The following is a 121,896-nucleotide window of genomic DNA, read 5'->3' as shown; positions in this document are numbered from 1 at the left end:
CCTTCTCCCTTATGATCTCTCATTCTGTCACTGCCCCGCTGTTGCCCCTAAACCGGTGGCAACAATGGGCCAGCATGGTTGGGTTTCCTGGTCAGGGAACCAAAAGTTACAGAACCTGGACTGGATTGCCTGAGGGAAGAACCAAACGGCACTCAGAGATCTTGAATAGGAGGTTTATTTAATGCCGGCGGGCTCAGAAGAGAGTGATCTCCAAAGGTCTGAGCCCCAAGCACAAATAAAGGGGGTAATTTATACACTTCTACTTCTACATACTGGGCACTCTTGGTGTGTGCGTGAAGTGGGGCAGGGAGAGGAACCCGGATTGGCCATGCGTGGGAAGCAGAACAGAGAGAGAAGAACCCAGAAGAACCCTGAGACAGGTGCTGGGACTCCCTCGTTGGCTCGGTCGACCATCTTAGGACACAGATTTTTCCTTATCATTGGGAGAACTAACATTGCAGACTGGATTTTCTAGATTGATCCAACATAATCACAAGGGTCCTTATTAGTGAAGGAGAGGGGCAGGAGAGTAAGAGAGATGTGATATGAGAGAGATTTAACTGATCCTTGCCTGCTTTGAATGTGGAAGGGCTCAAGAACTGTGCAGCAGCTTGTAGAAGCTGGGAAAGGCAAGGAAGGAACCAGCACAGCTCTGACTACACTTTGGTCCAGAACTTTCATAACCAATTTAGGTTGTGTTAAGCCAAAAGTTTGTGGTAATTTGTTACATCAGCATTAGGAAACTAATACAGCTTCTGAGAAAAGGGACAAGTACATAAAAAAGAATGACAAATAATAAGCAATGTTTTCTCTTAAGTTTCTGTGAATTGAGGTAAAATTCATATAACATACAATTAATCATTTTAAAGTATATAGTTCTGTGGGCATTTGGTATGGTAAAAATGTGTGAGCACCACTTCTATCTAATTGAAACAAATACAATCAGACAATTAGGTTTTTTTTTTCTTTTAATTCCAGCTGGTTAACAGGATCAGGTGATTGTAACTGTTAAATAGAAACTATTTAGAGTTTCTATTAATAAATCCAAGTCATGCATTTAATTTTGGGGGCTTAAGGGTCAAGCATTAAACCCTTGTGTTTTTCCTCTAAAGTTGGGATTAACAGAACAATTAATGTGGAAGTGATATGGATGAGGCTGAATTAGCATGAGTTGCATTCTCAGTCAAATGTGGCTTACAAAACATAGCCCCAAGTGAAACTGCAATTACCTGTCCCCTAAATAAAACAGGAATGTCCCCCTCCTTAGATTCTGTCTTCTACGTTACTACATAATAGGGAAAATACAAGGGTGTACCTTCTTAGGAGGAGGGGCGTCTGAAATAGAGAGAAAGACAAAGAGAAAGGGACAGACAGAAAGACTGACAGAGGAAGACACAAAGAAGTGTGTGTAGGAAAGGTAGAGCTACATAAGGAGAGAGAAACAAAGACAGATATAGAGACAGACAATCAGGGAGAGAGAAGTAGGGAGAGATAACCAACAACATCAGTGTCCCCTGCTAGAAATGATGAATCTTCGGAGCCATCTCAAAACTAGTGAGTCCAAAGTACACAAACATTTGAGAAGCCCTGCTCTAAGTCTTTTTTTTTTTTTCATTTTAAAGAGTTTTATTACACGATGTTAATATTCAGGACACTTCAGAGCACCTTATACTTCTAATCAGATATTTGGTAACTGGTTTTAAAGTGTTACTTGAGTATTTTTCTCATACTGGCTTTCAGTCAAAAATACTACTTAGTGATTGTTTAAGAGATGTTAATTTGATTAAACAGTTATCCTTAGTAACCTGAGACATCAATCCATGGATAGCTTCTATGGTAGTTTTATAGCTGTCTCTTGTAGCTTTGGCAAGTTTGTCTTCTGACTTTCTGTCATGTGTTTCTAAACCCAACATGAAACTCCCTCGTCCCAGCTGGGCTTCTGACTGTTCTAATTTTTCAGACAAATCAAAGACCTGACCAGTGGTATAGTCTGCATTAGTAAGCAAACTAGAGGAACTCAGCGTGTTCACCCAGTATTTATTCCACAAAAGCTCAAGCAATTTGCGATCCAATGAGGATTTGAAATATGAGACTTCTAAGGCATAATATGGTTTGCAGTGTACACCAAAGTCTTCTATTTTATTAAGTGGGATAGTCTGGTACTCAGAAGGTTCTTTATCAGGGAGTTTGTAGCCCTTTGGGTATGTCCTAAAGGCTTCAAGATTCACTTTTCCTGCAGATATTGTTCTTGTTGGGTCAATTACTACGGCTATGAATGGTGCCTGGAACTGCTGCTTGAGCATCTGAGCACTAACATCAACCCCAGAAAGCCAGCAGCCATAGCCAGGATGGCTGTGATACCAGCCAATTGCATTTTCAAGGCCACCAACCTGTTTGGCATTTTCTATATACGCAGCCATGTACTCATATGCAGCAGCCTGAGCATTTACTCGGGTTTCAGTGCCCTCTACAGGCAAAGCAAAACTGTCCATAATGATCATGGTTTCACCATCCACCTTTCCCAGCATTAAGCCCATCACTTCCAAGTTGCCTCCTGATCTAGCATGCATCACCATTTTCAGTAGAGCCAATGCTGAGATTTTGCAGTACTTAAAGTAATGGTGACTCGCTAGGTTCCGGGGTGTGGGCTTCGGACCCTTCCCACCACAGGTGCAAACTCGTACTAGTCTCGGGAGGTAGCCATGACTTGCTATAAGTCCTTTGAGGGTAGTTTGTGTTTGTTTATTTTTATGATCCTTACACCTAAAAATGGTATATGGTACAGAGTAGAAACTCAATAAACATATATAAAATACTTTAATTTTTTAAACTAATGTAAGAACCACTTTGTTTACTGCCCCACATGATTGGGAGCAATGACACAGCCAGGCCCCCTAGACTCCTGACAGCATGTCCATAGCACTTTGATAGGAAATAAATTCTAATGACTACTCATATCATTTGCCCAAATCAGACAATTACATCCTGAAAAACAGTTTAAGAAAAAATAGGGGTGTATGGAAAGGGGAAGAAAAAGCACTATTACTGTTATGTGTATCTGATACCAATATAAGTTTGTGGGCTCACAAGTATTTTTTCAAGAAAAATGGATTAAAAATGCAGTATATTTCTGAGGTTATAAAAGTAACTATGTAGCTTCAAATTTTGAATAAATTAGAGATATATTTTCTCTGGTTTCAAAAATAGTTTTGCTATTTTAAGTACTGGCATTTTTACTGATTTTATTTGGTCATTTAAAGTTTGGAGCATCTTAATATACTGAACATTTGACAATATTTCATTAAAATGTATTGGCTTATTGCTTTAGTTTGCTATATGTAAGCAAAGAAAAATGCTAACCAAGCTAAAATTTCTGCATATCCACAGGCCATGTTACAAACAGTTGATGTGAATGTAAACAATGTATCCACTGAATGCTTACATATTGGACTTCTACAAACATGGTTCCCTGTTAGCACTGATTGAGGGTAATTTTTATGACCTTTTCTATTTTAACATTCTTTATAGACATATGTGCTTAATTAATGTTTAATGTGGTATGACATTATGACGTGAGAATAATTTTAAGATGCAATAATTTTAGAGGTCATTAATATCTAAATTATTTTAGACTTTTTAAAATACGATTTACTACTGTTATTATTGTGGTGAAGTTTACATAACATTAAATAAAATAAACCACTCTGAAGAGAATTATTTAACATTTGGTACATTCATAGTTGTGCAACAATTAACTCTATCTAGTTACTAAACATTTTCATTAACTCAAAGGGAAATTTTGTGCCCATTAAGTGGTAACTCCCATTCTCTCATTCCTTCATTCCCGCAACCTCTGGCAACTACCGATCTGTTCTCTGTTTGTATGGATTGACTTACTCTGGATATTTAGTATGAATGGAATCACCCAATATAGGTAGCCTGTTGTGTCTGACTTCTTTCACTGTAATATTTCGAGGTTCATACCTGTTACAGCATTAACAGTACTGCACTTCTTTTTATACCTGAATACTATTCTTTTGTATGTTATACACAATTTGCTTATCTAGTTGATGGATATTTGGGTTGTTTCGATTTTGGGTTATACTAAATAGTACTTCTATGAACATACATGTACATATATTTATTTGAGTACTTGCTTTCAATTCCTTGGGTATATGCCTAGGACTACAATGGCTGGATCATATAGTAACCATATGTTTAACTTTTTGAGAAACCTTACCACATCTGTAATTTTCCTTTTTTTAAAAAAAATTATAGCCATTCTAGGTGGTATGAAGTGATATATATCTCATTGTGGTTTTGGTTTGCATTTACCTAAAAACTAACGATGTTGAGCATCTTTTCATGTTATGACACAATGTATATATTCTCTTTGGAAAAGTGCCTATTGAAGTCCTTTACCCAATTCTAATTATGTTGTTCTTTTTGTTCTTGATTTGTAGATATTCTTTGTATATTTTAGATATAAACCCTTACCAGATGTATGATTTGCAAATATTTTCTCCTATAAGGTATCTTTTCCTTTTCTTGTTAATGTTCTTTGGTACACAAAAGTTTTTCATTTTGATGAAGCCCAGTCTGTTTTTTCTTTTGTTGTTCACGCTTTTGGTGTTATATCTAAGGATTCATTTACAAATCCATATTAATGAAGATTTATCCCTACGTTTTCTTTCCTTTTTTTTTAAGATTTATTTATTTTGAGAGAAAGAGAGAGAGAAAGAGAGGGATAGTGGGGGGAGGGGCAGGTAGGGGGAGAGAGAGAGAGAGAGAGAGAATCTCAAGCAGATTCCCTACTGAGTACAAAGCCTGAAACAGGGCTCAATCTCATGACTCTGAGATCATGACCTGAGCTGAAATCAAGAGTTGGACCCTTAACCAACTGAGCCACCTAGAAACCGCTCTACCTATGTTTTCTTATAGGAATGTTAAGGTTTAGCTGTTGAATCCATTTGAATAAGTTTTGATATATATCGCTGATACATTTTGAATAAATTTTGATATATATATGTCTTTTAAAAAATTTATTTATTTATTTGACAGAGAGAGAGAGTTAGCAAGAGCAGGAACACAAGCAGGGCGGGTGGGAGAGGGAGAAGCAGGCTTCCTGCTGAGCAGGGAGCCCAATGCAGGGCTCGATCCCAGGACCCTGGGATCATGACCTGAGCCGCAGGCAGATACTTAACGACTGAGCCACCCAGGCGCCCCTATATATGGCTTTTAAAACAGGGAAGTGTCTCTTACAAATTTGTTCTTTGTATTCAACATTGTTTTGGCTATTCAATGTCCTTTGAGGTTCCATTTAATTCAAGGATTCTTTTCTACTTCTACAAAAGGGGCTATGGGAATTCTGCTAGGGATTGCAATGAATCTATAGATTCATTGGGTAGCGTTGTCATTTTATCAATATTAACTCTCCCAATCCATAAACAAAATGTGTACTTCCATTTTTTAACTCTTCTTTAATATCTTTCAGCAATGTTGTAGTTTTCAGCGTACAAGTCTTTATTTATCCTTGGATAAATTTATTCTTAAGTATTTTGTGTTTTTTTGGTGCTATTATAATGGGATTTTTTTCTTTAATATACTTTTCAGGAAATACCTTGGTTGTGTGTAGAAACACAACTGATTTTTGAGCGTTATTATTGAGCTCTACAACTCTAAAATTTATTAGCTCTAATACTTATTTTGTGGATTCTTCAGGGTTTTCTATATATGGGATCATGTCATCTGTGAGATGTTTAGCTTTCTCCTTTCCAATTTGGATGCCTTCTTTTTTATTCTTCTTACCTAATTGCTCTGGCTAGTACCACCTCTAAAATGTTGAATAGCAATGGTGAAAGCAGACATTCTTGTTTTGTTGCTGATTTTAGGAAAAAGCTTTCAGTCTTTTATCACTATGTTAGCTGTGAGTTCTTCATAAATGTTCTTTCTTGTGTTGAGGAAGTCCTCTTGTATTCCTGGTATGTTGAGTGTTTTTATCGTGAAAAAGACTTTTTTCTAATGTTATCCTGTATTAACTCAGGTGATCATATAGCTTTTTTTTCTCACCTTCATCTATTAATGTAGTATATTACATTGATTGATTGTCTTATGTTGAATCACTCATGCATTCTTGGATAAATCCCACTGAGTTATAGTGTATAATCTTTTAAACATGCTGTTGGACTCTTTCCTGGTATTTTGTTGAGGATTTTGCATCTATATTTATAAGGGATATTGGTGTGTACTTTTCTTGTGATGTCTCAGTCTGAATTTAGTATCAGGCAATACAGGGCTCCTAGAATAATGAGTTAGGACATATTTATTCCTCTTCTGTGTTTTGGAAGAATTTGAAAAAGATTGGTACTAATTCTTCTTTAAATGTTTAGTAGAATTTGCCAGTGTAGCCAGCTGGTCTGGACTTTTCTCTTTTGGGAGGTTTTTGATAACCGATTCAATTTCTTTACTTATTATAAGTTTTATTAGATTTTCTATTTTGAGTTGGCTTTGATAATTTATGTATTTCTAGGAATTTGTCCATTTAATCTGGATTATATATATATTTTTTGGTGTACTGTTAGCTGTTCATAGTACTCCTTATAATCCTTTGTATTCCTGTAGCATCAGTAGTAATATCCCCATGTTCTTTCTGATTTTATTTATTTACATCTTTTGTATTTTCTCTGTCAATCTAGCTATGTTTGTCAATTTTGTTGATTTTTTTCTGAGATCCAAATTTTGTTTTATTGAGCTCTCTATTGTTTTCCTGTTCTCTGTTTTATCACCAACTAATCTTTTTTATGTCCTTCCTTCTGCTAGCTTAGATTTTAGATTACTTTCCTTTTTCTAGTTCTTTAGGGTATGAATGAATGAAATGAAAATGAAAATGAAAAAAGCATTAACTGGTATAACTTTCCTCTGAGCACTGTTTTCTCTGTGTCCCATAAGTTTTGGTATGTTGTGCTTTAATGTCATTTATTTCTGAGTGTTTCCTAATTTTCCTGGGATTTTTTTCTCTGACCCATTGTCTGCTGTTTAATTTCCATATATTTGTCAATTCTCCAATGCCCCTTCTTAAGCTATATGATTTTTAATCATATAAATTTAAGCTTATGTGATTAGTTTAACCTTCTTAATCTTAATGATTTTTAGCTTCACTCCTTTATGGCCTGAAAAGATACTTTGTATGACTTAAGTATTTTTAAATATATTGAAACTTGTTTTGTGGGCTAACATATGATGTCTTCTGGATAATATTTGTACATGTTCTGCTTTTGTTGGGTATGTTGTCCATTGGGTCTAGTTGGTTATGGTGTTGTTTAAGTTAGTTATTTCCTTACTGATTTTCTATCTAAATGTTCTATCTATTATTGGAAGTAGGGTATTGGAGTCTTTATTATTTTAGAACTGTCAGTTTCTTCCTTCCATTCTGTTAATGTTTACTTCATATATTTGAGGGTTCTTTTTTGGGGGGTTTATATATTTTTAATTGTTATATCTTCTAGCTGAATTAAACCTTTTATCAATATATAATGTCTTTTTAAAATCTCTTGTAACAGTTTTTTTTTTTAATTTATTTTTTTATTCCAGAGAGAGAGAGAGGGAGAGTGGGATGGGGGTGGAAAACAGAGGGAGAGGGACAGAGAGAGTCCCAAACAGACTCCTCCCTGCTGAGTGTAGAGCCCAGTGTGGGGCTTAATCTCACAATCCTGAGATCATGACCTGAGCCAAAATCAAGAATTGGACGCTTAACTGACTGAGCCACCTAGGCACCCCCTCTTGTAACAGTTTTTGACTTAAAATCTATTTTGTCTGATATTAGGGTAAGCTACTCAGTTCTCTTTTATTTGCTATTCGTATGGAATATGTTTTTCCATCGTTTCACTTTTAACATCTTTGTGTTTTTGGATTCGAAGTGAGTCTCTTACAGTCAGTATATAGTCAAATCATGTTTTTTTTTAATCCATTCTGCAATCTTCATCTTTTGATCTATTTACATTTAATCTATTTTACATATAAAATAATTACTGATTACGAAGAACTTACTTTTGTTGTTTTAATATTTGCTTTTTATAAGTTTTATGCCTTTGTCTTGTTTGTTTCTCAGGGATAGTTTCCAGTAATTTCATCTGTTAATTAGTATACTTCTATGTTTTTTCATGCTTCATAAATTTTTTTGAGAATTGTATGTTTTGAATATTATGATGCAGTAATTCTAGAATTTTTTTTCTTCTTAACATTTGTTTTTGTTTCTAGCTGTTCACTGTAGCTGTAGTTTAGTGGCTTTTCTAAACAATTTTTTAATGTCTATATTCTTCATCATGTGTGGTCTCTGAAGTTCCTGCTTCTTTAGCTTGTATTCTGGCACTGTTTTGACAGAGATTTCTTTGAACACAGGAATGAGCAAGAATGAGAGAAGAAGAGGGGGAGAAGGAGGAATTAAGAAAAATATTTCTCCCACATTTTGTAGCTTGGCTTTGTGCTGGGATGCCCTTTCAATATTTAGATGATTTACAACTCTGCCTCGCCCTTCACTTTCTGCTTGGACTAATCCTAGAGGCCAGTCAATTGAAAGCTTAGGATCTTCTCAAGTGTTTTTAGCCATGTGTCCTGCCTTAGGCATGTGCATGGCTTTCTAAATCCCCCTATGTATGGGGAATGTATAGATTTCCCAAATTTTCTTCACAGGTTTTCATTACTTAATTACTTAATTACTGCTTCAACTGTAATCTTTTGCCCTAGACAGCTGCAAGTGGTTCATTTATCTTATGATTTTTCCTCCTTGAGTGAATTCTGAGTTGGACAAAACAAAGACAAGTGCCTCAACTTGGTCCTTTAAGGAGCTCCCAGACAGAACAGACAGATAAACATATTCTTTGTTAATAAGCCAGATCTGCTTCTTCTAGAACAAGGAACCAGCGGTCCACCTTGGGGATAGGCTGCTGTCTTCAAAACTGTAACTGAGCTGGGAGGAGGATGGGGAAAGAATAAAAATGCTTTTTTTGAAAAAAACTTTTCCTATCTTCTGTAACTTTTTCCTTGATTTAGACATAATTACTATTTTCCAGAGTTCTGACAAAGTTAATTCTGACAGTTTTTGCATGATTATTTTTGAAGCTTCTGTGGAGGGATGGGCCCTTACAGCAACCTACTCTGCCATTTTCAGTGACATCACATATTTGGCACTGTTGTTAACATATGTGAAATATTTAACTTTGGTGATAATAATATGCTATTATATAAGAACACTAAAAGTCATATTTTCTTAGCTAAATTATTAGCCTCTTTACAAATTTAACCTATTTAGGGCTAAACTGAGCGTAGTAAAATACTGAATGCAATGGACATAAACATGTTTCTGCAGCCTTTCCATATCTGATTTTATTTTGTCTCTGGAATGGCCAGCAATTCATTGGTAATTTACTTTCCTTTACCGGAGATTGGTAACACACTGAAAGCAAATTTATTCCTTTAAATTTTTTTTCCCCCATAGGTTAAATATGGGAGATGTTTTTTAATTTAATCAGAGATATTTCACTTGTTATTCAGTCCATCAGGTATAGTAAACATTTGAAGATGATATAAACAGCTAAATAACATTAAACACAAATAACAATGATAATAATTTAGACACTTTTTTACAGGACTTCACTAAGTGAATTATGTAATGGTGAAGATGATAATGTTGTATTGGCATTTAAACAACTAAGTGAAGCATTCAAGACAAAACTTTGGAAAAAAAGACATTGACAATGTTGATCTTTACCCAAGCACTGTGATCCTGGAAAATAGAGATGATCAAGAAATTTCCCCACCCATTTGTGTTTCAGAAAATGGCTTATAACATGGAACCATTCTTTCTTATATGACTCAGATAAGACTTGCAGATGACCCCCTGTTTACCAATAACAGTCCTCAATACACCCTTCAAATTCCTATTCTTTGCCTCATAAATGATTAGTTGAACTGTTTTCCCCTACTGACCAATCTGGACAAAATGCATGCTAACTTGACTAAACTTTACTCAGGTTTCTTCCCTCACCACAGGTCCCTGGACTTTAATCCACCCTTTAGCTCCTGCTGAAAACTAACTAGAGGCATTCCCGGATCAGCTGTCCCAGATCAACTGTCCAATCTCAGATCAAAGACTGGCAATGTTAACCAAGACATTCCCAGAGGAATTGTCCAATCATACCACAAATTCATCCCATTCCCCCACACCTGATTCTTTCTAGTCTTGTTTATTCATCCCTATAAATTAAAAATCCTTTTCTGGCTGACCCTTGAGATCCCTGTAAACCCATATTCAGAACATTCTCTTTGTTGCAGTAGCCCTTCTTTACCTATTGCAGCTCCTATCCCCACTTATTGCAATAGACTTTTTGAATAAAATCCCTCCCTGTGTAAGTCCAGATTTGTTTTTGATTCAATAACAGCATGCCTTACCAAAGAAATAAAAGGTATTACCTAGCAAAAGTATAAATTTCACAATTTATTGAACTATTTACACAAAAATGTCCTAGCAAGGAAATTTTTTATTTAAATACCTAAATTCTCAGTAGGAATTCTAACATTTTTCTTGTATTAAAACTCTTATCTTAAAAATTATCTGGAAGAATAGCTATGCTAAATATCTCAAATAATTACTACCTTTGACTGAAATGTTAAAGATTTTTTTAAAGATAAAAATTAAAGTCAATTTAAAATGATATGACATCATACATCATAGCAGTAAGTTGAAATCTTGAAAGTGATTTCAGAAGTATAATTTTTCTTAAGTGTTTCATGTTGTGCCCAGTCACTGTGTTCTAAATGTCCTGAATCATTTCACCTGTAAGAAAACAGGTTCTGAATACGTTTTTCACTTCTCCTGAGACTGGTGAAGACAGATCTACAGGGACTGGGCTACAGGTTATTGAAAAAAAACCTTCCATGTGGAACAGAGCACTCCTATCAACTTTGCCAGGTTATCTAGATTTATTGCATGTGTCCTCATTTTCCTAGCTTGACTTCATTAACTGCTGTTTCCTGTGATCTTGGGTTTTGTGTTTTCCCTTATATATATTGGGAGGCTTCTGTTGTGGACTCACCCATCTCTGTTTCTGCCTTTATTCTTGGCTAGTTTGTGGCATCAATCTAGATTCTCTCCCAAATCTGACCTCAGTATTTTTCCTTTGCTGTTCCTAATTTACTGAATCTTCAGACACACAAGGGGCCAGGCTTTATGGATGGTACAAAGCACATAATAACTTCCAAATGGCTTTGATGCTGATGTTAAGAAGGGAAAACAAAAACAATGAGCAATGACTTTTCTGACATTGCATGGACAAATATTGGGTTGGTTAGGCACTCACATTAAAAAAAAAATTAGCTAGAGATAAACTGCCTTTACCAGAATGGTTGTCAAATACACACAGCCCCACCTCAAACACATGTCTGCACTCACACACAGATCCATACACCAATTTTTACATCCAGGTCTCTTACATATCAAAGCCTGACAAGCATCTATATGGTTGCACTTTGCTGTTTTATATCTTCATTTTCTTTTAAATAAAGGCAGCTTTAGATGTTCACTTTAGCTTTATTGCATTTGTACAAAAATCTTGAAAATTTCTCTAAGGGGGTTGGTCACACACCATGTTTTCCTCTTCCCAAGCATGCTAAGGACAGCTGTGAGCAGATTTTCTTGTTGTAGGGAATTGACAATTCACATTTAAATAAAATATATTTCAATGAAATTGTTTTTATTATTCCATTGTTTCATTATTCCATTTAGTAAATTGCTGATTTGAATGATAAGTACAAATCCAGTCTCATATAGTTTTATCAATAGATTTTTTTTTTGGCTTAGAATGATTTTAAAGATAGAAGAGAAAATATGATTCTATCGTTTTGCTATAATGCATCTAACAAGGCAAACATATCACAAACTCTGTATTTTGACATGTCTGTAAATAGGAGTGCAGTGTCCTCCACATCCTTCTTTTGATTTAGTAGTCTTCAGCATCACCGGCACAGATGGCAAGCAGAGCTTTCTCATAATGCCCTGAAGCAAAATTCTGAAACAAACAATGTATTTGAAATAAAATGTCATAGTATTTCTAAAAAGAAGCATGATTCCTCTGAATTATAATGAGAAAGATCCATGGGCCATTAGCGTTTCCAAAATTGTTGACTCTTTCTATCTAAAGATTTAATATGTTCTGAGAACTATTCCCAGGGGAAGTTATTGAAAAATAATACCATGGTTATAGTCAATAGAATAGGGTTTATATAAAGTTTATTGAATCCTAATGTGTATTTATGAAAAGAATAACTCACAGTAGAATTAAATCTCCTCAACTTTAAAAGCAGTGTCTTAATATTATTGTTATAAATCAGTTGAGAGTCTGTAGGGCAAATTGACAATATGCCTCCAAAGACTTAAAAATGTTTATACTTCCTAGTGCAGTAATTCTACTTCAAGAAATATATCCTAAGGAAATAATGATCAATTATTGAAGAGCACAAAAATGTACACTCAAAAATATAGACAACATTATATAGAATAGTGAAAAAGTAAAAAGCAGTATTTAATAATGTGGGGTAGTTTATGTATTTTTTAACTTATACAGTGGAATACCATGATTCAATAAAAGTATTCCTTTATGTAGTAAACCATATTAATGTTTACATATATTTTTAAAAAGCACCTACAATAACATTTCATTACTGATTGTCTATGGTGGAGAAAAAGGGCAAGTTTTATCTTCTTTTTAGGGTCTTCTGTAGTTTCTAAGATTTTCAAGACAATAATAGTAAGAAATAAATGGAATTATAAAACCTATGTTAAAAATCAACTATCATATTAATGTTCTCTCACACAAAGTCATGCAATTACAATTCACTGTTTTAAATGCATATAGTAAAGTTACATTAATTACATGTAGACTTTGAGGTGGCTTGGTTAATTGCAGTATATATGTTAGAATTAGTTTATTTATTTAGAAAATGAGTTATGACATGTATTTCTCAATAAGAAATGTTTATTGCCGCTAAAAGTTTAGGGTTTTGAAGGTAGGTGCAAGGAGAGTTTTATCAAAACAAAGGAATAAAATTTCTCCTAACTGCTGCAATGCCTCTTTTTAGAAAACACTTTGGCTATGCAAAGGCTTACAGGGTCTTCTGTATTTTTATGGTCGTTTGGTCTTTAGGTTGTCAAGTTGCTTCTGGATCACTTTTAATAAACTAAAAAGCTATTTTATGCAATTGAAAATTTCAGTGTAAAGCAATATGAACAGGTAACAGCCCTTAGCTATGTGCAAATTATAAGGCAAGATTTATTTTCAGGGCCCTGTGCTTGGTTTAATGCTCTGCTGATGCCATCCCTAAATTCTTTATAAGTTTTTGAATGAGAGGTCAAATATTTTAATTTTAGATGGGGTGCCAAAAATTACATATGTAGTCCCAAGGCTTTGCTAGGTTTTATCAAAATCCAGAATAAAATTTAGACATATCAGAATGGGTAGGTTGGTTTGTTTACTTCTGAATCATTGCTGCTTTGCCCTTCAAGGGCTAAAGGGATAGGAGTGCATAGAATTTTACATAACTATCAGTGTTAAATCCCTCCAAGTTACCAGTTTATGGGATTCGACCTGCTGCGCTGCATTCTATGACCGTATGAGAGCTGAACTGACCTAAGAAGCCTCTTTACAGTTAGTGTGGCCTTACTGCAAAACGTTATTTTTCCTGATACTGATCACGCTTCAAAATTTAACTCACGAAGCACAATTACACAATTAGGGGATGAATGTTTTACATGACTCCATCAACAATTTTTGTTTGAAACACATCGAAGAGAAACAAATTCTGTTACTGAGGTGAAGGGGTTTCCTAACGTAGCCCCCGGTTGACGCACTAAAGGCTGTCTGATGTACTAAAGTAGATCATCTTTGTCAGAATAGTTAGCTTTTTAGACTCCAACATGAAGTTACTTAAATTAAAGCTCTTATTTCAGTTTCAAAAAGGATAAAATCTGGGACAAAATAAATCACGTGTAGGAGATTTACTTTGATGTCATGAAACAGGGATTTTCCGTATCTCTCTTTGTATCGTTTCCTGATGGTCATCAGATCTATTTCGCTTCTGGCGATTAGAATCCTGATTACGGTTTTATTATGGAAACCGAAGTCCTGAAAGATACAGAAGAGGAGAGAAAAAAATTAGAAAACAGTACCTTAAAGTTAATCTATCTAATACAGACTCATCCTCTTTTCTGTGGCCATTTATTCATCCTTTACTCCTCAAACACTGACATGGCGATCGGGGGAGTAGGGGCCCAAGTCTGACTCCGTCCCCTCTGAGACTTCTCCCTCTCTCATACGGTGTACATACGGTGAAGTATTCTACCTATTTGACTTCTTTCCTTTGCTTTACTTATGTATTTTGTTGAAGTATAATTGACATACTATTGCCTCTTAGTTCCAGATGTACGTCACAGTGATTCAGTATTTTTATACATTACAAAATGATCCCCATCGATCTAATTTCTTACCATACAGTTTTTCGCCAAACATTTATTACAATATTATTGACTACATTCCCTATGCTGTATATCACCATGATTTATTTATCTTATAACTGGAAGTTTGTACCTCTTAATCCCCTTTAGCTATTTTGCCTGTTTCTCCACCCCTCTCCCTCAGTGACCAATAGTTTGTTTCCTGTATCTGTAAGTCTGTTTCTGCTTTGTTTATTCATTTGTTTTGTTTTTTAGCTTCTACACATAAATGAAATAATATGCTATTTGTCTTTCTTTGACTTATTTCACTTAGCATAATACCTTCTAGGTCCATCCATGTTGTTGCAAATGGCACGATTTCATTCTTTTTAATGGCTGAGTAATATTCGTGTGTGTGTGTGTGTGTGTGTGTGTGTGTGTGTGTGTGTGTGTGTGTGTGACTTTATTGATGTACACATAGGTTATTTCTTGGCTATTGTACATAATACTACAATGAACATGGAGGCACTTATATCTCTTCAAATTGGTGTTTTTGTTTTCTTTGAGTAAATACTCAGAAGTGGAATTGCTGGATTCTATTTTTGAGTTTTTCAGGAAACTCAATACTGTTTTTCATATTGACTGCACGAATTTACATTCATACCAACAGTATACGAGGATTCTCTTTTCTCCACATTCTTGCCAACACATGTTGTTTTTTGTCTTTTTGATAATAGCCAGTCTGGCATGTGTGATATCTCACTGTGGCTTTGATTTGCATGGCCCTGATGATGAGTGATGTTGAGCATCTTTTCATGGGCCTGTTGGCCAGTTGCCTGTGGTGGGACTGCTGAAGCTGGTGTGGGTCAGGGGCCCGGGGCATGCTGGGGCCACCCTAGCAGGCTGGGTAGAGCATCTGGACCCTGTTTCTGTCTCTGCTATCAAGGTGGAGGGGGAATGTGAAAATTGGTGCTCATTCACACATACGACCCTAGAGAGGCTTCCCACAGTTCCTCACCCATTTGGTGGATGTTTTAAGGTTAATGAATGAATTTCCTTTACTTATAGTCTAGTTGTCCTTTAAACTGCTGTGTCTTCACTGTGCCCAGGGCAGGTGAGTCTGTGCACGGGGACCTCAGTGATATCCCTCCCTATTATAGGTCTTTGTGTAGAGGTTACTATGTCTCCAACTCTCCTATCCTTCTCTATGCGGACCCTTCATTATTTGTTGTGCAGAAGCTGTTCAGCTTTCAGTTCTTCAGGCGGAATTGCTCTATATGTAGGTGTAGATTTGGTGTGTCAGTTGGAGGAGGTGAGTTCAGGGGCTTCCTACATCAGCATTTGGGCCCCCTTTCTATGTTACTTCTTAAATGTCCCATATCTATTTCCAGTGTAACTGCCTTGATGCTGGCCCGTATCCTTTCACCCTGATTCTGCAACAGTTCCTTTTAGCCCCTGGCCAACCCTCACACTCTCTCCTTCCTGATTCTGCAACAGTTCCTTCCTTTTAGCCTGGTGTCCCTCACACTACATTATAAAATACAAATCTGATCATGTGCTCTTTCTAGGTAAAAATTCTAGGCCAGGGAGGGAGGTGGGTTTTGAATTATGTTAGATGAACTTTGATATGTCTGAGTGAGACAGCAATTACATTTTTATTTTACAGTCTATTACTAAAAATTGTAAAAATAAAAATTCCAGGTATTTGAAATATTTTTGGATTTAAACTCAAATACTGAAAAATACAAAAATAAATTTTTGTATACTAGCTCCAGAAAGAATATTGCTTTATAAACCAATTTCAACTTGTCTTTTCAAATGGAGTAATGGGGACATCCAGTGGCCAGTGAGCATAATATAAATATATATATGCATATATATATGTATATCTATATTTGAGGATAATAAAATTTTTGATGTCTGAATGTTTTGGATATAGACCTCTAAGCAATCTTTTCACAATTTGATGTGATTAAATTAAATGATTTATCCAAGTTTCCATATTTAGGTTGTATATCATTTACTTAGAGTGCACTAGAGAAAAATACCTGTAGTTTTCTTTGGTTAAGGGTAATATAAACAGCTTTGACCAATATTTTACATTTGAGGTCATTATATATCAAAAATTCAATTATTTGAGTATACAATCCTCCTCTTGTGAGTACATGTATATTCATTTTTGCATTGAAACACACACAGAAGGAATAGAATTTTTATTTATTATTAGAATAAGTAGCCCTCAATTTGGACAGATTTGGAACCAGACTAATTATGCTTATTTCCCCATGGTCATTCACAAGTGAAACTTCATTCTATTTTTTGGAGAAGGACACTGTTGAAATCATTCCATGACATTGTCCAATATATTATTTAAATTTTTTTTAAATCAAGTCAACTTTTTCTGCTTGGAAATAGGAAAAGATAGAAGTGAAGTCTGTGACCACAGGATACATGTGTTTTGAGGATACATAAGTTGGTTCTTGTACATAAATAAAAAATACACTTCACACAAGATATATAATAGAAATATTCTCAACTGTTATCATATTATCCCAGCATGCTAGCTACTTTTAATAAGTTGGTCTGGAAAAATTACTTTGCGGATAAAACATTGACTCTTAAAACTACTGTATTACTGACTTTAAAAAAAATAATTTTCACTGAGTTTTTGAAGGTATGATATATGTATAATGGTTTATATCAGAACTTTCTTTTTCTAAAAATGTGTTATGCACATTATGGATAAAATGTGCATTGTTTCATGCATTTAAGTGTTTGTTTCTTTAAAAATAAATGTACCAAAGGATGTGTGATTGACTATCACACTAAACTATGAACAACATTCTCATTTAATTACAAAATAGATTTAGAGTTTGTTGTTATCAGCCATCTCTTTTTAAAGTACTTTTTAAAATAACACTTTAGGTTTAAAAATAACCACTGCCATTATTTCATGTTTTTAAATTTCAGAAATGTATTAATTTCTTACTAAGGGTTTATAATGTTTTGACATTTCCTGCTTGACACTTTATGTTTTGTACTTGAATTAAGTATGAAATAGGGGTCTTTGGCAAAATACAAAAGCTTTTGGATTTGCCAGTTTATTCATATGCTAAGAAGAGCTAAAGCACATGGGGGAGATAGGTCCCACGGAGTCATACTTCTCAGGTAACTCAATTTTATGCAGAAAGCAGAGTATTATTTATTTGGTGGTTCTTATTTTGGTGTATAATACATTTTTTTTCCACTTGAGCATATTTTGTTTGAAATGAATATATTTGCATACAAGTTCAAAAATGTTTAAATAATAAAAGTAAACCTAGTGCTTTGAGAAAGTAGACATGATTTTCTGGGGAAATTTTAAAAATATGTGGGTCATACTTACATGGATTGCACTATATAGTCTATAAGCAAAATAGGCTGGTTTGTCTCGAATACAGAGAACTAGGAAAAATGAGAGAAAAAAAAGAAAGTTTGAGAGTGACGATATATATTTTCTTCAGAATTTGGGAAACAATGAACACACTTCTTTTTTTCTGTTAAAATCCTGGGAGAGTGAAACTTTTTGAGTCCTATGCGGATCCCTCATTGTACATTGTAGTGAAATTTCAATATTTAGAATGGTGGTAAAACCATAACCTATAGAAAAAGGTAAAGTAACAATATTATAATGACTCATTCAGATTTTCATTTAGTCTATCTCTTAGAGATCTCTTAGTTCCTTTACAGTGTCTAGTGAAGAAAAATGTGTCCCTTTTATCTGAAAGTTAAATAAAGCTTCAAAGAGACCCAGGTTATCACCACTATTATAGATTTTTATTATTATAGAATTCAATATGCAATTGATTCACTTTCCCGAACACTATTTTTAATCCCTTGTAGACTTATGAATAGATCTGAGGTCTTTCTCTCTTGTTTTTAAAGATTTTTAAATTTATTTGAGAGAGAGAAAGAGAGACAGAGACAGAGAGTGGGTGGGGGAAGGGACAGAGAGAGAGAATCTCAAGCAGACTCCCCATTGAATGTGGAGCCTGCCACATGGGGCTGGATCTCACGACCCTGAGATCATGACCTGAGCCTAAACCAAGAGTCAGATGCTCAACCAATTGAGCAACCCAGGCACCCCAAATCTGAGGTCTCTTAAAAACAAAACAAAACAAAACTGGATGGGCGATAAGGGGCCTGGACCAGTGTTAGAAGTCATCTTACCAAAAGCATTATGGCATTAGAACAACTTACAGCCTAGTGAATTGTTGTACTTGACGGAGGTCAGTTGATGATTATTGACATTCAATAATGTTTATTTGAATAAGTAAATAAGTTAATAAATAAATGAGTAACATATGTGAGGCTATAACTTTTGGGCAAAATAAAGTCATCACAACAGTGCTTTCGCTATAGTTCAAATGATAATTTTAGATTGTAAGACCATGCCTTCATCTTTTACTTTTATTTATAACTGTGAACCTCATAGCACTCTTGAGTCACTGTTAGAATGTGGACACTTTGAGGAGAAGGAGCTTTTGTTGTTTTTGTTGTTTTACTGTTCCATTTGCAGGCACTGAATCAATGGACAGAATAGTAGATGACTCAATAAATGTTTATTGAATAAATGAATGAATCAGTTAAATTGTTTTCTGGTATTTCTCATTTCCATTATTTCCTCTCACCCACTGCTTTGTTTGTGGTATGGTCTATAGTGGAAAGAGAGCTATCTTGAAATTCAGATGACTTGAGTTCTTGTCATAACTTTGTTGTTCATTAGTTGATAGACTTTGAAGTATTCAATTAACCTCCTTGGGCCTTTGTTGTTAAATAAGTTGTGATGTGATATGTGGTTATTAAATTATATTGAGAATTAGCCACAATAAATGCACCATATTCTCAGAAAAACACACACATATTCATATATTATATACTATTTTAAGGATTTCATAGAACCCACCAAAGCTTTTTAATGGAACCCTTGCTTAAAACTCCTTTACAAACTAAGCTATAAAAATTCTGTTCCCTATAATGATGTAATGTATGGTGATTAACATAACAATAAAAAATTTAAAAAATGCACAGCAATCAAAAAAAAAAATTCTGTTCCCTACTATCTCCAATGCCCATGTATGTTTGTGCCATTCTAGGAATGGAAAAGCATAATGTACATTTATCCAACAAATATAAGTGATTGCTTGATGTGTGTTCTCTCTGGGGATATTTCACAAAGACCCTTCATTTGTAGTTCCTACAATGTATGCTGTCAAGTCATAGCACAGCACAAGGTACAGCATGGGTAGTTTAATAGTAGTCATTATGGATGGCTACCACTGTTTTCCTCTCTGTGGGAAGATATCTTTCCTTAGGAAAGAGATGGAGGTATGTCTTTCTCACAGTAGCCTGCAGAAATCACTACTGAGTAACAACTTGGTAAATTTTTATGGTAGAACTTACCCCTAAAGGCAAAATATTAAAGATGATGAAAAAAAAAAAAAAAACTCTTCCTCTTGGAGAAAAGGGAGCCATATTTCTAGCTTTTATCTGCTCTTTAACAAGGGAATGGAAATCAGTACATATAAAATGAATTTAAAGGTATGAGATCCCAGTTACCTGAGAGAATATCTGAGAATTCAGTTTCAGAGTATGAAAGTTGAACCAGCTATTAGAGAAGGGTATTTGTTCATTAAAGTTATCAAGTTGCCAGTTTAGTGCATTGTATAAGGAGTTAATGTACTTTCCTCTATAGAGTTAACATCCTTACTAAATAATTAAATTCAGGGGAAAGTGACTCAATGAAGAGCAAAGTCATGCATCTTTAATTCAATCAAGCTAATCGGCATTTATTGTGGAATGAAAGGTCTGCTGTACACCGAGTAAATTATTACTTACCAATTGCAACTAGCAACTCTTGGAAGTATCCATCATAGCATTCATTAATGGCATCTACTATGTCTTGCCCAGAAATATTTTGAAATTCCTGGAAAACTTCAACAAATTGATATAATTCAAAGGAGATTTTGTACATATTATAAATTTAAAATATAAATATTACAAATTTAAAATATAAATATTGATTAGATTGCTACAAATAGTGAAAGTAAATAAAGTATAGGGGTACAGGTTGAGTTGGGGTAGGCTGTCTTTTACAATTTTTTATAGCGTTTTACTTATGTAGAAAAAACAAAACAATTTTTTTAACTAAAAGAAACAGAAAAGTATAGAGGTCAAACAATGTGCAAACTAATATGAGTGCACCTCTGAGACAAATATGGCAGCTTCACATAAATCATGACATTAATAATAATCTCCTTGACTTGTAATGGACTAGTTAAACCATGTTTACTATATTCTTTTCAAGAAAACATATAATATGCCTAATAGAAAATAGCTGATTTATTTGAGTAAGTTCTCCATCAGAAACAGAGATGATTTTAAAAGATTCAGTATTTAAAGTTTATGTAATTCAGTTTTTGGAAAAAATAAAATTATAAGAAAATTTTATTCCTTAGTAATGTCATTAGATAAGACATGTCTGTATAAATGTAATTCAAAATAAGTACCTTTGTGATGACTAGTTTTCCTCTATATGTAATATTTACCTTTTTCTCCCTTCCAATTAACTACCTGCTTCCTATTATACTATCAGTTAAGTAGCTGAAAAGAAACCTGATTAATAATTACCCAGCCACAGTTGTTGATAACTTTTGTTGCACAGGATCATTTGCAGCATGGTTTTGTGTTCCCCTGTCTTCTGCTGACAGGCTTCCCACAGGACCTGAAACATCATACCGCTAGGAAGTAGCCCCATAACCACCCCAGACCATTTTAACAAAGGGTTTTCATAGTCACTTTGAGATCTGGTTCTTGTTACCATTGCATCCTGAGCAGCCAGAGCAGGGTCTGTATATCCTTCCTCTCTGGTTCCCTGTAAAATAAGCACAGGTTTTCCTTTGTAAATTTTCTTAATTAACAACCCATATAGGATTATTGGGACAAAAATCTTTGAACCCCCAAATACATTGGTAATTCCTAAGAAAATTCTATCATTATTTGGAGTTTACATTTGTTGAATACTATATGAAACATAGGTCCTTTTTAAAAATGTGGGTTTTATCTTTTCTTTGCACCAGTGGTCATCTTTCAAAGACGTTGAAATGTTTTTCACTCTTCTGTGCAGTTTCTTCTTCCCATCAAACTGAGCATCCAAGGCCTGGCAGTGGGTAATACAGATGGATTTAACATTTTAGAGTGAAAATGCAGAGAGAAAGAATGAGTTAATATTCAGTCTCTGACTTGTCAAATAGGATACATGCAACAATAAAATAATAATGAAATCCAGATTTTGTGGAGTAAGAATATTTTACAAATCTGTATCATGCCCACCACTCCCAACCATTTATCATATAAAGAACAGACATGGCCAAGTTGATCAGAGATGTCCATTGCAAACAGGATGGAAGGAGGGTTAGCCAGTGCAGGAGCTTCTGGTCTCCAAGGATTATGACTATAAGGGGTGGAGGGAAGAGTTAGGAGACATGTGATCAGACAGTTCATTTAATGTTTCCCTTGGGTTGAGATCTGGAGGGAATGCTTTTTTCTCTTCTCTTTTCTTCTTTCTCTTCTCTTCCCTTCCCTTCCCTTCCCTTCTCCTCTCCTCTCCCCTTCCTTTTTGTTTTCTTTCTTTCTTTCTTTCTTTCTTTCTTTCTTTCTTTCTTTCTTTCTTTCTTTCTTTCTTTCTTTCTTTCTTTCTTTCTTTCTTTCTTTTCTTTCTTCCTTTCTTTCTTTCTTCTTTCCTCTCTCTTTCTTTCTCTCTCTCCCTCTCTCTCTTTCTTTCTTCTTTCTTTCCTATGCTGAGAGAACACTGAGAATACAGTGGTTTCTGCTCCCATCATCATTTTGGACTTGGAAATAGCCACATCACAAGGAACTCAGTGATATAGCAAGATCAGGCTGAGGAAAGTCCTAAACACAACTCTTTTGAATTGACCTCAATCCCTAAGTAGCATTAATGCGTCCCAAATTTCTTATCTGCTCCTGATGGAGGAACTTGCATGCTAGCTGAGAACCTGGCTGGGGAGCTTGAAAGATGGAGTCGTTTATGACCATGGCAGGGAGAGACTGTTCCAGTAGCCAAGAGCTATAAAGTAGACCACATTGGTAGACTGTGTGGGACCTAGAACTTAGGGGATTCTTCAGCTCTGGTGAGAGTAAAGATGAGGCTAAACCATCATAGAAGGTTACTCGGCTCTGACCAAATTGAGACAGAAAAAGGATCATAAGTTAACAAGCTCCGTGGTTTGGAAGCTGATACTAAGAAATGCTCATACCCTGGACATCTATATTTCATCAGCTGCATGTCCAGAGTTGTTCAGAACTACCATTCCATAGTCAAGATGAGCAAGGATGCAGAAAATATCTTCATGATCTGAGGCACCATCACTCTCATAAAGATATCTCCTAAACCACACACAAATGCCTCTCCACCAACAGGGCCAGAAATCTGAGAGTTGAGTATTTAACTCAATAACTGTGTAAATGATACTGAACATGTACTCACATTGACTATTCAAAGTACTGTATGGATTAAATTTGTTTATTAAATTAAATATTAGGCTTTTTTCCTTGCTAACCCAAAGCTGGAAGCATATGAGAAAGATCAATTTATTCATAGGGAAATAAATAAACTACATACTTTTGTGAGTAAATCTGTAGCTCTGGAAAATTTAATATGTTTTAATTATAACTTAGAAGTTGTGTATCACTTAGAGGTGTCCCCCTAAGGAAAAGTTGATACAAACTTTTTTTCAAGACACTGTATACATTTTTATTGAACCTTTTAGTTTAAAACATGAGGTAAAAGGAAAGCCAGTTCTCCTTAACCAATATTTTACACAAATGTAGTAAAATATTTCAAATTTTAGGGAATTATAATGGATTACATATCTTAAAAGTTGGGGATTGATTAAACAACATCCAACTTCTTGAATTTTCCTGTTGACTCTTCCTTTACAACAGTAACCAGTTCTAATTAGTTACATAAGTTTCTTCAAGGCCATGTTTTATTGTCGCTGGTGTCTTTATGTCTGAAGCATTGCTATTTCAATCAATAGCCATAATTCCACTTCAGAAATGGTTTTGCTTTGGTGGAATTTTGACATCAGGCTGTCATTTATTTCCATAGGCCCACTTTCGTTCCATCTCTAGTTGAGCCTTTTCTCTTTTACTCATAGTCAAGAGTGCTTCATCCCATCCTCTGATGACTTTGCCTATTCCAACCTTAAAACTTAAAGGCGTGGCATTTTTCTTCTCCTTTGAACTCTTTTGAATATTAGTATCAAAAACATTAGTATGGTAATTCATAGTCTTCATCTTATTTGACCTATATCAGTAGGGTTTGATGCAATTGCTCACTCTCTCCTCCTTGTTATGCCTTCATCACTGGGCTTCCAGGATCCTGCACTCTCATTTTCCTTCTTTGTACTTCCCTGGTTACTCATTCTCAATCTTATGTATTGGTCCCACCTTTTACTTTTCAATCTCTTAATACTGGAAAGTTGTAGTACTCAGTTTTTAGTACTGCTCTTGTCTGCATGTACAATCCTTTCCTTGTTAATCTTTACTGTTCATGTGGCTTTACATTCCATCTATGTTGTAATGATACCCAATTTTACATCACTAGCTTAGATCTACCATCTGAATGTCAGATGCATATATTCCAATTGCCAACCAAACATCTTCACTTGGATTTCTAATATACATATTAGACACAACACATTCAAAATCTATCTCCTGATCTCCCTCCAACTTAAAAAACCTCTTATATCCATAACTCTCCACATTTCAGTTTATGATAACTCCACTGTTCCTACTGCTCAGACTAAAAAACTGAGTAACATTTTATTTCTTTTTTTTTACTTTATATCCTACATCCAGTTCCTCAGGAAATAATATAGACATTACCTTCAAAACACATGCAGAATCTGGGCACCTTTCATCACCACCAGAGATTTCCTATGGGTCCAAATTAATATTGTATCTTGACATTTTTTTTTTTTTTTGCTGATATAGCATCCTTACAGGCTTGTTTCTATCCTGTCTCCCTACTTTTTCCTCAACATTGCATCTAGTGTGAATATTTTTTTTATTTAAATGAGTTGTCTCTGTGTGTATGTCTTTTCTCAAAGTAGACCAATAGTTTTAAAGACCAATGATGTTGAACATCTTTTCACATACTGTCATCCATTTATCTTTGGTGAAAGTATGTTCAAATATCTTTTTTCTTGTTGTTAGAGTCTTTGATTTGTTATTGAGTTTGGTTTTCTTAATGAACAGGTTTATTCAGGTATAATTGCCATGCAACAAACTGTACATATTAAAAAAAAAGATCATATCATTCCTTTTCTCAAAATCCAGTAATGATTCTCCTTTCTCCATTTCATTCAGAACAGAAGCAAAAGTCCTTACAAGGCACAGATTTGAACTTTCTGACATTACTCACCACTACTATAGAACATTTTCTTGGCTTGCTCAGATGGCACCACTTGGCCTTCTTGCTATTCTTCACAACTGTCAGCCACTCCCTTGCCTTAGAACTTTCCCTTAACTTTCCCTTTGCCTGGAATGCCCTATCATTACCATTTATTTGCTGACACATTCTTTCCAAATGTTTGCTCATATCTTATCTTCTCAATGAGATTTCCCTGACCAATCTATGTAATATTGCAATCTACCTACTGTGCCCAGTCCAACAATTTCTATCCCCATTATCCTGCTCTGGCCATATCTTTCACTGCCTTCTAACATTCTATATAATGTACCTGTTCATTAGATTTCTCTTGAATTGTTCCTATTCCCCCATTAGATTTTAAGCTTCTTAAACACTGATGAGGTCCTTGTCTCTTTTGTTCATTGACAATTCCCTATTGCCTAGAATCATGCTTGGCACATTGCAGGCACTTGACAAATACTAATTGAATCAATACTAAATGAATGTAGGAAAGCTAAAGAAATGACTTTTAGATAGTGGAATTCAAAGATCAGTTGTATTACTCCAGCATTGTAATATAACTTGAAGTCTAGAATTATGATACGTCCACTTTTGTTTTTCTTTTTCAAGAGTGCTTTCACTATTTGGGGTCCTTTGTGGTTCCATACAGATTTTAAGATTGTTTGTTCTAGTTCTATGAAAAAAATGCTGTTGGTATTTTGATAGGGATTGCATTAAATCTGTAGATTGCTTTGGGTAGTATAGATATTTTAACAATATTTGCAATCCATAAGCATGGACTGTCTTTCCATTTCTTTGTATTGTCTTTAATTTCTTTCATCAATGTTTTATATTTTTCAGAGTATAGGTCTTTCACTTCCTTGGTTAAGTTTATTCCTAGGTATCTCATTATTTTTTGTGCAATTGTGAATGTCATTGTTTTCTTAATTTCTCTTTCTGCTGCTTCATTATTAGTGTAATAGAAATGCAACAGATTTCTGTAGATCAAAGGAACAGAATAGAAAGCCCAGAAATAAATCCACAATTATATGGTCAATTAAACTTCAACAAAGCAGGAAAGAATATCCAATGGGAAAAAGACAATCTCTTCAACAAATGGTATTGGGAAAACTGGACAGCTGCATGTGAAAGAATGAAACTGGACCACTTTCTTGCACCATATACAAAAATAAACCCAATGAATTAAGGACATAAATGTGAGACATGAAACCATAAACATTCCAGAAGAGAGCACTGGCAGTAATTTCTCTGATATTGGCCATAACAACATCCTTCCAGATATGTCTCCTGAGGCAAGGGAAACAAAGGAAAAAATAAAGTATTGGGACTACGTCAAAATAAAATGCTTCTGCACACCAAAGGAAACAACCAAACTAAACTAAAAGACAACCTACTGAATGGGAGAAGATATTTCCAAATGACATGTCCAATAAAGGGTTAGTATCCAAGACGTGGTAAAGAACTTATACAACCCAACACCAAAAAACCCAAGTAATCTAATTAAAAAATGGGCAGAAGACCTGAACAGACACTTCTCCCAAGAAGACATCCACATGACCAATAGATGCATGAAAAGATGCTCAACATCACTCATCATCAAGGAAATGCAAATCAAAACCATAATTAGATATCACCACACACCTGTCAGAATGGCTAAAATAAAAACCCCAATAAACAAGTGTTGACACAGATGTGGAGAAAAAGGAACCCTGATGCACTGTTGGTAGGAATGCCAACTGGTGCAGCCACTGTTTAATAGTATAGTGGTTCCTCAAGAAATTAAAAATAAGCTACCCTACAATCCATTAATCACACTACTGGGTATTTAGCTAAAGAATATGAAAACACTGATTTGGAGGGATATATGCACTCCTATGTTTATTGCAGCATTATTTACAACAGCCAAACTATGGAAGCAGTCAAAGTATCCATCAGTGGATGAATGGATAAAGAAGATGTGGTGTATATACACAATGGAATATTACTCAGGCATAAAAAAGAATGAGATCTTACTGTTTGCAATGACATGAATGGAGCTAGAGAGTATAATGCCAGACAGAGAAAGACAAATACCACATGATTTCATTCACACATGGAATTTAAGAAACAAAACAAATGAACAAAGACAAAAAAAGGGACAAATAAAAAAAACAGACTCTTAACTGTAGAGAACCAATGGATGGTTACCAGAGGAGATGTGGGGGTGGGGGATGGGTGAAATAGGTGAAGGGGATTAAGAGTACACTTATTTTTTTTATTATTATGTTCAGTTAGCCAATAAGGAATACACTTATCTTGAGGAGTACTGAGTCAATATATGAAATTGTTGAATCACTATATTGAGAGCTAAAACTAATATAACACCATATGTTAACTACACTGGAATTAAAATAAATAATAAAAAAATTAGTTAATAGATGTAGGAAAATTTTACGGATCATTGAAATTTTGAGTGATTTCCAATTAAACTACATAGCTAAGTAAACACCTACCCTTACAAAGTTTGTGAGAAATATTTAAGAATTTTCTGCAGTTCTCTGTATCTGAAATATTTTTTGAAACAAAAGTTTTGACATTGAACTTGAAATGGTGCTTGTCTGTTCATTTCTTTGTGCAGTTACTTACCAAAAGTGCTTTAAGCAGACTGGTGGATTAAAAAATGTGAATAAGTAAATTGTGATTTAGCTTTTTCCACCGAGGGAGAATCAAGCTGGTTTGTCATGTAAAAAACCTAAGAGAACAGCATGGTGTGTGTAACTGATGTAAATGCTAGAGAAATAGCATAAATTAGTACAGGATTTGGGTTGGGGCAAAATAAAACTGTGGAAAGAAGAAATTAAGGGGATGAAAATCTAGCTGAAAATATTTGAAATAGGTAAGTTGACTACAGATGATCACTAAAATCTGATGGCAATAACATCCCCAGAAATCTCACTCTACAAGTTTGAGAAACCATTGTAAGGAAAATCCTAACAGCTAAAATGAAGAGTAAGCATCCAGTTGGGTCATTTCCTCTCCTTCTGTGAAAACATTTATCATCTCCAGTGTGATTTGCACACACCGATTAATTGGTCTCCAAGTGATTAATTTTTTATTATTTGACAGATAATTAGATCTAGTGTAAATCTAGTTAATAAAAGCATGCATGAAGTGTTGTAAGCACGTTTAATGATTGGCATTAGTTTTCAAGAAGAAGGTGTTCTGGCTGAGTTGTTTCCTTATTAGAAATATCCTTTTTGGAAAATACTTTAAAGATTAAGTAAAGAATCTCTCCCAGAAAATATGACAATAATTTTCAACACTTTCCATTTCATGAATATCTTAAGGCTCCTATGCTCCAATTCCCTTAATCTCTATTAATTCACAAAAGAGGTGTGCCTGATTTTTATGAAGTTAAAAAGATGAAAGCCACAGACAGTCTTTACTTTGATTCTGAAAATCAAATAAAATGCAGAGGGAAGCAGTGGATGTAATTACAGTAATTGAAGAATTTTAGAATATTTGTATTGGGAAGGAATTGAGAGACTAATGGGTTCATATTCCTTAATTTACAAAGTAAATCTCCCTAATCTGAATCTCAAGAAGGTAAAATAATAAAGATAAGGACATACAATTGACTTATAATATGGTTAAGAGGAAAAGATACGTAGATATATACCTTGTTTTACACAGAGAATATCTATCTATCATCTATGTATTTATATATATATATATAGAGAGAGAGAGAGAGAGAGAGAAAGGGAAAGACAGAGACAGACAGAAATAGAGAGAGAAAGAGAGAGAGATTGAGAGAGAGAATAATGATCCCAACTTTAGGGTAGAAGAGACTTGTTTACACTAAAGTAGCCCTCAGTTATCTGGTTGGAACTCATCAGTCTAAATTGCACAAACTTTAGGAAGGAATTCCATTTCCTTTTTGTAAAATGTCTAGACAGATTCTCTCTCAAGTGGTGTATACCACAGATAGTGGTCAGGGGAAGTGATAAACTTTTTCAGTTCCCTAAATTCACTTTTTATCTTTTCCCAACCTTCTAGATTTACTAATCCAAATGTTAAATCAGAGGCTCAAAACTGAAGAGCCGCTAATGTAGAAGTTGGGAGTCAATGGGAAATCTTCAAAATATTAAAAAAAATCTAAAAGAAATTATACATTTAATTATATATATCATTATTTATACATAAGCATTATGAATTACCGTGAGACTTCTGATCTTCAAAAAGACTATTAAAGGAGATTATACTAAGATACCTCTTTTTACTTCCATTTTCTATTGTAATTTAAGTATTTTCTATGAAATGCATATTATTTTATACTTGTAGAGTGTGTTTTACATTTTAAGAGAAATGTACTGTGGGCGCCTGGGTGGCTCAATCGTTAAGTGTCTGCCTTTGGCTCAGGTCATGATCCCAGGGTCCTGGGATCGAGCCCTGCATCGGGCTCCCTGCTCAGCGGGAAGCCTGCTTCTCCCTCTCCCACTCCCCCTGCTTGTGTTCCCTCTCTCTCTGTGTCTCTCTCTATCAAATAAATAAAATCTTAAAAGAAAAAAAAGAGAAATGTACTGTGAAACCTTACAAGTATTTAATCTTTAAGTAAACCTTATTAATTTTCCTTGGCTTCTTATAAAATCTAGGTTTCTGTTCACCCTCATTTTTGATATTCTCTATTGGAAGGAAAAGTTTACTACATTGAAAAGCTATTTCTAAGTTAAACACACAAACACAATTTAATGTTCCAACCCTAGAAATTGAAATTAATAAATAATACTTTATACTATAAAGTCATAACCCAAATTAGATAAAACCCCATGATGACATAAATTAATGCATTGTTTTAAAATATGTATATCTATATAGATAATATTACTTTATATACAAATGCACACACATATAGACTTTATCAATAATAAAGCATTATTGTTTAATTTCACAGAAAAAGAACTACAATTATGAATAAGATTGATTGGCCTATTACATTGAGAAAACATTGTTCATTGATTATTTCCCCCATGACTTACTTTCCGTCATGCTTAATTTTTAGAACTCTGTGGTTTTTTTTTTTTCTGGAATATAAGAATCTTTGCTTTAAAAAAATCCACTGCAATCTTGATTCTGAGATGTCAGTACTTTTAAGTGGTTTATAGCTCAACCATTTAAGAGGCACAGAGATATTAAAAGGTTATTTGCATATTGGTCATTTGACATTTTACAAAATAGAAGTAGAACTGGAGTGGAGTCAAATGGGGTTAGAGATAAGAGAAATTAGATTTAAACAATGGGGTGATAGTGTACTTAGGCCTCTTTTCATATTGGCCCTCTCATTCAGTAGATGTGTAATGGTAATCCCTCTAAGTCTGGGTATCCTTGTCTCTACAAGGAGGAGATATAGCCTTTGGTTTCCTTGGAAAGCTGAGTCTGAGAGGAGATCAGCACATGTCTTATTTATTACGGAGTGGGCTTGGGAGAAACACGGAAGGGAGAGGAAGGAAGCAGGATTCTGGAGCAGAAGCTGGACTGTGATATAGCTTTAATGGAATGCAAGGTTATCCTAATAAAATACATTTTGTTTCCTATCAGAGAATGTATATTTTTCATCAATAAATTGAAATAAATTTCTATTTGGATATTAAGAAAATAGAAACTTGTTTGATACTAGGGTGCAACTCATGGATTTACAATGGGACCATTGGCTTTCCTTTAATTAGGGGCAATGCCTATGCCAATATGAATTTCTGACTGGGAAACTGTTGTTTTAATTTATATTTTGTAGCATCATTAGTTGAAAATTAAAAAAAATTATGACTTTTTTATTTTTATTTTATTTTTTTAAGGATTTTATTTACTTATTTGACAGAGAGAGATACAGCGAGAGAGGGAACATAAGCAGGGGGAGTGGGAGAGGGAGAAGCAGGCTCCCCGCTGAGCTGGGTGCCCAATGCGGGGCTCGATCCCAGGACCCTGGGATCATGACCTGAGCTGAAGGCATATGCATAATGACTGAGCCACCGAGGCACCCCCAAAATTATGACCTTTTTAAATTGAGAGAATTTTTTAAAAGTTTTTGTTTAAATTCCAGCTGGTTAATATACAGTATAATATTAGTTTCAGGTACACAACACAATGATTCAACACTTCCATAAGACATTGGGTGCTCATCACAAGGACTCTGGGACCATGACCCAAGCTGAAGGAAGACACTTAACCGAGTGAGCCCTCCAGGAGTTCCTGAAAATTTTTAATTTAATTGAAAGTCAGTGGATTTGCTTAGTACTATATCACCTTTTTCAAGTGAACAATTTGAAGAAATCCAATCAGTCCAAATTACCAATCTCTCCTTAATCTGGTGTAGTTAATAATTGGCTTCCTCAACAATGTTTTCCTTAGGGAATTTTTATTCCTAATTCAAAACTGAGAATAGCTTGGGAACACATACCCATGCTGCATAAAAAGGATAAAAAAGAAGTAAAATCCATGTTGTCTGGTAATGAATGGAGAGTTAGTGCTCCAATCTAATATATTTATTAATTCTTGAATTCAATCATACAAAATATGTGTGAAGTACAACATGACTTTTTTTTTAAAGATTTTATTTATTTATTTGACAGAGACACAGCGAAAGAGGGAACACAAGCAGAGGGAGTGGGAGAGGGAGAAGCAGGCTTCCCGCGGAACAGGGAGCCCAATGTGGGGCTCGATCCCAGGACCCTGAGATCATGACCTGAGCCGAAGGCAGATGCTCAATGACTAAGCCACTCAGGTGCCCCAACATGAAGTTTTTAATCATAACAAATATATATTAAGGGAAACCATACCACCTGTGTTTGATTGGACATGTTAATCCACCCCAAATGAAGAAGACAGCAAAATAACATAAGAAAAGAAGGAAAATGAAGTAGTAATTCACTGCCATTGATATCTTAGAAGAAAAATTCATTAATAATAGTCATGCTCTCACTTTAACTATTTTTGTATACAGACTAGTTTTAGACAAGGTAGAAATAATTCTTAATTTTTATCTTTCTTGTGTACAGTAATATAATATTTTAACTTCAGAAAAGTTTAAAAAAACTTTGTTTTTTTTAAAAAACTAAGCTTTATAGAATTAAAAAAATAGAAATCTCTGTAAGGTAAATATTTGAATTTGTAATTTCGGGACAAATCAGCATATGGCTTTGGGTGTGTTTTCCTGAATAGCTGGGGAATATTCTGTATTTTTTTTCCTATATTGAATGCTTCCTTGTTTCCTTGTTATTCTTTATTCACTCAGACTTTTTAAAGAATTTGTTCTTTGCAGCATTTATTTCAAAAAAATCTGACCTGCTTTCCATGTATCATACACAGACCCTTGTTCTAAGACTATAAAGTTGAATAGGACATAGTTCTCACGATTGGGAAACTGAAGCTACTGGGATAGGTGGGTATGTAAACACATCCCACATTATACGGTAAGATAGACTAAAAATACATAAGACAGGCTCGGAGGAGAGCAATTCCTATGGAGCAGAAGGAGGCTTTGAAGAGTAGGGTCGGTCAGAGGCTTGATGGGAACTGATTACTCCCATGCTAGCTTTCATACTAGCATTTTTGAAATTTGCTTGTTGGAACAACTCAGCAATCAATCAATCAAGTACAGGTAAATGTTGGACTGATTTTTTTTTTTTTACACATACATAGTTTATCAAGGCTGAACACAAAACAGAAGGAATAAAAGATTAAAATGGAGTTGGGTTTTTGTTCATCTCATATGAATTAAGTATCCATGATAGGATTAGTTATATAGAAATTTAAAATATAGCTAATATATTCAGATTAAAATTGTATACTATATACATAGTATATAGTATGATGAACATTATCATTCTACAGGTAAGATTAGAAGTAGGGCCAAGAAACTTTCACACAGTCATCTTTTAAAGATAATTAAAAATGGTGACGCAATAAGGATATGTCAAAAAACCTAAAGCATGAATAAAAATGCAAAGACATTTACCCTTTAAAGTACTTTTAAGAAATAATGCAGGACATTTTATTTGTTTCTTTTTTACTACATTGCTATCCCTTGGGACATTCTCTATTTTGTGCCCCAAATAGTCATCCTCATAGATTTCCTGTTTATTGCCATAAATGTCTTCATTCTTCCATCTTCTGTTGCTCACTGGCCTGTTTTGGTTGCAGCTTTTTAAGTCTCATTTTCACATTGATAGCTGATCTCCAAACTTGTTTCATCTTCTTTGAGGACAAACAACTGGATATATTTTACAGCTACCTTTGATATTAAGGGGAGTTATCTGATGGAGGTCTAGCCAATGAAATGTGAGCAAAAGTGATAGACATCACAGCTAGGCCCATAAAAATTCCCGGGAACAATCCTCCAGTGTCTTTCTGCTTTTGTAGATTGAGGACAGGCATGATGAAATTAGAGGGAAGGTGGAAAGATAGATTAGCCACTAGATGGAAAGAGACTGAGTCTCTGAATCACTTCTTGGAGGAGTGCTGTATTCTGATCAGTAGCACCTGTTCTGGTCTCCATGTGAGCTTGAGAAATGGCATTTACTTTATGCTAGTGGCCATGTATTACCAGAAAGAGATGAGGTCAGTAAATAACTGGCTGGTTTGCAAGCAGAAATAAAAGAGAATAGAGAGAAAGTCCAGGTGTTTGGTGTCTCTAACAGTTCAAAGGGGAAACCACTGACTCCAAGCATTCTTGAAGAAGATTTGAAAAGCAAACACCTTTTAAGACTCACCCCTGCAGCAAGTATCTGACTAAATTTATTATCTGAGAGGACTTTCAAGGCACTGGCTTTAAGTCGTGAAAAACAAGAAATATGGTCAGGGAGAGTGAAAGGATGCACGGAAATATGTCTAGGAGAGAAGTTTGGGTATGGCTAAGTGGTATACAGTATTCCCTGGAAGCAATTACATTAGAATTCTTCTAAGTTTCTTAGATATTTACATTTCCAAGGACATCATTAATCCAGATTAAAGAAAAGTGGGCTACTCAAGCTGCAAACAAACTGCTAGATCTCTAAATTTGCCAAAATCGAGCTGTGAAAGAGATACAACCCTCACAGAGGATATACTACACAGTACCACTTCAGATAAACCAGAAGAGGATAAAGGACAAGGAAGAATATCTAGAGTTTGGCAATAGTGGCCATAGAAATGTTTAGGTTAAAAAAAAAATCTAGCGACTCATAGAGGCAATTGGTATAGGAGTGGCTCAGGGAAAAGGAAGAAAGAACATTCCATGTTCTATCCCATGGTTTCATCTGGTGATTCGGACTCTCCCCCTGAACATGTGGGGCCCTGGGTTTCCCAGGTCCTCTGGCAGCATTCTCACCCTAGTCTCCTCCTTCTTGGTCTTTTGCTCTCTTTCTAGGTATTGCTCTTCCACCTTTATTCCCTAAAAGGGCTACCATTTATTCTTTTTTCTTTAAAGGCAATGAAGTCTTTTCTTAATTTTACATCCCCATGTATAAAATTCTATCTACTTAATGTTTCTTACTGAAATTTTGTGCTAACTAACCAACTACTTGGTTATGTTCTTGACATAAAGAGAAAAGTTTGGGGGATTTTTTAAAAATTTTATTTATTTATTTGTCAGGGAGAGAGAGAGAAAGAATACACAAGCGGGGGGGAAGAGCAGGCCGAGGGAGAAGAAGGCTCCCCGCTGAGCAGGGAGCCCGATGCTGGACTCGATCCCAGGACCCTGGGATCATCACCTGAGCTGAAGGCCGACACTTAACCAATAGATCCACCCAAGCATCCCAAGTTTGGGGGATTTAGAAGTGCTTCTTTCATTACACACACACACACACACACACACACACACACACACACACACACAGATACTCGTACAACATAAACCAAACCAAAATACTGGTTAAGACATTTTTCCCATGAACTTTTAGATTTTCTTTCTGTTTTTTAAATTTTATTTTATTATGTTATGTTAATCACCATACATTACATCATTACTTTTTGATGTAATGTTCCATGATTGATTGTTTGCTGTGAATTGTGCAAGACTGATGAATCACAGACCTGTACCTCTGAAACAAATAATACATTATATGTTAAAAAAAAGATAGTAGATTTTATTTTTTGATAGTAAAGAACTGCACATTGATTCTCTTTACATTCCTGAATGCCTTTGCTGAATTGGATGACAGGCATATTTAAGAATATGCATAAAACAAAGGCTAATTATATCTAAAAATATTATTACAATGCTAGTATGTGGGATGTTTTCAAGAAATACTAATTGAATGAAATAATTATGTACCATCTTGTCAGTGCAGAAAAACAAAATAACTGTCAAATTTTAATTTTAATTTGAAGTAGTGTTCTTCTGTGGTAATGTATGGTACCACAGAATCTTCAGAGGCAGTGCTGAGGATCATATGCTGGCACTTGGGAGTCTATAGGATTCAATTCAAATTCTGGATTTCTCATTATTAGCTCTTTAGACAGAGAGCTAGAACCTAATATAATTATTTATGTGTGTGTCTCTAATCATAATCGTCTTATATATAGATTTTTTAGAATAGAAATGGTATATTATTCATATTCATTTGTTTCTATAGCCAAGCCAAGTTTCTATTATAGTGCTTTGAATTTAGCTGGTATTCAGTAAATATTATTATACAGAATTTACTTTTAAACTGGAGTTTTCTGTTCTAGTTTTTGAAAATGAAACATATATATTTTTTACTAGTGCAGAATGGCGTGAGTTTTTGAATTTCATACCTGGACCAGGTTCATGAGCGTATCTCTGAAGTGTCCTGAGGTCTCTGAGTAAATGTCTTCTTGAAGGTTGCTGCTATATTCTAGGAAAGAACTTCCATGTTAAAGGTATGATTTATAATAGAACCACATATCAACATACTTTGAGTAAGTTAATATTATTTCCTCAGTTGTGAGGGGAAAATACAGGAAATACAATCAATCTGTTGACATTTCTTTGTCTTTTACTGCTTTCTACTCAGATGAAGTCAATTTCCTAGAGTCCACCAAAGAAATGTGGACACCTAACAGTAACATAGGCACAAGTCTGTTTTCTTAAAAAGCCATTATCTTTATTCCAAAATTGAAAAATAACACGAGAGTCATAGCACATTCTCTAATTCTCAAAATTCAGAATTCTGCATTCTATTTCCATAGACTGCTACGCAGCTCAGCACTTTTCCCAAGTGCTTTGTTTCCTTTAATATTTTAAATGAAGGTTCTTACTTCATTCCCTTTGGGAAATTCCCCCTTGTTCTTGCTCAAATGCAGCAGAGGTAACTGTCTAGAATAGTTTCTTGACATTCAGTGAGAGGTAATACATGATGTGATGAAGCTTAAGGCATTAAACTTTTTTGAAAATGAAAATAGTTAACTTTTCTACTTTTAAAATGTGTAAAAATCTGATTTTGAGATAGATCACAGTGATTATAAGATTTATGTAAAGTGAAGTAGTTAACTGTATATGTCGAATTTGCTAAGCAGTTATTGTTCTTTGCTCTATTTTGTCTAGATACCTGGTTTCTCCTGGGTAAGAAATAAAAGGGCCCCTAAGCATGGTGCTGGGCACTTGCCTGAATTAATGTAAACACTCACCTCATAGAAACTTGCAATTATTTTCCTGGAAACTTTGCTTAACTTGATTGTCCAGAGAATCGGTTCAGTTTTGATAACCTAATCATCAATTTTACTTAGTGAGTTAATTGGTCTTGAGTGAGTGATATTTCAAATATAAGGGTGTCTTAGAAAATTTTTAAAAACACATAAGCTGGAATATTTTGTGTGCTATTTGAAAAATATAAAGCTTATATGTGTGTAAAATATATGTACATATGTATATTTCCTTACGCAAACAGTAGGTTTCTCGCATCTGGAAAATTTCTCCATTTGTTCTTGAAGCTAAAATATCAATGAGGCAATTTTCTTCAGTGCCTGCTCCCTGTAATACAGAGAAAGGGAGAAATATAAAGGCATTTGTATTGGGAATAATAGTGCATCTAATGTATAATAAGGATTTACAACATTCCTGGTATTCTGAGAGGCGGCAGAGGAGAAAGAAAGCGTGTTTGGGATAAAGATAGGCCCAATTCAGTTCTGGCTCTGCTATTTACTAGCTACTTGACCCTGGGAGGATACTATTTTCTGAAACCCTGTTCCTTCATTTAGAATAAAACAACATGGGCATTTCTAAATAATGTGGAAAAAGATGTTTGAACAAGGCTCATGACACTGATTTTTTTTTTTGCTACTAGGATATCAGTCTTTGGAAAGCTGAAATTAGAACCAGGGTCTCCTAGTTTCCTAAAGATGTTTCAGGGCTTGATCCCTGCCTCTCCCTAAATGTGGATTTTTGTACCATCTGTCTAAGCATTGGACTGGGTACTTTCTACGTTCTCTTACAGCTATATGCATCTATTTTTCTGTGCTAGTGATAATAAAGACAACACATCTTCCAGAAAGTTTCATAAATCCTTACCATTCCATGTGATACTGATAAAATATAAGTTTATCTAAACAGTAACCTGAGACTTCCTTCTTATAGTTTGTAGTCACATCATTTTGCAAGAGGTAAGAATTGCCATATGCAATTTATAAAAAAGCGATTGGTTGAAATGCATATGAATTTTATACAATGTCTATTCTCATCTGCAAATATGATGGCCAAAATCCAGGTTCCCTTAATTTATTCCCCTTTCCTCTTTCCTGTCACATTGTTCACAGATTGAGTAATCTGGTCATTGGCAGGCATGGTATTGGAATGATTACAACAGTTCTGCAGGTGTTTAATATCAGTATTTGGAAAGATGTAAAAAGCCTTTTGTACCCCATCCGTAACCAACAAAGTCTCTAACAAATCTGTAGTCAATTTATTTCATGGAAATGACTTTCCTGTAAGGACATTATTTTTAATTTTTCAGAAGTAAAATTTTTATATATTTGAGCAATGGTTTTTGTAAAGGACTTTTAGGGTCACAAAAATAAAGACATCATCTATATTTTGTCTGACTCAGTATCCCATTTTTACTTAGTGAGTCCAATTTTTACAAATAATTTAAAGAGGGTCACATGACTTAGAACATTTTTGTTTAATTTATGAATACATACTAGGGAGAGACGAACATGAACAACACTGGAAGCTTATTTAGTTTTTTCTTTTGGTAGTTTGGCATAGAGCTGGGTCAGTGGATCTGAGTTTGTACAGCAAAAGAACAGGCTGATCCCAGCTACTAGGGTGTAGAAGCCCCTCTTCTTAACAGGGTCACTTATCCTGAGCACAACATTTTCGTTGTTTTATTTTTGCTCAGATATTCCCTCCCCAACCCCTGATCACATACAGCAACATCACAGGGCAGTTTCCCCTCTACTGAAATATTGCCTTGTACTTATTACAGATATGACAGAGAGAGACACAGCAAGAGAGGGAACACAAGCAGAGGGAGTGAGAGAGGGAGAAGCAGGCCTCCTGCTGAGCAGGGAGCCCGATGTAGGGCTCGATCCCAGGACCCTGGGATCATGACCTGAGCTGAAGGCAGATGCTTAACGACTGAGCCACCCAGGCGCCCCTATTACAGGTATATTTTTGTGTCAGACCACTACCTTCATGGCATGCCACAGTTCGTGAGCATCGTAAGATGGCGGTGGGTACATGAGGCCAACCATGATGTCTTTGAAGTGATCTGAAAGCTTCTCCTTCAGGTCACCAATTAGGTCCTATGGATGGAAAAGTAAATACTTTTATTACATTAGTTACCAATTTTACAAGAGAAATGAGATAATTACAGAAAGTCATCTACTAGGACTTCCTTTTCTATGTTCATTTCATGTAGTAAAAAGCCTGGTTTTGATGCACATATATGCACACACATGCACATACAAATATGCACATACATGGATAATAGGAACGATGGACTTGAGGGTTTGGAAATGACTGATGTAATCACATCTATATAAAATGATCTTCTTTCCCCAATTCCAACACCAACTTCTCTGTTGATCTCATTATGAAAATAAGTAAATATTGAAACCTGAAAACATTGTGGTTGGGAGTTCTTAGTTTTCTTGTGTGGAATTAATGAAACATTAGACCTTAAATAAAATATGCATTTTATTTTATCATTGCTGCAGTGTCTTTTAGCAGGAGTTTCTGGTTATCCTATTGCCAAAAAGCTTGTGTAAATGAATTGAGTAATCTAAGAGCTTTCATCAAATAGCCACATTAATACATATATTTTTTAAATAGTGAAAGTTAAACACTTAAGGAGAAAAACAAACATGCTGAATGTTTGTTCTTGGAATACATATTACAAAAGTATGAAATTGATCATTTTAATTTTGACTTTTATTTTATTAGTGTAGAATGGATATTTAAAAAAACATATGTTAGGGGTGCCTCAGTGGCTCAGTCAGTTATGCATCTGCCTTTGGCTCAGGTCATGATCTTGGGGTCCTGGGATGAAGCCTGGGTTGGATCCTCAAATCAGGCTCCCTACTCAGTGGGGGAGCTACTTCTCCCTCTCCCTGTACCCCTCTCCCTCTCCATCTGCCCCCTCCCTGCTCATGCTCTCTCTCTCAAATAAATAAAATCTTTAAAAAATATATGTTAGATGTATTTTTTGTTAAGGTTACAAAGATATCTGAAAGATGTTTAAAACTTAACATTTCCTGCTAAAATATATAGAGTATATTCAGTTTTACTTTAAAAATATGCAATATTTTAGTTCAGAGGTGATTCAATAATAGAATTCAAGTTAAAGATACCAATGAGGCATAATAAGCTCTATTGGAATAAAAAAAATGAAACAGTCATTATTTTTATTTTATTTACTATAATCTGACAACACCATTCCTGTATTTCTTTTTAGCAAATAAAAGCACTTATCCATAAGGTGGTAACTGGTAATACAGAGAATCTGTTGAATTTTTGCTAGGGTCAGTACAATTCATTTAATGAGCAATTAATACATGTCTAGAGTTGTGTCAGGTGCTTGGAGCATATACCAGCAGCATAAGATCCCCTCTTCCATAGAACTTATATTGTATTTAATTCCCTCCTTATGCACCATTGACTATTTCTAAATTCTTTACCAAATGGTTGTTAAAGTGATATGAGCCAGGCACTCTTCTAGGTACTGGGGCTATATCAATGAGTAAAACATATATATCATATATATACATATGAGCCTGTGAGACATATTCTTATGCATTCTCATGCAGGAGCATACAAATTTTTTTTGAATGAAAGATTGCAGTTATTCAATACTGTTTCATTTAATACTGTTTCCAAGACACAGTGGTAGGTGCTGGAGAAATGCAACAGAGTCTCTGTTTTCAAGGAGATTCACATTCCACAAACCCAGAGATAACAAGTAAAAATGTGAGTTAATACACTTTCTAAGGCTTTCAAATGTCATTTTTCACAGCATAAGATCCTAAAGTAGTAGTACAAAATGGTTAGAAGAATTCAGATAAAAGATCAGAATAGATTTATAGGATTAGGGAACCAGGTCATTTTTAGACCAGAGAGGACAAGTAACACTGTGACAGGAGATGAAGAAGCCATTTGTATGGTTAATTTTATGTGTCAGCCTGGTTGGGTCACAGTACCCAGATATCAGGTCATACATGATTCTAGATGTTTTTGTGAAGGTGTTTTGTAGATGAGATTAACATTTACATCAGTAGGCTTTGAATAAAGCATTATTCTCCAAAATATGGGTGGCCCTCAGCCAGTCAGTTAACAGCTTTAATAGAAAAGGCTAACCTCCCTTGAAGAAGAGAGAATTCTGCCAAGAGACCACCCTTGGAATTCAATTGACGCTCTTCCCTGAGACTCCAGCTTGCAGGCCTACCTATGGATTTCTGAGTTTGCCAGTCACCATGACCACATGAGCTAATTCCTGAAAATCTCTCTCTCTCTTTCTCTCTCTCTCTAGCTAGACAGAGATAGATCCTGTCACTCTCCTTGAACTGTTTTCCATTGCTCTTACAGGAAATTTTGAGCCCCTTATCATGCCCTGCTATAAGGTCTTACATGATTTGGAAAGGGAGAGAGCGAGTGAGGGAGAGGGATTGAGGGAGAGAGAGAGAGATTTTTTTTTTTTCCTTTTATTTGCTATGTAGGAGGAGTAGGTGTGGGTCTGGATGGCAGGGCAGGGCCAGGATGGGCTGGGATGTGCCAAGCGTCAGAGGTGGGTCAGAGGACGGTTGAACCAGGCCTGCGGCCTGCGCAGGTGAACAACTCTCCCCAGATGGAGCCCCAACTCGCGGGATCTCGGAGCTCCTCCACCCGAGACCAGCGCCGGCAGGGGATTCCTGTGATGAGAAACACCTGCGTGCTGCAGGTGCCAGAGACCCCCTTCCCAGGCTCGTCCGTAAGGAGTCTGGCTCACGCCACCTATCAAGCAGATGTGCACATATAGTCATATTATGTTGGTTCTGTTTCTCTGGAGAACCCTGACTAATCCACATTCGAAAAGGTAAGTCAGTAAAAGAGAAGTGCGCAGCTGGGGGTAGTCCTTGTGTCTCCGTATGTGTGTTTTCATATGCGGTGTGTCTAAGTCAATCTGAAGGGACTGAAAGATCCACTTGAGGAGGAGATGAGTATTAAATTAGACTTATAGCACAGAATTATGTGATGACTGGATCTTTGCTCCTGTGGGAACTCAGGAAGCAGGGCAGCTTTTGGTGACAAAGGAACTCTAAACCTGTGTTCCTTTAATTCACCAAATAATTATGCTTCTTAAAATGATGATTTTTTAAAAAGATTTATTTATTTGAGAGAGAGAGAACTCATGAGCAGGGGGAGGGGCGGAGGGAGAGGGAGAGGGAGAAGCAGGCTCCCCGTTGAGCAGAGAGCCCGATGTGGGGTTCCATCCCCTGAGGTCATGACCTAAGGTGAAGGCAGAGGCTAAACCGACTGAGCCATAGAGGTGCCCCAAAAGTGATGATTTTTTTCTGAATATGCATTATCAAGAGAGATAATCTTGATTAATATTACTATTTTAACTTTAATTTCTACTCCTTAAAATTTTTCAATGTAGTATCTTTTGTGTAAAAAACAAAACAAAACAACAACAAAATACCAAACCTGTGCCCTTGGAATTATTTCCACAAATAATTTCCCATTATTTAGTTGTTTTAAACATCTAGGATACAATGCTTACTTTTTTTCTTAATGGTCTCTCTCAGATAAAATTTTAAGAAAATACTTTTTTAAATGGACTCATATTCATGTGGGACTCTATCAAAGTCTGCAATAGATCTAATAACTACCTTTTATTAAAAAATTACAAAGTAATTTTAATCTCCCTTACTCTTCCTCCTCTCTAAGTCAAATTCTACCTTGCATAGGTGTTTTGAGGGTGAAGTCGAGTAGGTGTGGTACTTGGCTCTTGACAACCTACACTCAAACTTCAACTTTGTCCTTAGGATCATGCTTTCTGTCTTAGACATGGAAATAGAAGATTAACTCCCCAGCTATGCTGTCCTGACTGGGCTTTCTTTGCTTTCTCAATCCTCTGCCCATTCACTCTTTCCCATGCCCACCTGTAGCTCCTTGAGATGTTTCCTTCAATATGGCTTGTAATGTGCCTCTTTGTGACTTTGTTCTCTCACTACAACGCAATTAACTTCAAAACGAAGGATAAAACTATATCTGGAGAATCCCAGATATTTGGAAGTTAAAAAACGTATTTCTGCATGATCCAAGGATAAAATTATAAATCACAAGGAAGTTAGAAAATACTTTCAGTTTACTGAAGGTAAAAACACAACATGTTAAAATTTGTGGGATGCAGCTAAGACAGTGTCTGAAGATAAATTTTTAGCTTAAGAAAAACATATGAAATAAATAACCTAAGGTTCCACATCAAAAAAACTGGAAAGAAAATTAAATTCAGAATAAGAAGGAAGAAAATAATAACAGGATCAGAAACCAATAAAATAGAAAATTGATAAATACTAGAAACTGTCAATAAAGTAAAAATCTGATTCTCTAAAAAGATCAGTAATGTTAATAAAATTCTAATTAGATTGATCAAAAAAAAGAGAGAAAATACAAAATATCAATATTGGGAATGTAAGAGTGGCATGTACAAATACCACAGACATTAAAGGAAGAAGTATTATGAACACATTAATGCCACTAAGTTTTAAAATTTATTTGTAATGGGCCAATTTCTTGAAAGATAGAAATTATCAAAGAAAACTCAAGCAGAATTTTACACTCAATCTGAATTTCCTTATATTAAAGAAACTGAATTCCTAATTAACACTACCTTGCCCATCTCTAGACCCCAGTGGAATCACTGATAAAATCCATCAAACATTTAAGGTAGAAATAAAGTCAACTCTATACAAAATCTTATAGAAAACTGTAGATGAAAGGGGAGACTGGGTGGCTCAGTTGTTAGGCGTCTGCCTTCGGCTCAGGTTGGGATCGAGCCCCGCATCGGGCTCCCTGCTCCGTGGGAAGCCTGCTTCTCCCTCTCCCACTCCCCCTGCTTGTGTTCCCTCTCTTGCTGTGTCTCTCTCTGTCAAATAAATAAATAAAATCTTTAAAAAAAAACTGTAGATGAAAGATGACTTCTCAATCTATTTTATGTGGCCAGTATTGCCCTAATAACAAAATCAAAAAAACTTCACATGCAAAGAAAATTGCACATTGATATTCCTTATGAATGCAGATGCAATAAAAATGTGTGCCCAAATATTTATAAATCAAAGCCATCAATATATAAAATATGTCAAAAGAATAACATGTAATGACTAGGAATGCAAGGTCAATTTACACTTGAAAATCAATAAATACAATTCCTCATTTTATCAGTAAAGGAGAAAAGCTGCATGATATCAATAGATATAGCAAAAGCATTTGAAAAAAGTTTAACACATAAACATAGTAAAAACTCTTAGGAAATAATAAATAGAAGGAATTTCCTTTATGTTGATGGAGGGCATTTATAAAAACTTTAGAGTTGAGATGGTACCTAGGAGTGAAAAGTGAATACTCATGCCCTAAGATTGGGAACAAAGCAAAGATATCTGCTCTTACTGTTTGTATTTAACATTATGTGAGAGGTATACACCTAAAAAGAAAAGCTAAAACTGTAAATCTTGTAGAAGAAAGCATAGGAACAAATCTTTGAGTCTTGGTGTAGCAAAGAATTCTTGGTTAGTACATAAAAGTAACAATCCATAAATGGAAAAAAATGATGAATTTGACTTTATCAAAATAAAAACTTCAGTTCTAAGGAAACCACAGGTATCATTTCACATGTCTGACAATAGACTTTGCCCAGAAGGTATAAAAATTTCTTAAAACTCAATAATAAGTAAAAACTCAATAATAAGACAACAACCTGATTAAAAATACAGACAGGATTTGAACTGATAGTTAACCTGAGAAAATAAGCAAATGGGAAATAAGCCCACAAAATGATACTTACCATTAGTCATTAAAATAACAGGAAGTAAAGCCACAATGAGGCAACACTACACATTCTTTTGAATGGCTAAAATTACAAAGACTGATAATATCAGGTATTAGCAAGGATGTGGATCATTTGGAACTATCATATTTGTGAAAACTCACCAAGTTGTACTGAAATGAATGTTCTATATAAATTGTACCTCAATATTGTGGATTTTAAATTTTATTTTAACATGTTATTTTGGCATCTACAAAGTGACTATTTTCTAAAGTTTCAATTTATTTAACTCTTTCAAATAGAGTTACTTTACTATATTTATATGCTGTACTAGTTAATACCTAATTTCAAAATATCATCTAATTTAGTAGTTTTTAGCATTTTTTTTCCACACTAGAATTATACACCCATCATAACACTGGTGTGATAAAGCAATGATTCTTTAATTAGACTGGGGTGGGGGGCCATATGAGAATCTTAGGTGAGAGGAAGAGTTTGTAAATTTATTCAGATGAGTAATATAATATCCTGTTTGGAGGTAGGATGCTTGTTCTTTCATTCCAACTGAACATTACCGAAATGGAGAAGAACAGGACATATGCAGTTAACTCTAGCTCTAAATGCACATTGAATTGATTTGGAAATCTGAATGTTTTGAAAGACTTGGATGCCAGTTATTCCAATGTCCCTTCTAGTTCAGAGAGAAAAGGTCCTAATAGTGGAGATTTAAGCAGAGGAGTGTGATGATTATATTAACCACTAAGATTTAATGTTCACTATCTGTTAGACAGGATTCTGCATATTAGGATAACAGTAATAGTTCTTTATGACACGGAACTATGAACATCCCGTGATATAGGTGAGAAAATTGTGGCACATGGAGCTTAAGTAGCAAGTTCTGTATAAGTAAACAAGTGAGTGACAGAGCCAGGATTCTGGTCTCTTTTTCCATGTTATATATGCCATAGAAAGCCACTAGTGATATATAAGCAAGTTAATAACAAAACATATAGGTGGTGAATGTAGTGGTTATGAACTTCTAAATCTAGTGGCAGTGTATCGAAGGTTTAAATGCAGACGGACCAATGTAATATACTTTTATTGTGAGAAGATAATGGTAGCTGGCAGTTGATGGAAAGGTAGAAATATTAGAATTATCATTTCTTATGAGCTTTCCTCTAACTCTAACTGAAGTTGATTATTTCTTTGCCACCATTGCTCTATCTTTGCATTTATTACACTAGATTTTCCTGACTATATTATATGCATTTATTTCCAAATTTTACTAAATTCACCTTCAGTCTCTAGCACAGTGCTGAGTATAGAATGTTCAGAGAATATATTATATATATAATTTATAAATGAATATATAAACAAATGTAAGAATAAATGAATGAGTGTTCATTCATTAAGAGAAAAACCCTATTTTACTGATTATATGTAAAGGATAAAGTCAGTGTTCAAGCTGACAGTCACTTGGGCATTGCAAGTCGTTTATTTGTCTACAATATCTGTGATGACCATTCCTCCCAAATATTTGTAACAATATCTTCAGTTACTCTGCATATTATGCCATCCTATGCATAGTAACACTGAACACGGATCTATGTATTCCACCGCAGACCGAGATTAGTCATGCCACTAGATGGCGCTGGTATATCTTTGTTTTGTAACTCAGGTGTGCGTGCGTGTGCATGTACACGGCTATGGTAAACCGATTTTATAAAAGATGTCAATGAAATTATGTAATTTCTGTGAAAGAAGCAGTATCAGATATCAGCTAATGCCATTAGAGTGTACAGGTTGGGGAGGTAAAGTATTTAGGTTTGTATCCTGGGTGTGTGAAGTGGCAGCTGTGAGATTGCAGGCAGGTTGCTTAATCTCTTTGTATCTGCTTCCCTATCTGCAAAGTGAACATAACAACAGCGTCTACTTCACGGGTTGATCTAAGTGTAAAAATATTTAACTCAAGTGAAATTCTTAAAATATTTTCTGGCACATATTAGGTACTCAAAAATGTCTTTTTATTTTCTTCAAAAACTACTAAATAATTTGCTACAGATCAAAAATGGCTGATACCGGACTGTCTCCCTTGCTCTCCTCTCTTATCTCTCTTTGCTCTCCACATCAGAATCTTGTCTATTATACTGTATTTCTCACAACTTTTGTATTATCCAATTGTCAGTAAATTCTATTGTCTCTAACTTAGAAATATATCCAGAAACTGAGGATTTCTTACCACTTTCACTGCTACAACCCTCATCCAGGCCACTACCGTCACTCCCCTGTGTTAAGGTAATAGCCTCCAAATGAGTTTCCCTTCTGTCTTTGCACCTTACAGTCTCCCCTCAACACACTCTGACAGTGCGATCCTGTAAAAATACAAATCAGATCAGTCACTCCTCTGCTCGAAATGTCCTTTCCCACTCTACACTCCAGGATAAACTAATACTGTTTTCATGTAGTTGATCTCAAATTAAGCAAATGAGCCAGGTATTTTATTCCATGCCAATGCCAGTGTCTTTACAGTGACTCACAAGGTACACAATATGTTCTTGGTCACTTCTCTGCCCACATTTCCTACTCCTCTTCTCCATGCTCCTGATTCCTCTCCCACTTACAGCCGGCTTCTTACAGATCCTGGAATAGCAGACCTATTTCCACCTCAGGGCCTTTGCTTTTGCCTCTCACTCTTCCTTGAGTGTTCTTTCTCTAGATATTCACATGGATCACCCCCTCCCTGTCTTTTTTTTTTTTTTTTAAAGATTTTATTTATTTATTTGAGAGAGAGAGTGAGAGAGAGAGAGCCCAAGAGGGGGTAGGGTCAGAGGGAGAAGCAGACTCCCTCCCTGTCTTTTTAATAAAGCTTACCTTTGTCACACTATTTTAAATTATACCTGGTTCCCTAATACTTGCTAGGAACTTAGCAGGCTTTATCTTTTTTTCCATAGCACTGTTACTTTCTAACAAGACACATTTTACTAATTTTTTTTTATCTGTCTCACCCGGGTAGAACATAAGCTCCATCATGGCAGGGCTTTTGGTCTGTTTTATTCATGGCTATTTCACCATCCCATAGCACTGTGCCTGCTACATAGTAAGCACTTACAAAATTGGTATATGATAAATAAATGGATGAAGACTACTTATAATTCAACAATTATTTATTTGGAGTCATTCTTGGCTATTCAAAGATGAACAAGCGAAGGTCCCTATCCCCAAGCAGTTTTATTTAGTGGAGGGGGCAGAAACACAGGAATTATAATTACCTTGCAATGCAAAATGTGCTAAGTGCTATCGTAGTAGAAATAGTCTGATATTATCAGGACATCTGGAAGGAGATATTACTTTCCGTGGGGAAGATAAATATTGAATAATATGTTTAAATAGCTAATCTCTGCATGTTCAAAGAGGAACCTTCAAATAGGTGCTCTAATTAAAACCTTAAATTTTCACTGGGAGTTATATAAATAACTCTGCAGATGCAACCTTTGGAGTGTTACTTTCCCCAGCCTGACTGACTCTACTTTCTTGTTTGCCAAAAATTTGCCCTAAAGGAACTCTGTAGGAATCACAGCTTGACCTTGCATTAAGCTAATGAGTACTTGCTCTTCCAATTGAGCTGTTCTATGCTGCTGATGAAACTGTAGATTACCCGTCGTGCAGCTCTTCTGACCACTCCATTTAAACTAAAAGTAAAATAGTAGTTTCTTCTTCCTTGTTCCTCTTACCTTTATATAATTATGTGTAATCAGGGGCAAGAAGTAGACATATGACTAACATTTTGCTTGTCTGAATATGCTCAGGGGAACATTTTTATATGCTTTTAACTTATATGCCTTCTTCTATTACCGTAAAAAATGATACTTGCTCTTTAAACACTCAGTGATGTAGGCCCATATAAAGTATGCCTTAGAATTTCTCTTAATTCTACCTTCCCCAATATTCATTGTATAAATACTCACATGATTTTATTTATTCTATCATAAAAACACTTGTGCAAGCTGCATTGTCATCTCACAGTGGTAAGTGAATATTCTTTTGAACAGCTCCACTTTGTAGATGTTTTCACAGTTTACTTAATGATTCAATTTTCAGTGGCAATTTGAGCTAATTTTTGTCTGGTAATGATGATAATACTTTGGTCTCCTGGAGAAACATAGTATATTAAAACCGAAGTCCTCCCCCATAAACACTACAATAACAATAAGATTCTTTTAAAAGTATGCTTGATCTCAGAATAAAGAGAAACCTCTGGGTGCAAAAACCAAGGAATAAATGAACATCAGAGGATAAGCAAAGGAGCCGACCTTGGAGATGACCTTGCAGGTGACTGGGGAGAGTAGAGGTTGGTTTTGAGCACTATTTGTTTTGGGTTTCAATGCCCAGTGTGGGACATTATATGAGGACAAGAGAGCATTTATGGGGCTAGTGTAATACAAGGAACTAAGTCTGAAACCTCTATGAGGTTGGGAACCTCAAAGAATTATACCCTCAGTAAAAGTATGAACTAGGAAAAAAAAATACCATTCAGCGTTGGAAGATGAGCAGAATGCTAACCTTTCATTGGGTTTTAAGTAGAAGCATATTTTCCCTGAGAATTCAGAATAATGGAGCTGTATCTCCCTTGGACATAACTTTTAAATGTATTCTACTGTACCCATATGAACTGAGACCTCTATGAGGAGAAATCATCATGAAAGTTGATCCAGGACTGGTGATTCTCCTGGGACACCAGGAAGAAGCAAATGCTGAACAAATCTAGAGAGATTCTCTGACTCTCCAGGAAAAAAAAAATTCTCACTGAAAAAAATGAGCATACTTTAAAAGTTGTCACAATAAAAATATAATTTGCACTTAGAATCAATTTTTCTAGAGGATAGACCGTGGACTCTACCAACAACTGAATTAAAACTTCAATTTGAGACAATTGATAACAATAGGAAAGAACACTATGAAAAAAATGGCACTTAAAAAGAAAGCAAATTAAATTCTAGAAATGAAAAACTTCTAGAATTTAAAAACAATATATTCTTTAAAGAGTAGCTAATAACTGAATTGGAATTAGTAAATTGGAAAACTACCTGAAAAAATTATAAAAAATCCCACAGAAACAGACAAGAAATAGATGATATGAATATAAGGTTAAGAGACTTGGAAGACTGAATGGCAAGAACAAACTTTTGATGGATAGGATTTACAGCAGGAGAGAATGTGGACAATACCAGGGAGACGCTATTTCAAATATCATATAATATGTGAATCCTCAGTAATGTAGATAAAGCACATGAACCTATTGACTAATAATGTAAAACTGCAGAATACCAAGATTAAAAAAAATCTTAAAAGCAAACAGAATAAAAGGTAATCTACAAAGGAAAACTCTTAATGAGAGAAGGGATTTCTCAAAAGTTACCAATGAAGGCTAGGAAAAAAAAATTAAAATTATATCTGCAAAGACCTAAGGAAAAGTAACTGGAATTCAGCCAAGGATGCTATAGCCATCTAAACTAATATTCAACACTGAAGAAAAAAAGATAAAGGTATTCTTAAGGAGAAGACTGGAGTAATTTAACAATCATTTGTTATTTCTGGAAAAAAAATGCTAAGAAATGTCCTTTGGAAAAATGACATTGAGATCAGAGACATGGAGTTGGATATTAGAAGAAAAATGAACAAAGAAATAGAAAATTATGAATAAAACTTAATAAGCATTAACTTTATCAAAAGCATAATAAGGATTAATTTGGGGGAGTATAAAACAAGGTAGAATAAAAATACTCAACAATAATAGTATCCTGTCTGGAAAAGTCCCCTAGCTCTTATGTTAATACCAAACACAAGGTGTCATCACAAAGACACAGCGGCACTTATACAGAATCCATTTCAAAGATGGACTCACTAAAAACCTTTTCAAATGTTAGCTAACTCCCTATCAGTCAAAAGGACCAAACCCTATGCCTGTGGCCAGAACAAAATGTGGCTCTGGCTACTGAGTCAAGAGTGCACCAAGTTGAAACATGGTGTCAGCAGTGATGAACTTGAGTTCTGCCCTTGAGGCAGAACTTTGTGTGTGGGCCCAAAACGTGGAAGTTCATTTGATTGAGGTGGGCACAGGTGACACACAGAAAGTAAATATCTTGCTTACTGATGCAAATCCTCTTTATTTTCTCATGTGTCCTTTCTTTCCCTCCCTTTGACCCCAGCCTCTACTGCTTTCAGAAGAGAAATAATTGGGTCTTCCTGTCCCATTGTGGACTAAAACATTCATGATGTCTGAGTATGCTGGGGGATTTTGGGGAATGGAAGGACTCAATTTTTTATGAATTTGTTGGATATAGCTGCCACATCACCATTCTCTGTGGACCTGTTGGTTGAATTTGGGTCTTCCCCAAATTCAAATGATGGGTGTGGGCAAGGTTTGCAGTGGAGAAAGAGAAGCTAAAGGAACTTGTGATCAAGGCCCTTTGGGCTGCTTTCACCCTACTGTTATAATAACTTCCATTTTTGAATATTGTTGGAACTTATGTTTATTTGTCTCTCCTGGGAATGCTTATAAGTACGAAAGGAGATGCTCTTGATAAGAAATAGGGAAGTGCTTCTGCCTAAAGCACAAATGGCGAAGGTCCCATAACTGCAGTGATTACTATCTGCTACCCATCTCTGTGACAGATGGCTTGTTGATTGGAACCTCTGGCAAGAAGAGGCAGTGTCTCAGAGGTGCCTCTTGGTGTCTTAAACTTGTTGCCTTCCTGATACAACTTCTGGGTACACCACTTTTGAAAAGCAGCTATCAGCTTGCTGCCGGACTCAGAAATTAAATGCCTGATAGTCTCATTTTGGTGGGTCAACTGGGACTCAATGACCAGCAAGGTAGGAAGGAATCAACAAGTCTCATCAAATGGAAATGGCACACTGAAGAAAACAGCTGGCCTGGCCCCAGGAGTATCATGATTTTACATGAAAAAATGGCAGCTCTTCATTGGGGGAAACTTTAACCCCATTGTGCTTCTTGAAACAAGCTGCTGAATCAATGGAGACTTCAGTCAGTTGCCCTAAATGCCTTGACTTGGTTTATTGATGGTTCAGATATGCTAAAACCAAATGATGTCCACTGGGCTGCTGTGGTGGTTCAACTCATTGATAGCTGTGAAAAACCAAAAATAGATCATTTTTGTTCAATGGGCAGAGATCAAGCCTGTTTTCATAGTTCTGGCCAGTATACCCCTTGATAAACTTTTTAATCACTCAACAGTAGACTGATAGTTAAGCTATCTGATGGATCTTCCATAGTCTCTACCATCCATAGGCTTCTGGTATTGGTGATAATTGACTGACTCAGTAAAATTTCTGACTTTGTCTTCTTTACCTCCTTCTGATGAACACACTTAGCAGGGCAGTTGGTCACTGAATGCAGTTTTCACTCCTGGATAATAATCATAATGAAGTATATATATATATATATATATATATATATATATATATATATATATCTGGTCTTCATCCCCCGTGCCTGGTACAGAGCTCCTAAAGCCTTGTTCTTTTCTGATAGGGGTGAGAGGATAATCTTTTGTTATTCATAATAACCCCCTTTCAATAATATCGGAGTTTATGCCAATAAGGTGATCTTAGAGGAAGGGGGCTGATTGCCAGAGGATTGGGTTGGAATCCTCAGCCCTACTGATCTCTAGGGAAGAGAGAAGGGCTGGAGACTGACTTATTCACCAGTAACCAGTGATTCAATCCATTGTGCTTATACAATGAAGTCTCTATAAGAACTCTACACAGGTTTAAAGTTGAAGCTTTCAGGTTGGTGAACACATCAAAGTTCTGGGAAAGTGACATGCCCAGAGAGGGCATGGAAATCCCTCATCCTGTCCCACATACCTTGCCCTATACATCCCTGCCATTTGCTGTTCTTGAGTTGTATCCTTTATAATAAACTAATAATCATAAGCACAGCACTTTCCTGAGTGCTGTGAGCCATTCTAGCAAATTATCGAACTCAAGGAAGAAGATCTGGGAGCCTCCAATTTACAGCCAGTCAGTCAGAAGTACAGGTGACAATCTAGGATGTCTGAAGTGGGAGATAATTTTGTGAGACAGCCTTTAACCTGGAGGATCTGTGGTAACTCTGGGTAGTTAGTATGAGAATTGTTTAGCTTGAGGAAAATAATCTACACATTTGGTGTCAGAAATGAAGTGTTGAATAGTGTAGAGAGAAACAGGAGTTTTCTTATAATTATGTAGATCTATTTTGAAAAATGGGGATTCTATCCTCACCATTCCTGGGCATGATGATCCTTTTCTTTCTCCAACATTGTCAGCCTGAGGGTATACTGGTTGGTCTACTCTGTGGGTGGCAGTCTAAGAAAAAGTGTCCCTCCTGCATCTGATCCTTCCAAAAGAAAGTTTTGGGTATGAGTTAGAAAAAATAAGAAAAATGATGAAGTACTAGAAAAGTGACAATTTTCTAATGGTGGAGTAAGAACAACACTCTTGGCACCTGGGGAAGGAATACCTAATCACGCCACTTTGGCTTTAGAAGGTATTTAGGACAACCTCAACTCACTGGCCAACATTGTTATGGATAATAGACTTGTTCTAGACTTCCTCCTTGTGGGCAAAGGTGAAGTCCCTGCCATCACTAAATACCTCTTGCTATATCTAAATGAAAACTTCAAACCAAGTAGAAAGGTCATTACTAAAACTTAAGAACAAGCCACTCAGCTTTTTAAGATAGGCCTTGATGATTTATGGGATTTGCTGAGTTCACTGGGTGCATGCCCCTGTGGGGCATGGTTGGAATCAATACTGCCAATTGACCTCCCTCTGCTGCTTCAAATCCTTTGATAATTAAATGCTGTATGAGACAAATTGATGGATTTAGTCTCAGCCTTTTTTAGTCAGAATGATAGGAATGGCTTGGGGATTGGTGTGCTCGTAGGAAAAAAGCCAATAGTGAAAATGGCATGTAGTGAAATGAAATGAGTTGTGATGTTGGAAGACCATTTTCTGTAGGTCTCATGTTTCTGAATGTTACACAGAGTGCGTCACTGACAGCCCTTTGTTCTAGACTAGCTTGCCAAGGATGTTTATATAGTGAATAGTATCATAAGATAGAGGTAGTGTTTCCCTTATGAGCAATGGGCAGCCATGCATTCTGATTCAAGTTTCTTATCTTACGGTTTCTCTTCTGCAGTGCAACCCACTGCATGTGCAGGTGTTATTTGGTCATCTTTGCCTTGACTTTTGGGATTGAGGCTCAGGGAACTCTTGCAAAAATTCTGACACTTTGGCAACTACTATGGCCATGAGTGATAAACTGTATTTTGTCTTTGACTCAGGAGTCTACCAGTATCTATGTTATCTTGGCTGGTTAGCTTGCTATCTTGTATGTCAAAGTCTCATTACCTTTCACAGTTTTTGACAGAAGTTTGTACAACATAATTTGAGATTAATCCATATACTTGGAGAAAATATTTGTACTCTACATACACAAGAAATAACTGATGTCCAAATTATATAAATAACTACAAATCAATAAATGACAAGCTACTGAAAGAAAAATAAGAGAATATAGAGTTAATTTAAAAGAGGAAGAAAACAGGAGGTTAAAAAATATGAAAAGATGCTCAACATTACATTTTATCAGGGAAAAAGGCAAGTTAAAACCATAATGAGGTCCCATTTATATCCATAAAATTGGTCACAACTTCAGAAGTTTTATGAAGATTTAAGGGAAATGAGAACCATTATATATTTATTGTAGGTGGGTGTGCAAATTTACAGAACTGTTTTAGAGAGTGTTTTGAAGCCTGGCTTTAGGAGTATCTAATTTTCTGTCTCCTTTCTTCTTATTTCCTTTCCTCCCTCTTTCCCTCCTTTCTTCTCTTCTTTCCTCCCTCCAGCTCTCTGTTCCTCCATTCCTCCCTGGCAGATTGTATGTTATTTTAAAGACAAACAATTGCTCAGGCTGTAACAAGCATATATAGAGGTTTTTCTAAACTTACAAAATTTTGATTGGTTTTGTAGAAAATTATCTTGAAATTATAAATTATTTTCCTGTTAGCTAAGTTTCACCAAAAGGAGTATATCTAATCCATTATATATTTGAAAGATAAGGTAGTTGGACCATTTTAAATTACTTAATTCATACTTATAAAATTGATCTGTGATAAATTGTATAATGAATTTAAGCTTTTGAGGCTAAAACTACATCTACCCCTCACTTCTAAAGTAAAAGTGAGGATAGTGGAAAAGATGCCACACCTGTTACTTGTGCTAGTGACATGATAATACTACCTCTAAAGTAGGTAAGGTAATTTTCTAGCCAGCTACTTCCTAGGTATGTTGATAGTTCAAGATCTATATTTTTAACCATGAAGCTGAGACGTAATAGGAAAAGAAAAAAATGTTATGAGAACAAGATGGGTGTGAAGAGTGAACTTGAACTCTGCACACATTCACAAGTCTGTTTTTTTCCATTGGATATTCTTTCCTGTTTTGTCAAAGATTAGTTGACCATATAGTTGTGTGTCCATTTCTGGGTGTTCTATTCTGTTCCACTGATGTATGTGTCCGTTTTTGTGCCAATACCATACCTGTCTTGATCACTACAGCTTTGTAGTCTGTACCTTGAAGTCTGGGAATTCTGATGCCTCCAGCTTTGCTTTTCTTTTTCAGGATTGTTTTGACTATTAAGAGTCTTTTGTGGTTCCATACAAATTTTAGGATTGTTTGTTCTAGCTCTGTGGAAAATACTGTTGGTATTTTGATAGGAATTGCATTAAATGTATAGATTGCTTTGGGTAATATAGACATTTTACAATGTTTGTTCTTTCAGTCCATGAGCATGGAATGTTTTCCCATTTCTTTGTATAGTTCTCAATTTCTTTCATAAGTGTTTTATAGTTTTCAGAGTAGAGATCTTTTACCTCTTTAGTTAGGTTTATTTCTAAGTATATTGTTTTTGGTGCAATTGTAAATGGGATTGATTCCTTGATTTCTTTTTCTGCTGCTTCATTATTGGTGTATAGAAATGCAACAAATATCTGTACATTGATTTTATCCTGTGAACTTGCCAAATTCATGTTTTAGTTCTAGCGATTTTTTGGTGGAGTCTTCTGGGTTTTCTACATGGAGTATCATGTCATCTATAAATAGCGAAAGTTTGACTTCTTCCTTGCTGATTTGAATGCCTTTTATTTCTTTGTGTTGTCTGATTGCTAAGGCTAGGACTTCCAGTATTATGTTAAATAGTAATGGAGAGAGTGGACATCCCTGTTTTGCTCCTGACCATAGAGGAAAAGCTCTCAGTTTTTACCCATTGAAGATGATATTAGCTATGGGTCTTTTGATATGGCTTTTATGATGTTGAGGTATGTTCCATCTATACCTACTTAGTTGAGGGCTTTTATCAAGAAAGGATACTGTAGGGGCACCTGGGTGGCTCAGTTGGTTAAGTGACTGCTTTCGGCTCAGGTCATGATCCCAGAGTCCTGGGATTGAGTCCCACATCAGGCTCCCGGCTCGGCAGGGAGCCTTCTTCTCCCTCTGACCCTCTCCCCTCTCATGCTTTTTCTTTTTCTCTCTCAAATAAATAAAAATCTTAAAAAAAAAAAAGAAAGGATACTGTATTTTGGCAAATACTTTTTCTTCATCTACTGAAGGACCATATGGTTCTCACCTTTCTTTTATTAATGTGGTGTATCACATTGATTGACTTGTGAATATTGAACTACCCCTTCAGCCCAGGAATCAATCCCACTTGGTCATGGTGAATAATCCTTTTATGTACTGTGGGATTTGACTTGCTAGTATCTTATTGAGAATTTTTGCATCCATGTTCATCAGGGATATTGGTCTGTAATTCTCCTTTTTAGTGGGGTCTTTATCTGGTTTTGGAATCAAGGTAATGCTGGTCTCATAGAATGAGTTTGGAAGTTTTCCTTCCATTTCAGTTTTTTTTGGAACAGTTTGAGAAGAATAGGTATTAGCTCTTTTTTAAATGTTTGGTAGAATCCCCCTGGGAAACCATGTGGCCTTGGAATTTTGTTTGTTGGTAGATTTTTGATTACTGATTCAATTTCTTTGCTGATTATGGGTCTGTTCAGGTTTTCTATTTCTTCCTGTTTCAGTTTTGGTAGTTTGTATGTTTCTAGGAATTTGTCTATTTCTTCCAGATTGCCTAGTTTGTTGGCGTATAATTTTTCATAATATTCTCTTGTAATTGTTTGTGTTTCTGTGGTGTTGGTTGTGATCTCTTCTCTTTCATTCATGATTTTATTTGGCTCCTTTCTCTCTTCTTTTTGATAAGTCTGGCTAGGGGTTCATCAATTTTATTAATTCTTTCAAAGAACCAGCTCTTAGTTTCATTGATCTGTTCTGTTTTTTTGTTTGTTTCTATATATTTATTTCCTCTCTAATCTTTATTATTTCCTTTCTTCTGCTTGTTAAAAGAAGCTATATCTAAAAAAAAAAAAAAAAAAAAAAGGAAGCTAGATCCTATTTCTCCTAGAGCTGAAGTTTTGCAGTACTCTATGATCAGTAGACTTGGTGCTTGCCAGGGGTTTGTGCTACTCTTCTGGGGCCTGTTGTGCTGATTCTCAGGTAGACTTGCCCTATGGAGATACACCTGAAGGGTGCAGAGGGGGCGGGGCTGATGTAAGTGGCTCCAACCTCCATTTGGGTGATGCTGTTTTGCTTACTGAAGTCAGTCAGTGCTGAGGGGATAGTGGGAAATGAAGTTGCCTGTCTCTTTCTCTCTTGTCCACAGAGCAGGGAGTTCACATCTGCTACTCTTCAGGAAGCCCTCATAGAAGAACAAGCAAGCACCTCTCTTGTGTCCCTGGCTTCTGTCAGATCCTTGCCTGCATTGGAGCTGTCCACTTGCCAAGTGGCACAATACTTCTGTGTTTTATCTTAGGCACACAGTGAGTTTCACAACTCCAAATTTTAGAGATCTGTGGGATAAGTACTCATGCTGATCCTATAGGGGAGGGTCTCGCCGCACTGTAGCTGGTGCTGGTTTGTCCCAGAAATTGGTTGTGTGACCATGCAACTGTTCAAAGTTTTTTTAAAAAATATTTTATTTATTTATTTGAGAGAGAGAGAGAGCACCAGTGGGAGTGGGAGGGGCAGAGGGAGAAACAGACTCCCCAGTGAGCAGTGAGCCTGAAGTGGGGCTCGATCCTGGGACCCTGGGATCATGACCTGAGCCAAAGGCAGATGCTTAACCAACTGAGCCACCCAGGTGCCTCTCATCCATTCTAAGTTTATGGTAAAGCACAGCCAAAAAGCCAGCACCAAGGTTTGCTGCCTCCAGCCTGTGTTTTTGTTCCTATGCTAGGGAACAGGGCAGCATGTTGGCACCACCGGTATTTTTGTCCCTAGAGAGGCTGTGCTACCACTCCCAAATGCACTCCAAGCAGGGGAAATGTTCCTCCGTGTGTGGCCCAGGGTATCCTCTGACCATGCTGCCCACTCCCAGATTTCCACCTTCCTCTCCCACCAGAGCATTGCCAAGCCCACCAGGCATGACCCTGGCGACGGTGTGGACCACCAAAACTTCAGACTTTGTGCTCCACTCTTTATAAAATCTTGCGGTAGATAGTCCCTCTCCTTTTTCCAGTCAGTGGTTTTGGGGAAGAATTCTTCTTGTGCGATCCCCTTTCTCTCTCTCTCTCTCTCTCTCTCTCTCACTTTTCTGTGATCAGGGTTCCTTCCCCTTCATAGCACCTGTGATTCTTTTCTCCCCAAAATCAACTCTCCACAGCTCCTGCCTTCCACAATGTGGCTGATTTTCTATCTCTAGTTGTGCAGTTTTCTCTCTCAGTCCTCTGATCAATTTCTTGGGTGTTCAGAATGATCTGATATTTAACTAACTGTGTTTGAAGGATGAGGCAAGCTTAGAATACCCCTACTCTTCTGTCATCTAAACTTCTCCCCACCTCTCTATTGAGTATCAACTGCATTAGTATGCTCAGGTTGCCCTAACAGCTAACCATAACTGGTGGTTTAAACCAAAGAAATTTATTTTCTTACAGTCTGAAGTCTGGGAGTCCCAGGTCAAGGTACTGGTAGGGCTGATTTCTAGTGAGGCATCTTTTTTTGGCTTACGTATGGCTGTCTTCTTGTTGTATCCTCATATGGTCTTTCCTTTTTGCATGCACTGCTGGTGTCTCTTTCTCTTCTTTTAAAGAACACCAGTCCTATAGAATTAGGCCCCCACCCTTATGACCTCATTTAACCTTAATCATCTCCTTAAATGCCCTATCTTTAAACACAGTTACTTTGGGAGATTAGGGCTTCAACATTTAAATTTTGGATGCAGTTGAGTCTGTAACACCAGCTATGTGCCTGCCACTGTCATAAGTGCTTTGGACACATTAGTGAACAAAACAAAGATTCTTCTCCTCGTGGGGCTTATATTAGGGAGAGGTGGAAAACAATAAATAATTATATATAAATAAATTATGTAGTATGTTAGAAGGCAGTGAGTGTTATAGAAAAACAAAACAAAACAACAGGTGAAAGGGATCTGGGCTTTGGGGTAGGTGACAGTTTTAAAAAGGGCAATCAGATTAGGCCCTCTTGAGTAGCTGACATTGAGCAAAGCCTTGAAGAATATGAGGGAGTTAACAGTATAGATATCTGCTCTTGTTAAATCTGGTATTTATTCAGTTGAGAACAACAGGCATTATTAAGAAACTTTGAAAGACATGATTTAGAGCCAGATAACCTTGGTTTAAGTTCTAACTTTGTGTGACTCAGGGCAACTTAGCCTCTACACTAAATTATATAACCAACACCACAATTTTAATGAATTCCAGATGCCAGGATATTTCAGAGCTGATTATCCCTGTTTCAGATGAGCACTGAGAGAATAAATTACTGCAAGGTTGAATTTGAACCCCATTCAGGAATCACTGTCTAATCCTAAACTTATCAGATATGTATAGTTTCTCTGCCTAGCCCCAGAGGTGTTTCATTGTTACCTTGGTTTCACTGCCTGGCTTTGGTGTGGAAGATAGGAGTGACCTCATTAATTATGTTGATAAATAAATAAATAAAAAAGGGCGCCTGGGTGGCTCAGTCATTAAGCGTCTGCCTTCGGCTCAGGTCATAATCCCAGAGTCCTGGGATCAAGCCCCGCATTGGGCTCCCTGCTCAGCCGGAAGCCTGCTTCTTCCTCTCCCACTCTCCCTGCTTGTGTTCCTGCTCTAGCTGTCTCTCTCCATCAAATAAATAAATAAAATCTTTAAAAAAATTATGTTGATAAACATGTCTGTCAGAGGCATTCCAAAAGGCTTTTCATTTGAGTGTAGGGATTAGTGTGCTTTTGGGTGAGGAAAAGTTGTTGATGAAATTCAGCGGCTCTTCACTAATGTAAAATATCAAGTAATAAGTATTTATGAAGCATGCTTAGACTTGCACTTTGCTCAGCAGCTAAAAAAAATAATTCTGTCAAATCTTAATTATCCATATTAATAAAAAATAAAAATATCAAAGGACTAACATACAGAAAATCTATAAACTCTCACCACAGAAAGGGAAAGAGCAGAAGATACCAAAAGTATAAAGTGGGTAATACAGGGATATCCCCTCCTCTTTTTTAAACAAAATGTAAATAAACAAAATATAATTTCTTAGATTCCCTTATTCTGTAAATGAAATTCATCTTTTATGTTAGAGCCTGGGCTGAGTTCTGGAAGGATAGTAGCAAATAACCTGGTCCCTGATTTTCTAGGAGATTACAGTCTAGTCATCAAGAGAAAAAAGTAAACCAACACAACCCAGTGTGTCAAGGCCATGGTAGCAGTATGTACAGGGAATTCTGGGACCCCAGCAGGAAGCACCTAGCCCAGGGCAGAGGGTGAGTGTGACAGGCAGAAAAAGTTTATAAGAGCAGCCAAAACTATGCCTTCACACTGTCATTCAGTAAACATAATTAAGCAATCTTGGCATGTTAAATAGACCCTTGTGCTAAACTTTCTGGATGAAATGCATTCCAACTTTTGAGGATTTAGACTGGAGTAAAGGGAAACACATATAAACAAGCTCACTAATGTGTCATTAGGTACCGAGGGGGAAGTTATGTAAAGAATGCAGTAGCAGCACAAGTCCATTCCACTCTGTTTAGGGTTAGTGGTGTGAGGAAGTGTGCAGTGTCTGGGATGATGGGCAGGTGTGCAGCTTGTGGTGGGGGGGAGTCAGGCCATTGAAATAGATAAAACACCCTGATTAAAGGTAAGGGAGTAGGCACAGTTAATTTGTAGAAGTACAAGTAGTTCAGTTTGGCTGCAGTTGATGGTGTGTGAAGGGGGAGAGGGAATAAAATGGAGAACAGAAACAAGGTAAGCTAGGCTTTGTATGCTCTGGGAAGGTATTGGCTTATTCCATGGACCTGTGGATATTTGTGAGGCAGAAATAAGATAAACATTCAGGGACCGAATGAGGGAAGCAGAAATCTAGTTTTGGAATCATTCTGGCTTCAGTGTGGAGGCTAGACCAGAGGGGGAAGGCATGAAGGTAGCAGGTACCAGTTATAAGTTTCACATTAGTCTGGGTACCAAATGAATCAAGACTGTGTTAAGTGAGAGAAGAAGAGAGAAATGTGAGAGGAAAAATAATTTTCAAGACTTGATAACTGACTGTATGACAAGGATATTTTGGAGGAAAGGGGCCAGCATGACTCATTGTCTTCCATTGGTGAGATTGTGTTGTTAGCCAATAGAGTTTAACAAACTTTGAGACCTCTGAGAGTATAAATTTTTCCATGTATTTTACATTCCTTGAGTGTAAGTACCTCATTTCTTAATGTTTTAATCTGTCTTAGTGTAATTTTGTAGAATATAGTAAAGTAATGCCTTCAACCTAAATTAACCTGATGTATAAAGTGCAAAGATGTATGCAAACCTTTGGGTTAAAAAAACACTGAAAAATGACCATTCTTATGACCTATGCATATTAAAACAATATTAGATTAGTGATGCTAGAACTTTTATAATTTTTATGTTCTCTTTCAAAAGAAAACTAGCACTGGCATCATAGGAATATAAGCTACGATAGCAGTTTTACCTGGAAAAAAAAAAGCATAACTGGTTTCCTTTTATGGCTAAATTCAAATAATATAAATAGTAGTGGTAGCTTCTTCGATTATTAATTTATTCTACAACAGAGAGCTATCCTTATTTCATGTATTATAGCTGTTCAAAGACTGAGATTTAGAGATGGAGTGAATTTATAAGAGCTAACTCTATAGGGAAAGTTTTATGATAGTGTTTCATCAATAATGCTCAGTTGACAAAGTAATTGCGATTTCAGGCCCTTTTGGCCTGAAGAGTTTTTGTTCTGAATCTGTGGTTTAAATGCATAACAAAAGAAAGGAATCTTTAATGGTACTTGCTTTGAAATTAGAATGTGATTACTTTAAAGCACTATGGATAGTTTTATTGCCTTAAACTATTGCCTTTAACTGCCATTCTTTTTTAATGGTCTCTACAACTGCATGCTGTGAGAAGAAAAGCTAGTCAGAATTCACTTTGGTTGAGAGTTAGGTGAAGACCTGTGGAGAATTGCAGGAAAGATCTTATTTTTTTGACCTAGTGATCATTAGCCCTTTCTATGCCTTCCCTAAAGCTTGACACAGGGGTGTTTCCAGCACAACATTTTTAGCCTAATTGGACCAACTAGCAGTGTAAGACTATCAGAACTTTCATTTTATGGAGCTGAATGATTTTTGAGAGAGGACTGATGGAGTCACTGTGTGAACATACCTCACACATAGATACATCTTTCTTACATTCCTTGAAACATGGTAGAGGCATAGGAACTGTTTCTGACATACAGTGGAGTCTGAGATCTTTGTCGTCTGTGAGACTGAAAAGAATAACAGTATCTGTTTTCTGAAAGGGTTGTGATTTCCCAGGAGTTTGCCCTAGAAACAGGTCAAGATGAAGAGACCCTACCCGGCCATACATGCTCTGGTATGCCTCTGCAATCATCAGCCTTTGTGCATTACAGCGTTGAGTTAGAATGTTGATCAGCATGTCTTTGTCACAGCCTGGAAAAGAATAATATTTGAAGATTAGTAAAGTTGCTATTCTGTAGTTTGGAAGAAGCCATTATCTAAGGATCAAAAACTATGGTGCTCGCATTATCTCTGATGGTACTTTAAAGCAGTGAGCAATTTTAACTAAAATTGGAAATCACAGAGCAACACTTGATGAAGGCTAGGTTCCTATCTCTCATTTTGGTGCTATGCCTACAGATTTTCCTTTAAAAAGATCCAATTAAAAAATACAGAAGAATAAAAAATATGGTCTTTCTTCAGTCACCTTTCCTACCCACCAAAAAAGGCTTCCTTGACCTTCAAGCTGATTAGTATTTAAATGGGTACAACATCTTTCTCATTTTACAGTTAAGGAGATAGAATTTATAATGAACATACATTAAGACAAAAATAACAGCTACGGTTCAAAACCTCCAGAAGAAGGAAGAGTAATGGACAAGGAAAGTATAAAAGTACGAGGGCTGTGTAACCTTCTGAGGGACTGTGTGAACCTCTTATGGTTGGCATGGAATATGGCCTCTTTCTCCTGTAACTGAGGCTGTTTCTGGGCTGTATGAGGCTTTTGTTTCCTTATATGCCAACTTACTGTACTGGCATAACACCCGAATGCACAACTAGTTCAGACAAATTTAGCTCTAACTATAGTCATAGTAGAATGACCAAAAAGGCCTTAACATTTCCCTCAGCGTGACTAAAATTTAGACAGGTTTCTTTGTGACTGTATGCCTTTGATCCCCCTTTTCTGAGAGCATTTACTTTGGAAAACTTGCAATTATAAATTCTTCTTTACTCCTTTGAGATATAAATCTGCCAATCACTTGCCAGTTTTACAATCCAGGAATGTCTTTCCCAAAATATTGGGAGCTATCTCTTTGAAATATAGTCATCAAGAAAGATAGAATCCCTATCTCCTAGTCTCTGTGGGCAGATAGGAACCTAACTTTCTCAAGAACTAATTAGCAAAAACAGATGACCTAATTGCATTGACAAACACCCACAACTCCCAGTGTTCTCCAGTACTTTTCAACTAGTCTCTCACCTCCCCCTGTGTGCTTAAAAACTCTCTTGCCCTTTGTTTCAGAGGAATTGAGTTCTTTCCTCTGTTGCTAAAGTCTTGATTTCTGTTGCAATAGTCTTGAATAAAGTCTTCCTTGCCTGTTTAGTTCTGTGTTACAGATTTTCTTTGACAAAAGTAGATATTTAATGGAGAAGAGGAGAAAAAGGAATTGAAAGGCTAGGATGTTAAGCAGATCATCTTTTTGGAAATTAAAGCCATCCTGGATGCCCTTGGTTCTTAGGAAAGCTGAGTCAGGTCCTGAAATATCTAGTGAATGAGGGCTAGTGACTAGGATTTACATAGATAACTACGCCCTGTGAAACAAAAGAAAGAGCAGGGTGTTTTATGCAGGTGAGAGAAATGATAAAATGGAAGGAGGGAGGCATAGAATCAGCTCCAAACACTGAAATTTATGGTTTATGAGAGGCATAGAGCAACATATTGCCCTGGGCCTAGCTTGTTAATGCCCTGGACTCAAAGGACACTAAGGAGTTCTGTAGGAGTCTGTTAACTGCATGATGGGAATTCCAAAGGGGACAAATTTTTAATAATAAATAGAAGATTTTTTCAGTTATATCCATTGTTATTTTTACTGTCTTCATATTTATATTATTCTTACAGTCTTCTGTTTTTTTGTGTTGTTCTGTTGAGATTATCTACAACCTACCTCTCTGACTGTATCTCCATTTTTCAAAGTGTTCATAGCAATTCTTGCTCATTTATTCTACCAGGATATTTCAGATTAATTTTATATGAATCTCAAAACTTTATTAAAAATTTTTAATTAAAATAACTGTAAATTTAGGAATCCATTTTGAAAAGTCTTTTTGTCACTATATCTGCTGAATTTTTTCATTGTTTTTCTTTTCTGAAAGATTTAGTAAAGGTTTGTGGAGTTTTTGTAAATGGCAAGAGACTTTATTTTGTTAAAAAATATTCATATTTGCATTTATATTGACATTAAAGTTACTTTATTTTGTTTCTTAACACATAATTGCTTAAATAAGTGACATTGAATTTTATAAACATAAAATTACCTTGTGTTCAAAAAAAATTATTGAACTCTCATTATTTTTAATAACTTTTTCATTGATTAGCTTAGATTTCGAGATACAAACAATATACTCTGCACATAATAAAAATTTTGATTTCTCCTTTACAGTCATTTTAAGTTTTTCTTATTCTCTTGCATTCTGACAGGAATTCCTAGGTAATTCTTATTTCCTGGTTTAACAGAAAAGCATGGCATAACAAACCATAGCAATTTTATAGGGTTCGATGATACACAGTGATTCTTGTTATTTGTGGTAGTTTTCTACAAAGTTGTTATGAATACTGAATTAACAGATGCAGAACTATGGCTCTGAGGGGAAATACACAGATTTCAACAACCTCTGATCACAATATTTTTGTCAACAGAAATGCCATTTACAACATATATGTTTGTTTGCCAATGTCCTTAAAAAAATAAGCCTGTCTCATCAGCATTGAAATCCTTCTTTTTCTGATACACTTTTCCTGTATAAAATTTAGGAGGTGATTTTAAAGAATATCTTAAGGAGGTATTCTTCTACAGTCTACTGATCTACAGAACTTGTTCACCTGAAAGTTTAACAGTTTTTATGCTGTATCACCTTTTTTTAAAAATTTTATTTTATTATGTTATGTTAATCACCATACATTACATCATTAGTTTTTGATGTAGTGTTCCATGATTCATTGTTTGTGTATAATACCCAGTGCTCCATTCAATATATGCCCTCTTTAATATCCATCACCAGGCTAACCCATCCCCCCATCTACCCCCAGAACCCTCAGTTTGTTACTCAGAGTCCATAGTCTCTCATGGTTTGTCTCCCCCTCCGATTCCCCCCCTTCATTTTTCCCTTCCTACTATTTTTTTTAACATATAATATATTATTTGTTTCAGAGGTACAGATCTATGATTCAACAGTCTTACACAATTCACAAAGCTCACCATAGCCCATACCCTCCCCAATGTCTATCACCCAACTACCCCATCCCTCCCACCCCCCACCATTCCAGCAACCCTCAGTTTGTATCCTGAGATTAAGAATTCCTCTGTATCAGTGAGATCATATGATACATGTCTTTCCCTGATTGACGTATTTCACTTAGCATAATACCCTCTAGTTCCATCTATGTTGTTGCAAATGGCAAGATTTCATTTTTTTGATGGCTGCATAATATTCCATTGTGTATATATACCACTTCTTCTTTATCCATTCATCTGTTGATGGACATCTTGGCTCTTTCCATAGTTTGGCTATTGTGGACATTGCCGCTATAAACATTGGGGTGCATGTACCCTTTTGGGTCACTACATTTGTATCTTTGGGTTGAATACACAGTAGTGCAATTGCTGGGTTATAGGGGAGCTCTATTTTCAACTTTTTGAGGAACCTCCATACTGTTTTCCAGAGTGGTTGCAGCAGGTTGCATTCCCACCAACAGTGTAGGAGCGTTCCCCTTTCTCCGCATCCCCGCCAACAACTGTCGTTTTCTGACTTGTTAATTTTAGCCATTCTGACTGGTGTGAGGTGGTATCTCATTGAGGTTTTGATTTGAATTTCCCTGATGCCGAGCGATCTTGAGCCCTTTTTCATGTGTCTGTTGGCCATTTGGATGTCTTCTTTGGAAAAATGTCTGTTCATGTCTTCTGCCCATTTCTTGATTAGATTAGTAGTTCTTTGGGTGTTGAGTTTGATAAGTTCTTTATAGATTTTGGATGCTAGCCCTTTATCGGATATGTCATTTGCAATTATCTTCTCCCATTCTGTCGGTTGTCTTTTGGTTTTGTGGACTGTTTCTTGTGCTGTGCAAAAGCTTTTTATCTTGATGAAGTCCTAATAGTTCATTTTTGCCCTTGCTTCTCTTGCCTTTGGCGATGTTTCTAGGAAGAAGTTGCTGCGGCTGAGGTCAAAGAGGTTGCTGCCTGTGTTCTCCTTTAGGATTTTGATGGATTCTTGTCTCACATTAGGTCTTTCAACCATTTTGAGTCTATTTTTGTGTGTGGTATAAGGAAATGGTTCATTTTAATTCTTCTGCATGTGGCTGTCCAATTTTCCCAACACCATTTGTTGAAGAGACTGTCTTTTTTCCATTGGACATTCTTTCCTGCTTTGTTGAAGATTAGTTGACCCTAGAGTTGAGGGTCCATTTCTGGGCTCTCTATTCTGTTCCATTGATCTATGTGTCTGTTTTTGTGCCAGTACAATGCTGTCTTGATGATTATGGCCTTGTAATAGAGCTTGAAGTCCGGAATTGTGATGCCACCAGCTTTGCGTTTCTTTTTCTACATTCTTCTGGCTATTTGGGGTCTTTTCTGGTTCCATATAAATTTTAGGATTATTTGTTCCATTTCTTTGAAAAAAGTGGATGGTATTTTGAAAGGGATTGCATTAAATGTGTAGATTGCACTAGGTAGCATAGACATCCTCACAATATTTGTTCTTCCAATCCATGAGCATGGGACGTTTTTCCATTTCTTTGTGTCTTCCTCAATTTCTTTCATGAGTATTTTATAGTTTTCTGAGTACAGATCCTTTGCCTCTTTGGTTAGATCTATTCCTAGGTATCTCATGGTTTTGGGTGCAATTGTAAATGGGATTGACTCCTTAATTTCTTTCTTCTGTCTTGTTGTTGATGTATAGGGATGCCACTGATTTCTGTGCATTGATTTCATATCCTGCCACTTTACTGAATTCCTATATGAGTTCTAGCAGTTTTGGGGTGGAATCTTTTGGGTTTTCCACATAAAGTATCATATCATTGGCAAAGAATGAGAATTTGACTTCCTTCTTTGCCCTTTCGGATGCCTTTCATTTCTTTTTGTTGTGTGATTGCTGTGGCTAGGTCTTCTAGTACTATGTTGAATAGCAGTGGTGATAGTGGACATCCCTGCCATGTTCCTGACCTTAGGGGGAAAGCTCTCAGTTTTTTCCCATTGAGAATGATATTTGTTGTGGATTTTCCTAGATGGCTTTTATGATATTGATGTATGTACCCTCTATCCCTAAAGCCTGAAGAGTTTTGATCAAGAAAGGATGTTTTACTTTGTCAAATGCTTTTTCTGCATCTATTGAAAGGATCATATGGTTCTTGTTCTTTTATTAATATATTGTATCACATTGATTGATTTGTGGATAAATCCCACTTAGTCGTGGTGAATAATCCTTTTAATGGACTGTTGGATCCTATTGGCTAGTATTTTGGTGAGAATTTTTGCATCCATGTTCATCAGGGATATTGGTCTGTATTTCTCCTTTTTGATGGTGTCTTTGTTTGGTTTTGGGATCAAGCTAATGGTGGCCTCATAAAACAAGTTTGTAAGTTTCCCTTCCATTTCTGTTTTTTGGAACAGTTTCAGAAGTATAGGTATTAATTCTTCTTTAAATGTTTGGTAGAATTCCCCTGGGAAGCCGTCTGGCACTGGGCTCTTGTTTGTTGGGAGATTTTTGATTACTGCTTTAATTTCCTTAGTGGTTATAGGTCTGTTCAGGTTTTCCATTTCTTCCAGTTTCAGTTTTGGTAGTAGATGCATCTCTAGGAATGCATCCATTTCTTCCAGGTTATCTAATTTGTTGGCATATAGTTGCTCCTAATATGTTCTTATAATTGTTTGTATTTCTTTGGTGTTGGTTGTGATCTCTCCTCTTTCATTCATGATTTTATTTATTTGGGTCCTTTCTCTTTTCTTTTTGATAAGTCTGGCCAGGGGGTTATCAATCTTATTAATTCTTTCAAAGAACCAGCTCCTAGTTTTGTTGATATGTTCTACTGTTCTTTTGTTTTCTATTTCATTGATATCTGCTCTGATCTTTATTATTTCTCTTCTCTGGCTGGGTTTAGGCTTCATTTGCTGTTCTTTCTCCAGCTCCTTTAGGTGTAGGATTAGGTTGTGTATTTGAGACCTTTCTTGTTTCTTGAGAAAGGCTTGGATTGCTATATACATTCCTCTCAGGACTGCCTTTGCTGCATCCCAAAGATTTTGAACAGTTGTGTTTTCATTTTCATTGGTTTCCTTGTATTTTTTTAATTCTTCTTTAATTTCCTGGTTGACCAATTCATTCTTTAGTAGGACGCTCTTTGGCCTCCATGTATTTGAGTTCCTTCTGACTTTCTTCTTGTGATTCAGTTCTAGTTTCAAAACATTGTGGTGTTAAAATATGCAGGGAATGATCCCAATCTTTTGGTACCGGTTGAGACCTGATTTGTGACCTAGGTTGTTGTCTATTCTGGAGAATGTTTCATGGGCACTAGGAAGAATGTGTATTCTGTTGCTTTGGGATGGACTGTTTTGAATATATCTGTGAAATCTATTTGGTCCAGTGTGTCATTTAAAGTCTTTATTTCCTTGCTGATCTTTTGCTAGATGATCTGTCCATTTCAGTGAGGGGGGTGTTAAAATCCCGTACTATTATTGTATTGTTGTTGATGTGTTTCTTTGATTTTGGTATCAATTGGCTTATATAATTGGCTGCTCCCATGTTAGGGGCATAGATATTTACAATTGTTAAATCTTCTTGTTGGATAGACCCTTTAAGTAGGATATAGTGTCCTTCCTCATCTCTTATTATAGTCTTTGTTTTAAAATCTAATTTGTGTGATATAAGGATTGCCAGCCCAGCTTTCTTTTGGTGTCCATTAGCATGGTAAATGGTTTTCCACCCCCTCACTTTCAATCTGGAGGTGTCTAAAATGAGTCTCTTATAGGCAGCATATCGATGGGTCTTGTTTTTTTTTCCAATCTGATAGCCTGTGTCTTTTGATTGGGGCATTTAGCCCATTTACATTCAGGGTAACTATTGAAAGATATGAATTTAGTGCCATTGTATTGTCTGTAAGGTGACTGTTACTGTTTATTGTCTCTGTTCCTTTCTGGTCTATGTTACTTTTAGGCTCTCTCTTTGCTTAGAGGACCCCTTCCAATATTTCTTGTAGAGCTGGTTTCTTGTTTGCAAATTCCTTTATTTTTTGCTTGTCCTGGAAATTTTTCAATGACAACCTAGCTGGATATAGTATTTTTGGCTGCATGTTTTTCTCATTTAGTGCTCTGAACATATCATGCCAGTCCTTTCTGGCCTGCCAGGTCTCTATGGATAGGTTTGTTGCCAATCTAATGTTTCTACCACTGTAGGTTACAGATCTCTTGTCCCGAGTTGCTTTCAGGATTTTTTCTTTGTCTCTGAGACTCGTAAGTTTTACTATTAGATGTCAGGGTGTTGACCTATATTTGTTGATTTTGATGGGGGTTCTTTTTGTGTCCTGGATTTTGATGCCTGTTTCCTTCTCCAAATTAGGGAAGTTCTCTGCTATAATTTGCTCCAATATACTTTCTTCCCCCCCGCCCCCCGCCTCCTTCTTCTGGGATCCCAATTACTCTAATATTATTTCATCTTATGGTATCACTTATCTCTCGAATTCTGCCCTTGTGATCCAGGAGTTGTTTATCTCTCTTTTTCTCAGCTTCTTTATTTTCCATCATTTGATCTTCTATATCACTGATTCTCTCTTCTGCCTCATTTATCCTAGCAGTTAGAGCCTCCGTTTTTGATTGCACCTCATTAATAGTCTTTTTGATTTTGACTTGGTTAGATTTTAGTTTTTTTATTTTTCCAGAAAGGGTTTCTCTAGTATCTTCCATAGTTTTTTCAAGCCCAGCTAGTCTCTTTATAATCGTCATTCTGAACTCTAGTTCTGACATCTTACTAAGGTCTGTATTGGTTAGGTTCCTGGCAGTTGGTATTGCCTGTTTTTTTTTTTTTTTTGAGGTAACTTTTTCCATCTTGTCATTTTGTCCAGAGGAGAATAGGTGAATGAGAGAAGAAAATGGTAACAGGGTAAAAAGAACCCCAGAAAAATATACAGTAAACAAGTCAGAAGAGACCTGAAATAGGGGAAAAGAAAGGGAAAGAAAGAAAAAAGAAAAAAAGAAGAAAAAGTTAAAAAAAATAAAGAATATGATCAAATATGGTCAGGCTGGTGAATAGATCAGTGCCACACACTAGATTTTGGGTGTATTTTGGTGTATTAGAAGAAAGTGCCTCCCAAAATTTTAACGAAAGAAAAACTTATATATGTACAAAAATAAGGGTAAATACGATGAAGGGATGGAATGTGACTGTAAAGATGAAAAGTATAAAAGATTTTATAAAAGGAATTGATAAGATAAGAAGTTGGTTGAAAAAAGAAAGAATAGAAATTAAAAAAAAAGAGAGAATGTAATCAGGCAGGAGTCTAGAACAAAGCCATACACTGGATATTTAGGGTATATTTTTGTCTGTTTGAAGAAACTGTATCCCAAAATTTTAAAGAGAGAGCAACTTATATATATACCAAAAATAAGGTTAACTACTATGAGGATAGTCTATGACTCTAAAAATGAAAAATAAAAAAGAGTTTTAAAAAAGGGAGTGATAAAATGTTGGTTGAAAAAGGGAAAAAGAAAAATTCAAAAAAGAAATAGAAAAAGAAAAAAATGAAAATTAAAAATATTAACTTTGAAAGACTAAAGAATCGGGGGGGGAAAAAGCCGTGAATTCTATGTGCTGTATTCCCCTAGTCCTGGAGTTTTTCGTTCTCATTGATCAGCAAACTTGGTCTTGGCTGGCTGTTCTTTCTCATCTTCTGGGGGAGGGACCTGTTGCCGTGGTTCCCAAATGTCTTTGCCGGAGGCAGAATTGCCCTGCCCTTGCCAGGCCGGGCTAAGTAATCTGCTTGGGTTTGCTCTCGGGAGCATTTGTTCCCTGCAAGCTTTCCGTGCAGCTTTGGAGGATTAGAGTGAAAATGGTGACCTCCCAATCTCTGTTCTGGAGGAACCAAGAACTCGGGGCCCCACTCCTCAGGGAGCCCCCAGAGAAATGCAGGCAATCGCTCCTATCTCCCTGGTCCAGGGCCGCACTCCGTGTTCACCCGGCCTGTGACCGAGCATTTCTATCTCTGTTGCCTGACCCAGTGTGGAGTCTCCAAACCCAGCAGATCCCTGTGGTGTGCTCTTGTGCTGCTCCTCCCGGGGGAGGAAGGGGAGTCTCCCTGGATCTGCCACTTTTTGGGTCCCTGCTGGAGGAACAGTGGCCTGACTGTGCCGCAGATCACGGTTTATGGCAACCCCGAGCTGTGAGCCCACTCCTCGGCTCTGTCTTTGCAGCTGGCTTCCCCGCTTCGATACCTGGGAGCTCTGCTGCACTCAGGCACCCCCGGTCTTTCTGTGACCTCGAGAGTCCTGAGACCACACAGTTCCAGCGAGGGTTCCTCCCCACACTTAGCCACTGGAGTGACGTCCCTCAGCGGAGCAGACTTCTAAAAGTTCCGATTTTGTGCTCTGCTGCTCTATCACTTGCCAGAAGTGGTGGACGGAGGCCCCCTCTGTCTATCCTCCAGAATATCGCCTTGGATTCACTTCTCCACAGGTCCTACCTTACAGAAAGTGGTCGCTTTTCTGTTCAGAGAGTTGCTGCTATTCTTTTCTATGACCTCCTGTTGAGTTCGTAGGTGTTCTGAATGGTTTGATAACTATCTAGCTGAATTCCTGGGACCAGACGAAATTTAGGTCTCCTACTCCTCTGTCATCTTGCCCCTTCCCCCACTGTATCACCTTTTGAAACATGCAAGGCATCTATCACTACTTTCAAGAGAAAGCTGATCACTACACTTTTTATATTATTAGTTTTTTGTCATGAACTCAGAAATTTAGCTGCTTTTCCACAGCTTTATAACTTAGAACAGATTTTACTTTAGCATTTTTCTGGGCAGCTTCATGCATAGACAGTGAATTTTATCTTTTTTTCTGGATGTACTATATTGGTGATTTATTAACATTAATCTCATGGCCAACAGCATTAGAACTAATGTCTGAATGAAGCTTATTGATGCACATATTTTCTCTGTAATATTTCTTCTTGTGCTTGGGAACATTTGACAGCACTTTATCACAACATTTGGAGAGCGTTTAAAAGAACACAATCACGAACAAAGAGCATAAAGATACAAAAAAATTGGAGCATTAAATAAACCACAAAAAGGACACTTGTTAATAGTGTAAGAGCTGAAACAAGAAGGAAAAGCATCATCTTGTCTAATCTCAGCTGGAATATGTGCTCTGATGACTCAAAGTTTACACCTCTCTGCATATTCCTGTTAATGACCATGAAAGTCCTGCAAATGTTGATTTTGGTGTTATGAATGAATTTTACAAGTAGACAAATTAGCATATGTGGAATCTGTGAATAATAAACATTGATTATATGGTCAAGTAGGTAAAAGTGGTCTACTAAGCAGGAAAATAATTATTACTAAAATTTCAAATTATATCTAAATAGCACTGAGTGATCTACACAGATAGATTATAATGGAATAGAGGAAGATATACTATGCTAACATACTGAAAAAAAAGCTGGAGTAGCTATATTAATTTTAATACAAAAAACTTCAGAAGAAGGAAAATTATCAGGGATGAAAAGAACCATTACATAATGATAAAGGGGCCACTTCTCCAAGATGATATTATAAATCTTCATATGTGTGAGCCCAATAAAAGAGCATCAAAATACATGAGTTAAAAACTGATAGAACTGCTAGAAGAAACAGATGAATCCACTATTTTATCAGGAATTTAGTACCTCTTTATCATAAATGGACAGATCCAGCAGGCAGAAAACTTATAAGCACATGTTTGAAATCAGTAACATCATCAATCAACTTGATATAATTGATATCTATAGAATACTTCAACAACAACAGGTTGTTGTTCTCAAGCTCACATGTAATACTAAGATAGACTACATAAAATATACCTTAACCAGTGTAAAATAATAGAAACCATACAAAATAAGCTCTCAGACCACAGTGGCATTAAACCAGAAATCAATAACAGAAAGATAGATGGAAAACCTAAAATTCTTGGAGCTTAAACAACACACTTGCAAATAACACAAAAAAGGCTCAAGAAAATTAAAAAAAATCAAACTAATTTGAAAATGAAAATATAAACTATTAAATTTGTGAGATGCAGCAAATGAAATGCTTAGAGGAAAATTTATGGCCTTGAATAAATATGTGGGAAATAAATACCTAAAAGCACTAATATAAACTTCCACCTTAGGAAACTGAATAAAAGAATGAATTAAGTCTAAAGTAAGCCAAAGCAAATAAACAATGAAAATTAGAGTAGAAATAAATTCAATTGAAACAGGAAATTTATAGAGAAAATCAATTAACCTGAAAGCTCATTCTTTGAAAAAAATCAATAAAATTGATAATCCCCTAGCCAGGTTAACTAACAAAAAAAGAGAAAAGATACAGTTACTCATATCAGAAATGAAAGAGGGTACATTGCTACAGATACTATGGATATGAAAAGGATAAGAAAGGAACACTAAGAACAACCCTGTGCCCATAAATTTGATACTGTAGATGAAATGGATCAATTTCTTCAAAGACACAATCTACCCAAACTTACACAAAGAGAAATAGACAATATGAATAGGCCTATATCTATTAAAGAAGTTAAACACATATTAAATAACTTGTCAAGACAGAAAGCACCTGGCCCTGATGGGTTCACTGGTGAACTCTACCAAACTTTTGAAGAATAAAATTTTATGATTTTTTTGTTTGTTTACGGTCTCTTCCGGAAGATATAAGCAGAGGCAATACTTCCTAAATCATCCTATGAGGTCAGCATTACCCTACTACCAAAACCAGAGAAAGCATTACAAGAAAGGAAAACTACAGACCAATATCTGTCATGAACACAGATGTAAAAATTCTTCAAAAATATTGGCAAATTGAATTCAATACTGTATAAAAAGAATTGTGCATTATGACCAAGTGGTGTTTCTTTCAGGTATGCAAGTCTTATCTCAACATTTGAAAATCAATTAACATAATTTATTACATCAATAGAATAAAGAATAGAAACTGTTGACTGTATCAACAGATGAAAAAAAAGCATTTGACAAAATCTAACACCTGTTTAAGATGAAAACTCTCAGCAAAACCTATAGGGAACATATACTTAATAGGGACAAAGATAAGGAACAAAGCAAGGATGTCCACTCTAAATAGCACTGACTATTTCAAAAAAGATTTTGACTTGATGTTGCTTTGTCAAGAATTAGGCATGTAGGTTAAAAATAATTCCAGTTGTCTAGCATCTCACAGGGATGATTTGGGAAATACATATGTTAATTGAGACAAAATAAACACAGTTATTCTAAGACTGCACAGACTGGGAAAGTAGCTTCTAATGGTAAGGATACTGGACTGCACTATTAAGGAATATTAACTGAGAGTTATTCCTTTTTAGTGTGATTGGTGAATTTTTATATAATTTAAGACAATTTTTGTTAAAACTACTCATTTTTGTTTGCTTTGGAGTATTTTTTCGCTTTCTGATTTTTCTAAGTAAAACATAGTAGCCAAGTCAAAAATCAACAAGTGGAACTACATCATCAAACTAGAAAGCTTCTGAAGAGCAAAAGAAATAACAGAATGAAAAAGCAATCTACAGAAAGGGAGAAAATATTTGCAAACCATATACCTGATAAGGGATTAATATCTAAAATACATAAGAATCTCATACAACTCAATAGCAAAAACCAAATAATCTAATTAAAAATGGGCAAAGAACCTGAATAGACATTTTTCTAAAGAAGACATACAAATGGTCCATAAGTACATGAAAAACTGCTCAATATCACTAATCATCAGGGAAATGCCAATCAAAACTATAATGAAATATCACTTCACACCTGTTAGAATGACTATTATCAAAAAGACAAGAAGAAATGTGGAGAAAAGGGAATTCCCATTGGTAGGAATGTAAATTGGTACAGCCACAATGGAAAACAGTGTGGAAGTTCCTCAAAAAATTAAAAACAGAATGATACAGCAATCCTACTTCTGGGTGTTTATCTAAAGTAAATGAAATCATTATCTCGTAAAGATATCTGCACCTCCATATTCACTGTAGAGCAAACCACTGAAGTTCCATCAACAGATGAAAAGATAAAGAAAATGTGATTCTCTCTGTCTCTCCTGTGCCAGGGTCATCAGGTTGGACAGACTTTAAAGCATTTTGAGATGTGTTTTTGCTGTGGCATGCTGGAGTGGACAGTATGTGATCAAACCCTAAACCTCCTGGAATTCTTCAGTCTAAAACACTGACAAGCAAAAAATTACAATGGTCAAATTGAACCTACATTCTGACCCTAAAGTTGCTATGACAGGAGAATTGAAACTGGAGCAAAGAAAAATTTTTTCAGTGAATAGATTGATGTATAGTTTTAAAGCAAAAATTACTCTCCTGAAGACAAAGTTAATCCATAACTTTTTGTTAACTTGTCTCTATTTTTCTAGTGATGCCTGATATTTTAAAAGGCATGAAAGCATTGCAAACTCCTCAAGTCAGCTTTAGAGAGCATATTTAAAGTCCTTTATTGTTTTCCTGTGAGATTCTGCTGGTGAATAAAACACAAAAATGAGCATGCATGCATGTGTTCATGCTCACGTACGCATACATATGCACACACACAGAGCATAGTTATCATAAAGGCGACTTTGTCTTTAAAGTTAAGAGCTTGTTTCTTATGAAAGGCTTTGCATGTTTTATGCAAAATTTCAGTGTTTATCTTCATACTCATCAGAAGTCTTAAAACAGGTTTTAGTTAAGGAAAATATATGGATGTTTACCAGCTCCATTTCATTTCTTAAAGATTAAATCTTTTTTTTAAAAGAACTCAACAGTTTTCCTCCCTTATCTCTACAGTCCTTTTCTAAACTCTAGTTTCATTCATTGAACATCCATTTATTAAGCACCTGCATGCCAGACACCACATTCTGGGAGCTCTCTGAAGTCCAAGGTGACACAAAGGACAAGTACAATGAAAATGAGATCAGTGACACAAGAGTGCAGAAGAGGGTGCCCTGGGGGTTGGCATGGCTGGTTGAGTTTGGAGTGCCCAAAGTATGAGTCAAAGAGGAAGAATTATTTGAAGAGAATCTTGAAAAGAATTTGGATGCAAAATAACAGAAGAAAATAGCATTCCGGGCAGGGGATTATTGGACTAGTCAGATCCAATTTGGGGAATAGCAGGAAGTTTGATTTGGCTGGAAATGGAAGTAGCAAAAAAAAAAAAAAAAAAAAAAAAAGGCTAGTAAACAAACAAGGTCAAAGAAGGAAGTTTTTTCCTAGGATGATTTTTGGTTTGGGATTTCATTTAATGTAGTTAGTGTTGAGACATTTAAGGATTTAAGGCAAAAACATGTCAAGATCAGAGTTGCAATTGAGAGAGCAAATTGGCTTACCATTATTGTCCTTTTCTATTATTTTTCTTCTTATTCTATTTCTTTGCCCAGATTTTTGTTTTAATCTGTGTTTGCCTTCTGTTAGACATCAGCTATTTACACCCATATTACAATCTTAAAACAAGGTAAAGTGAAAAAAATTACAACAAAAGATAATGGAAATAATCAGGCTTACCAAATCCTTGGAGTGCTCCCCCTAGCATTTGGGCATCCATTATGGGATTGAAATTGGGAGCTGGGAAAATGGTTCCTTGCACCTGGTGGGAATAGTCAATGAGAAAGAGATTGTAGTATTTTATAAGAAAGATTTCAACATTTTTTTGCAGATAAAACAAAAACATTCTATGTGTTTAAGACACACAAATTTATTAAACAAATGTGTTAATTGTATGGAGCAAATTTGGTTGAATTTCTTTTAATCCAATGGCCTCTATTATATTGGCTCTCTTATTCATCTAGGAATTTGAGATACTAGAACCAATAGTGGAAAATGTGAGAGTCAAATAAATATAAATCTTGGTAATAAACTGTAAACATTTTCTTAGGAATTTGTGGCTATTTAAAGAAACTGAAAGGAGAATTCTATTGGAATTCATGACATTTATATCGATTAGAAGTGGCACTTGCCACCATAGCTTTTTCACACACCAGGGTCCCTAAAATCATACTAAAAAAATCGAAATATTTGAATTTGGGTTGTGAGATTCATAAAAATCTAGGTGATATAGATAGGGCAGAGATTTTTTTAGCTGAAGCTTGCAGCTGCATAGGAAAACATAAAAACCTGACTGACATTCAATTTAAATTTTCTTTCTTGCTAATAATAAAATAGCAGAACACTTATGTTAGACTTTGAATTCACGTGGTCTGTTATTTCAGACAGAGCCAGCCAGGACTAGGTACCATATCATCATACTCACCACAGGAGAACTATCAATCAAAATTTATTAAGAATGGTCCCTCTCCCCTGTTTGTTGTCAGTGTGCCCAGAAACATTGGGAAAAAATGTCTTCCCATAGCAAATGGGTCTACTAGGCCTTGAGAACTCAGGCATTCACCAAGTTCTTCTACAAGAATAGTATCTTAGTGGAAGATGAAGTTTTCTAGTGCCCATTTTCTTACAGTAGAAAATTAATTAATGAGAAGAAGATGGCACCATAATGTCTAGTCCAAGAAATATATGTATACTAACACCAAAATATTTATGAAAAGATTTTGAGGGACTAAGGACATTGTTCACTTGAGTTAAAACTAAAAAAAAAAAAAAATCAGTTTGGATTTCATTTGATTAATATTAATGATGATGAAGTTGTCTATTTGAAGTAGACTGGAAACCATATAATAATTGTGATATATCCATATTTTCTTAAGTTCAGCCGTGTTAATGAAACATACTTTTTAAATGCCTGTATGGATAGATATATGTAATTAAAATAAGTATGGTCTGCATCTTACATTGCTAAAGTGCATGCAGTTTGCTTTGGGTATTCAAGTTTATTGGAGATGATCTAGAGACTAAGTTGTCTTGAGCCAATCCTCACTTCTGCGAGCTATATATTAGACAATATGAGTGTTATCTCCTTTATCCACTAACCTTTTCCACTGGGACTCTATTAAGACCATTTGAATATATTTACTATTTAAATATAATAGTAAACTATTATTTTTATGCCAATTATTATGTTTCATTTAAGCTCAGGTCAGCAACATTATTCCATATAAGGTACATACTTAATGTTCTTTTTACTTATTTTGTCATTGGAACACTGATTTTGTCTTTTAATGACAATATTTTTCTAGCTTTATTAAGAGGTCATTGATATATAACTGTGTAAATTTAATTTGTATAACATGATTTAATATGTATATATTATGAAATGATTACCACAATAAGGTTGATTAACATATTTATCACCTCACAGTTGCCCTTTTTTTTTCTGATGAGAACATTTAAGAGCTACTCTTAGAAACTTTCAAGTATACAATATAGTATTGTTAACTAAAATCACCATGTTGTACATTAGATCCTCAAACTTTTTCCTTATAACTGTAAGTTTGTACTCTGTGACCAGCATCTCCCAATCCCCCCTCCCCTCCCCCACACTCCAGCCAGTCCCTGGCAATCACCAGTTTTTTAATGATCATTTTGATTAAACTGACCAGTTAAGTCTATTGAAACAGTCAATTATCAGTTTTAATTTTGTTCCCTGAATTAAGCAGTTATTTGAAAAAAGATTGTTTTGGGCCATAAAACTTTTTCAAATGACTACGATATACCTATAGATATATATTCATCTATTTTAAGGTAATTTGATCTTTCCTTTGGATATTTTTTTCCAAAATTTGTGCTCAACCATAGTCTGTGCATTCCTTAATATCCAACATCAGTCTCTGATGAAATGAATCTATTCTGACCACTTCTTTTACTAACTCCCTAGAACTTACTGCATTTGTATTTAAAATCAGTACTTATGTTTTCCCATTTGCTACCTATTCTTTTTTTTTTTAAAGATTTTATTTATTTGAGAGAGAGAGAATGAGAGATAGAGAGCACGAGAGGGAAGAGGGTCAGAGGGATAAGCAGACTCCCTGCTGAGCAGGAAGCCCGATGTGGGACTCGATCCTGGGACTCCAGGATCATGACTTGAGCTGAAGGCAGTCGCTTAACCAACTGAGCCACCCAGGCGCCCATTACCTATTCTTAAAACTGGGAATTTCACTACGTAATACATAGTACATGTTATTTTATAACATAGTGCTGTACCAAGTAGTTATTCTTTGGCTACATTTCTTGTCCCTCTAATTATATTTTATGTCCCTTGATTACAGTATATCAAATCTATACCATGATTTTCTATGTAGGGAGACTTCTTTTTAAAATGTTTTCATCTAGGGGCGCCTACGTGGCTCAGTCGTTAAGTGTCTGCCTTCAGCTCAGGTCATGATCCCAGGGTCCTGGGATGGAGCCCCACATCAGGCTCCCTGCTCAGCGGGAAGCCTGCTTTTCCTTCTCCCACTCCCCCTGCTTGTGTTCCCTCTCTCGCTGTGTCTCTTTCTGTCAAATAAATAAAATCTTAAAAAAAATGTTTTCATCTACTGGTGATGTCACTTAAGTTAAATGATTTCTTAAAAAAATGGGATTGTTGGCTGAATGACCTGGCTTTATACGCAATAAATATGATAAACTTTTTTTTTTTTTTTACAAATACAGGATATACATGAATTAAGCAGATTCTTTTATTCATTATATTTGTCATATTTGTTGGTTTGTATTAGGAAAACTGAACAGAGACAAATAAATGAGACAGACAAACAAAAATTACCCTGGAGAAGAGGGTGCAGGAGAGAGAGATGTTCCTGGTTTGATAGGGCACAATTTTTTCCAGCCATATGTATGAACAAGTAAGTTATCTGGGAAATGGGAGCACAGTGTCTCAAGACTCTCTTGTGAGAGTAAAATAATCTGATTTGAGTTCTAGTAGTAACACTCTATAGCAATGTGAAGGATGAAACAAAAAGAAGTTATACAGGTGGCAGAGGTAGCTAATTTGGAAACCGGTTGAAATTCAGTGCACCCCTGAACTGAGACAAATAGCATGTTCTTAATAAATATAGATTGCTTAGTTAACTGAATGTAATTTATTTTACTAATTTTTAAGATTTATTTTAAGTTAACACAGTAACAGTAGTTAAATCTTTTGAAAGAGTCAGAGACTTTTGTTTCAGGTGTTTTTGAGCATTTTGCCTTTTAAAGCAATGTTATTTTTTATATACATGTTCCTAATTTTTCACATCTTAGAGCAAATTGGAAATTTTGAAAAATTGGACACTTTCTGGTGTGACATGGAAAATAATGTGCGTATGGTAAAATTATTTTATTTTTCTTGCTCTGAAAATTGACAGATTTAGAAATAGTATCACTTGTCTAAGGCAAAATAAATTCTAATGCCTGTCATTTCAATTTAAATTCTTACCACAAGGTAATCAAAATATAATCTTTGCTTCTAGTCATTTGTGAATTTAGGTTTTGACAGAGGAATACAAAATACTCCCTTTTTGAAGGACAGAATAAACTGCTTCATAAACTCACTAAGCAGAAGAGCATGAGTAATTTGTAGATTTAAAGTTGGTTCTAGAATCTACCCTGAATAAATAATGAATAGATTTCTTTAAAATTATTATCTGGAACTGAATACAAACTGAAAAAAAATTCACATATATTTTGCTCTTGAGGTTGATAAAATTGTTTGCATCATCTCATATCAATAGGTACATCAAAAAGTAGATCATATTTCATTTATTCACAGCTAATCCAGGAGCTAGAGTCCATAAAACCATATCCCTCCAAAGTCAACACTGATAAGCTACCTACATTTTAATCCTTTTTCTCATGTGGCTTTTGAGTTACACTCATATTGAGAATCTGAATGCCTCAAGACTTTTGACTTTGAACTATTAGCCATGCAGGTTGACAGTTTTACTGACTGGATGCTTGTTAGAGTACAGGTTTTTTTCTTTTTTCTTTTTTTAAGATTTTATTTATTTATTTTTCAGAGAGAGAGAGAGAGAGAGTACAAGCAGGGGGAGCAGCAGGGAGAGGGAGAAGCAGGCTCCTCACTGAGCAGGGAGCCCTATGGGGACTGGATACCAGGATCCTGGGATCATGACCTGAGCCGAAGCAGATGCTTCACAGACTGAGCCACCCAAGTGCCCCAGAGTACAGGTTTCAGTGGATAATTCAGCTTGAAATACCTTGGTTTTGGTATTGTTGAGATGACTAGATCTCCAGTGATATTTAGGATTTTTGGAGCCGTGAAAGGAAAATCTACAGGAATCTTAGGATTCCCTTTCTATAGAGCACTTCCTTGAACCAGACATTTATTCACCTTTGGGGCATTGGTCCTTGGATCTCCATTGGCTCATTCCCAAATGCCTTAAACTCTCCTGAAGGTCTTCAGCCACCTAATCTCTGACTCATATCTGACAAGAGTTGTGGTGATGGGGTTTCAGTGGCTTTAAACACAACACCGAAAGATGGGTTAACATATTGTTCCTCTCTCTTACCCTTCCACAACCAATCTGCCCTTCAGTCCAATCCTGTCAGCCCTATCTTCACAAAAGCTTTCATGTATTTCCCTTTTTTAAAATTTCTGTTCCTACTACCTTAGTCTTTACCACTTTTCTTTTGGGTTTATTTCAATATGCTGCTAAGTAGGTCCAGTTTCCTTTCACTGCTAGAATGATCCTTCTAAAAGATCTAACACATCATTTGTCTTTCCATGCCTAAAATTCTTAATACGCAAAACATTGCTTCTCAATATTTGTTTTCTACTGTGGTGCACAGAATGGATGATTTTCACATGAAAGAAACATCCCTGGGAACATATAGGGTTATGAACACATAGCAGTATGCTAGCCTTAATGAGTGTTTATTTTTGCCTTCTCAACAGAGAGTTTGTAATGCTGAATGAGACTCTCATAGGGCAAAACATGAATTGTAAGGAAGAGAAAAATACATTCGTACTTTGGCTTATTAGTATTAATGGCAATATTTATTTTCAGTGCTTACTGCAATTCATTCCTATGACCGAGAATAGATGACTTGTGGGATTCAATTCAAATATTTTGACAGAATAAGCAATGTTCTTTATGACCTGGTCCTTTACTATCTGTGTGGGTTTATGTTTTATTTTCTCTCTCCTGAACCTCTCAACTCATATGCCATACACACATAGCTACACACTCCAGCTAAAAGGGACACTGTATCATTATTTGTTCTGTTCTATATGTGTGGAATATCCCCCCTTCCTCCCACAACACACCTACTCATCTCCTGACTCCATCTTATGATTCTGGTAAACATCTATTCAAGATTTAACTTTCAAGCTTTAGCTCCAGTGTCATCCTTCACAGGGAGCCCTTCCTGATGCTTCTAGTAGAATTGCCTGCTCCTACCCTGGTGCCTACAATTTATCCTATGCCAGAGCTGTAGTATATCCTGTTAGAGCACTGGTAGTATATTGGCAGAAAATATTCATTTCTAATTTTACCAGGTTTCTAAGAATAATGAGTCAAATTACCTTCCTTTGTTTTGTTGAGAATGAAACTTAATGTGAGTGGTTGTGCAAATTTGGAGGTTGAACTGTTCTCATGAATAAAGGAAGAGTATTTGGATTGCAAATATTGCACTTTACCCTCAGTTTGGTCTAAAGGATTTTTCAGGACCTGAGAGCGCAGCATTAAATCAAAGTGAACAAGAAGAACCTGCAGGGTTACAATAGCTTCCTCCCCCAAATAGAAACACATGGCTGAGACCACTGTGAGACTGATCATCAGATGGTACTCTACATAACTATTTCAGCTGAAAGAGAAGAACTTGTGTTTTTATATGATCTTTTTGAAAGCTCTATTGTTTAATGTCCCATGCTAATAAGGCTAAATGTGCACTTTTCCCTTTTCTTTTATAGCTTCACAACACTCCCCAACCCTTAATACAATGGCAGAGCTCCATGTAGGTGAGCCCTTGTTCACCAGAAGCTTAGTACTTAGTTGGTAAGACAAAGATTATACGAAACCTGGAGTGATAGGATTTATTCCTGCTAAAACTGAAAGAATACAACATGTATTTATTAATAGTCTGGTACATTTTTAAAAGAAGTTATTTTGGAGTACACACTATTATTCCAGTTGTTCAAATATCCTTCTGGGGGCAACTATTTCAGTATTGCTTTTAGAGCTATTTGAATATTTATCAGTTAATGATGGATTTGATGTTTCTAATTAGCTGAAGGCAGGACTAATGATATGAAAAGTAATATAGCTGGATAATTCCCCATTTTTTTTCCTTTGGTGAAAAATACACTGTGAAATTAGTGAACCTGGAGGCAATTATTAAAATTAAATTAAAAATAAAATTTTGATAATAAGTTGCATAGTGTTTCATTACCCTATGCTTCAATAAACAAAACTTCACTTAGTTGATAGGTCTCAAAAAGAATGGATTAAAAAATATGAATGGATTTGGCTTAAACCTATCCCAACTTCCGGAAAAATATTTGTCTTACTGAGTCCTGGTCAGTAGTCATCCTCTAGGAGGAATGACACAAATTTCTAACACTACCATTTTATCATACTAGAATCTTTTCTTAGTTATTAGAATATTCTGTAGTTGCAAATCAAAAAAATTTCTCTTTATAATAAACATATGAAATGTAAAAATAGTTCCTTTTGTTAACTATAGTTACTCTCAGACGTATCTGATCTAGTAGCTAAGTCACAGAAAATTATTTATTTTATTTCTTTTATTTTGGGGTAGTTGAAGATACTAATTCTTTTTTTGCTCTGTTGTTCTGGTGATAGAGAAGGCAGTGGTAAACAACACACCTTCACTTTTGTGAAAGTAAATGGTCGCTGACCTTTATGATGTGTAATATAATTGGCTTGGAGGGAAACTGAAAATATAATTTGTACTCAGAGGGATCGATGCAGGGAAAATAAGCTGGAATAAATGATTTGTGCAAAATCTCTAAGCTAGTCAACCTCTAATCTCAGTCTTTAGGTTTCATTCATACTTGTCAGTAGACTGTTTAATATTCATTGACCACATACTTCTTAGACTTAGATTTAAAAAACAAAAATCTCCACTTGCTCCATCTTAATGGATTATGTCCCACCCACATGCTAGAGTCACCTCAAATTCTGCCTATTATGTGAAGTCTTTTCAGATTGTATCAAGTATTATTTATCATTTCCTTTACATCTCTATTATACATGGCCTTGCAGTTTTTGCATTTGTCTTTTCCTCTAAATTTTAATCTTCTGGAGGGCAGGTACATTTTTTCTTCCTGCTTTTCAAAGCATTTAAGCTAGTGCCTTAGATATAATATAGGCTCTTGGAATGTTTACAAAGTATAAAAATACATGTACCACAGTGACATCTTTAGTTTACCCAGTAGTTTTTAAAATTCATTATTCGTATAAGCAGGCTATGCTCTATGTATTTTCATTTTCACTTCCTTGGTAATCACCTCAGCAGTCTTGTGAGACTGATAATACTAATCTTCTTTCACAGATGATGAGACTATGAGGCTGAGTAAGTTGTTTAAAGCCATAGAAGTAGTGTGTCATGAAGCCAACACTCAAATCCAAATTTAACTTCATGGCTACTGCCCTTTCCATTATAGCTGTAATTGATGTAAAATAAAATAGCATGTACTATTAAGGCCTTTTTTTCATCTTTGCAAGAAAAAATTCTATTTGCAAAGGATCTTGCAGGTAAAAACAAAACTAAAAGCATAAGCTCTTACTCTTAAGTCAGTTCTAAGAGAAAAAGAAACTGTGTGTGTGTGTGTGTGTGTGTGTGTGTGTGTGCATATGTTAGAAGGAGGGATTGAGAGAATATGAAAAAGATATCCAAAAATAGATTTCCATTGGCTGGATCACCAAAATGCGTTTAAGAACAGAATGCCTAATATTTAACTTCAGGGTATTTGCGGAACCCCAATTATAACACATCTGTAATCATGAATCTTCAATAAAGGTTGGTTGGGATGGCTTCTTGTTGATGGTATTTTGAAAGAGTGAAAATTAGGGTTGTGTCCATGATAGGGTGACCAACCATGGAGAGGGGATAGAATGCATGGGCTAGATTAAAAAAAAAATAGAAACCTATCTTGAAGTGAGAAACCTGTAAATCTTTATTCCCTGTGTTCCTCTAGCCTCAGACAAGCATCTTTAGGGAGGCAGAGTCACAGAGATAATATTTTTGTGGACGTAGTTTGAATCTTAAAGGACAGTATGACTTCAGTTTACATCTGGGTTATGCTTGCAGAGAAAGTTTGTATGTATTATATAATCAAAATAAAACTTGATGATCAGATGTTTAATACAGATAATGATATTAATATAGTCCTAGTTACACTAACTTTTCAAATTGATGCAGAAGGATTTATAAATATGAACTAATTACTAAATTAGTCATTGTAAAGTCTTAACAACTTAGTGAATAGATGTCAAGTAGTTTAAGAAAAAGAATTGAATTCACCCACACAGCCCCTTATAACTAAGATCTGAGAGTTTCTTCATTGACATGACTTTACTTTTTTATGAAACAATTTCCTAGGAAGGTATGATTGAAAATAACTTATCTGAGTAACAGTTTTAACTTTATCCTAATAATGTATAATAGAAGACTACTACAGTTAACCTAATTAGAGTAAAATTGATAGTATTGAATGACTACTTTTTAAGGCTCAAGATAGGTAATTCCTAATCCCTGGTGCTTGTGAATGTTACCTTATTAGGCAACAAGGACTTTGAGGGTGTAATTTAGTTAAGGATTTTGAGATGGAGAGATTATCCTGGATTACCTGGGTAAGCCATAAATGTCCTAAATGTCTATATAATACTCAAGAATGATTACAACCCAGTGAAATCTGAATCAGTGTAACATAGTAAGTGAACAAAAGAAGTAGTTTAATACTATTAATACCTCAATTCAAAAATTATCAACCCTCATTGAATTTTCAGTATATACCAAGAATTGTGGTAAAATAATTTGTTACCTTATTTAACTCCTAGGAATTAAACAAACAAATATGCAAAGAAGTGTGGTTGATACTATTACCACAGATAAGGAAACTGAGATTTTGAGAGGTTAATTTCTGTTTCTAGGTTACATGGTTAGTAAATAATTGTTCTCAGATTCAGACCCAGATCTGTCTGATTGCTAGACTATACTCCATATATAGAAGGAATACAAATGGAAAATTTTTATCACTAAATAATTAACATACACTCAATATAATCAATTTGGCAAATAAGGAAATCTCTGACCAAAAAAAGGTTAAAAAATAATTTGTCATCTTATTGTCTACAAATTATTGTTAACTATTTTAATCATTGTAACAAACAGAAACATCTGCCAAATACTCTTCTTATGCTTTCCATATCTTTACCTATAGCTACATTTTACCAAATGGGATCGTGTATTACATATCATGTGGTAATCTGTCTTTTCTTTTCATTTTGTAACACTCCACAGGTATTAAAATCTATCCTGCTCTTTTCTTATCTTTGGAGATAAAAATATCATGGAGCAGACCTAAAAATACTAGTTAACCTTTCTTATGAATGGTCTAAGAAGTTCTTATATCACTCTTAATTTCATTAATAATATATTATTTAAAAAGAACTAAAATAACATTTATGTCTAATGAACATATCCATGCCCCAAAATAAAATGATGTGTAAATATATTTTGCAAACCATAGCATTCTAGAGGTGGAGACATTTTGCTTCTTACTATTTGTATAGCTACTTTGTAATTGAAATAGTACTTTTATTTTCTTTATTTAATTTGAAGTTATCAACAGGGTTGGATCTGGCAAGATAAGTGTTCTTATTTCTATATTACATATAAAGATGACTCAGTATTTATGCAAACCCATTGGTTTCATAACCGGCAACTCAGAATAATAGAGTTCTGATTTTAAACCCAGTGCTTTTCCAGTATATCTTATCTTTCAACTCAATTCATTCTTTATTCTTTGTTGATTATTATTCTCATATTTCAAAACATTAATGCTGCTTTCATATTTGCTTATGTCTCATAAAGTGGTTAAAATTTTCTAATGCATATAATGTAATCTAGAGGGCATAAAACATAATAACTTAAAATTTTGGGAAGGTTAAATGAGAAGTGCATGCAGTATAGGTTCTAAGTGATTGCTCATACTCATGGAACACATGCAGTGGTGGATTTCCTACTTAAGACAGAGATTATGCTGCTATTTAATGGGTGAAGAATTGAATTTCATGGATATATTAAAACAATTTCTATAAAATGATGTTGCAATTATTAGATGAATAGTGATTCTAAAATTTCAGCAACTTTCCTCTAATTTGATATTTTTGGAGAAGTTAGTAACCTGTATTCTCAAAGCACGGTAATCTATTTCAAAAATAGAATCAGCCTCCTAGTAATGAAAATTTCTTTAGTTTTAATACAGAAATCAAAGATAATGTTTTCTAGTGAACTGTGTGTTTTTGAAATGGTAATGGGAAAAAAATGGCCTCTTTTGCCTACCATTTTACTTCCTCTTAGGACACTGTAAGACAACTATGGAAAATATGGTGTTCTGTTTCCACACAATTTTACCTTTATAATAATTCTTGGTTTTGGCTGGTTTTACATTTTTTCCTTTCTCTGAGTTAGTATTAACTAAAGCAAGAGAATATGATTTTAAGGAAAAGCCAGTTTGCAGCTAAATAAAATCTTGGCTGGATAATCCATAAATAAGGTGGTTACCTATATAATAAGGAACTTTTATATAATAAGGAACTTCTATATTTCTGTTTTAAAGGAAATTGAACCCAAACAAGTTTTAGAACTTTGAAATTAATCTTGATACACATATGACTAATATATATTGCAGAATTAAAGTAATGGTCAGTTTGTTTAGGGTAATATTTGCTTATTTTATTTTTTATTATTTTTTATTATGTTCAGTTAGCCACTGTATAGTACATCATTTGTTTTTGATGTAGTGTTCAATGATTCATTAGCTGCCTATAACACCCAGTGCTCATCACAACACGTGCCCTCCTTAATACCCATCACCCAGCTAACCCATCTCCCTACCCCGCCCCGCTCTGAAACTCTCAGTTTTTTCCTGGAGTCCATAGTCTCTCATGGTTCGTCTCTCCCTCTGATTTCCCCCCTTCATTTGTCCCTTCCTTCTCCTAATGTCCTCCATGTTATTCCTTATGTTCCACAAATAAGTGAAACCATATGATAATTGTCTTTCTCTGCTGGACTTACTTGCTTTGAACTTTTAAAAAGAAATGTCTTACATGGCATTTTATTATGTTTGGTGAGTGAAGATGTACAAATATCAAAAAAAAAAAAAAGAAAGAAAAAAAAGAAAGAAAAAAATGAAGAAAAAGAGTATCATAATAAAGGGGGAAAGCATTCATTACTAGAAGTTTTCTTTATAGACATTAGTTGTACATCTAGCCATAATTTGCTCTAGGGATGAAAGAGACCAAAAGGAGCACATTACACATTATATCTTGATTGGTTTTATGTGAATTGGTTCATAGCTTTCTACTTTAATGAAATGCTTTGATGGCATTATAGTAAAGAATCTAAGATAAGTGAGATATCATAATTTTATTAATAGCTAAAAGGCTTTTAACAGTATTTGTAATTTTGAATTTCTTAAAAGTATCTGGTTTTATAAGGACATTGGACTTAAATTTTATTATGCTTTTCCTTATAAAAGTTCATCAATATTCTGATAAATAGCAATAAGTGATTTCATTGGGAAGTATATATCTCAGAAGTCATCAAATATTTAGGAAGTAAAAGATGATTCAGAAAATATTGATGATCACTAGATTATATGGTAAGGTGCCCCCCAACTGTTCTTTTAATTTTTGAAGTAATCTGTCAACCATTTGTCAAATTACACAATGATATCAGGATCGATTTAGGAAATGATAGTCATCCACTAAAGGGGGAATCCAATCTTATTATTTTATTTTTAAAAATAATAATTGGTTATTTTTATACTTCAAAGCATTGGTAATGCACCTAAAATTTTTGTAATATGTACTCAAGTACAATCCCTTTTTCTGCTCTAAATTGCATTTGGAATGTTTTTACATTCCTTTCTTCATTTAAAAAAATGTAATAGCTAAATGTAAGAGCTAAAGCAGTACTAGCATTTAGATAATTTACAAAAATTGAGAACATATGCTAAAATTCATCAACGTTCATATGGTATCTTAAGGGAAAATCTCTGCCAAATAAATATGATGTGTTGAATAGGAATCAGTTATGGGTTGCTCCACACAAGACATATATTAATCTCCTTTTTGGAAAGTGAGGGTTGATAGAAGTATTCATTTGATAGACAAATACCAGAAAAGAAGGGGCGAAAAGTCAACATGTTTATATAATACTATAACAGGATTCTAACTTTGCTCCCTTTAAATTCAGTTTTTATTGAGGCTCTAACCTGCTGGCAGAACAGTAGCTGCCAAGTGCATCCATATGCCAAAGTGAAGGATAAACCATCTGGGTGGGGCTTCCAAAGAAAATTCTAGAAACCAGTTTTCTAACTCTTAGCCGCTCACCAAGCTAGAGGATTGAAGAGGCTCTATTTAAAATTACAGGTGGGATTTATTGTGGTAGATAGTGTCCTGTGAGACCTTTCTGCTGTGCCATGGTAAGTGAGGTGAAAGCTGAAGGATGGTAATATCATCAAGGAGACAACATAGAGAACCCGATACATGTTCATGGAATTTGGGGAGCACAGTGGACTCACAATGGGAAAGGCTAAAGGTGAGACTGCATGGATAACTAGCTGCTTTATGTGAAGAAGGCTTCACAATGAATGCCTGAACTCCCAAGAATTTATGTACCTCCCGAGTTTGTCACACTCCCAGAGTTTGTTGGGACATGTCTTGAATGTTTATCATAGGCCAATTGAGAGCCACAAGATGGGAAGAGTTAGTCATTTTGAAGGATCTGGCTCCAAATCTTCTTTCAGAAGGACTGATAAGAACTTTAGGAGCACAATGATAAACTTGAGGAGAAGATTCCTGGCAATGAGAGGTATCCCAAAAACCTACTGTGGTTCCAAAGAAACATCTTCTTTGACCAGAGAGCATCAGTGCTATGTGACTAAAATACCTGTTAAATAAGACCAAAGACATTCCTGAACATTTTCCCACATACTCACCCTTCCCTAATCCTGGACGTATTGAAAGCCTGTCAGACTGCTCTCAGGTGTGAAGGACTGAACCAAAGAAGGATAAAAAAAGTCAATCTTGCCCTCTTTTCTAATGTAGGAGTTTGGCCTGAAGCTGGCAGGAACAGGTGAGGGAAAGAAGCTTTAACTAAAAAGAAATGTTCAAAATTTTACCTCCACAAACATAGACATTTTTTAATTTCTATAAATTTTTTGTGAGTAGAAGTGACTTATTAATATTTAGTTAGGTGAGAGTAATCAAGTCATGATATCTCCAATGAACTGAATATTTGTGTCTCCCAAATTCATATGATGGAGCCCTAATTCCCAATGTAATGGTACTAGGAGGTGAAAGCTTTGAAAGGTAATTAGATTTAGATAAGGTAATAAGTGTGGGTCCCCCATGACAGGATTAATACCCTTGTAAGAAGAAGAGACCAGAAGAGTCTCTCTCTGTCATGTGAAGACCCAGTGAGAAGAAACCCTTCTGCAAACCAGGAAAAACGGCTCTCACCAGAAACGGAATCTACTGTCACCTTCATCTTGAACTTCCTAGGCTTTAGAACTGTGAGAAATAAATGTCTGTTGGTTAAGCTACCAAATTTATTATATTTTCTTATAGCAACCTGAGCTAAGACAGGACCTCTGGGAAACTAGCCCTATAGAGTTTAAATGGATAGTGTAGGATTAAAAAAAAGCCACTTATAGTTTTGTTTTTAATTAATAGCCCAAACTTAACTACCTGAAAAATTATTTTGCTGTTTTCCAAAAATACCTGTTAAATAAAAGATAAATAATGTAATAGTGCATTAATTTATATCATCAGAAGATTAAATTAACAATGTGTCAGAGATACTCATTTAAAAAAAAAAACTCTAGGGGCACCTGGGTGGCTCAGTTGGTTAAGCGACTGCCTTCGGCTCAGGTCATGATCCTGGAGTCCCAGGATCGAGTCCTGCATCGGGCTCCCTGCTCAGCAGGGAGTCTGCTTCTCCCTCTGACCCTCCCCCCTCTCATGTGCTCTCTCTCTCTCACTCTCTCTCTCAAATAAATAAAGAAAAATCTTTAAAAAAAAACTCTAAAGCTTAATTTGCTTTGTATCTTTCACTGAAATTCTTTGTTCTGCTTCACTCCATTACCCCCCCTTAATTGACTTTCAGTCTATATTTATTTCATTCCTAAAGAAACAGTGAGAAGTGAAACTAATTAATAGCTATTTTGACTACAAATTACGAAGTTTTGTCCTTCCTGTTTTTTTTTTTAAATTTAATTATTCAATCTTTGGTTTGTTATCAAGTAAATCCACACTCTCTTTTTGATTGGTCTGCTTATACCATTGCTCATGGGGTCCATGTGAAAAGAATACTGATATGGCAATGTTTTCATGGTGTATTTTGGTCTTTAGATGACTCTCCAGAGAAAAGTTATGAGGTCCCCCAACTAACATGGAGTGTTAACTATACTAGGATCTGCATGAAGTTGTCAATGCTTTATGCCACTAATTTAAATATCTCCATCTCTATATCTAATGCATCTTTATTTTCTATGGTTTATCACATTCCTGAGTAGAGGAGGTGGGGTAAAGAGAAACATACATCTATCAAATAAATGAAAAAGTAAAGCAAATATCATGTAGCATATAGCTAGGAAACATCTGAAACAGCTTTTCTGGATATTATAAAAAAAATAAAGGGTAGCCAGTAAAAGTTAGGGCCTTCTCTCCATTTCCCTTGTTGATGAACACATATATCTCACTAGAATAAGGCTGGCTTGATTTCAAATAATCATTATCCCTTGTTGGACAATGTAGCACATTATCTAAACTCTCCTGATTCACTTTTTGTGGAGTTACAGTCATAGATACTTTGTACACTTGAGTTGTTTAGAGGTTAATGGGATATATATTCCAGTCAGTAATAGTTTTTATTAATCTTATTCCTCCTCTTCCTCTTCCTAATTATCATTAGCTTCAATTTATAATCCCACTTAGGTTTTAATTGTTCTTATGAGAGTTCCATGGGACAACATCATTTTCAAAAACCATTTAGATACAAAATTAGAAATAATAATTGAGTTGTAAAGTTAAAACTTGCAGTCTTTTAGATACCCACATATATATTTATAGTATTTTACCATTTCTTATGTACCTTAGAAATTTGTAAATTCATAATAAATGCTCTAAAATATTATTGACCTAAAATTGTTTATACTGTGCAACATTAAGAACTTGATCACAGATCCTAGCAGCTTTCAAGACCAAATGAACTTTTTGTGATCAAAAATAGACAAGAGAAACAAAATCAACCATCTACCTTCATCATGCAAGGTTGGTGTCTATGGTACTTATAAAGGAAAATTTATAGCATAAATGCATATGTTAAAACAAAAGAAAGTTTCCAAATAAAAAATTTAAGCTTTTATCATAAGAAATTAGAAAAATAATAGAAAATTATACTCAAAGCAAAGACATTTTAACAATGCTAATTCTTCCGATCCATGAGCATGGAATGTTTTTCCATCTTTTTGTGTCTCCTTCAATTTCTTTCATGAGTGTTCTATAGTTCCTAGAGTATAGATCCTTTACCTCTTTGGTTAGGTTTATTCCAAGGTATCTTATGGTTTTGGTGCTATTGTAAATGGAATCGATTCTCTAATTTCTCTTTCTACATTTGCATTGTTAGTGTATAAGAAAGCAACTTATTTCTGTGCATTGATTTTGTATCCTGCCACATTACTGAATTGCTGTATGAATTCTAGTAATTTGAGGGTAGAGTCTTTTGGATTTTCCACATAAAATATCATGTCACCTGCAAAGAGAGAGAGTTTGACTTCTTTACCGATTTGAATACCTTTTATTTCTTTTTGTTGTCTGATTGCTGTTGCTAGGACTTCTAGTACTATGTTGAACAATAGTGGCGAGAGTGCCCAGAGCAATCTATACCTTCAATGCCATCCCGATCAAGATTCCAATGACAGTTTTTAAAGTGCAGGAACAAACAATCCTAAAATTTGTATGAATCAGAAAAGACCCCGAATCACCAAGGAAATGTTGAAAAAGGAAAACAAAGTGGAGGCATCACATTGCCTGATTTCAAGCTATATTACAAAGCCGTGATCATTAAGACAACATGGTATTGGCACAAAAATGGACATATAGAACAATGGAACAGAATAGAGAACCCAGATATGGACCCTCAACTCTATGGTCAAATAATCTTTGACAAAGCAGGAAAAAACATGCAATGGAAAAAAGACAGTCTCTTCAATAAATGGTATGGGAAAATTGGACAGCTATATACAGAAGAATGAAACTCGACCATTCTCTAACACCATACACAAAGATAAACTCAAAGTGGATGAAAGACCTCAATGTGAGACAGGAATCTATCAAAATTCTAGAGGAGAACAGACACTTCTCAAAAGGAGACATATAAATGGCTAACAGACACATGAAAAAATGTTCATCATCATTAGCCATCGGGGAAATTCAAATCAAAACCACTTTGAGATACCAACTTACACCAGTTAGAATGGCAAAAATTGACAAGGCAAGAAACAACAAATGTTGGAGAGGTTGTGGAGAATGGGGAACCTTCTTACACTGTTGGTGGGAATGCAAGTTGGTACAGCCACTTTGGAAAACAGTTTGGAGGTTCCTCAAAAATTTAAAAATAGAGCTACCCTATGACCCAGCAATTGCACTACTGGGTATTTACCCCAAAGACACAGATGCAGTGAAAAGAAGGGCCATGTGCACCCCAGTGTTCATAGCAGCAATATCCGCAATAGCCAAACTGTGGAAAGAGCCGAGATGCCCTTCAGCAGACAAATGGAAAAAGAAGATGTGGTCCATATATACAATGGAATATTACTCAGCCATCAGAAAGGATGAATACCCAACTTTTACATCAACATGGATGGGACTGGAGGAGATTATGCTAAGTGAAATAAGTCAAGGAGAGAAAGTCAGTTATCATATGGTTTCACTTATTTATGGAACATAAGGAATAGCATGGAGGACATTAGGGGAAGGAAAAAATGAAGGGGGGGAAATCGGAGGGAGAGATGAACCATGAGAGACTATGGACTCTGAGAAACAAACTGAGGGTTTTAGAGGGGAAGGGGGTGGGGGTATGGGTTAGCTCAGTGATGAGTATTAAAGAGGGCATGTGTTCATGGAGCACTGGGTGTTATACAAAAACAATGAATCATGGAACACTACATCAAAAACATAACATAATAGGGGCACCTGGGTGGCTCAGTCATTAAGCGTCTGCCTTTGGCTCAGGTCGTGATCCCAGGGTCCTGGGATCGAGCCTCACATTGGGCTCCCTGCTCGGTGGGGAAGCCTGCTTCTCCCTCTCCTACTCCCCCTGCTTGTGTTCCCTCTCTCACTATGTCTCTCTCTGTCAAATAAGTAAATAAAATCTTTAAAAAAAATAAAATAAATAATAAAATAAAATAATATTAAAAAGAAAGTAGAAGATAACACTTTCTAACTCATTTTTGGAGCCATAATTGCACTAATACCAAAAACAAAACCAAGATTACAAGAAACAAAACTTACAGAACAGTAATCCTTATGGACAAAGATGCAAACTCACACAACCTAATATAAAAAAATCCAATGCAAAAATATATAAAAAGAATAATGTAGCATGACTGAGGTTTATTCCAAGTATGCAAAGCTGATTTTACATTAAAAAATTAATCAACTTATTTTGTCATATTAATTAAGAAGAAAACTCATATGATCATCAAAATATGCTATAAAAAACTCAAGTATAGCATTCATTCATGTTTTAAAATCTCAGCAGATTTGAAAGAGAAGGCAACTTATTTTTTTAAATTTAGGGTATTTTTATTTTATTATTATTTTTTAGAAGACAACTTCTTTAATCTGATTAATGACATATACAAAAACTTTTGAAGCTAACATTATACTTAATGGTGAAATATGGATGTACTCCACCCATTTGTCCCCATCACTGCCCTGCCCATATTGAAAACAAAGCAAGGATGTCTTTTCTCATTACTTCTTCAACATCCTACTCAAAATCATAGTGCAATAAGAAAATTAAAAAAAAAGGCATATATATTATACAGGTCTTTCACCTTTTTGGTTGAATTTATTCCTGGGTATTATTATTATTTAAATTATTATCTTAATTTATCATTTTGCTGCTTCATTATTAGTGTATAGAAATGCATTGGATTCTGTACACTGATTTTGCATTCTGCAACCTCACTGAATTCATATATTAGTTCTAGTGGTTTTTTGGTAGAGTCTTCAGAGTTTTCTATATATATTATCAAGTCATCTGCAAATAGTAAAAATTTTACTTCTTCCTTACCAATTTGGATGCCTTCTTTCCTTCATCTTGTCTGATTGCTGTGGCTAGGACTTCCAGTAATACATTGAATAAAAATGGTGAGAGTGGACATTCTTGTCTTATTCCTGACCTTAGGGGAAAAGCTCTCAGTTTTTCACCGTTGATTGTGTTAGCTGTGAAAGCTATAAAACACTGATCAAAGAAATTGAAAACAACACAAATAAATGGAAAGATATTTCATGCTCATAGATTAGAGGAACAAATATTAAAATGTCCATACTACCCAAAGCAATCTATATATTTAATGCAATCCCTATCAAAATACCAAGAGCATATTTCACAGAAATAGGACAGAAAATTCTAAAATTTGTATGGAACCACAAAAGACCCCAAATAGCCAAAGCAATCTTAAGAAAAAGAAACAAAGCTGGAGGTATCACAATATCAGATTTCAAGTTATATTGCAAAGCTATAGTAGTCAAAACAGTTTGGTACTGGCATAAAAACAGAGACATAGATCAACAGAACAGAATAGAAAGCCCAGATATAAACCCAGGATTTTATAGTAAATTAACCTTTGACAAAGGAAGCAAGAATATGCAATGAGAAAAAGTCTCTTTAACAAATTGTGTTGGAAAAACTGGACAACTACATGCAAAAGAATGATACTGGACCACTTCCTGAAACCATACACAAAAATAAACTTAAAATGGTTTAAACGTCTAAATGTGAGACCTGAAACCATAAAAATTCCAGAAGAGAGCACAGGCAGTAATTTCTCTGACATCAGCTGTAACAGTATCTTTTCATATATGTCTCCTGAGACAAGGGAAACAAAAGCAAAAATACATTATTGGGACTACATCAAAATAAAAAGCTTCTGCATAGGAAAGGAAACAACTAACAAAACGAAAAGACAACCTCCTGAACGGAAGAAGAAATTTGCAAATGACGTATCCAATAAAGGGTTAGTATCCAAAATATATAAAGAACTTATACAAGTCAACCCCCCCAAAAAAAAAAAAACCCACAAAAAACCCAAATAATCCAGTTAAAAAAGTGGGCAGAAGACATGAACAGACATTTCTCCAAAGAACATGTCCAGATGACCAACAGACACATGAAAAGATACTTAACACCCATCATCAGAAAATACAAATCAAAACCATATGAGATATCACCTCACACGTGCCAGAACTGCTAAAATCATCAACACAAGAAAAAACAAGTGTTGGTCAGGATGTGGAGAAAAAGGAACCCTCATGCAATGTTGGCGGGGATGCAAACTGGTGCAGCCACTGTGGAAGACAGTATGAAGTTTCCTTAAAAAATTAAAAATAGAACTACCCTATGATCCAGCCATCCGACTATTGGGTATTTACCCAAACAATACAAAAACACTAATTCAAAGGGACATATGCACACCCTATATTTATTGCAGCATTATTTGCAACAGCTAAATTATGGAAATGGCCCATCAATAAAGACATGGTATATGAATATTATTCAGCCATAAAAAAGAACGAAATTTTGCTATTTGCAACAACATGGTTGGCTCTAGAGAATATAATGCTAAGCAAAATAAGCCAGTCAGAGAAAGACAAATACCATACGGTTTCATTTATATGTGGAATTTAAGAAACAAAAGAAATGAACACAGGAAAAAAAGAGACAAACCAGAAAACAGACTCTTAAATACAGAGAACAAACTGATGGTTACCAGCGGGGAGGTGGGTGAAGGGACTGGTGAAATAGGTAAAGGAATTAAGTGTACACGTATCCTGATGAACACTGAGTAGTATATGGAATTGCTAAATCACCATACCATACACCTGGAACTAATATAACACTGTATGTTAAGTACACAGGAATCAAAAATTTTTTTAAATATTTTTTTATTTTAGAGAAAAAATGCATGAGCAGGGTGGGGAAGGGAAAGCAGATATATGGGTTTGTATTTTCACATTTTTTTTCTGCTCTGTCATGTTAAACAGCTTATAAACAGTGATTCCACTGTAGAAATGAGCACACCCAGCATCCAGATCTCAGTTTTTAAATATTATTATTCAACTAAGGGTATCAGGACTCCTTGGAGAAGTGGTTAATTCCAGGGCTGGGGCAGGGAAAAGTACAGTAGACCATTGAGCACACTAGTGTACATTATATCTATTCTAAAAATTAGTTCCTACATCAAATTTTAGATTACATGGATTTGCTTTTGAATACTTTCTAAATATACAAAGATAATTAAATAGGAAATAAAAGGAAATAAACCTAGATCATAAAGCTGCACTCTTGCATCTCTTTTAGGAGAGGGGATGAAGCATAATATTTGAAAGGGAAGCTGACTCACCTGTTTCTTGTTATTGGCAGACAAGTTATAGATAACCCTGTGATTCTGAGAACAGGTGTTATTTAATATTTACTTCCCTCTGCTAAATAAGTTAAATAACATTTTCTAAAACGATTTCCATCTCTCAAGAATTCATATTAGTCCAAATCAGTATTATACATAAGAAAAAGACCAAGCCCACCAAATTGTAAAATTAGAAGACATTTAGTATCTTGAAGGAAGAAGTATCATATCCATACACTATCATCCTACTATTCACAATATCTGGGATGAAACAAAATAAGGACTGTAGGGTAGTGAGATCTTGAAGAGTGAGTTTCTAGTGGACGTTAAGTTGTGAAGGTTCAGTGGTGAACTTGGTTGCACAAAAAAATTCTCATTTCAAAGCCAATAATTCGCCTATCATGAGGGTTCATAAATCTGACCTTTTTTTTTTTTGCTTTGAAGGGACTACTGTACTATGAATATTTACTTTTCTATATACGAGCCACATGATTAAACACAGTCAGGTGATGAAAAGTACACAGAGGGTGTGTGTACCTCCAGGTACCAATGCCTCTACCGTACAGCACATCTGTCTGTTTTCTTACTTATCCTTTAAAACACTGGCATTTTGAGACTGACAACTAAATTACAGTCTGGAAGAATATGCATATATATTCAACATCTCTAAAGAATTGAACAATAATAGCACAAATGTTGCAATTAAGAAATACGATGATAAAATACATTAAGACATCTTATTGCTTTTTTTTAAAGATTTTATTTATTTTATGACACAGAGAGACACAGTGAGAGAGGGAACACAAGCAGGGGGAGTGGGAGAGGGAGAAGCAGGCTTCCCGTGGAGCAGGAAGCCTGTTGGGGGGCTCGATCCCAGGGATCATGACCCGAGCCAAAGGCAGACGCTCAATGACTGAGCCACCCAGGCGCCCCCATCTTGTTGCTTTATTATAAATTGCCTCAAAATGAAGAGGAAAATCCATCCAAAGCAGCCTCTGAGTAAAGTTGATTCCCATTTTATCTATAATAGTACATGAAACACATCTTATGTATAAATAGCCTATAATTATTTTTATGTTTTATACTTGATACTTATCATACTCTCAACATTTTTTTCCCCTGGTTTCTTCTAGCATAATAACCAGAATGTCTGAAGAACCTAAATAGAAGGGTAATTTAGAAAGAATATATTCATAATTATGTGTTGTGATAAGATGGGATGTTGACAAAGAAAAATGGGTCTTAAGAGGCAGTTTTTTAAATGCCTGAATGAGAAAAACATGTCCACAAATTATAAGCAGAGTTTTTTTTTAAAGATTTTGTTTATTTATTTGACAGAGAATGAGGGCACAAGCGGGGGAGCAGCAGAGGGAGAGGGAGAAGCAGACTCCCCACTGAGCAGGGGGCCCGATGTGGGGCTTGATCCCAGGACCCTGGGATCAGGACCTGAGCCGAACGCAGACGTTTAACTGACTGAGCCACTGAGACACCCCTATAAACAGAGTTTTAAGAATCTTTGGAGATAATTCAAAAGAGGCTGAGTCAGGGAGATTGATAGCATCAACTCTGAAATACTTTCTAAAAAAACCCTGCAATCTATTCTTTTTTGGTGAATCAAGCTAGGCTTTTCCTGATTACAAGGACTTTCTGCTGATAGAAGAAATCTATGGTAGATAGTGGGCTGGGTGTTGGTCTGAGAGGTGGTAATACAAAAGGAAAAATCAGTAAGTAATGCCCTCTAAATAGTGTCTTTCTATTTGCTTTCTCCATTCCACCTAGTCCCAGAAATATATGACTCATTAAAATAACTATGAGTCTTATTGCTCAAACATAATTTCTTGACTTTAATCTTATGATTTAACAAAAGAAGTATAGTTTTTAAAAGTGATTTGTGATAATCTGATGACTTTTTTCCTGTGCTGTTTGTTAAATAGGTTGATTAAATTAGAAAAAATAAAAATATAGTTAGTCATATTTTTTTCTGTTGTGGCTTTTACAGTTTCCAAAGTTGTTTAAACTTGAAGAGGGTTTGGGTTTAACCTGATGTTTATTTAAGTGAGTGTACAGTAGTATGTTAATAGTAGAAATATAATGCCAAAATAACTTTCTGAATAACTTTAAATCATCTGGACACTCTGGCTTGTAAGAGAAGTCAACAGATCTAGAGAGGAGAAAGTGGTATCATATCTTCCACAGGCCCTATGTTCTGAATACTGTAAGCACTTTTGGAAATGGAAATGAGTCTACAAATTTAAGTTTTATTATTGTTCTTGCTATTATGGTGAATGCTCTAAGAATTTGTAAACAAGGACCAAAATCTTTCTCATAATTGCCTCTTTAATGTTTTTACTTCCTACTTCATGACTTTGTTTAATTCTGGAATAATGATGGTTCCTATATATCAGTGGAATTACAATAATGCAGAGGTTTTGACAATCATATTCACTGTTGTATCCCTAGTACCTAGGGATTTCAATAATGCAGAGGTTTTGACAATCATATTCACTGTTGTATCCCTAGTACCTAGAATTGAGTGCAGGGCAGAAGTAGGGAGACCAGGTAGGAAGCTGTTTCATAAAGTGGTAGGTGATGATAATGGTAGCTTGGACCAGGGTAGTTGTAGTGAAAGTGGTGAGAGGTGGTCAGATAATGAATATATTGTGAATGTAGAGCCAAAATATTTTGATAAATAGTCTGTTTTTAAGATATGAGAGAAAGAGAGGAATCAGAGAATTATGCTGAGTTGAGATGCAAATTCAAGGAAGACTGTGTGTATACCTTGCAGTTAAACCATTATATTGGATATAATGACAAAAGGAGAGGCTATAAAATAGGAAAAAGAAAAGTTTCAAGAATTGAAACCTGGAACATTCTTGGCAAAGGAAACTGTGTCAAACAACACTCACATATATGATGAAAAATGAGACCGGGGCATGGGATTCGGGCACATGGAAGTCACTGCTTATGTACATAAGGACAGTTTAGGTGAAGTGTGTTTGGGTGAAAACAAGTTAAAGTGGATTCAGAGAATTGGAGGAGAGGAATTGAATACAATGAATGCAATGAACTTTTGAGGAATTTTGCCATAAAAAGGAGATTCTGGTGGTAACTGGTGAGGGAGGAAAGTGGGATTATGAAAATTTTAGCATGGTAGAAGCTATTTACAAAAAAGATTATGCTGAGTTTAAGAAACTATATTTCCATTAATGAAACTTCTGATGTTATTCAAATTTATTAATAAATTTTATGAATAGTTGTATACATATATGTGTGTATGTGTATATGTGTATACATATGTGTGTTTGTGTGTATATGTGTATGTGAATGATTGAACACATATATGTGTGTATATGTAAACTTAAATAACAAACTTAACTTCATCTCCAGAAGTAGTGCATTGGGTTGCTAAAGGCCAGAGCTTTTGAGTTAGAGTTGGGTTAAAGTGTGGGAACTGCTACTAAATAAACACTAATACCAGCATACCTTTTTGGAGTACTGTTTATGCTTCAAGTTGCCTTAGTGCTTTATCTACCACGTAATTCTCAAGAGGTTCTTATAATATAGGTGCTAGTAACACATCCATTTCACAGATAGGAAAACTAAGATGCAGAAAGATTAAGTAAATTGTTCTCAGTCATATGGATCCTATGGGGTAAAGCTGTCTCAGACTTTATGTTTCATTACTATTCTACAGTTGTATTTGCTCAGCCTTTACATTTAAAAGCAATCTATAGCTATTATAAGAGGGCTTAAAATAATTAACAGCATGCTTATATATCACTTTAAGGAAAAAATTACTACATTTAATTTTTCCAGTCCAATTCAACAGAGGCTTCAGTAAAAGTTGAAGCATAACCAGCATGATTCATAACTTTTGTTGAGTCAAAGTGTGTAAAGTTCAGACAATGTAGTCTTGTGATAGTAGAAAGCAATCTAAAGTATGAATAACCTTTTATTAATATTTGTTCAGTAAGTCATATTGCAGATAAATAATCAAAGTCAGATTTCTTGGATGGAAGTTTTTCTCTCAGGAATACCCTTCAATAGGAAAAGGCTGCTTTAAAAATAATCTTGCCTAATCAACAGCTTCTGCTCCCATGGGAGGTCCTCTCAGCTTGCAATCACTCTTGGATAGAATGCCCTGAATTTGTTTCTGATTTACTGAGTGCTCTTCCTTCACTGCTAAGTACCAATGCATTTACTCCATATTAGTTGGGCTAAAATGCAGACCATTATGTTGCCCACACTAGACATTGACTAAATTGCTGTTGTTTGGCTTTGGTGCTCTTTGGGGAGCCATTCTAGGGACAAATTTATGAGTAAGAGCATCTTTGTTAAGTTACTGCTGTTAATTTTCTGCCTCTTAATTGGGTTCCCAAAGGACCTACTTTGTGCTTTGTAGCATGAAGTCAGTAATTATGTAGGATAATCACACAGGAATTTTTACCTTTTTTGTGTGTTAGAAATGGTTTTGGAGTTAGACAGGATCCTGCATCACTACTTCCTGGTTTTTCACTTGGAGGAAAGTAATGACCTTCTCTAAGCCTCAGTATATTCATGTGGAAAATGGGAATACTTTCCTTGAAGGTTGTGAAGACTAAAAATAATATATTACAAAACCACTGAACAGAATATCTGGTGTTTCCAAAAGGAGTTTTAAAACTTTTACATGTTAAATGGTATTTTTGTGAAAAGATTTGCTCTGACAGTTAAATTAGACAAAGTGTGCAAAGCTCCTGATGTCTAGTAGAGATTCAGATAATTTTAATAATTGTTTCTCTACTTTAGGTATAATACATAATATTAATTCAGATATGGACTATGATATCAGTATATTTTATTGCTTGTAAAACTCCTACAATTAATATTTTTCTATCAATCAATAAATATGGTAGAAATAGGAAAGTTCTCAAAAAGATTGGAAAAAGAAGAGGATTAAAGTTTACTTTGAGTCAAAAAGGAAGAGTATAATCAAATAAATCAAACCATAGTAAATAAAATGCTACTGTATAAAAAAGGGGATCGGTTAATGATGAAACAGGACATAAACAGCCAACAATTTCACTAGAAGAATCAGGCCAATATATTTGGATGAGGCAGTATATTATAGTGGGTAAGAGCTCAAATTATAATGACAGAAGGATGACTGGGTTTGGATCCTGGCTTTGGCAAATATATATATATATATATATATATATATATATATATATATATATATATATATATAGGGATTCAAGCACAGGGAGGCACTTTATATATATATACATATTTATATATAAATTATATATAATTTAAATAATAATTAAGAAGTATATTTATTAATAGAATTGATAATTATATAAATATGATGAAATAATTAGAAATATGAACAATAATATTAATAAATTTAATAATTTATATTATTTAAAATATATATTTATATATAATTAACATTCTACAGTGCCATTTCCCTCAATGTAGGAGGCATATTAGAATAACATCTTCCTGAAAGGTGATTTATATCTGACTAATTAATAAAACAATCCCAGGCTTGCCATAATCATTTAATTAAATCTTGCTTTCAATAGACAGTCTTATGGTCAAGCACATACGTAAAATACACTTATTGCATTAAAGGTAAATTTACCTTCTTAATGTACTAACTAACCCACTTAAACTACTTTAATCATTAAGGTTTATCTACCTCCATAATTATAGGAAGTACTTTTAAAGGATTACATATAATTATTTCTTGCAGAAATGCAACTACTTTCCTATGACTCTTGCCTCTTGCTTGACTTATATTTAAATTTTCTATATTTTTAATTGATTCTAATGAATTACCTCAGTGGCTCTCAAAAATGGTCACATATTTATATCAAGCATATAAGTTCAGATGTCATATATTGAATAGAAACTTCTCAGTAGAGGACCTACGAGTATAGTTTTGAGAAGCGACCTAGTCAGTAATCATCCACACCATAATATGAGAACTTCTGCTTTATTGCCTATGGAAGAGCTCGTCTTTTGCTTGAGAACACCAGACTCAAAATAGAGATTAAACAGATGAACTTAACCTCAACTGTTGGTCTCTTGAACACCAAATTCTAATCACTTGGGCCATATATTTCAAGATAATAAATAATTGACTTAAAATATAATGACATTGATTATGTAAAACTATTTGATCATCAAAATGTGCTTTGGATAGATATCTGATAGATATCTGAAATACATAGATAAATATCTATGTATTTAGATAATACACAAAACCTAACATTTATCTCTTAAATGATCAAAAATACTTAAAATAAATATTTAAGCTTGCTCAAATCCAACTCTTTAGTCTCTCATATTCTTTATCAGCTCCAGAACCATAGCCAATCATTGCATTTTTTTAAATCTTGTCATTGTCATAACTTTTAATATTCCCTGAAATATAACTTAAATATTCTCTAAATATTCCTTTGATAAATTGTCATACACAGCATACAGGCTATAATATTATTTCCAAATAATTATACTTGAATGAATAGAAAGGGAGAAAACAGTAACTTTTTACAAATTAAATTATTTACCATGCTGGTCTGAATTACTTCGTGACACATTTCTCTTTGATGAAATGTAACTGCTGCACAATTAATAAAACAGTAATGATGTTTCAACTACCTATGAGATCCTAGAATCTCAAGATGAAATTAAGCTTCTTAAGGCAACAGTGATGAAAATTGGCCCCTTTTTTGATCCTCATTTGATATTTAATTTGAAAAACAAAATAAAATTTTCTTGGAAATTAATACTTTTTTAAATGAGTAAATAATATTATTTTTGTGCCAACGTTTAACCAAATAATTGTTGTGATTTTTTTGCATAAAAATTGCAGTAAAAATAAAAAGCTACCTGAAAGTATTTTTTATTATATAGATTCAAAAAATTGTCATCAACATAGAGCTCAGTTACATATAATTTCTAAGACCATGTGAAATGGATATCTTTTTTGAAATGTACATTTAGAAAACTCAGTGTATATGTCGGCTCTTTGAAAGTTTGTGGACTATTAGAGCAGTTGGATTGAAATGATTCAGATAAAAAAATACTAAACTGAGTTATACATTGCTTAAATTCAACAATCATTCAAAAATAAACTATTTTCTGAAGAGATCATAGATTTAAAATAAAAATTGACAATCACATTTATTTTTAGTTTCCTTTTTTTTTTTTTTAAAGATTTTATTTATTTGCCCGAGAGAGCCACAAGTAAGCAGAGCGGCAGGCAGAGGGAGAGGGAGAAGCAGGCTCTCTGCTAAGCAGAGAGCCTGATGTGGGGCTCGATCCCAGGACCTGGGATCACAACCTGAGCTGAAGGCAGACATCCAACTGACTGAGCCACCCAGGTGCCCCTATTTTTGGTTTCTTACAGAAATACATATGGGGAAAAATCTTATAACTTTAGTGAAAATTCGAAGTCAGGTTACTTATGAAAGTAATGGCATCTAAATTGCCTTTATGGAATAATAAATTACTTCAAAATTAGCATAGGTTTGAGATTTAATAATATAACTTTGTTTAATAGTTATATTGAACATCTACTAATTAAAAATTTAATGAAAATAAATTAAAACATCAATATTTCCTGATGAAAATGTCAAGCACCACACATGAAACTTTATAAATAAGGTTCAAATCTCCAAAGACTGGAAAAGTTTTATAGAAATAGTCATTATACTTACATAGTCTCCACAGAACATTTTGATGATAGTGGTTAACTTCAGAGGAGAACAAAAGAGTTTTAGTAAGTGATCAATTTCATAGGCTTGTTTTCCTATGTAGCTAGAAAGAATTGAAGTTCACTGTTCAATCACATTTATATGTCTACCGTTCACCTCAGTTTCTCAGGAAAGAAAAAGTAGGGTCAATTCTGGATACAGCATGTCTCAAGATAGAGTATTTACACTGAGCTATCAGTCATAGGTGCGTAGGTAGAATTGTTGCATAAAATAAATAGAAACTCTGGTCCTGTGTTGATTTAAGAAACATACATTAGCCAACCAATGAAAGAATGTAATCTTAAGAAAAAGCAGATGACTTATGGAAAGGTAGAGTTGATTAACCACAAAGTTAATGATTTATTTTTTGCTTTATCATTTTTAGATACTCTTTCAGGTACTCTGGCCCCTAGCTTCATGTTTCAAATTGCTAAGTTCTTTGTGCATCTATACTTGATTCAGTAGTATTTTTAACTACTGTGTATCTGGTCATAAGTTAAAAAATAATGTATTTAGGTCAGAATTGAAGACCCAGCAATAAATCTTTGGAGAAACCATATATATTCACTATCATTTTCGTACTTCGTATATATTTTCATTTTAATATTTAGTTTTATTACATTTTAAGGAAACAATTTAAAAAATACCTTCAAATTCTAATACATTTTTAGGAAATATCTATCCCCATAAGTTTCATACATTATTCCAGATATCACAAAATAAATGTGTATTATATCATTTTACTGCCATTTAGTGAACAACACAGTGTTCATTTAGTCTATAAAAATTTTTTAAAGATTTTGAAAGTGAATTACAGATAAATAACTTTTGGTTGAAAGAACATAAAATTACAATATGTATCAGTAGATCAGTATCCATAACTACTTTGTCCAAAATCAATCTGATGTTAAAATATGGATAAAAATCATTAAGCAGGATATCTTAATATAATGTGTAATATAAAATGTAATATAAATATGTAATGTAAAATATCTGATGCCTGCAGCATCAATTCATAAGATTCTGATTAATAAATTAATAATATACTTGGTACCATGTAACATGTAAAGAAGCATTATGCCTGCTTTTGAAGAAATTATAATCTAATAAATCATTCTACAAAACGTGTGTGTACACATGTATGTATGTATATCTGTGCCTGTGTCTGTATTTGTCTTATGTTTTCTCTGTGTATATTTAAAAAGCATATAGTAATTACTAAATAACTTTATACTTGTATGTATAGGATTCAAAATTAAAAGCGAAGGAAAATGAGTTTTTCAACTAAAAGTATCATTTTCTTTCTTTTTAAAAAAGACTTATTTAGGGCGCCTGGGTGGCTCAGTCATTAAGCGTCTGCCTTTGGCTCAGGTCATGATCCCAGAGTCCTGGGATTGAGTTCCACATCAGGCTCTCTGCTCAGCGGGGGGCCTGCTTCTCCCTCTCCTACTCCCCTTGCTTGTGTTCCCTCTCTCGCTGTCTCTCTCTGTAAAAAAATAAATAAAATTAAAAAAAAATAAAAAGATTTATTTATTTATTTTAGAGAGAGAGCACTAGCAGGGGGAGGGGCACAGGGAGAGGGAGAGAATCTTCAAGCAGACTCTGCGCTGAGCATGCAGCCTGACACAGGGCTCAATCCCGGGACCAAATGGGATCATGACTTGAGCTAAAATCCAGAGTCGGCCACTTAACTGATCCACCCAGGTTCTCCCATTTTATTTCTTAAGATTATTTTCAAAAGTTGTGTGATTTGTGGCTCTAATTATAGACTAAGTATGTTAATGTGAAATGAAAATTTTCAAAATATTTGAGGCAAACATATTTTCTCTAATAGTATCAGATAATTGAGAGAAAAGAGATTTGGTAATATTTCCTAATTTCCTTCCAGACAATGATTACTTTATTTTTACTCATCATTACTTTATGACTTAGCTTTTTAAAAAATGAACTCAATTAAGACTATGATGTCCAGGATTTGCTTTATAACACTTCATGCAAAAAAGATGTGGTACATATTAATCCAGTATGGCAAAATCTTGAAAGTTGTTGAAGAGATGGTAGTCCATTAGATAATTCTATTTTTGTTTATATTTGAAAATTTTCATAATAATTTTTTAAGTTTGAGTTTAACTTATTTACTCATTCAAATACGATTTGAGTATCTAATATATGGAAAGTAAGAAATGCTAACAATAGTTGAGTTTTTACTCTATATTTAGCACTGTTTCAAGCAAACTTGCCTAAAATCACACCCTAAGAAGTGCTTCAGTGGAAATTTGAGCCTAGGTAGTCCAGCATCAGAACCTATAACCTCAGTCTCTGTGCTATGCAGGTATTCTGTTAAGAAGTAAAAGAAGATAACAAATATATACAACAAAATTTAAAAGCCTATTTCTTGATTCAAAGGTATTTATATTTTGGTAGATAGGTAAAATTCATAGACTACAAGATGAGAAATGATAAGTACCATAAGCAAGTTACAGAATATATTATGTACAATTTCATAAAAAGCAAATTACTATAGGCTGCAAGTAAAGCAAGAAGTAGCATTTGAAATGTAGCTTAGAAGTACAGAAAGAGTCTTCCAGTAGAGAAACCAAGAAACAAACACTCAGGGATAGAGTAAGGAGGTGGGAGGTCTGAGGTGTGTATATGTGGATAAATCCAAAGGCAGGTGAATTAGTTAGAAAAGCATAGAAAAGTGTGGCAAATATTGGTAGTACCCACTAATAATTGCTTAAGTTAGGGGTGCATTGACCTGAATACCAGGTATGTTGTAGGTTATGTTATTGTTCATGATCATTCACTTTCTTAATTTCTGTTATATGTATATACTTTTATGTACCTTTGATTTTGGGTTTAGTCATGTGACTTGCTTCAACCAAATGAATATGACCAGGTGGTATACATCTGAGCACAGGCTTTTAGATACATGGAGATTTTCTGCTGCTCTTTTCTATTGCTTCTGCTCTCTGGCACCATTCTCTGCCAGAATGTGTAGAAGCTTAAATGAGAAGCCAGTGGAAGTAGGCCATAGGAAATCTACAACCTCTTAGATTTGCAGTAGCTAACTAAGGCAATCCCAATATGGGCAATATTTGTCATGCTATTCTGGCTGGAAGCCATTCAACATTAAACTTCTGATTTTTTATTTTTGAAAACCATTTGTCAGGCAATCTTCTAGATAAAATTTGAATTCCTATATGGTATGCCATACCAAACCATCATTTAATCCTCCTAGGAGTCAAATTTTATATCATTTGATTTATTAGCAAATATTTATTAGGTAACTAATATGTGCCTGGAAATGTACTAGGTGCTTGGGGTACTTCACTGAACAAGACAAAGATTCCTGTCTTGTGCTTATATTTATTAATTAATAATTTGGAATTTTAATTTTGTACATGATTCCAAAAATGTGTTATTAATATAAGTTGTTTAATATAAATTTTTATATATTTGTATAATAATACTGCTTCCTTGAGCACTACAAAATATCTAAAAACAACAATTGTAAGGTGGCTATAAATAGAACAAATTTCCTTCCAGTTAGACAGTGATTTTGTCTCAATATTCCCTAATGAATATTTAAAAAAAATTTTTTTAAAGATTTTATTTATTTGTCAGAGAGAGAGAGAGAAAGAACACAAAGCAGCAAGAACAGAAGGCAGAGGGAGAAGCAGTCTCTCTGCTGAGCAAGGAGCCTGATGTGGGACTTGATCCCGGGACCCTGGGACCATGACCTGAGCCGAAGGCAGACGCTTAACGACTGAGCCACCCAGGTGCCCCCTGGATGAATATTTTTGTAATTCTTATTTATGTATTTGAGAGACAGAGAGAGAGAGTGCATGAGCAGGAGGAGGGACAAAAGGAGAGGGAAAACAGACTCCCCACTGAGCAGGGAGCCCAAGAAGTGGGGGTGCTCAAGGCCAGCTTGAGGCCGGGCTGGATCTCAGGAGGCTGAAATCATGACCTGAGCCGAAGGCAGACATTTAACTGACTCATTCACCCAGGTGCCCCTTCCCTAATGAATTTTGAAGAACAATGTACCTCTTTATCATTTTTAAAGGTGTCATATAAATATTTTTATTCAAGATTAGATAGTTGCAATTTATCTTTTTACTTTTCTAAAAAATCTACTGAGATTCAAATACCATAGCAATTCCATTCCCACTATCATTTAAAAAACATATAATAAGCTCTTATTTAACAATTGAATATTCTGCGTCCTTCCTCTGCCTCTCTGAACTCCTATTTCCATTCGACTTCCCTTTTAGATGTTTATCATGAGGTAATTTATGTTTGTATATCTTTTGGAGAGGTCATCTTATTAAATTATGTGTATACATTTTTTTCTCTAAGCTTGCCTGTAAAGGTTTTCATTTAAATCTTTAAGCCAATAGTTCTTTTCCACTAATCTTTGTTATTTTTATAAACAACTTTAAATTGTCTACAATTAACTGTATCCATTTAAAGTATATTATGTTCTAATTTTTGAAGGTATATACATCTGTGAAACTGAAACCACAAACAAGATTCAAAACATTTCCATCACCCACAAAGGTGTTCCCATATCCCTTTATAGCTTCTCCCTCCATCCATCTCTTGCCCTAGGCAACCGCTGATCTGTTTTTTGACAACCACAGATTAGTTTGCTTTATCTGGAATTGCATATAAATGGAATCATATGATATGTATTCTCTTTTGTCTGAATTTTTTCAGTAGACTATTTTTTTTTAATATTTTATTTATTTATTTGACATAGAGAGAGAGAGAGAGACAGAGTGAGCACAAGCAGGGGGAGTGGCAGGCAGAGGCAGAGGGAGAAGCAAGCTCCCCACAGAGAAGGGGGAGCCCGATGCGGGACTCGATCCCGGGACTCCGGGATCATGACCTGAGCCGAAGGCAGTGGCTTAACCAACTGAGCCACCCAGGCGCCCTTCAGTAGACTATTTTTAAGATTGATTCATGTGTAATATCAAGAGTTCATTCCTTTTATTGTTAATATTCCATTGTATGGATATACTACATATTATTTACTCATTTACCTGTTGATCACCTGGTTGTTGCAAAAATAAGAATGCCTTTAAGCCAAAAATTGACATTATCATCTCTTAAAATTTTAGTTTAATAACTGGGGTTATATCACATTATGCTTCTCTTTTTTTATTATTATGTTATGTTAATCACCATACATTACATCATTAGTTTTTGACATAGTGTTCCACGATTCATTGTTTGCATATAACACCCAGTGCTCCATTCAATACGTGCCCTCTTTAATACCCATCACCAGGCTAACCCATCCCCCCACCAACTCCCCCTAGAACCCTCAGTTTGTTTCTAGGAGTCCATAGTCTCCCATGGTTCATCATCCCCTCCAATTTCTACCCCTTCATTTTTCCCTTCCTGCTATTTTCTTCTCCTTCTCCTTCTCCTTCTCCTTCTCCTTCTCCTTCTCCTTCTTCTTCTTCTTCTTCTTCTTCTTTTAACATATATTATTTGTTTCAGAGGTACAGGTCTGTGATTCAACAGTCTTACACAATTCACAGCACTCATCATAGCACATACCCTCCCCAATGTCTATCACCCAGCCACCCCATCCCTCCCACCCCCCCACCACTCCAGCAACTCTGTTTGTTTCCTGAGATTAAGAATTCCTCATATCAGTGAGGTCATATGATACATGTCTTTCTCTGATTGACTTATTTCACTCAGCATATTACTCTCCAGTTCCAACCACATTGTTGCAAATGCCAAGCATTCATTCCGTTAGACTCATTCCTTTATATATATATCTATGTATATATATCTCATATATATATTGTATATATACCACAACTTCTTTATCCGTTCATCTGTTGATGGACATTTTGGCTCTTTCCATAGTTTGGCTATTGTGGACATTGCTGCTGTAAACATTGGGGTGCATATACCCCTTGGAATCCCTACATTTGTATCTTTGGGATAAATACCCAGTAGTGCAATTGCTGGGTCATACAGTAGCTCTATTTTCAACTTTTTGAGGAACCTCCATACTGTTTTCCAGAGTGGCTGCACCAGCTTGCATCCCCACCAATAGTGTAGGAGGGTTCCCCTTTCTCTGCATCCTCTCCAACAACTGTCGTTTTCTGACTTGTTAATTTTAGCCAATCTGACTGGTGTGAGGTGATATCTCATTGAGGTTTTGATTTGGATTTCCCTGATGCCGAGCGATGTTGAGCACTTTTTCATGTGTCTGTTGGCCATTTGGATGTCTTCTTTGGAAAAATGTCTGTTCATGTCTTCTGCCCATTTCTTGATTAGATTAGTAGTTCTTTGGGTGTTGAGTTTGATAAGTTCTTTAGAGATTTTGGATGCTAGCCCTTTATCTGATATGTCATTTGCAAATATCTTCTCCCATTCTGTCGGTTGTCTTTTGGTTTTGTGGACTATTTCTTTTGTTGTGCAAAAGCTTTTTATCTTGATGAAGTCCCAATAGTTCATTTTTGCCCTTGCTTCCCTTGCCTTTGGCAATGTTTCTAGGAAGAAGTTGCTGCAGCTGAGGTCGAAGAGGTTGCTGCCTGTGTTCTCCTTTAGGATTTTGATGGACTCCTGTCTCACATTGAGGTCTTTCAACCATTTGGAGTCTATTTTTGTGTGTCGTGTAAGGAAATGGTCCAGTTTCATTCTTCTGTATGTGACTGTCCTATTTTCTCAACACCATTTGTTGAAGAGACTGTCTTTTTTCTACTGGACATTCTTTTCTGCTTTGTCGAAGATGAGTTGACCCTAGAGTTGAGGGTCCATTTCTGGGCTCTCTATTCTGTTCCATTGATCTATGTGTCTGTTTTTGTGCCAGTACCATACTGTCTTGATGATTACAGCTTTGTAATACAGCCTGAAGTCCGAAATTGTGATGCCACCAACTTTGCTTTTCTTTTTCAACATTCCTCTGGCTATTCAGGGTCTTTTTTGGTTCCATACAAATTTTAGGATTATTTGTTCCATTTCTTTGAAAAAAGTGGATGGTATTTGGATAGAGATTGCATTGAATGTGTAGATTGCTCTAGGTAGCATTGACATCTTCACTATATTTGTTCTTCCAATCCATGAGTATGGAACATTTTTCCATTTCTTTGTGTCTTCCTCAATTTCTTTCATGAATATTTTATAGTTTTCTGAGTACAGATCCTTTGCCTCTTTGGTTAGATTTATTCCTAGGTATCTTATGGTTTTGGGTGCAATTGTAAATGGGATGGACTCCTTAATTTCTCTTTCTTCTGTCTTGTTGTTGGTGTATAGGAATGCCACTGATTTCTGTGCTTTGATTTCATATCATGCCATTTTACTGAATTCCTGTATGAGTTCTAGCAATTTTGGGGTGGAGTCTTTTGGGTTTTCCACATAAAGTATCATATCATCTGCAAAGAGTGAGAGTTTGACTTCTTTGCCGATTTGGATGCCTTTTATTTCTTTTTGTTGTCTGATTGCTGTGGCTAGGACTTCTAATACTATGTTGAATAGCAGTGGTGATAGTGGACATCCATGCCGTGTTCCTGACCTCAGGGGGAAAGCTCTCAGTTTTTCACCATTGAGAATGTTATTCACTGTGTGTTTTTCATAGATGGCTTTTATGATATTGAGGTATGTACCCTGTATCCCTATTGTCTGAAGAGTTTTGATCAAGAAAGGATGCTGTACTTTGTCAAATGCTTTCTCTGCATGTATTGAGAGGATTATATGGTTCTTGTTCTTTCTTTTATTAATGTATTGTATGACATTGATTGACTTGCAGTTGTTGAACCAACCTTGCAGCCCAGGGATAAATCCCACTTGATCATGGTGAATGATCCTTTTAATGTACTGTTGGATCCTATTGGCTAGTATTTGATGAGAATTTTTGCATCCATGTTCATCAGGGATATTGGTGTGTAATTCTCCTTTTTGATGGAGTCTTTGTCTGGTTTTGGGATCAAGGTAATGGTGGCCTCAAAAATGAGTTTGGAAGTTTTCCTTGTATTTCTATTTTTTGGAACAGTTTCAGAAGAATAGGTATTAATTCTTCTTTAAATGTTTGGTAGAATTCCCCTGGCAAGCCATCTGGCCCTGGACTCTTGTTTGTTGGGAGATTTTTGATGACTGCTTCAATTTCCTTAGTGGTTATGGGTCTGTTCATGTTTTCTATTTCTTCCTGGTTCAGTTTTGGTAGTTGATACATCTCTAGGAATGCATCCATTTCTTCCAGATTATCTAATTTGCTGGCATAGAGTTGCTCATAATATGTTCTTATAATTGTTTGTATTTCTTTGGTGTTGGTTGTGATCTCTCCTCCTTCATTCATGATTTTATTTATTTGGGTCCTTTCACTTTTCTTTTTGATAAGTCTGGCCAGGGGTTTATCAATCTTATTAATTCTTTCAAAGAACCAGCTCCTAGATTCGTTGATATGTTCTACTGTTTTGGTTTCTATTTCATTGATATCTGCTCTGATCTTTATTATTTCTCTTCTCCTGCTGGGTTTAGGCTTTATTTGCTGTTCTTTCTCCAGCTTCTTTAGGGGTAGGGTTAGGTTGTGTATTTGAGACCTTTCTTGTTTCTTGAGAAAGGCTCGTATTGGTATACACTTTCCTCTCAGGACTGCCTTTGCTGCATCCCAAAGATTTTGTACAGTTGTGTTTTCATTCTCATTGGTTTCCATGAATTTTTTTAATTCTTTAATTTCCTGGTTGACCCATTCATTCTTTAGTAGGATACTCTTTAGCCTCTATGTATTTGAGTTCTTTCCTACTTCCCCTGTGATTGAGTTCTAGTTTCAAAGCATTGTGGTCTTAAAATATGCAGGGAATGATCCCAATCTTTTGGTACTGGTTGAGACCTGATTTGTGACCTAGGATGTGATCTATTCTGGAGAATGTTCTATGGGCACTGGAGAAGAATGTGTATTCTTTTGCTTTTAGACAGAATGTTCTGAATATATCTGTGAGGTCCATTTGGTCCAGTGTGTCATTTAAAATCTTTATTTCCTTGTTGATATTTTGCTTAGATGATCTGTCCATTTCAGTCAGGGGGGTATTAAAGTCCCCCACTATTATTGTATTGTTGTCAATGTGTTCCTTGGCTTTTGTTATTAATTAGTTTATATAATTTGCTGCTCCCATGCTAAGGGCATAGATATTTACAATTGTTAGATCTTCTTGTTGGATAGACCCTTTAGGTAGGATATAGTGTCCTTCCTCATCTCTTATTACAGTCTTTGGTTTAAAATCTAATTTGTCTGATATAAGGATTGCCAGCCCAGCTTTCTTTTGGTGTCCATTAGCATGGTAAATGGTTTTCCACCCCCTCACTTTCAATCTGGGGGTGTCTTTGGGTCTAAAATGAGTCTCTTGCAGACAGCATATGGATGGGTCTTGTTTTTTAATCCAATCTGATAGCCTTTGTGTGTTGATTGGGGCATTTAGCCCATTTACATTCAGGGTAACTATTGAAAGGTATGAATTTAGTGCCATTGTATTGCCTGTAAGGTGACTGTTACTTTATATTGTCTCTGTTCCTTTATGATCTATGCTGCTTTTAGGCTCTCTCTTTGCTTAGAGGACCCCTTTCAATATTTGTTGGAGGGCTGGTTTCATGTTTGCAAATTCCTTTAGTTTTTGTTTGTCCTGGAAGCTTTTTATCTCTCCTTCAATTTTCATTGAGAGCCTAGCTGGATATAATATTCTTGGCTGCATATTTTTCTCATTTAGTGCTCTGAAGATATCATGCCAGTCCTTTCTGGCCTGCCAGGTCTCTGTGGATAGGTCTGTTGCCAAACTAATATTTCTACCATTGTAGGTTACAGATCTCTTCTCCCGAGCTGCTTTCAGGATTTTCTCTTTGTCTCTGAGACTTGTAAGTTTTACTATTAGATGTCGGGGTGTTGACCTATTTTTATTGATTTTGAGAGGGGTTCTCTGTGCCTCCTGGATTTTGATGCCTGTTTCCTTCCTCACATTAGGGAAGTTCTCTGCTATAATTTACTCCAATATACCTTCTGCCCCTCTCTCTCTTTCTTCTTCTTCTGGGATCCCAATTATTCTAATGTTGTTTTGTCTTATCATATTGCTTATCTCTCGAATTCTGCCCTCATGATCCTGTAGTTGTTTCTCTTTCTTTTTCTCAGCCTCTTTATTTTCCATCATTTGGTCTTCTATATCGTTGATTCTCTCTTCTGCCTCATTTATCCTAGCAGTTAGTGCCCCCATTTTTGATTGCACCTCATGAATAGCCTTTTTGATTTCGACTTGGTTAGATTTTAGTTCTTTTATTTCTCCAGAGAGGGTTTCTCTAATTACTTCCACGCTTTTTTTCAAGCCCAGCTAGTATATTTAAAGTCATGATTCTGAACTCTAGGTCAGACATTGCACTAATGTCCGTATTGAGTAGGTCCCTGGCTGATGTTATTATCTCTTGTTCTTTTTATTGAGGTGATTTTTTTCGCTTGTCATATTGTCCAGAGGAGAATAGATGAATGAGAGAACAAAATGCTAACAGGTTAACTATGTCCCCATGAAATATACTCTATACAAATCATAAAAGACCTGAAACCAGGGGAAAAGAAAGGGAAAGAAAGAAAAAAGAAAGAGAAAAGAAAGAAAAAAAAACAAAAAGAAAAAGATAAAAACAAAAACAGAACAATACAAAAAAAACCAGAATATGATCAAATATGATCAGGCTAGTGCATAGATCAGTGCCACACACTGGATTTTGGGCATATTTTGGTCTGTTAGAAAAAAGTGCCTCCTAAAATTTTAAAGGAAGAAAGACTTATATATGTACAAAATAAGGGTTGATACAATGAAGGGATGGAAGATGACTGTAAAGATGAAAATTATAAAAGATTTTATAAGAGGAACTGATAAGATAAGAAGTTGTTTGATAAAAGAAAGAAGAAGATTTTTTAAAAAAAGGGAGAGAATGTGATCAGGCAGGAGACTAGAACAAAGCCATACACTAGTGATTTAGGGTATATTTTGATCTGTTAGATGAAACTGTATCTCAAAATTTTAAAGAGAGGACAACTTATATATATGCCAAAAATAAGGGTAACTACTATGAAGGGATAAAATATGACTCTAAAAATGAAAAATAAAAAATGTTTTTTTAAAAAAAGGGATTGATCAGATGTTGGTTGAAAAAGGGAAAAAGAAAAATTAAAAAAAACAGTTAAAAAAATTAACTTTGAAAAACTAATGATTCATGGTAAAAAAAGCCATGAATTCTATGTGCAGTATTCCCCTAGCGCTGGAGTTCTCCCGTTCTCCTTGATCGGTAAACTTGGTCTTGGCTTGCTGGCCATTCATACTGATCTTCTGGGGGAGGGGCCTGTTGCTGTGGTTCCCAAATATCTCTGCCGGAGGTGGAATTGCCCCACCCTTCTCTGTCCGGTCTAAGCAAGCTTCTCAGGTTTGCTCTCAGGAGCTTTTGTTCTCTGCAAGCTCTGATACAGCTTTGGAGGACCAGGGTGAAAATCGTGGCCTCCCAATCTCCACTCAGAGGAGCTGAGAACTCGGGGCCCTGCTCCTCAGTGCGCCCCCAGAGAAAAGCAGTCACTCCTGTCTCCCTGGTCTCCGGTTGCACTGCGTGCTCACCCGGCCTGTGACTGAGCGTTTCTATCTCTGGCACTCGACCCTGTGTGGAGTCTCCAAATCCAGCAGATCCCTGCGCTGCGCTCCTGCGCCGCTCCTCCCGGGGGAGGGAGGGGAGTCTCCCTGGATCTGCTGCTTGTTGGGTCCCTGCTGGAGGAGCAGTGGCCCAACTGGGCCACAGATCACAGTTTATGGCAACCCCCAGCTGAGAGCCCGCGCCTCAGCTCCGTCTCTGCAGCCGGCTTCCCTGCTCCAATACCTGGGAGCTCTGCTGCACTCAGGCACCCCCGGTCTTTCTGTGACCCTGAGGGTCCTGAGACCACACTGTCCCGCAAGGGTTCCACCCCCCACTTAGCCACTGGAGCGACGTCCCTCAGCGGAGCCAGCTTCTAAAAGTTCCGATTTTGTGCTCCTCGGTTCTATCACGTGCCAGAAGTGGCCGACGGAGGCCCCCTCCCCCGCCGTCTATCCTCCCGAATATCGCCTCGGATTAACTTCTCCACACGTCCTACCTTCCAGTAAGTGGTCGCTTCTCTGTTCAGAGAGTTGTTGCTATTCTTCTCTTTGATCTCTTGTTGAGTTCGTAGGTTTTCAGAATGCTTTGATCCCTATTCAGCTGAATTCCTGAGACCAGACGAAATCCAGGTCTCCTACTCCTCCGCCATCTTCGTCTGCCTCCTAAGTGGCCAACTCTTGATTTCGGCTCATGTGATGATCTCAGGTGGTGAGATCGAGCCCTGAACTTGGCTCAGCACTCAGTGGAAGGTCAAAGCCTGCTTGGGATTCTGCCCCTCTCCTTCTGCCTCCCACCTCCTGCTTATGTTCTCTCTCCCTCTCTAAAATAAATAAATAAATCTTAAAATATTCCTGTGAACATAAGCCTCCAAGTGTTAAAATTGTTTCTTCTTGATAGATTTCCTTGGAGTAATGGTGCACATTTTGCCAAAACCATAAATATCTTTAAAATATATTGTAATAAATGAAATAGATAAATTACTTTCTCAGTGAGTACATGTATCCAGGGATGAATGTTACTGACAGAATGAGAGAGAGTATAATACACATTCTAGTTTTACCTTTTTAATAGGTGTAAACTCTGAAAAGTGTATTCAGATAAATACTTTGGTAGGAATGGTAGTTTTGTTACAAGAATGTAACTTGGAATACCTACCATTGACATGGATGGAATTGGAGGGTATTATGTTAAGTGAAATAAATCAATCAGAGAAAGACAATTATATGGTTTCACTCATATGTGGAACATAAGAAATAGCACAGAGGATCATAGGGGAAGGAAGGGAAAACTGAATGGGAAGAAATCAGAGAGGGAGACAACCCATGACAGACTCTTGGCTCTGGGAAACAAATTGAGGGTAGCGGAAGGGCAGGTGGGTTGGGGAATGGGGTAACTGGGTGATGGGCATTAAGGAGAGCACGTGATGTGATGAGCACTGGGTATTATACACCACTAATGAATCATTGAATACTACATTAAAAAAAATGTAACTCAGGGCACCTGGGTGCCTCAGTTTGTTAGGCATCCAACTCTTGATTTTTTGATTCAGGTCATGATCTCAAGGTTGTAAGATCCCGTCCTGCATTGGGTTCTGTGCTCAGGGGGTACCTGCTTGAGATTCTCTCTCTCCCTCTCTCTCTGCTTCTCCCTCTCTGTGTGCTCTCCCTCTCTGTCTCTCTAAGATAAATAAATAAATCTTTAAAAAAGAATGTAACTCAATTCTGTAAAGCTCTGAGTGATTTGAACATTGTAATTTATTATCAAAATATCAGTTTGTTAGTTGACAAACATATTTGGTTCAGAAGGATTTGCTATTCAGTCATAATAATCATTCATTTCAATTTCCAGTAAATACACCGAAAAGCAAGACCTCTTAAATGACTATTGGTTTTGCTTTTATTCTTTTCTTAGATACATCTTGTTGTCATAGTTAAAATTAAACATAACTGAGGAAAAGCAACTTTATAAATAGGAAAATTTTTGGTCAAACTTTCTGTTACCTGGTAACAAAGACCTATATAGTTATGCTAATGTTTAATTTTCTTTCTTATTGTTTAATTATCTTTAATTCCCTTGAAAAGACTTGGCAAATGTACAGAAGATATATTAATAATTTCATATCATGTCTGAAAATAATTAAGTCTATAATTTTGACTTTGACAGAGTTAGAACAGCAATAAACATCTGAGAAAAAGTAATTACTCTTATTTTAAATGATGATGGTTTTCCAAAGTCCCATGTTCCAGACTGGAGTGAAGGATATTTTGTCCTATATCCATAGTTAAGTTGATGTTCTTTTTAGAATGTAGATTTGTGTACTTTGGAAACATTAATACTAATGAAGTAACTATTGGACCATTAAAAAGTGCAGGGCTTACAAATTACACTAATAATTCTTGCTAAGTCAGTTGTTTTACTATAAAATTCACATGTTTGTGTTATGTTGGTTGATCTAAATTTAATAAGTGTGCAGTCAAAATGTTTATGGAAGAAGAGAAATATGTATGGTCACATCACAATAAGAAACACATATACACAATAAAAACAGATTGATTGAGTACAACTTAAATATATGACAGAAAACATCAAGCATGTGATAATTGGGTCTGAAAATCCTGCTCATCTTTTCTACTCTCTTGAAGGTCTATTTCACGTACTGATTTTCACCGAACCTCAAACCCCCACACTCTTCCACACTTCTAACTTATAGCAGATGCCTCTTTTATTGTTTCACTGAGGAAGTATGCATTAATATAAATCATGACGTTTTCATCCGTCATGTACATCTGTACAATTATATTCTTTCTCAACCTCTGTAATAATGGTCATTGCTCCTAACTTAGGCTCTTTTCCTATCTGTGTCCAAGCACTTGACTTATGCATTCTCTCTTAACTTATACAAGGTTTTTAATCTTGAAATCATCCCATTTCTTCTCATCATCATTTTATTCTTTTAATATTTCCATTAGCCCCAAAATATGTCATAGCAATTGTCATTTTAAAAAGCAAGCGACCAACTAACCAGAGAACAAATTCCCTTGACTCTACACTCTCCACCAGCTACAACTCCATTTTTCTTTTCCTCTACATAGGGAAAGGTCCTTCACACAGTTGCCTATACTCCCTTTCTCTACTTTAACTATTCATGCTTCAGATCAATTCAGTCAAGTTTTCCCCACTACCCTGAAACTGTTTTTGTCATGAATGATGGTAATCTTTGTAAATCTAGTGGCTTATTCTCTGTTTTTATCTTATTTGGAAGAGTTGTCTTATCGCTCCTTTTTGATACATGTTGTTCACTTGGCTTTTGGAACACCACTCTCTTCTAGTTTTACTTTGACTTCATTGGTTGCAACTTCTCAATCTCCTTTACTGTAAATTCCTCTTCTGAATTTCCATATTTAGAAAATTTCCAGGGATTGGTCTTCGATCTTTTTCTGTTTTTATGTAAACACTTGCCCTTTATTGTCAAACTTAATCTCTGAGCTTTAATCCCTGAGCTTTAAAACTATCCATATATTTATGAATCTCAATTTCATGTCTTGTCTCTGAGCTCCAAAATATTGATTCAACACCTTCATTTAAATATCTAAAACTATATTAAAAGAAATTCACATTTTTGCTTTACACCACAAATTTGCTCTTCTATGTCAATGCCACTACAATCCACTGAGTTGCTTTAGCCAAAAATCTAGGTCTCATCTTTTACTACCTTTATCTACCCTGAAGAATCAGCAAGTCCTATTGATGCTATCTTTATCATATATCCTCAATATGATCACTCACTTTCATCTCTTCCACCACAACTGTCTTAATCCAAGCTGAGACTACTGCAAAATCCTCCTCACAGAGCTTCTTTGACAACTTGCTTTACCATATAGAGTCCATTCTTCACACAGGAAACCGAGTAAATTAGATATGTTACTCATCTTTTCAAAATCCTTCAGGGACTTCTGAAAACCCTTCAAATAAAATCCATACTTCTTCCCAAGTCATACAAGATCTTCCATGATCTAACCCTGACTATATTTCTGCCTTCTTCTCCAACCTCTTCGCCAATGGCTCATTCTACTACAGACTGAATGCCATCTTCTTGATGTCTTGTAGACACCAAGCTTGCCTCATACTCAAAACCTTAGCAATTTACATTTAACTTGCTTTTCATTTATGTATATCCCTATTCTCCATGTTTTGGCAAGGGTGGCTCTTTC

At 35.5% G+C, this 121,896-nt stretch overlaps 2 protein-coding genes across 2 annotated transcripts; both read right to left on the bottom strand.

The window, feature by feature from the left end:
• Positions 1 to 1,764: 1,764 nt before the first annotated feature.
• Positions 1,765 to 10,101, bottom strand: LOC113925442 (COP9 signalosome complex subunit 5-like). The gene is given in 4 exon segments (XM_035726350.1): positions 1,765 to 1,793; positions 1,796 to 2,763; positions 3,898 to 3,984; positions 10,043 to 10,101. Coding segments are annotated over 4 exon segments (1,143 nt in total).
• A 1,512-nt stretch (positions 10,102 to 11,613) lies between these two features.
• ANXA10 (annexin A10) lies at positions 11,614 to 106,169 on the bottom strand. The gene is made up of 12 exons (XM_027599798.2): positions 106,025 to 106,169; positions 77,045 to 77,126; positions 62,380 to 62,474; positions 38,577 to 38,690; positions 36,828 to 36,918; positions 35,724 to 35,803; positions 21,342 to 21,395; positions 21,152 to 21,245; positions 20,360 to 20,455; positions 17,868 to 17,926; positions 14,052 to 14,174; positions 11,614 to 12,062 (listed from the first exon to the last, which is right to left on the bottom strand). Exons 1-12 carry the CDS (start codon positions 106,040 to 106,042, stop codon positions 11,994 to 11,996), a joined length of 975 nt encoding a protein of 324 aa, XP_027455599.1. The 5' UTR covers positions 106,043 to 106,169; the 3' UTR covers positions 11,614 to 11,993.
• Positions 106,170 to 121,896: the final 15,727 nt, after the last annotated feature.

This window comes from Zalophus californianus, chromosome 2 (assembly GCF_009762305.2).
Source record: "Zalophus californianus isolate mZalCal1 chromosome 2, mZalCal1.pri.v2, whole genome shotgun sequence".
Classification (NCBI taxonomy): Eukaryota; Metazoa; Chordata; class Mammalia; order Carnivora; family Otariidae; genus Zalophus; species Zalophus californianus.
The sequence above is the reverse complement of the archived record's forward strand: the minus strand, read 5'-3'. Positions and strand labels throughout refer to the sequence as shown.

What these genes read in the sequence shown, in the direction of transcription:
- ANXA10 (XM_027599798.2), bottom strand. An exon ending in GCGAGAAACCTACTGTTTGC is followed by an intron (nt 35,804 to 36,827) that starts GTAAGGAAATAT and finishes GTTCTTTCCTAG; the next exon opens with AATATAGCAGCAACCTTCAA. An exon ending in CGCTCATGAACCTGGTCCAG is followed by an intron (nt 21,396 to 35,723) that starts GTATGAAATTCA and finishes CTTATTTTACAG; the next exon opens with GGAACCAGAGAGGAAGGATA.